The sequence below is a fragment of the Triturus cristatus genome, chromosome 6 (genome assembly GCF_964204655.1).
Source record: "Triturus cristatus chromosome 6, aTriCri1.1, whole genome shotgun sequence".
NCBI classification, from domain to species: Eukaryota; Metazoa; Chordata; class Amphibia; order Caudata; family Salamandridae; genus Triturus; species Triturus cristatus.
This window is the reverse complement of record NC_140589.1, coordinates 8,398,348-8,542,526: the sequence shown is the minus strand read 5'-3', so window position 1 is coordinate 8,542,526 and position 144,179 is coordinate 8,398,348. Positions and strand designations below refer to the sequence as shown.

The window sequence follows — 144,179 nt, the reverse complement described above, 5'->3', positions numbered from 1 at the left end:
AATTAATTAATAAGTTGTTAATTAATACTAATTTATTAATGTAAAATTAGTTATAAATTGTGTAATGATTTTTAGGTGTGGGTTGTGGTGTTTATTGGGGTAGAGGCGGGAAAGTAATTTATGCTTAGTTCATTATTAATTAGTTGATTGTTAATATTAATTCATCAACTGATAAATATTTATGGTAATTATTTATTTTTATTTTGTATGTGGGTTTTGGTTTTATATGGTTACGTTTGAGGAGTAAATGCATTTTTATCTGTTTTAATTTGTTTTTTAATTAATAATATTTCTTTAATTGATCATTATGTTAATTATGGAGGTACATTTACAAAAGAAAATAGATGTGTGTTGTGAATTCTGTGGTGTTATAGGGTAGGAAATAGAAAAGATTATATTTATGTAATAATTAATGTTTTTGTTTATAAATAACTTTTATTAACAAATAGGGTTTTTTGTAAATTATTATTTTAATAATCTTTTTAGGTATTTGTTAGGTCTTTTCAACATTATAATTTGTTTCTATCTTTTGTAATATTTAACATTTTTATATATGTTTTTTTTTTGTTTGTTTTTTATCTTTTGTGTTGTTGATATTTTGTTTGTTGTTAACCCCTTCGCTGCCAGGCCTTTTCCCCCCCTGTGCTAAGCCTTTTTTTGGCTATTTGGGGTAGTGCGCGCTTAGGCCCCTGTAACTTTTTGACCACATAAGGTATCCACGCCAAATTTGCGTCCTTTTCTTCCAACATCATGGGGATTCTAAAGGTACTCAGGGTTTGTGGATTCTCCTAGAGGGGTCACAGAAATGAGCCAAAATACAGCAAAATTTTGTTTTTATTCGGAAAAATGGGAAAAACGGGCTACAAATGAAAGCATCTGGGATTTTCCCTGTAAATGTTATCAACAAAGGGTTTGTGGGGTTGAAATCATCATTTTCCCAGCTTTTAGTGGATACCAGACTCTTGTCAGAAACCCAACATTTTTTACACAATATTGGCATTTTTCTGGGTCATAGCCGATTTTTGCTATTTTTTGTGCTTTTGACCTCCTTCCAGTTAATGGCAGAAATGGGTACAAAAGCAATAATAGATCCTGGAAAGCTATACATTTTCAAGAAGAAGACAAAATTCTGAATTCATGTAACGCCCTGAACGTCTCAGGATCGTTTAACAGACACGACAATGAGGACGCAGCCACTTGTGAAGGGTTAGTTCTTTTAATGAAGGCAAAAATAATACAAGGAATAAACAAAGGTTATAGTCACTGGAATCCTCCAGGCTAAGTACGTTACCAGCCCACAGCACGGATGGTCCTAACCGTCCTCTGCATATACGCCGATCCCGGCGTATGCCAACAGAGGGCAGAAATGAAATGGCCGACAATGCCAATCGGTAGGCTGTGAGGGGCACGAAGAGTGTTGGGGAAAATCGAGGAGTCAGGGAAACACCCAGCCGGGGTCTCTACCTGAAGGGAGCAGCCGCTCAACCTCTTCCTCAGACTGCACCGGGACGCGGAGTCACCTCCTGGTGATGCGTCACCGATACCCCAATCACAAGCAAGAAGACTGAACCGAGAGCAGCCGCTCGATCGATCCTGTGGACTTCCGAGTCTGTAACGCGGCAAACACCTCCTGGTGTGCGTTACAGCTGGCAGTCCCTGTGTCTCTGGTCGGGCTGGGAGTTACGACTCCAACCAGCAAAAGCGCCACTGCGCTTGGACTCAGCCGAGTCAAAAAGCGAAGCTCAATGGTTGACCGGTAGAGCTTCCGGGTCCTTCACAGGTGACGATGGGGCAAGACACGGCCCAGGGAGTAACGACTCGACCTACCTCCGTTCTTGCCTTACTGGAGCACCACTCCGGAACACTGCTCTTCACGAAGCAGGTACGTCGGTGTAAACACAATATCCGACCGCCTTGTACCTCCCGGTTCCTCCCTTTATAGGGCGTGTTTTCCTTGAGTTATGTAACAGCTCTCCTGTTTACATAAGGGCGTGTTTCCCTTGAGTTATGTAACAGCTCTCCTGTTTACATAAGGGCGTGTTTCCCTTGAGTTATGTAACAGCTCTCCTGTTTACATAAGGGCGTGTTTCCCTTGAGTTATGTAACAGCTCTCCTGTTTACATAAGGGCGTGTTTCCCTTGTATGACAGGAATTCTTGACAGTACATCCTCCCTCTCAGCGGCTCCCCACGGGTCCAGCGCTGGCAGGAAAACGCCGATGGAACAAGGAGACCAAGCGCGGAGCATGAACCCCTTCAGCCGGTTCCCATGAATGCTCCTCCGGGCCATAGCCTTTCCACGCAACCAGGTACCACAGCTTCCCCCTGCGCCATTTGGACGCCCGTATGCCCGACACTTCATACTCCACCTCCGACTCCACGCATACCGGCCTAGGTGTCCCAGACGGCTTGGAGGGTGCTGGTTTGAGCAATGATACATGAAAGACAGGGTGTATCCGCAATGACTGGGGCAAGCACACCTTCACGTTCACGGGACCCATACACTTGGTAATTCGATAGGGGCCCATGTACTTGGGATGGAACACACTGTTCTTTCGAAACCTCATGTTTCTTGTGGATATCCAGACGTAGTCTCCAGTGCGGTACAGTGGCCCGGGCCTTCTCTTCCTATCTGCCGCAGCCTTGTATCTTCTCTTGGCCTCTATTAGGACAGCCCTTGAGCGCATCAACGTGTCTTTTATGTGTGCCACCCTGTCCGCTGTGGCGGGAATCCTGTCCTCTCTGAACGGATGTAGAAATGGCAAGAACCTGGGATGTTGGCCATAGTTGCTATAGAACGGAGATGACTGTGTGGAGCTGTGAGTGGCGTTGTTATAGGCAATCTCTGCAACCCATAGCAAGTCGACCCATTCTTCCCTGCCCTGGTCCACAAAACATCGCAGATACTGTTTGAGCGTTTGGTTCAGGCGCTCGGTTTGGCCGTCCGTTTGAGGGTGGTAGCTGGTGGACAGGGCGGTCTTAACATGCAGCGCAGTGCACCAAGTCTTCCAGAATTGCGCAGTAAACTGCGACCCCCGGTCCGACACGATCACCCCAGGTAATCCATGCAGTCGTACCACATTCTTTAGGAGTAGTGACGCCAATTCCCCGGCCGTAGGGACTCTCTTGCAGGGGATGAAGTGCCCCATTTTCGTCAAGTAATCCACCACCACCAGTATTGCCGTCATCCCCTGGTCTACCGGTAGGCCCACCACGAAGTCCAGTGATATGCTATCCCATGGTCTATCCGGGGTCGGAAGTGGATGTAAGAGCCCTTGGGTTCGGCCATGGTCGGCCTTCATGGTAGCACACGTAGGACACTCCTGTCCCCACCTCCTGACATCCACTCTCATGGTTGGCCACCAGAAATGCCGTCCCATGCTAGCCACCGTTTTTTCAAAGCCCAAATGACCTGCGCATGGAGAGTCATGGCACCAGATGAATGCTTGTTTCCTTAGCCTAGGCGTGGGTATCAATAGGCACCTGCCCTTCAGGGGTATCCCGTCCTTCAGCTGCCATTCTCTGTGACTGAGGAGCCACCTCCGCCATGCGAATGACCTGATCCCTCTCTTTATTCCCCTCAGGAAAGTATCCGGTTGGATAACCCCCAATACCATCCTCGGGGAAATGATGGAACGCTCGGTTGCAGGCAATGGTTCCTTAACTGCAGATTGACGGGACAGGGCGTCCGCCTTCCGGTTTTCCGTCCCCGGCCGATATGTGATGCGGAAGTTGAACCCCGCAAAGAAGATCATCCACCGCAGCTGCCTGGGAGAAAGGTGTCTAGTGGCCGTCATGAACTGTAGGTTCCGATGGTCCGTGTACACCGATACCACATGTCTTGCCCCCATCAACCAATGCCTCCATTCGGTGAAGGCGTCCTTGATTGCGAGAAGCTCCTTCTCCGCAATATGGTAGTTGCGTTCGGCGTCGTTGAGTTTGCGGGACATGTACGCAACGGGATGAAGCACCCCTGTGTCGTGGTTGCGTTGGGACAAGATAGCCCCCAGCGCCACATCCGACGCGTCCGCTTCCACCACGTAGGGGAGATCCGGATCGGGGTGAGCCAACACCGGCGCCTTACCAAAGGCGCTTTTCAGGGCCTCAAAGGCTTTGTTCGCTTCAGGGGACCAGACAAACTCCTTGGACTTCCTCAGTAGCTGTGTGATTGGGGCCACCACTCCTGAAAATCCATCTATAAACCGCCTGTAAAAGTTGGCGAAGCCGATGAAACTTTGGACGTCCTTCACGCTTTGGGACACCGGCCATTCTTTCACCGCCTTGATCTTTCGTTCTGCCATCTCCTGTCCCTCTGGACTCAGCATCACTCCGAGGAATTCCACGGATGTGACGTGGAAGTCACACTTGCTGAGTTTACAAAACAGCATGTTTTCCCTCAGCTTTTGGAGCACAGCTTTGACGTGGTGTACGTGCTCCTCCACACTGGACGAATAGATGAGGATGTCGTCGATATATACGACCACGTAGATATCCAACTCCTCTCTGAATACCTCATTCAAAAAGTACTGAAAGGCTGCCGGGGCGTTGCACAGACCGAACGGCATGACGAGGTACTCAAAAAGGCCGAACCTGGTCTTAAAGGCGGTCTTCCACTCGTCTCCGTCCCTCATGCGCACCAGATGGTATGCCCCTTTCAAATCCAACTTGGTGTAGATACGAGCTTTCTTGACCTGTTCCAGAAGTACACTGATGAGAGGCAAGGGGTACCGATTTTTTATGGTTATCGCATTCAATGCCCTAAAGTCCACACAGGCTCTCAGCTCCCCATTAGCCTTCGGGATGAAGAAGAGTGGCGAGGCGGCCGGAGACTTGGACGGGCGGATGAATCCTAGCTTGAGGAGTTTATCCAGGTACCCCCGGAGATGCACGTTTTCAGGCTCCGTCAGGGCATACAGCCTGCCGCTGGGAACGCTGGCCCCTGGCACCAGGTCGATCTGGCAGTCAAACTGTCTATGTGGTGGTAGCACTTCCGCCTTCACCTCATCAAATACATCCTCAAAACTGTGATAAGCCTGGGGGAGAGCCACATCTTTTTCTGCCGCTGTAGCCACCGTCTGACTCCCGCTCTCATCTGCGTCAAGGGATTCCGTTCTTATTCCACAATGCAGGATGCAATACGGTGACGTCATTTCGATGCGATGTGTTGGCCAATCCACAAAGGGGTTGTGTTTCTGTAGCCACGGCAATCCCAATATGACGCCATATTGGGGCGCTCGGATGATGTTAAAATCGATTTGTTCCAAATGGTTCCTCCCATATCTCATCGGAAGGACCCCCGTGTGCTGTCCGATGGGCCCCGTCACCAATCGCCTTCCGTCTACCGCATAGACGTCTTCGGGTACTGCTTTGGGAAGAAGCACTAGCCCTAGCCTGCATGCCTCGTTGTGGTCCATAAACGTGCCAGTGGCCCCTGAATCCACCATGGCCACAACGGGTATCCACTGGTCATGCACTCCCACGTGCACCGTGATAAACAGGTGTCGTTGTCCCTTAGTGACCGAGTTGGAAAGTGAAGGGATGGATGAGTGACTCCGAGATGCCCCTTCTCTGGTCTTGGAGTCCTCTAGTTTTCCGCCGGTATGTCCACCACGGCTGTTACCGACCGGTTGGCCCGATAACGTGACGTCTTCGGTTTGGCAGGGCATTCACGTACGTAGTGGCCTTTTTTGCCACAATATAGGCACAATCCTTGTTTACGGCGTGACTCTTTCTCCGTGGCTGTGAGGCTCGCTCGTATTGCGCTGATGTCCATGGGTTCTCCCTTGGATGCGGTGGAAGTTTCAGGACTTCCCACCGTCACATAGGATGGAAGGGATTTTCCTTTTCTCCCATGATCCCCCTTTCTTTCACTTAGCCTATGTTCCAGCCGTAATACCAGGTTGATAAGGCCCTCACATGTCTTGGGTTGAGGGTCAATATGAGCCACGGCGTCCTTGAGCTCATCGCACAGCCCTTGATGGAAGAGCGCCGTCTGTTTAGCAACAGGCCACTTGGTTTCCGCAACCAGCCTTCGGAACGCGTTGAGATACTGCACCAGGTCGTTGGATCCCTGTCTCAACTCAAGCATTTCACGGTCCGCCGTGTACGAGTCAGCCCTTCTGTCGAATACCTTCAGGAATTCCTCGCGAAAAGCACCCCAATCACATAAGAGGGGGTCGTCCCTGCTCACCAGAGGTACGGCCCATTGTGCCGCGTTTCCAGCCAAATAGGATATAAGGAAAGCCACACGAGCCTGACTCGTGGGGAACGCCTTTGGTTTGCACGATAAATGTAGCGCCACTTGTGTGAGGAATACCTGCACTGTGTTAGGATCCCCACTGTACCTCTCTGGTGTTGCCAAGGGGATGGCTACCGGCATTTCCACTACTACCGCAGGGGTCTGGTTCGTGAGGGAGGTGCTGGGCGTGAGCGGGTCCAATTGGATAGCATCCAGTCTGGCTTTTACATCGGCTGTTTCTTGCCTAGAGGCAGCCACTTCAACTTGCATGGCCGCTAAAGCAGCCAGCACATCATCAAGTGTTGCCATGTCTGTTATCGACCGGGAGACAGTTAGTGTTATTAAGGTCGGATATTTTGTAACGCCCTGAACGTCTCAGGATCGTTTAACAGACACGACAATGAGGACGCAGCCACTTGTGAAGGGTTAGTTCTTTTAATGAAGGCAAATAAAATACAAAGAACAAACAAAAGTTATAGTCACTGGAATCCTCCAGGCTAAGTACGTTACCAGCCCACAGCACGGATGGTCCTAACCGTCCTCTGCATATACGCCGATCCCGGCGTATGCCAACAGAGGGCAGAAATGAAATGGCCGACAATGCCAATTGGTAGGCTGTGAGGGGCACGAAGAGTGTTGGGGAGAATCGAGGAGTCAGGGAAACACCCAGCCGGGGTCTCTACCTGAAGGGAGCAGCCGCTCAACCTCTTCCTCAGACTGCACCGGGACGCGGAGTCACCTCCTGGTGATGCGTCACCGATACCCCAATCACAAGCAAGAAGACTGAACCGAGAGCAGCCGCTCGATCGATCCTGTGGACTTCCGAGTCTGTAACGCGGCAAACACCTCCTGGTGTGCGTTACAGCTGGCAGTCCCTGTGTCTCTGGTCGGGCTGGGAGTTACGACTCCAACCAGCAAAAGCGCCACTGCGCTTGGACTCAGCCGAGTCAAAAAGCGAAGCTCAATGGTTGACCGGTAGAGCTTCCGGGTCCTTCACAGGTGACGATGGGGCAAGACACGGCCCAGGGAGTAACGACTCGACCTACCTCCGTTCTTGCCTTACTGGAGCACCACTCCGGAACACTGCTCTTCACGAAGCAGGTACGTCGGTGTAAACACAATATCCGACAGCCTTGTACCTCCCGGTTCCTCCCTTTATAGGGCGTGTTTTCCTTGAGTTATGTAACAGCTCTCCTGTTTACATAAGGGCGTGTTTCCCTTGAGTTATGTAACAGCTCTCCTGTTTACATAAGGGCGTGTTTCCCTTGAGTTATGTAACAGCTCTCCTGTTTACATAAGGGCGTGTTTCCCTTGAGTTATGTAACAGCTCTCCTGTTTACATAAGGGCGTGTTTCCCTTGTATGACAGGAATTCTTGACAATTCAGCAAGGGGTCATTTGTGTAGATACATCAAGGTTTCTTTATAGAAACTAACAGTTAAATATAGGATAAATTGAAAATTAGTTGAAAAAAACAGCCTTTTGTGTCAACGTTTTCACCTGTAACTTCTTCTAATTATGACAGGTCTTTGAAAGCAATATACCGTTGCATCCGCTGGACATTACTGGTTGTGGGGATATATAGGACTTGTAGGTTCACCAAGAACCCGACGAACCCAGAGCCAAAAACTGAGCAGCAACTTGCAATGGTTTTTTATTATGTACCGGGTATATAGAAATTATTCTGTAAAAATGTGTACATGGAAAAATCGGTATGAAAGACACCTATGTATTTCTGAAATGGGAACAAAATATAGAGTTAAGAAACAGTAGATATTTGCACATTTCTGAAATTGGGAATACTCATACTAGCATGAGAATTATCAGTCATTTTTTAGAATGACTTCTGTTTTACACAATATCTTTCATTTGGAAGGCACAAATGCATCGAAAGTCAATAGATAATAACAGTTACTTTACAAATCTGAATTACCCTAAGTCTCCTGATAAAAATGGTACCTCACTTGTGTGGGTAGGCATAGTGCCCACGACAGGAAACGGCGCAAAACGCAACGTGCTCACAACTCAATATCGCAGTGAAAATTTACCCTTTTTTTGCAAAGTGCCTAGCTGGAGTTTTTGAACCCTAGCTCAGCGGGCACCTTGGGAAACCTAGCAAACCTATACATTTTTGAAAACTAGACACCCAGGGCAGGATGGGGTGACTTGACTGCCTCCCACCAGGGTCTGTTACCCAGAATCCCTTGCAAACCTAAAAAATTGTCAAAAAAAACACATTTTCCCCACATTTCTGTCGTGGAAAGTTCCGGAATCTGCGTGGATCCACAAATTTACACCCACCCCGCATTCCCCAAAGTCTTACGAGAAAAACAGTACCTCACTTGTGTGGGTCGGCCTAGTGCCCACGACAGGAAACGGCGCAAAACGCAACGTGGTCACACCTCAATTTCGCAGTGAAAAATGACCCTTTTTTGGCAAAATGACTAGCTGTAGTTTTTGAACCCTAGCTCTGCGGGCACCTGGGAAACCTAGCAAACCTATACATTTTTGAAAACTAGACACCCAGGGGAATCCAAGATGGGGTGACTTGACTGCCTCCCACCAGGGTCTGTTACCCAGAATCCCTTGCAAACCTAAAAAATTGTCCAAAAAAACACATTTTCCCCACATTTCTGTTGTGGAAAGTTCCGGAATCTGCGTGGATCCACAAATTTCCACCCACCCCGCGTTCCCCAAAGTCTTACGAGAAAAACGGTACCTCACTAGTGTGGGTCGGCCTAGTGCCCGCGACAGGAAACGGCGCAAAACGCAACGTGGTCACATCTCAATTTCGCAGTGAAAACAACCCTTTTTTGGCAAAATGACTAGCTGTAGTTTTTGAACCCTAGCTCTGCGGGCACCTTGGGAAACCTAGCAAACCTATACATTTTTGAAAACTAGAGACCCAGGGGAATCCAGGATGGGGTGACTTGACTGCCTCCCACCAGGGTATGTTACCCAGAATCCCTTGCAAACTTAAAAATTTGTAAAATAAAACATATTTTCCCCACATTTCTGATGTGGAAAGTTCCGGAATCTGCGTGGATCCACAAATTTCCACCCACCCCGCGTTCCCCAAAGTCTTACGAGAAAAACGGTACCTCACTTGTGTGGGTCGGCCTAGTGCCTGCGACAGGAACCGGCGCACAACGCAACGTGGTCACACCTCAATTTCGCAGTGAAAACGACCCTTTTTTGGCAAAATGACTAGCTGTAGTTTTTGAACCCTAGCTCTGCGGGCACCTTGGGAAACCTAGCAAACCTATACATTTTTGAAAACTAGACACCCAGAGGAATCCAGGATGGGGTGACTTGACTGCCTCCTACCAGGGTCTGTTACCCAGAATCCCTTGCAAACTTAAAAATTTGTAAAATAAAACACATTTTCCCCACATTTCTGATGTGGAAAGTTCCGGAATCTGCGTGGATCCACAAATTTCCACCGACCCCGCGTTCCCCAAAGTCTTACGAGAAAAACGGTACCTCACTTGTGTGGGTCGGCCTAGTGCCCGCGACAGGAACCGGCGCAAAACGCAACGTGGTCACACCTCAATTTCGCAGTGAAAAATGACCCTTTTTTGGCAAAATGACTAGCTGTAGTTTTTGAACCCTAGCTCTGCGGGCACCTTGGGAAACCTAGCAAACCTATACATTTTTGAAAACTAGACACCCAGGGGAATCCAGGATGGGGTGACTTGACTGCCTCCCACCAGGGTCTGTTACCCAGAATCCCTTGCAAACCTAAAAAATTGTCAAAAAAACCACATTTTCCCCACATTTCTGTCGTGGAAAGTTCCGGAATCTGCGTGGATCCACACATTTCCACCCACCCCGCGTTTCCCAAAGTCTTACGAGAAAAACGGTACCTCACTTGTGTGGGTCGGCCTAGTGCCCGCAACAGGAAACGGCGCAAGACGCAACGTGGTCACACCTCAATTTCGCAGTGAAAAATGACCCTTTTTTGGCAAAATGACTAGCTGTAGTTTTTGAACCCTAGCTCTGCAGGCACCTTGGGAAACCTAGCAAACCTATACATTTTTGAAAACTAGACACCTAGGGGAATCCAGGATGGGGTGACTTGACTGCCTCCCACCAGGGTCTGTTACCCAGAATCCCTTGCAAACCCAAAAAATTGTCAAAAAAAACACATTTTCCCCACATTTCTGTCGTGGAAAGTTCCGGAATCTGCGTGGATCCACAAATTTCCACCCACCCCGCGTTCCCCAAAGTCTTACAAGAAAAACGGTACCTCACTTGTGTGGGTCGGCCTAGTGCCCACGACAGGTAACGGCGCAAAACGCAACGTGGTCACACCTCAATTTCGCAGTGAAAAATGACCCTTTTTTGGCAAAATGACTAGCTGTAGTTTTTGAACCCTAGCTCTGCGGGCACCTTGGGAAACCTAGCAAACCTATACATTTTTGAAATCTAGACACCCTGGGGAATCCAGGATGGGGTGTCTTGACTGCCTCCCACCAGGGTCTGTTACCCAGAATCCCTTGCAAACCTAAAAGATTGTCAAAAAAACCATATTTTCCCCACATTTCTGTCGTGGAAAGTTCCGGAATCTGCGTGGATCCACACATTTCCACCCACCCCGCGTTCCCCAAAGTCTTACGAGAAAAACGGTACCTCACCTGTGTGGGTCGGCCTAGTGCCCGCGGCAGGAAACGGCGCAAAACGCAACGTGGTCGCACCTCAATTTCGCAGTGAAAAATGACCCTTTTTTGGCAAAATGACTAGCTGTAGTTTTTGAACCCTAACTCTGCGGGCACTTTGGGAAACCTAGCAAACCTATACATTTTTAGGTCTCGACCTGAACTCTGGGTATCGTAGCGCTAGCTTCCTGATTGCACCCTTGGCATTTTTGCTCCGCATTTTGATTTACATTCTCTCATGCTCATTACCTTTGAAACTGCGCGATTTTGAAAGCTAATTGCATATTGCCTGCAGCGCTTGTGCCTATTGTTGTGTCAGCCCGCTTTCAAGTCTAACTGTGCCTCTGCCCACTTGCACGTTTCTTTTCCCTGGCTGCCGATCTTAAAATATTTGCTGTGATTTACTTCCGGCCATTTTGTTTGTTGTTCTGCCTGCCAGCCCGCCCCTCCACCACGATCACACCTCCCTGCAGCCCCTCCCTCGCTCCGCCCCCTCCTCTCTCCATTTATGTCTGATGTCCCCACGCGCAGCGTCCACGCGCTACGGCCACGCCGAAGGTGCGCCAAAGGTAAGCCCGTCTACGCCTGGACCGCGCCCAGCGCCAGACCCCCTGCCCCTCGCGCTGCTTTGCCCTCCCGCATCACCTACGATGCCGCCACCCTCCTAGCCCTTAACCCCGGTCGCGCCCCCAACTGCGTCCAAGCCGCTCCTGGACACACCCATGGACCTTTCTCTTGCTACTCCTGCAAATTTAGCGGCACCAACTGCATCTCCGCTACGACCACACCACAGATTCCCGACCCCACCCACCTACAATGCATCCTTCTCAACACCCGCTCGGTCCACAGACACGCCATTGACCTATGGAATCTACTAGACACCATCTCTCCAGACGTCGCCTTCCTAACGGAAACATGGATGAACGCTTCCTCCGCCCCAGACATCACCATTGCCATCCCTGAAGACTATAAGATCACCCGCAAGGACCGCATCGGCCACACAGGAGGAGGAATCGCTATCGTCCATAAGAAATCTATCCGCATCTCAACCAGCTCTGACGCCAACCTCGCCAACTCCGAACACCTTCACTTCCAAATACACATCGACCCCAAGACCACTCTCAGAGGCACCCTCCTCTACAGACCACCAGGACCCCGCGCAAAATTCAGTGAAGACATCACGGACTTCGTCACTCCACACGCGCTCCCCTCCAAAGACTACATCCTTCTGGGAGACCTCAACTTTCACCTTGAAAAGATCAACGACCGCAACACCACCACCCTCTTGGACAACCTCACCAACCTCGGACTTAAACAACTAGTCACTTCCCCCACCCACATCGCAGGTCACACACTCGACCCCATCTTCACCTCCAGCAATCACGTCTCCTTCAGCCACACTACGGATCTCCTCTGGACTGACCACAGTTGCGTTCACTTCACCTACAACAAGCCAAAACCCATCAACCACCCCCAACCAACTCTGCAAATTTATTTTTTTATTTATTTTATAACACTTGTAAGGCGCGCAGCTACCCACAAAGGGTTTCCCGGCGCCGGAACAGCGTAACGTACAAACATCCACTGGACAAGGAGCAAACTTGAAGCACATTATTTATCGAACAACCAGGTCTTTATGCTTTTTCTAAAGCTCATGAAATTTTCCTCCTTACGTATATGGATGGGTAAGGTGTTCCACAGAGTTGGGCCCAAATAGGAAAACGATCTTCCGCCTATTCTAGCCCTCTTGAACCTAGGTACCACAAAATTCGCAGCAGTGCCTGAACGGAGGCTGCGATTGGGAAGATAGAGTTTAGCAAGGTCCTGTAGATATTTAGGGGCGATACCAGCTTTGATTTTAAATAGGTGCAAAGAAACTGGAACAAAATCACCACCGACCAGATCTCTGCATCGCTCCTTCTAAACACCCCAGCCCACTCCTCCAACCCAAACCAAGCCGCCGCTAACCTCACCCTATGGTTATCCAACACCGCCGACACCTTAGCACCACTGAAAAAACGTCAAAGCAAACCTGGCAGCAAGAAGGCCTCATGGTTCAACGATGATCTTAAGAAGTCCAAGAAACTCTGCCGCTCCCTTGAAAAGGCCTGGAAAAAAGACCCAACCACTAGCACCAAGGACGCCTTCAAAAACGCCACCCGCACTCACCACCAACTAATCCGAAAGGCCAAGAAAACAGCATTCAAGGATCGACTCGACAACAACGCCCACAACAGCAAGGAACTTTTCAACATCGTCAAGGAATTCTCCAACCCCTCGGCCAACTCCAACGACATCACCCCCTCTCAAGCCCTCTGCGACTCCCTAGCCTCATTCTTCCACAACAAGATTGCAGACATCCACAACAGCTTCGACAACCAACCCAGAGACCAACCCACCCAACCATTTGCTGAACATTCTCCCCCCGTGAACACCCTTAACGACTGGAACCCAATCTCCACTGAGGACACAATCCGCCTGATGAACTCCATCCACTCAGGATCCCCCACAGACCCATGTCCTCATCACATCTTCAACAAAGCAGACTCCATCATAGCACCGCACCTCCGAGACGTCATCAACTGCTCCTTCAACTCCGCCACCTTCCCGGAAGACTGGAAACACGCTGAACTCACCGCCCTTCTGAAAAAACCCACAGCGGACCCCACCGAACTCAAAAATTACCGCCCCATTTCGCTCCTTCCATTCCCGGCCAAAGTCATCGAGAAAGCCGTCAACAACCCGCTCGCCGCTTTCCTCGAAGCCAACAAATCCCTCGACTCCTCACAATCTGGCTTCCGAGCAAAACACAGCACTGAGACCGCCCTCATCGCAGCAACAGACGACATTCGAACTCTACTGGACAATGGAGACACAGTCGCCCTCATCCTCCTCGACCTTTCTGCAGCCTTCGACACAGTCTGCCACAGCACCCTGTTACAACGCCTCAATAACATCGGAATACAAGGAAAAGCACTTGAATGGATCACCTCGTTCCTCACCGGAAGAACCCAGAGAGTCCGCCTCCCACCATTCAAGTCCGAGGCCACTGAAGTCATCTGTGGCGTACCACAAGGATCATCACTCAGCCCCACCCTCTTCAACGTATACATGAGCCCCCTCGCGGCCATCGCCCGCCAACACAACCTCAACATCATCTCTTACGCGGATGACACTCAACTAATCCTTTCTCTCACCAATGACCCCAGCACCGCCAAAACTAACCTACACGAAGGAATGAAAGAGGTTGCCGAATGGATGAAACAAAGCCGTCTGAAACTGAACTCAGACAAAACAGAAGTCCTCATCTTAGGCACATCCCCCTCTGCATGGGACGACTCTTGGTGGCCGGAAGCCCTTGGAAAAGCACCCATCCCGACAGACCACGCACGGAACCTAGGCGTGATCCTGGATTCTTCACTTTCAATGAACAGACAAGTCAGCGCCGTATCCTCATCCTGCTTCAACATTCTCCGCATGCTCAGGAAAACATTTCGCTGGATCTCCACCGAAACAAGGAAAACAGTCACCCATGCTCTAGTCACGAGCGGACTGGACTACGGAAACACCCTCTACGCAGGTACTACCGCTAAACTCCAGAAGAAACTCCAACGAATCCAAAACGCCTCAGCCAGGATCATATTAGACATCCCGCGCAACGAACACATCTCTGGTCACCTGAAAGACCTCCACTGGCTACCCGTCAATAAGAGAATCACTTTTCGACTACTAACCCACGCACACAAATCACTCTACGACATCGGACCAGAATGCCTCAACTCACGACTGTCCTTCTACACCCCCTCCCGCCAACTACGTTCTTCCAGCCAAGCCCTCGCCACTGTACCTCGCATCAACAAGACCACCATGGGCGGCAGATCCTTCTCATACCTGGCTGCTAAAACATGGAACTCACTCCCCGCTTACCTTCGCCTCACCCAGAACCACCTAGCATTCAGAAAGCAACTTAAAACGTGGATATTTGACAAGTAATTCTCCTCCCCTTTCTAAGCGCCTTGAGACCCTCTGGGTAGGTAGCGCGCTATATAAATTCTCTGACTTGACTTGACTGACTTGGTTTCACTCGGGGATAGAGAGGTGGTCCCCGTAGTGTCCCTGCCCCAAAACACTGCTAAGTATCAGCAGAGGGTGAGAATTAATGGGGAGGAGGTGGAAGCTCTGAGGAACACAGGTGCCAGCATGACCACTGTAGTGAGGCGGCTGGTGTCCCCAGACCAAGTAGTCCCCGAGGAGTTCCATCCGGCCGTGTTGGCTGACGGCAGTCTGAGTCACTATCCAGTGGCTCGTGTTCCATTCGAGTGGGGAGGAGTCAAAGGCCTACTAAGAGTTGCGGTGAGCCCTGCCTTGCCTGTAGGGTGCTTGCTAGGGAACGACCTGGAGCACACCAAGTGGAAAGACGTCGAGTTTCACGCTCACACAGAGATGCTGGGATTACCAGGGTGGACTTGCGTAGCCACGCGGTCCATGGCTGCCCAGCATGGAACTCACCCTGGGTTGGAGCCTGGAATCATGGCCCAACCCAAAGCCAAGCATGGAAAGAAGAAGGTGGTAGAGGACATGCCCTGTGAGATGGATGGGGAGGCCGCAGAGGTGCCCCCGGAGTCCGCGGAGGTAGATGTCGTTCCTGTGGAGGACTTGCCGACCCTTGCTGACTGGCATGTGGAAGGAGGACCTACCCGGGAGGAATTTTGTCAGGCACAAAGGGCGTGCCCCACGCTTGAAGGCATGCGGCGACAGGCCGAAGCCCAAGTGGCCAGTCAGGAGTTGGGAGGTTATCATGTGTATTGGGAGGATGGTCTCCTATACAGTGAGCCCAGGGTGCCGGTACATGGATCTTCGAGGGCCATAGTGGTCCCCCAATGTTACCGGGCCTTCCAGTTGGAGTTAGCGCACAAGATACCCTTAGCCGGACATCTGGGTCAGGACAAAACCTTTGCACGGTTGGTCCCCCATTTTTATTGGCCCAGGATGAGGATTGCCTCAGACACCTTTTGTAAGACCTGCAAGTCTTGTCAGGCCAGTGGCAAGACTGGGACTAAGTTGAAGGTCCCGTTGGAACCGCTCCCCGTGGTCGGGACCCCTTTTGAGAGGGTCGGTATCGATATTGTTGGGCCATTGGACCCTCCAACCGCAGCGGGACACCGGTTCATCTTGGTTTTGGTGGACCACGCCACAAGGTACCCAGAGGCTATTCCTCTGAGGACCATCACTGCACCGGTGGTGGCGCGGGCCCTGTTGGGAATTTTTACCCGTGTAGGATTCCCCAAGGTCGTGGTGTCGGACAGGGGCACAAATTTCATGTCGGCCTACATGCAGGCCATGTGGAAGGAGTGTGGGGTGACCTACCGGTTCTCCACTCCTTACCACCCCCAGACTAACGGACTTGTAGAGCGCATCAATAAGACATTGAAGGGGATGATCCGAAGCCTTCCAGAGGGCTTGAGGCGTAAATGGGACGTCCTCCTCCCCTGCTTGTTATTCTCCTACCGGGAGGTACCGCAGAAGGGAGTCGGGTTCAGCCCGTTTGAGTTGCTCTATGGCCATCCCGTAAGGGGTCCCCTCAGTTTAGTGAAAGAGGGGTGGGAGAAGACTTCACAGAAGCTTCCCCGTGACATTGTCAGCTACATGCTGGCGTTCCGCAGCCAGATGGCCAAGCTGTGGAAGGCAGCCACAGAGAACCTGGAGGCTAGCCAGACCGTGATGAAGGAGTGGTATGACCGCAACGCTCGGACGGTCGAGTTGGACGTTGGACAGAAGGTGTGGGTTATGGAACCTGGGGAGCTTTGTGCCCTCCAGGACCGGTGGACTGGCCCGTTCGACATTGTGGAGCGGCGAGGCCAGACCACGTACGTTGTGAATGTGAAAACCCCCCGTCAGCCCCTCAGGGTGCTCCACGTCAACCGCCTGAAGCCGCACCATGAGCGATCCGAGCTTGCTCTCCTTATGGTGACGGGTGGGAGTGAAGAGGAAGAGAGTGAAGCTCTTCCTGACCTTCTAGCGGTACAAGAGAAGGATGGTTCGGTGGAAGGTGTAGTCCTCTCCCCATCCTTGACCCCAGAGCAACAGAGGGACTGTCGCCATGTCCTGGGACAGTTCGCCTCGTTGTTCTCCCTCACGCCTAGAATCACTCATTTGTGTACCCATGATGTGGACACAGGGGACAGCCCCCCGGTGAAGAACAAGTCTTACCGGCTCTTGGACCGAGTGAAGGATAGCATCCAGCGTGAGGTGGTAAAGATGCTGGAGCTGGGGGTGATAGAACCTTCCAGCAGCCCGTGGGCTAGTCCCGTGGTGTTGGTGCCGAAAGCGGCCCCACCGGGTACGACACCAGAGCTTCGGTTCTGTGTGGACTACCGGGGGTTGAACTCTGTCACGAAGACAGATGCTCACCCCATCCCACATGCAGACGAGCTGGTGGACCGGCTGGGAGCAGCCCGGTACCTCAGCACCATTGACCTGACATCCGGATATTGGCAGATAGCCATGGCCGATGGAGCAAGGGAGAAGACAGCGTTCTCCACCCCCGAGGGCCACTACCAGTTCCGAGTGATGCCCTTTGGGCTCAAAAATGCTCCGGCCACATTCCAGCGGTTAGTGAATCAGGTACTATCTGGCCTGGAGTCCTTCTCAGCGGCCTACCTGGATGACATAGCTGTCTTCAGTAGCACCTGGGAGGACCATCTGCAACACCTCCAGGAGGTATTGCAGGCGCTGCAACGCGCTGGCTTAACCATTAAAGCCAGCAAGTGCCAGATTGGACAGGGATCTGTCGTGTACCTGGGACACCTGGTGGGCGGAGGTAAGGTGCAACCCCTCCAGGCCAAAATAGAAACCATCTTGGCTTGGGAGCCCCCCAAGACCCAAACAGAGGTCCGAGCTTTCCTCGGCCTCACTGGGTATTACCGCCGGTTCATCAAGGGATATGGTACCATCGTAACCCCCTTGACGGAATTGACCTCAAAGAAGCAACCTCGCACGGTCATATGGACAGCTGCATGCCAAGAAGCCTTTGACACGCTGAAACATGCGATGTGTACCGCTCCAGTACTAGCAACACCAGATTTCAGCAAGGAATTTATTGTGCAGACAGACGCCTCAGAGCACGGCATAGGTGCGGTGCTCTCGCAACTCAATACCGAGGGCCAAGATCAACCAGTGGCCTTCATATCCAGGAGACTCCTCCCTCAGAACGGCGATGGAGCACCATTGAGAGAGAAGCCTTCGCGGTGGTATGGGCTCTGAAGAAGTTGAGGCCATACCTCTTTGGCACTCACTTCCTTATCCAGACCGACCACCGCCCCCTTCGCTGGCTCATGCAGATGAGAGGCGAAAACCCCAAGTTGTTGAGGTGGTCCATTTCCCTACAGGGGATGGATTTTCGGGTGGAACATCGGCCCGGAGTTGACCACGCCAATGCTGACGGTCTCTCCAGGTTTTTCCGCCTTAGTGATGAGAACTCCCTAGAGGTTGGGTAGCTCTCCCCTCTTTCGGCTGGGGGGGACGCGTGTTGGACCTGTCAGCCCTAGGGTGGTCTCCCCTTCCATTTTTGATCGTGCCTCATTTTTTTTCCACCCTCATTTTTATGTTGGACTAGGTCTCCGGGCGCCTTTTCATTGCCAATGAGTGTTAAGGTGCAGGTGCTCCCTTCTCCCAAGATGGCTGCCACAGACCCCTGCTACTGCAGAGTGGTCTTTCATAGTAGCACCCTAGCTGCCAGGAGCTGGCTGGGACCCCACAACAATGTTGCGACACCAGCCCGCCTTTTTTGTCCCATAGGTAGAGTGGGGAAGCTCCTGGAATGTGCTGGAACCTTCTAGAAGGGAGGTGGGGTTTTACTTTTGCCACCTTGTCTAGAGGTCACCTGACCTAGGGCTACTTAAGTGAGGGAGGGAACTTTTTGTGGTGAGTTGGCCAGAGGGGTGAAGCAGAGCTGGAAGAATCCACCAGGAGTATAGGCGGTAGGGCCTAGCCAGGGACTTATGCCTCTGAGAGTGACAGGATTTAGGTGCTGCCTCTTAAGTGAGTGAGGGACCCTGTGAAACCCACTGATCTTGCCCAGCAGTAGGAGGACCCAGAGAACCTCTGCCCAGCCTGACTAGGAAGGACCTAGTCGCCTTCTCCATCCCTACCCCCCTGTAACAGAACCTCTGAAGGGCGCCAGATACATCTGCGCCAACAAGACTTCATCTCACATCTGAGAACAGAAGCTTATATGCCAAGCGCTGAGACTGCGTGTCCAGATTGAACTCTAAACCTATATGCCAAGCGCTGAGACTGCGTGTCCAGATTGAACTCTAAACCTATATGCCAAGCGCTGAGACTGCGTGTCCAGATTGAACTCTAAACCTATATGCCAAGCGCTGAGACTGCGTGTCCAGACTGACCCCTGAAGCCATATGTAAAGCAGATTGAAGAGCCACCAGGGATCGGCCAGGTATTAGCGCTGTGACCCCTGCGCTCCCTGATCTGGCCTGGGACCCCCGGCAGCGTGCTCCGCTGAGCGCGGAACTCCCATCCTTAACTTGAGCACCCCCCTGTGACGTGGAAGCCAGCGCGCTCACCGCCGCGGCCCGGAGGCCGGAAGAAGCGCCCTGCCGTGTCGCGAGGCCCGTGGAGAAGCCCGGGGCCCCGCCGCTGCCGTCGCAGCTGCGTGAGAAGGTGCGCGAGGCCGAGGTCCCCCCATCATCGCTGGAGCGGACGTCTTCCGACGTCGAGAACGAGATAAGCCCGGAGGCTGGGATTGTCCCTGGTGCGCCCCCTTCTGGTTGGGAGCCACACCGCACCCTCAGCCCGGGTCCCCTCTCCGTGGGAGTCCCCCTTGTCATCGCGACAGAGAGACCCCGCCGAGGGATCCCTTCCTGGTGCCCCCGTGACTGCACTGAAGCGCGGTGCCCTACGAACTGCACTGGAGCCCGAGAGACTCGCTCCGCAAGTCCCGTGCGCTCCCTGCGGACAGCCCCCGTGTGAAGCATTGACTGCCCCTGAGTACGAGTAGCTCTCTGATAGCCCTGTTCCGACCTGAAGTGCTAAATATCCGTACTCACGAATAGCGCTGAATGTCATTGCTTACGTGTAGCGCTATGTTACCTATGCTCCGTAGTGAAATGCTGAATGTCATTGCTTACGAGTAGCGCTCTGTTATTCACGGTCCCTATTGAAGTGCTACACGCTATGGATTACGAGTAGCGCTCTATTATTCCTGTTCCATGTTGAAAGTGCTACGTGCTATTGATTACGAGTAGCGCTCTGTTATTCATGTGCCATATTGAAGTGCTACGTGCTATTGATTACGAGTAGTGCTCTGTTATTCAGGTTCTATATTAAAGTGCTAAATGCCATCGATTACGAGTAGCTCTCTGTGCTAGATGCCCCGTTCTGAGGTCGTCACTAGTTAGCGCGCATAGCGCCATAATCACCCCCCTAAGGCGCTACAGGAAAGTGAAGCGCGCGTGTACCTCTATGTGAAGGGTAGTTGTACCTCAGGCAGTACTGATATGTCATGAATGTCATTTATGGTATGACCAGCATTTATAGATCCTGACTGACAGGTACATCGCTAGGAAGGGTATTATCAGCTTATGAAATGTACTGCTACCTCATGAACTGCATCTAACGTGATCTGCTTGGATAAACTTGAGTATTTACCTAATTCCAACAGTGTGGCGTCACTTATTGTGTGTGTTCCTCGTCCCATGTGAGGTGCGTGTTGTATGGTTGCTTTACACACAGACCTTCGGTGGCCCGACCGCTCGTGTCACGTTACCGCCCCATAGGGCCTGGAGACCCCAGGTCCTACAGAATGAATCACATAACATTTTCTCAATCTCTACACCTCTTATGGCAAACCAATAATGGGAACATAAAGGGAAGGACAGAGGAGAGATACAGGGTACGGAATTAAAGTTCTTATATTCTACAAATTAGTATCGCACATCCTATTCAACTGCTATTTCAAATACCGGTTTACAGATCGCCACTATAGAAGTTTCCATGGGAAGTACTCATCATGTGCCTTACTTTCCACACACCTATCAGTACTGTGTTCTTTGTGTTCCCTAATTCCCACACGTTTTGTAAAGGCCCCAAAAGTTCTTCGAGCGGCTACGTGGGGGAAGGAGCTCATTGTTTTTTTGTTTTTTTTTTTTGTTTTGAAGACTTTTATATAGCGCGAACTTGACCCGAATCCAATCAGGTATCAGAGCGCTTTACATAGCACCAGTTTCGTTACATTAGGACACACATTCATTCTTTATTAGGCACGGGTAGATTAAAGCGCACTGAGGCGGGGCAGTGGAGCTTGCCTCATTGCCGGGAGCTGGATTCACAAAAGCACACGGCATCGGAGGATGAGAGGACACATCGTGGGTGCTAGAATCAGGAAATCACAACATTCCTGCATTTTGGAGCAGCTGTCCCAGGGATCATCTTTTTAAGGTGGGCTTTAAACATTAACACGCACGGTGCTGCAAGGGGTGGCAAGAAGCACTGGGGCCGGCATACATCGCACAGGGAAGCGTGGCCCATTAAAACTGAAATACCCCCTCCCCGGCCCCGAAACTCACCTCTTTCTTCTCCGTGGCGCAGGAAGCAAATGGCTTCCTGCGCCACGGAGAACAAAGGGGAAACCTCTGTGACGTCAGCGCGGCTCGCGCGCTGACGTCATTGATGACGCGGGGGTGGGGGCCGGGGGGAGGCAGGGGAAGGTCTTCCCCTGCCATCCCAGTGGAAAAAAAAAGATCGACCACTCACGGGGGGAGCGCCAGCGCTTCCCCCGTGGGTGGGTGCCATGACGAGCTGGACTCGTCATGGGCACAGCGCGACTGTGCTCCATGACGAGTCCAGCTCGTCATGGGCACAAAAAGGGTTAATTTTGAACTGACTCCAGAGGAAATATAAATTTTACCCCTCTGCTATCCAACACTTTCGCTATTGTTGCACTAACTGGAGCGGGAATAGTAATTGTTACCACTCCGCTATCCAACACTTTCCCTATTGGTGCACTCACTGGAGTGAGAATAGTAATTTTTATCCCTCCGCTATCCAACATTTTCCCTACTGTTGCACTCACTGGGGTGGGAATATTACATTTTACCCCTCCACTATCCAACACTTTCCCTACTGTTGCACTCAATGGAGTGCAAAATTTAAGTTTAAAGACTATTAAATATTTTAATGTTTAATTTATAATATAATTTTTTTTTTAGATTTTATGTAATAAGTGTATGTAAATATTTATATATTCATTTGTAAATGTTTATATATTTATAAAATTAAAAAATAAAATTAAAATTAATAGTTTATTGTTTTAAAGTAAGTAGATATATATATTACATTTTATATACGTATTTTGAAATATTTTTTAATTTCATTTATTTCATATACTTGTTAAAATGTATATTAAATCTAAATATTTTTTTAAGTTACTTTTTCTATGTAATATATTTAACATACATTTTTATATAAATAAAAATATCGATATTTTGTACATCTATATTTTTTACATCAATATTTTTTTTCGATATTTTTATACTAACCATTATAAATATAGGATGTTGATATTTTTGACATCGATATTTATGACTCGATATTTGTGTATGGGGATATTTTGGGCGTCGATATTTTGTCAGTGAACCATCTTGTTGGTCACCCCCTATGGAAAACTCAACTCTGGTTTCCCATGCTGTTGGAGTTGGCGTGCGATTATCCTCACCTTCTTCCATTGTCTCCGACGATCCTCCAGGGCCCTCAGGGAGAGTTGCATTCTCCAGTACTAGCGAGGCAGCTGTACCTGATCGCCTGGAGGCTTTCAGGCAACAGTGGTCATGTTACAACCCCCACTCACCTGAATACCAGGCACTGCAGGAATGAAGAGGGCCACCCCTCTCACCTTTGGACCAATCCTCCACACTGATACCACAGTAGGGGCGATTGGTCCCAAGGGGAAAGGGACAAATTATTACACCACCCTTGGTGTGTTGGGAACTGAAGGGAAGATACGGAGTGTGTTGTTGAATTGTGGCTGGAGCAAGCTGAAGGGAGATACAGACAGCGTCTGTAAGGTAGCAATAGGATAGCCATAGAGAAGGTAGGAACAACCTAGATCTGTATGACAGAAGGGTAGAAGGACTTTACCAGTAGAAATGAACAAAGAGGGTTACATATAGTCTAGTCTACGTTGTTGTCCTGAAAGGTTATAGGAGACAAGGATAATACACTCACCATGGGGTCACAGTGTGGTAAGAAGTAGTACCATCCAGATATGTACAGCTGTGTTGGTCCAGAGGGCCTTATTGTTCTCCCTACTCTCTATTAGAAGGGATGATTGTGCAGAAGGGAAAGAGGAAGCACTCTGAACAAGGAAGTGCAATTGACTCTTGCACCGTGGTGTAAACGAGGATGAAGGGAAGTAGGCTGTTCACACCCTACACGGGAGGACCAGAGAAACGCTCCACCTCAGGGAACGGGTTATTGACAATGCTGAACCAAAATGTTGGCAACTCTTGTTGGCGCTTGTTCCAGAGTTCAAACAAGACACACAAATAAAAAAAACAGTAAACCAAAAATACCCTCACATTGGAGGCGGTGCTGCCGCTCCTGCCGTGCGCCTCTACAAAACAAACCAAAAGGATCACACAACCGCACTCGCAGTTGGTGTAGGGATAAGTACCAGCAGCTTCTGTTGCTTAACAAAAGATGCATTCAGGGCATCAGTAGGGTACGGAATGCTTTACGGCTACTGCCGCTTTTTTCCTTTGATTCGCGGCTTCTGCCGCGTTGCTGAAATATTTAGCGGCTCCTGCCACTCTAGAAATTCGGTTTGCAGCTTCTGCCGCGTTGATACAATGTTTGGCAGCTCCTGCCACTTGGAATTCTCTTTGCGGCTTCTGCTGCGTTGCTGCAATGTTTAGCGACTCCTGCCGCTTTGGGACTTCAGTTTGCGGCTTTTGCCGCGTTGATGAAATGTTTGGTGGCTCCTGCCGCTTGGAATCTGCTTCAATGATTCAATTTGCGGCTGCTTTGCTTTCTACACCAGGAAGGGTGGGAGGTAGGGAGTGAAAGGATTCAAGCTCCAGCGACCTCATGCGGGATGAGTCTGGGAGTCTGAATAATAGAGAGGCACGCTTCTGCGTCCTCTCGAAGCTGGAATCATTCAAACGCTTTTAAGCTAAGCACCTGTGTCAGGCATTGAAGGCTCTTATGTAGCCACCACCCCCTACCACCTGACTGGCTACTACCAATGACAGGGGACAGGGAAGAAAGATAGACAAAAAGGCAGAAAGTGGTTTTTAAAACAGGGTTAGAAAGGGGGAAGTGGTAACATTTCTTTGCCAGGAATTTTGCAGGCATCTTCAGATTTCATCCACCAGGCTTGGGTTCCTTCCACTAAAAAGCAGTACTCGTCGTCATGGCGAGGATGTTTGGGTTGGTGTCGACAGCGCAAAATCCCTTTGTAGGACAGTAGGATCTGCTTCACATGGGTACCCCCACTGTTTGCTAGTGTTTCACTGTTTTTCAACCTTAGTCTGACTGTGGCCCTGCTAATCAGGACCCCAGCCTAGCTGCTTCCTCTCTAAAATGGTACATTTCTAATTGGATTCTGGAGTGCCTTATAGCATACTATGTACCTAGGGCATAGGTACCTCAGAGGCCTACAAGGGGCTAAAGCATGTATTATGCCACCCCTGGGAAGCACTCCAAAATGACACCACAGGTCTGCTACTGCACCCTGGGTAAGGTGGTGCTTGCACCCCTTACTGTGGTATAGGCTACCTATATCACTACCATTGCACACACATATAAAACCTATAAGTCACTCCTATGGCAGACCTTAACAATCCTGAAGGCAGAGTGCTTGGTTTTTATGTAAGAGGGTGCTCCTCCTCTGATGCTGTTTGTGGTGCAGCCTGACCATATACTCTTAAGTGCATAATAACCTCATGGTAAATGCTAACTTTGGGATGGCTGCACGGAAACATGTCCCTTTGGAATACTACCCCCCCCCGCCAGTTCTGGCGGCGGAGGTAGCATACCACCCTTCGAGAGGGAGAGACATGTTCACACTGGTCTAACCCGGTAGGACTTTCTACAGCCCTGGCATCACAAAATGGATGCCTCTGCCACAGACGCGGGTCTGGCCTCCTGCTGTTGACCCAAACACCGGCAGAGGAGGTCTGGACAATAGGTTTCCGAGCCCAGGGAGGTGTAACCACCTCCCCAGACAGGCAAATGTGTATTGGGGCTGGGCGGGAGCTCTCTCTGGTGCTTTGAGGTCCTGCACTGGGGGAACACTTGGTGTCCCTGTGCATAGTCCAGTTCAAACCGGTTGCAGAGGCTACCTGCCCCTGCTCTGGCGCAAAACTTTACAAAGGAAATGGGTGTAACCACCCCTCTTTCCAAACCCTCCCACAGGTGGGTCCCTAGAGTATGTCCAACCCCCAAACTTTGTATATGTATGGGAACCCAGTCCTTGCGACTTTAGATTTCCCTGGACGAAACTCTGCAATATATATCCTGGACCTTCGATGTTCTACTTTGCTTAGAAGACTGAAGAAATCTCCCTTGGGGGTCAAGGAGTGACTCCCCTGCTTGGCAGGCACCAAAGAAACAACTGACCGGTCTGCATCGCTGAAGCTCCCGCCGGATGTCGAAGTCTTTGCATCACCAGAGGTGGATTTCCAGACTTCCCCGAGGCTACCCTGAGTCCACAGCAAAGCTGAAGCCCGTGGCTATCATGGGTGACGTGGAACCGTGACCCCTGGACACCGTGATCTTTTGCTGATCCATCATCTTCCAGGTCTTCCTTGAAGTTGTGCTTTGGACTTCGAGTAGCCCCAGCCATGAGCATCTCCTGCACTGAAGATTTCTGGCCTCCACTCCACGAGTGACCCGTGGGCCAGTTTCCAGTGAGACCTCTTGAGGCTCCTTCGCGATCGCTAGCCCGATGGCTAGGAGGTCCCCACAGAGGCAACTACTCTTCTGATTGGGCTTTTCTGGTTGCTCCAGACATGCCCTGACTTACCCTCACTGGGTGAGTCCCCCAGACCTTGCTGGTCTGCACTGCCATCCTTTCTCTGATTCCAAGTGACTTGCCGTTGCCAAGGCTTGCTGGGTCCAATCTGGTCGCCGACACAGCAGCACTCGACAGACTTTGTGGTACAGCTCGAATCCAGCTCCTGGTTATCATCGGCACCTCCTGGACCTCGTGTCTGAAGAGTCAAGACACCTGTCAACTCACCTGAAGAACCCAACATCTGTGAGCATTGGTCTATCGTGCCCTTGGTCACTGGTAAGTGACCCAGACTCTGTCCCCTCTGCTTTCAGGTTCCTTCCATCCTAGATCCAGGCTTGGATCACTTCGGACACTTCTCCTCTTCACGGCAGCAGCACTTCTTCGCCAGCTTCCACTGAAATCAACGACGCGACCCAACACCAAAAGACACCTATGCACCCGGCTTCCCTGGGTGAGGTAACTCAAGTACTCCGGTACTCTTGAGGGTGCTAGCACTAGAACTTCCTAAGTCCAAAAGGGTTTGGTCCTGACTCATTTCTAAGTGTCCCTAATCTTTAAATTTCCAACCGCGACATTGCCCATAGAAGCTAACGGGAACTCGCGGTTGTGTTTACACACTGCACACGGCCCCCGTGGGTCCCCAGTGTCACTGCCTTGGGTGGTTCCTTGGGGTCCCAGTGATTCTACAGGCTCTAGGCCTTGTGTCTAGTTCAGTCGTGGTTCTTATACCACTTTACTGGTATATGGTTTAGTACGCCCCTAGGGCCCAAACGTGTATTTGTGCTATTACTGTTGATTGCTAACTTGTAACTTAAGTACTTCGAACTCCAGTCTCATAAAGAGACTAGAGGGGTGTGTTTTATCTTAAATACATATATTTTAAATATATACCTGGTGTGGTTGTCCTTTCATTTAGTCATTCAAGAGATTATAGACTGGTAAAACAAGCTGCTTTACATTCCTTCAAGACTTAGCCTGAAGGCTGCTCTCCATAGCTACCAATAGGAAAGCTTTCAATAAAGGTTGTCTTTAACCTATCATCAATAAGGGGTTGTTTGGACTAATACAAGGTGCCCACTATAATTAGTGGACAGCATATATCCGGCCAACTTCTCACATTTAAAGTCCTAGATTTGTTTGAAAAATGGCTAGACAATTTACAATTATCTAGGAAACTGTTATCAGCCAAGCGAGCCATGCTTCTTTGTTTATATGCTTGTCGTTGCGTCTCTGACTTGAAAGTTCTGAACTTGGCAGGTATTTTCCCCGGGAGGAGCTTTTTTTTACCATTTCTGCTAGGACCAAAACGTTTTCACGATCTATTGATTATAATGCTTTTCCAGCTAATGATAAATTATGTGTGGTAAAATGTCTAAAGGCATATGAAGAGTGTTCCCATCCGATACGTCCAGAGGGTTGTACAAGAGTGTTAATTGCCTTACAAAAGCCTTTCAAAGCGGTTACATCTGCCACTATTGCTCGATGGCTGAAATGTGTTATGGCAGAAGCTGGTATTGACACACAGGTGTTTGGTGCTCATTCTGTGAGAGGCGCTACGGCGTCAAAGTCATTTATGTTAGGTTTAAATAATTCAAGTTATAATGAAATCAGCTGATTGGTCTTCTGATTCTACATTGAAACTGTGTTATTACAAACCTGTGGGCGACATTGTATCTGTTCTTTTTGAGAAGCGTTAAACTAGCATAACACGAAGCCTCCGGTCCTGTAATAGAATAAAAAAATTGCTAGCATTAGCACCAAGAATTTTCAATACTGTTAAGGACATGGAGGCAAGGATTATCACACCAAATATGTAATTATGATTACAGTTGTAATTTATTATCTGGCCTGATATATGGGCATTTTCTCAGTTATTACGGGTTGATTTTCTATTCCAGGTGCAGAACAAAAAGGAGAGTGATGCGGAGAGGTGTCAGTTGGTGCTTCGTATGGTGGTTCTTGGTTGAACTTCCGTTGAAGTCAGTTTGGTTCCCTGCAAGCTGTCGTAGTCGGATGTTAAGGACATTACTCGTTCGAGGCAAAGAAAGGGAATGTGGTCACGTGAGAGTCCTAGTTACAGGGTCAGAGACTCCGTGATTGGCGGATATACACAATGTCATTATGGGAAATATAGTTTTTTTTATATATATTCAACATTTTCACTGGCTTCTGAAATTTTACAGTAAAGAAAGAGAAAGCATAATCTTCGCCTCCATGTCGATCCTTAATAGAAAAATTCTTGGCGCAAATAATAGGACATTTTTATACCGCTTGTCTCTGAGAAAACGTATAAGCTGCAAACAGACAACCAGTGAGGTGAAGACAGCCTTTCCCGTCTCCCCCAGGTGAGTAATTGTAAAGGAGTTACTCACATTCTTTCATTATTATTCACGTCATGTTTATCGAAGTATTTCTCTTGTGTTTATTACTGTGACATGGTGTGTATTCCACGTTGTTGTAACGCTGCTGGAGAGTGTATCTTCAAACATGTTTATGTTTGAAGGTGCATCTCTGGTGCCGCATCTGCTCGGTAAAACATACTACAGTTTGGTTTTCATTCAGTGGTTGAACATTGTCGAGAGCAGCAGTACTCCCGTGTTTTGCTGGGAAACTAAATAAACTTCTACCTGGATTAAAGTCAACCTACCGTTTTTATTTCACCGGATATTTTGGATATTATTACCATCTTTACAGTAATCCATGAGTGGGCGGGACTTCCTGTCTCTTCCTATCACTGATAAGAGCAGCATAGAGAATGAGGGCAGGACTTCCGGTTTTCCATTAATCTGGCACACCGGCGTCATCAGTGAGGAGGGCGGGACTTCCTGCACGAGCAGAAGTTCACACAGAGGCCTTATTTTATTTATATTTAAAATATAAAATCGCAATAAATACATGAATCCTCGCGCGCGCGCGCACTAAGTAAAGACAATATCCTCCCAATACGCGTTTCAAAACTCCCACTATTTTAACGCAATTGATAAAAAATAAAAGGGCGCGGTGCACATTTGAAAGGCTTTATTTTCGTCCGAGCGGTTCCGCGGACGCCAGAGCTGTTTGTGTCAAATTAATGGGGCGGGTCTGTGCTGGTGGACGCGAAGGACCTGACTCGAGGCTACACTTGCGGGTCGGGCCGGCTACTTCCGGGTCACGGGAGGGCAAATGAGGCCAATCCGCTTCCTGGTTACGGGACGGGGCTACAAGAGTTCCAGGAGGGCCACTTCTGGGTCACAGAGGCAGCGGCAGCGGCAGCACAGGGCCCCGTCGCAGCCGCAGAGTCTGGAGAAAGGGATTGGCGACGCTGCCGCGGTTCCCCCCTTTACCCAGGCCCCCTGATAGTCCAGGCCCTTGATTGGCTTGTGCTCAGAGCCGGGAGCGGTGCCCATGCCCAGCCTCTGAGGGCCCACTCCCTACCCCTGCAACCTCGGCAGCAGACCCCCTCTCGCCCCCTGCCCTCCATGGACCTGCAGCAGAGGCCTCCCAGTCTCCTTCCAGACCCCGTGTGTGCCCAGCACGGCAGCTGACCCCTCCAACGGCAGCACCTGCAGTCAAGAGGCGGAGGAAGAGCCCCACACCCTCCAAGGTAAGCAGATGCATGGGGCCCGTGTCCGTCACTGACCGGGAGCTTGGCAGGGCGTGGGGCCTTGTTCCTGCAGTGGCTAAACCCACCTTCACTACTGATGACAGTAGAGTCGGGACACCCACTGATGACAGTAGAGTCGGGACACCCACTGATGACAGTAGAGTCGGGACACCCACTGATGACAGTAGAGTCGGGACACCCACTGATGACAGTAGAGCCGGGTCACCCACTGATGACAGTAGAGTCGGGACACCCACTGATGACAGTAGAGTCGGGACACCCACTGATGACAGTAGAGTCGGGACACCCACTGATGACAGTAGAGTCGGGACACCCACTGATGACAGTAGAGTCGGGTCACCCACTGATGACAGTAGAGTCGGGTCACCCACTGATGACAGTAGAGTCGGGTCACCCACTGATGACAGTAGAGTCGGGTCACCCACTGATGACAGTAGAGCCGGGTCACCCACTGATGACAGCAGAGCCGGGTCACCCACTGATGACAGCAGAGCCGGGTCACCCACTGATTAGAGCCGGGTCACCCACTGATGACAGCAGAGTCGGGACACCGGCTAACGCCAGCCGGCGCAGAGTCGGGACACCGGCTAACGCCAGCCGGCGCAGAGTCGGGACACCGGCTAACGCCAGCCGGCGCAGAGTCGGGACACCGGCTAACGCCAGCCGGCGCAGAGTCGGGACACCGGCTAACGCCAGCCGGCGCAGAGTCGGGACACCCACTAATGCTAATGCCAGCAGAGTCAGGACACCCACTAACGCCAGCAGAGCAGAGTCAGGACACCGACTAGCGCCAGCAGAGTCGGGACACCCACTAATGACTGCACTCAGAACACCCACTAATGGCTGTCAGTTTGTCTTTCACTCACTCACACGGATAGAGTGACAACACCTATATAAACAACCAACCAAATTAATTATTGTTTGATTAGAATTTTTTTCCTTGAAAAGTACGAGAAACCAGTCTTGCCCTGACAACCCCTTTGAACCTCGTCTATATATTAAGGGTTTCCCCCCTGTCAAGGGCAAGAATTACGACAAGATTCTTTGCTCAATAAACAGCCAGTAAGGGATCAGAACCTTTTTATCCCTTATCTCACAGAACAGGACACCCACTAATGCCAGCGCAGTCAGGACACCCTCTAACGCCAGCGCAGTCAGGACACCCACTAACGACTGCACTCAGGACACCCACTTATGACTGCACTCAAGACACCCTTAATGACTGCAGAGTCAGGACACCGCCCTTTGCAAGGAGTGCGCCTCCTTCAGTACTAATGCCAGCTGCGCAGTCAGGACACCCACTAATGCCAGCGCAGTCAGGACAGCACCCTGTGCTAGTAGTGCGCCCCCTTCACTACTAACGACCGCAGAGTCAGGACCCTGCATTCTGTGAGCAGTGTGCCACCTTTACTAATAACGACAGCAGAGTCAGGACATCGCCCTGTGAGAGCAGTGTGCCACCTTTACAGCCTTGTGCAAGCAGTGCACCCCCATCACTACTAACAGCAGAGTCAGGAAAACGCCCTGTGCGAGCAGTGTGCCACCTTCGCTACTAACGACAGCAGTCACACCCTATGCGAGCAGTGCGCCACCTTCGCTACTAATGACAGCAGAGTCACACCCTGTGCGGGCAGTGCGCCACCTTCACTACTAATGACAGCAGTGTCAGGACAATGCCCTGTGTGAGCAGTGTGCCACCATCACTACTAATGACAGCAGAGTGAGGGCTCCACCCTGTGCAAGCATTGTGCCTCCTTCACTACTAATGATAGCAGTCAGGAAAGCGCCCTGTGCGAGCAGTGCGCCCCCTTCACTACTAACGACAGCAGAGTCAGGACACCACCCTGTGCGAGCAGTGCGCCCCCTTCACTACTAATGACAGCAAAAGTTGGGCCCTGTACGAGCAGTGCGCCCCTTCACTATTAATGACAGCAGAGTCAGGCCCTGTGCGAGCAGTGCACCCCTCCACTATTAATGACAGCAGAGTCAGGCCCTGTGCGAGCAGTGCACCCCTCCACTATTAATGAAAGCAGAGTCAGGGCACCGCCCTGTGCGAGCCGTACGCCCCCTTCACTACTAACGACAGCAGAGTCAGGACACCGCCCAGTGCGAGCAGTGCACCCCCTTCACTACTAACAGCAGAGTCAGGACACCGCCCTGTACGAGCAGTGCGCCCCCTTCACTACTAACAACAGCAGAGTCAGGACAGCGCCCCTTGTGCCAGCAGTACGCCACCTTCACTACTAACGAGAGCGGAGTCAGGCCCTGTGCGAGCAGTGCGCCCACCTTCACTACTAACGGCAGCAGTGTCAGGACCACGCCCTCTGTGAGCAGTGTGCCACCATCACTACAGCAGAGTCAGGGCACCGCCCTGTGCGAGCATTGTGCCTCCTTCACTACTAATGATAGCAGTCAGGAAAGCGCCCTGTGCGACAGCAGAGTCGGGCCCTGTGCCAGCAGTACGCCCCTTCACTATTAACGACAGCGGAGTCAGGCCCTGTGCGAGCAGTGCGCCACCTTCACTACTAACAACAGCAGAGTCAGGAAACCACCCTTTGCGAGCAGTGTGCCACTTTCGCTACTAGCGACAGTAGAGTCGGGGCACTGCCCTGTGCGAGCAGTACGGCCCCTTCACTACTATGTGAACAGTGCCCCCCTTCACTATTAATGACAGTAGAGACACACCATGTGCGAGCAGTGCGCCTCCTTCACTACTAACAACAGCAGAGTCAGGAAACCACCCTTTGCGAGCAGTGTGCCACTTTCGCTACTAGCGACAGTAGAGTCGGGTTACTGCCCTGTGCGAGCAGTACGGCCCCTTCACTACTATGTGAACAGTGCCCCCCTTCACTATTAATGACAGTAGAGACACACCATGTGCGAGCAGTGCGCCTCCTTCACTACTAACGACAGCAGAGTCAGGACACTGCCCTGTATGAGCACTGCGCCCCCTTCACTTCTAACAACAGCAGAGTCCGGGCAGTGCCCTATGCTAGCAGTACGCCACCTTCACTACTAACGACAGCAGGGTCAGGCCCTGTGCGAGCAGTGCGCCCCCTTCACTACTGACAGCAGACTCGCGCCCTGTGCAAGCAGTGCGCACCCTTCACTACTAACAACAGCAGAGACAGGGCACCACTCTATGCGAGCAGTGCGGCCCCTTCACTACTAACGACAGCAGTCAGGACAGCGCCCTGTCCCAGCAGTGTGTCACCTTCACTACTAACGGTAGCAGAGTCAGTCCCTATGCGAACAGTGCGCCCCTTCACTACTAATGACAGCAGAGACCGGGCACCACTCTATGCGAGCAGTGCGGCCCCTTCACTACTAACGACAGCAGTCAGGACAGCGCCCTGTCCCAGCAGTGTGTCACCTTCACTACTAACGGTAGCAGAGTCAGTCCCTATGCGAACAGTGCGCCCCTTCACTACTAATGACAGCAGAGACACACCATGTGCGAGCAGTGCGCCCCCTTCGCTACTAACGTCAGCAGAGCCAGGACACTGCATTCTGCGAGCAGTGCGCCACCTTTACAGCCCTGTGCGAGCAGTGCACCCCCATCACTACTAACGACAGCAGAGTCCGGAAACCACCCTGTGCGAGCATTGTGCTACTAACGACAGCAGAGTCACACCCTGTGCCAGCAGTGTGCCACCTTCACTACTAATGACAGCAGTGTCAGGACAATGCCCTGTGTGAGCAGTGTGCCACCATCACTACTACCTACAGCAGAGTCAGGGTACCGCCCTGTGCGAGCATTGTGCCTCCTTCACTACTAATGATAGCAGTCAGGAAAGCGCCCTGTCCCAGCAGTATGCCCCCTTCACTAACGACTTGCGTAATAATGGGGTAACCCGGTGGGCCACTGGACCTGGGTAAAAAGTGGTACAAAAGATAATGTCACAGTGGAGAACATTCACAGTACGTAGAGAAAACAACAAATGGTCTGTTATAAAGAGAAAGTACGACTGCACCAATTGTCTCATTCCACCAATGGTTGTGATTTAATTGCATCACAAGAATTGAAATGAATCAAATTATAAGGTACAATGTATTTCACATTTAAGTATTTTTGAAAAGCAGGTGCACACGAGGTGAAGTGACAAGTGCATAGCTGGGATATGTGAAGGTGATGTGCTGAAGTAAGAGAGGATACGAAATTCTTCTTTTGAAGTATTTATTGTACAGGTCAATGACACCCACAGCCCGGCGCTCCCGCTGCGTACCAGGATCTCCAGCAACTGACTAACGTTGAAGGAATCCTAGCACGCATCGTTCGCAGCCAGACTGTAGAACCCTCAGTTAAATGAATACGAACCCTCGCGCACTAAGCACGAGAGCATGTACGCACATACCTCATACTACAACTTCTCTCCTTCTAACAAACAGAAGTGAATGGTTAACTATTAATACAGCAATGCTAATTGAAATTATTAAGACAAAACATAGTCATTAAATCTTGCAGGCAATCTTTGACGTGTATCCAAAACAGTAGGAGAAGACCATGCATGCCCAATACTCATGAGGAACCTTGTCAAATAATTGTCCTCCCACTGATTCACCAGCCTCCCCCCGATGTGAACCATCATGCAGCCAAATTGTCCAATCAGATTGATCAAACTGTTGCTTAGACAGTTTCAATAAGGATGAAACCTGTGAATCAGTTAGTCGGACAAGCGATCTCTTGTTCCACCATCCTTTATACCCAAGGAGTGCTGAACCTTTATGCACATCTGTAACCTGCGCTGGAGAAGAGAACTTAGACAAACCTTTTGCCACTTTCTTTGGGTTTTTGATAAGAACCCAATCATCAATTTTTAAATCGACATCATTAAAACTCTTCTTTTGATCATACACCTTTTTCATGTAGGATTGTTTTTCGAGAATCCGTGAAGCTAGATTAATATCTTGAGGTGTAGTCTCACTTTGTTTATCCTGCAGCCAACCAGGGCACAGGGTAGTGTGAACTTTCCTTCCTCTCAACAGAGAAAAAGGCGGAAGACCTGTTGTACAATGTGGTGAAATGTTGTATGACCATAATTTTTCCTCAACAAAATCCTGAACATTCTTTTTTGATGAAAGAGCTACCTGAATAGCATCTTTGACCACCCTGTTAGCCCTTTCAACTAACCCATTAGATGATGGTGAGTACAAAGCAACCTTGAAATGAGTGACATCCTTTTCCGCTAAAAATTCCTCAAATTTCTGTGAAACAAAGTGTGTACTATTGTCACTAACGATAATGGAGGGCGAACCTTCAATAGTAAACACTCTCTTCAAAAATCTAATGGCATTATTGGAACTAGGTGAATCACAAAACATATGATAAATCCATTTGGAATGATAGTCAATCAACAGAATAAAATATCTCAACTCGGGAGGTAAAAGATCATAAGGACCAGAGAAATCCACCGCAACCTTTTCCCAAGGTTTGTCTGGAAAAGGGACCGGATGTAAGGGTGTTTTCATGACCCTCCATTTTTTGTCTGACAAAAGGCACTCTGAGCATGAATCAATGTAAAACTTGACTTGTGATTCTAAAGATGGCCACCAATAATACAACTTAATAAGTTGAGAGGTTTTTGAAATCCCCAAATGACCCTGATGTGCACATTTAATAATATCTTCCCTCAAACTCACCGGGGGAACAAAGGATTCATGTCTCATAACCATCCCATTGACCAAGGAAAGTTCAGAAGCCACCATAGAAAAGGCTTTTAACTCATTTGACAGCTTTCTACTCTCTGGCCAACCCTTTACAATATATTGCATGACCAATTTGAGTGTAATATCCTTACTATAAGCTTCCAACCAAGTTTGTTCAGTAATGGTAGGACATTCTTTGATTGCGTCAAGTGCAGCAACAACACACTCTGTGTCCTCAACAACATCTAAATCAGGAGCATCATAAGATGCCATGCGTGACAGACAATCAGCCCTGAAATTTCCCCCACCAGAAATGTGTTTTATGGTAAAATGAAATTCTTGCAATTTTGACAAAAGCCGAATCAACCTGGCAGAGGTCCAACCAAACCCATCACCATCAAGTAAATGTGTAAGAGGTTTATGGTCGGTGAATATTTCAAATTCACGTCCCCAAATGTAGTTCCTGAACTTCTCTTTTGCCCAAACGCAAGCAAGTGCTTCGCGTTCAATTGTGCTATAATGGGTCTCTGCAGGTTTGAGCATTCTGGATGAAAAGGCTATAGTATGTTCCTTTCCTGCTACCCACTGACCAAGAACTGCCCCCAAACCTGTCAGACTGGCATCCACCATAATGAAACATTTAGCATCATCTTGAAAAGCATGAAGAGCAGGAGCTTCAACAATCATTTTTTTTGTTTGATCAAAAGAAAATGAGACTTCCTTGGACCAGAGAAACTTTGAACCTTTACGCAACAGGGCACGTAATGGCTCCACGGTCTGGGCATATCCTTTAACAAAACGGGCATAGTACTCTGCCAAACCTAAGAAAGAGCGAAGCGCATCTTTATCTTTGGGAGGAGTAGCCTGACTGATGGCCTCGACAAGCGAAAACTTAGGTTTTATCCCCTGACAAGACAACGTATGACCTAAGTAATCTAACTGTTGTTTCCCAAATTGACACTTGTCAGATCTGATAGTCATGCCCGCATCATTCAACTTGGATAGAACACAAGTAAGATTTTTCATATGTGTTTCCCAGTCATTTGCAAAAACCAGAATATCATCTTGATAGGCTTGGACACCTGGCAGATCTTGAAATAAACTATCCATAATTTTTTGAAAAACACTGGCTGCAGATGCCAGGCCAAAAGGAAGCCTAAGATATTTATAGACACCAAAGGGTGTGACAAAAGTGGTAAGCTCTTGTGAATCATCTGTTAAACAAATTTGGTGATAGGCGGAACGAAGATCGATTAATGAAAAATATTTTGCACCCCCTAAACTAGCAAGAAGATCATGAATCCTTGGGAGTGGGTGACAATCAACTATGTTTTTATTCAAAGTGCGCAAGTCCGCACATAGCCTCACCTCGCCTGATTTTTTGCGGACGATAACGATGGGAGAAACCCATTCTGAAGAGTTGCAAGGTGCAATGACCCCATCATCACACAATTTTTTAAGTGTAGACTTGAGTTCATCCCTAGCACTAAGTGGTAAAGTGCGAACCTTATGTACAAAGGGTTGAGCATTTGCTTTTAACTTAATCCGATGTTGGAAACCTTTGACAGTGCCAAGTTTATCGGAAAACAAGTTAGGAAAAAGATCTAGAATCTTTCTGAGATCATGTGATTTATCCGTGCCATCAACACAATCTACTGAGCTTAGTACATCTTCTGTCCATCCGGCTGGGGAATAACCTTGGGGTGGATCACCCCGCATAATGGGATTATCCCCCCCAGGGAGGAGGTACAGCCCCATTCTAGCAAGATCCTGCCAACCAACTATATTGTGTCCCCTAACTGCAACATAGACTTTAGTGTATATTGATCTTTCGAGACACTCCAACCTAGAAATGAAAAATCCCAACATCTCTATGTCAAATTCACCAAACGCTTTTGGGTTGATGTCTGTTTTGGTCAAGGTGATGGAATTCTTCCATTTCTCCAAAAACATTACATCAGATAAAATGGTTATAGGAGAACCTGAATCTGCCATGATAGGAATTTCAATTTTACCAAATAGTGCAACACCTATGGGGCCTTTGACATGATGTGAATTGAAAATTGAGTTACATTCAATCGAGACAATCATGTCATGAAATTGATTTGTACAATCCTCAAGGGATTCCACAACTTCAATGCTATTAACTCTAGTAGGTCTCTTGACAGATTTACAAACGCTTTGAAAGTGGCCAATTGTTTGGCATGAAACACATCTTTTCCCTGACGCAGGACACATGGGATGATTTCCAAGATGTGAACAAGAACCGCATCTGAAACATATTGTATTAACCTTTCTGAAAGGTTGCTTATAAATTTTGCGAACATTAACGGCATTGACAGAATTCGCAGGTTCGTTTGGAACCGAACTGAAGGAGTTAACAGACTGGTCTTGTTGAAGAACTTTTGATGTAACAATTGACCTTTCAATACTTTTGGCAATATCAACTGTATCTTGTAAGGATGGTTTTCTACAGCTTAGTAGGCGTTCCTGTATTTTTCTGGAAAAACAAGCAAAAACAAACTGGTCACGTATATAAATTTCTGGATCTGCTTCAAATTCGCAAGTGGAAGCAAGAACGCGTAATGCAGCAATGTATTCATCTACTGCTTCATCCTCACGCTGTTTCCTCTTGTGAAAATTATGTCTCTCAAGCATAATGTTTGGTTCTTGGTCATAATGTCTTGCCAAACGAGCTAACGCTTCTTTATAAGAATTCCAATGTTGCGCATCTCCAGCTTCCCCAGGTGGTGTTGGGAATTTTGGTAAATTCTCAAAAACATGTTGCGCTGCCAGACCCAAACAACCATACAGAATAGCAACTTTACGATCATGAGAAAATTTAACAGCATCTATAGCCACAATATGATTTTCAAAGGCTTTAACCCACTGACGCCATGGAATTTCAGGTTTGCCAGGTCGTTGTAGAAAAGGAGGAGGTTGAGCAAACTGCTGAGCAGAAGCCATGACCAAAATGGATTATTGATAAATTATAAATGAGACAAAATTTGAACAATAAATGAGTTACTATGCTGTTAAATAGAATAATTTCAAGTTTAAAATGAGCAAGTGACTATTATGCTGTTAAATCAAACAATTTTAAATCATTACTACATACACAACACAAAAAAAAAATGAAATGGTTCTTTAAAAAGTGACCAAAATATCCTTGAACTAAACTTGAGAGTACATATGAGAGGTGTGCCTGTCACCGTGAAAGGTGCAGGCTGAAATGTGCTTGAGACGAAAGTGTGCCTGTCACTGTGTTAAAAACGAAGGTTGGATCCTACCTGGGATCAGAAGAATAGTGTTAACAGCCAGGTAATGCCTCAGCGCGTGGCTGCCTTCGAGTATAAATAAATAAGCGTCGGTCTTCCTCACTCGAGCTTGTGGGCGTTGCTAGGAAACCTCTGCGTGTGATGTCAGCGAAGGAAGCCCTCCCTCGTTGCTAGGAGACAGCGCGTTGTAACCGCGATGTCTCCAATCACGAGAAAATGGCCCAGAATGCCTTCAGAATAACACCGGTATGCAGGAAGCAGTTTAAAATAAACGACCAATGAGGCTGGCAGCAGGAGCGTGAAAACGTAACAAGGCGGAGTCTCGTAGAAAACTGCTGCGCCCAAATCTTCGAAATGTGCTGGTGGGTGTCAGACGCGTCGGTCCGTTCTTCTTCCTTGTCGCCAAATGAAGTAAGAGAGGATACGAAATTCTTCTTTTGAAGTATTTATTGTACAGGTCAATGACACCCACAGCCCGGCGCTCCCGCTGCGTACCAGGATCTCCAGCAACTGACTAACGTTGAAGGAATCCTAGCACGCATCGTTCGCAGCCAGACTGTAGAACCTCAGTTAAATGAATACGAACCCTCGCGCACTAAGCACGAGAGCATGTACGCACATACCTCATACTACATGTGCAAAGGGCAGGTAGTGCGCATATATGCATCAACAATCAGTGATGACAACCTATCCTGACAGATATCTGACATATGCATAAATGACAAATCATAACATAATGAAATAGATGCAGATATACACTCTCTGTCATCTATGTTTGACAAACAAATAAAACACTGTTGACGTTTCGACCCCTATATAGAACAGCAAACTTCGCGCCTTGAGGGTGGGGTCTTCATCAGGACTGAGATAAGGGGAGATAGTGGGCACCTATGGATAATAGGATGGAGTTAATGAGGCGGTGTGTCAGTCGTGAGCGTATCTAACAGCAATACTATTTAGGGTAAATTACCAGTTACAGCGAAAGAACTTCAGGCTGATAATTGTTAGGTGGGCCTTGTAGGCTCCTGCGAGGGAAGAGAAAGAGGAGACATATTAGAAAGAACCACTAGGATCGGTACTTCAACTAGCGGATTTGAGGAGTATCAAAACAGAACAGAAATTCACAGAAACGTACTCCAAGTTAGCGCAGGTAATCGTGGTAAGCAGGCCAAGGTCGATCAGTAACCTATGGCTGAAGAGAAAGTATGTACCATGTCAGAATCAGTATGCCACCATTACTTCAGCTGGTAAGGCAAAGCGAGATTAAGGTAATGTCATAAAAAATTTAACTACACGTAACCAAACGTGGGATTCTTCCATTGCATAGCGTATATGGAAGGCATTATGTCAATCGCGCACATTTCACCTTACTAGTAAGGATGCTGAACGCGTGTTATTTAAAAAGGCATGACCGCGCGGTGATTGCGAAGCGGGAGATTTTGCCAAACACATTACAACGGACAAAGCGCTAATTGGGATAATTTACACCTACAGTCGTGGCCGTGAAATGAAACCGTTAAGCGTGAACTAGATTGCTACAATGTAGCCACCGCGAAAATCCATACGCGCGTCTTAGATAAAAAGACAGCGCATGTGGAATTGGGCTGCTTCCTGGCTTGGACAAAGTAAATCTAAAATCAGCCTGACTGGGCTGGGGGCCAGAACATACCTGTGGTTTGCTTGGAGGCATTCGTCCAACAGCTAACACCATGGCTGTTTCACGGGTGTAGCTTAAGTACCGGGAGTCAGCATGCACGCTGGGCACGTTCGGGAGAAAAGGTTTTATGACCTATTCATTACCGGCTGCTGACACGGTGAAGTAAAAAACGGCCCACTTTCTTGCCCACAACGTGCCAAGTCCTGTCTGCAGGTTGCAGTGCACAATTTAAAACCGAGCAGAGCAAGGAATGTAACAAATAAAATACACACACATTTCTAGTTATGGAAATATGTCGAAAAACGAATCATAATTACGCTAGTGTTGAGAGTATAAACATAACATTAAGACATAATGTAACATAACAATTTTAGATAATGACGGAAGGTTATTCAAGATTGTACAAACATTAATGCCGCCATATTATACTTTAACCAAGTTGGTATCTATGCTCAAATTGATGTCAGTATTAATCACCAACAAAATAAATAACACATAGGACCTTTTCTGAGGGTGTTATTAAGCTAAACATGTATTAGATGCTTGTTCCCCAGTCGGTCAAAGCCCCAAGACATTGGCACAAGTAAAGTATAGCATCATGCTGTCCAGTCCAAAACCTGGCGCACAATCTGGTATCGCATTCCTTTAGTTTAAGTATGATGCTAGATGGCAAAGGATGTATCCCCTAATTCCCATTCAGTATAGATAGTTGGGCATAAGTTGCATCCATTTCGTTAAGGCCATTATGTACAGAATTGTAACGGTCCATCCACTTGCATTCCCGGGTATTCAAAATGGAGCTCAAGTCACCACCCCTGATTCCTAATGTGATTTCTTCAATCACCAACCATTTAATGGATTCTGGGGGATGGTCGAAAGTTTGAAAGTGTTCGACTAGGGGAGCCCCTGTAGTTCCGCACCATATCCTGCTGCAGTGTTGCAGTATTCGGGCCTTGACCTTTTGGTTTGTTTGGCCTATATAGACTTTGTTGCAAGGGCAGAAAATTGTGTAGATTACATTAGATGTGTTGCAGTGGGTGTGGGTTTTAAGATCCGTTGTGCAATTGTTATGGTTGAACTGTTTTGTTTCAATTGTTAGACCTCAGGCTTTGCAGTGTCCCACTAATGCCAGAAGTTGCCACATCGATTGAATGGTTGATTGTGGCGGGGGCTCTAGGAATGATCTGACCACATGGTCTCGAACGTTTTTGCCTTTCTTAAATGAGTGCATGGGGGGGACAGGTAACTGCAAGTCGTTAGCCACAGTTGGCCAATGTTTGTTGAAAATTTGCCTGATTTCATTGCTCCTTGTGTTGAAAGTTGTTACACAGATCCGCCTGTCCATGTTCCCATTGGGTTGTTCTTTTGGTGTGAGTAGTGATTCCCTCGGGTTGTGCCAAGCTCTTTTCCTGGCCCGCTTTACCATCCGCTTGGGATTTCCTCGTTCTATCAATCTATTGATGAGGTCATCAGATTCAGTAAAGAAATCTTCTCCAAACCAACTTCCCAAAACCGCTAGCCTAAGCTGCCTCCAATACATAAATGAAAACACCCCAGCACACAAAATGTTGTCACAAAAATTATCTAAAAGTGCAGAACGTGAGCACAAATTTCAACACATTAAGTAAGTTTTTCTTTTTAATCCTAGAGTCTTCAAAACAGCCTTTCACAACAGCCGACACGTGTTTTGTCGCTCAACAAGGGAAATCGTCTTGCGACTTTATCAAGGCTATTATCCTTGCTTACGTTTTCTTTAAATTGTGGTGATGTTTCCAATCCACACGGGGTTCTGTTTCTTACGGCGTCCACACAAGTTGTGCGTCTATTCAAATGGCCCCGGTGTTTTGCACAATTTCTGAATCGTAACAGATGCTCACAGATCTACGGACGTCGCATGCAGTAGGAATCCGAGTACGGACCAACAGCTTACTTTATGTGTTGAAATTTGTGCTCCTGTTCTTCACTTTAAGATAATTTTTGTGACAACATTTTGTGTGCTGGGGTGTTTTCATCAACCCACAGGTATGTTCTGCCCCCAGCCCAGTCAGGCTGATTTTAGATTTATTTTGTCCAAGGCAGGAAGGGGCCCAATTCCACACGCGTGGTCTTTTCATCTCCGACACGCGTTTGGATTTTCGAGGTGGCTACATTGTAGCAATCTAGTTCACGCTTAACGGTTTCATTTCACGGCCACGACTGTAGGCGTAAATTATCCCAATTATCGCTTTGTCCGTTGTAATGTGTTTGGCATAATCTCCCGCTTCGCAATCACCGCGCTGTCATGCCTTTTTTAAATAACGCGCGTTCAGCATCCTTACTAGTAAGGTGAAATGTGCGCGATTGACAGAATGCCTTCCACATGCGCTATGCAATGAAAGAATCCCACGTTTGCTTACGTGTAGTTACATTTTTTATGACATTACCTTAATCTCGCTTTGCCTTAACCAGTTGAAGTAATGGTGGCATACTTATTCCGACATGGTACATACTTTCTCTTCAGCCATAGGTTACTGATCGACCCTGGCCTGCTTACCACGATTACCTGCGCTAACTTTGAGTACGTTTCTGTGAACTTCTGTTCTGTTTTGATACTCCTCAAATCCGCTAGTTGAAGTACCGATCCTAGTGGTTCTTTCTAATATGTCTCCTCTTTCTTTCCTCCCCCCCCCCTGCCCCCTCCCCCCCCCCCCCCCCCCCCTTGCAGGAGCCTACAAGGCCCACCTTACAATTATCAGCCAGAAGTTCTCTCGCTGTCACTGGTAATTTATCCTAAATAGTATTACTGTTAGATACGCTCACGACTGACACACCACCTCATTAACTCCATCCTATTATCCAAAGGTGCCCACTATCTCCCCTTACCTCGGTCCTGATGAAGACCCCACTCTCAAGGCGCGAAGTTTGCTGTTCTATGTAGGGGTCGAAACGTCAACAGTGTTTTATTTGTTTGTCAAACATAGATGACAGAGAGTGTATATCTGCATCTATTTCATTATGTTATGATTTGTCATTTATGCATATGTCAGATATCTGTCAGGATAGGTTGTCATCACTGATTGTTGATGCATATATGCGCACTACCTGCCCTTTGCACATCACCTTCACATATCCCCGCTATGCACTTGTCACTTCACCTTGTGTGCACCTGCTTTTCAAATATACTTAAATGTGAAATACATTGTACCTTATAATTTGATTCATTTCAATTCTTGTGATGCAATTAAATCACAAGCATTGGTGGAATGAGCTAATTGGTGCTGTCGTACTTTGTCTTTATAACATAGACCATTTGTTGTTTTCTCTATGCACTGTGAATGTTCTCCACTGTATAAGCAAGGAGGTAGATCCCTGGAAAACACACTCATACCATCTTATATCACTTTTCCACTTACTCAAGCAATCCTCTTTCAAGCCACAAGTTTACAATACAAATTGAAATGCAATGCATACACTTATTATCAATTAAAAATCAATTTTTACTATTCTTAATATTTCGAAAAAGTACATACTTTTTAATACATAATAACTTCCACATTTAATACATAGCAATGTCCTTAAATAAAATTCCTAAACAATCATAGATGCAAAACCTGTTGTGACCCTACTAACTACAGGCAGTCTATATATCCTGTTTAGAACTATGTTCGATCCCACAGCTAAATAAAATCTATCTGGCACTTTTTAGTGAGGAAACTTTTCCATGTCATCTAAAAGCCCTTTGCTGTTAGGGATTCAAGAAATGCAGGGGCGTCGACGCGTTTCGGTGGTCTATAAGCTAAAAGCTTCACCACCTTCCTCAGGACAAATTGCAATACCAGGTCACAAATCTTCTTATGGTACAGGTTGTATCGTGAATAACCTCCGTCATGTATCAGTTTTGGGGTTAAAATAGGTCTTATCCTGTATCTTCACACAGCTTTTGTTCCTGTTCTTAAAGAGTTTTCTTTGATTTATAAATCCAAGCTTATTCCTTTCTTCTTTATTGTGTGGCGTGTTGACTTTACACCCGTTCGTTAATCTAATCAGTGTCTTCGCTTCAACCGGATATTTCTATTGGTCATGTATATGAGAAAATGCTCAACACGATTTGTTTTCTTAAAATATAATGGCTGAGGATGATATAACCCGCATTGCTTTCCTTTCCTTCCTTTATCGAAAGTGGGGCGATGGAAAACTACACCGCTTAAACAAATAGATTGCTGAGCAAAACCCAGACAGACTCATCAAATATCTGCAAGGGAAGGAAAGCAATGCTGGTTATATCATCCTCGCCCATGATATTTTAAGAAAACAAATCGTGTTGAGCATTTTCTTATGTACATGACCAATAGAAATATCCGGTTGAAGCGAAGACACTGATTAGATTAACGAACGGGTGTAAAGTCAACACGCCACAAAATAAAGAAGAAAGGAATAAGCTTGGATTTATAAATCAAAGAAAACTCTTTAAGAACAGGAACAAAAGCTGTGTGAAGATACAGGATAAGACCTATTTTAACCCCAAAACTGATACATGACGGAGGTTATTCACGATACAACCTGTACCATAAGAAGATTTGTGACCTGGTATCGCAATTTGTCCTGAGGAAGGTGGTGAAGCTTTTAGCTTATAGACCACCGAAATGCGTCGACGCCCCTGTATTTCTTGAATCCCTAACAGCAAAGGACTTTTAGATGACATGGAAAAGTTTCCTCACTAAAAAGTGCCAGATAGATTTTATTTAGCTGTGGGATCAAACATAGTTCTAAACAGGATATATAGACTGCCTGTAGTTAGTAGGGTCACAACAGGTTTTGCATCTATGATTGTTTAGGAATTTTATTTAGGGACATTGCTATGTATTAAATGTGGAAGTTATTATGTATTAAAAAGTATTTACTTTTTCGAAATCTTTTCGAAATTTTAAGAATAGTAAAAATTGATTTTTAATTGATAAGCGTATGCATTGCATTTCAATTTGTATTGTAAACTTGTGGCTTGAAAGATGATTGCTTGAGTCAGTGGAAAAGTGATATAAGATGGTATGAGTGTTTTTTCCAGGGATCTACCTCCTTGCTTATTCGTTTTAAGAACCCGGTTCCATGGAACTAGTTTGGGTCATCTCTCTTTTTGTTAAACAATGTTCTCCACTGTGACATTATCTTTTGTACCCCCATTCACTAAGAACCGCAGAGTCACGCCCTATGCAAGCAGTCTACCACCTTCGCTACTAACCGCAGCAGAGTCAGGACACCGCCCTCTGTGAGCAGTGTGCCACCATCACTATTAACGACAGTAGAGCCAGGACACCGCCCTGTGCGAGCAGTGTGCCACCTTCCCTACCAACAGCAGCAGAGTCAGGACACCGCCCTGTGCGAGTAGCTCGCCCCCTTCACTACTAACGACAGCATAGTCCCTGTGCGAGCAGTGTGCCCCCGTCACTACTAACAACAGCAGTCATGCCCTGTGCGAGCAGTGTGCTCCCTTCACTACTAACGACAGCAGTGTCCGAACACTGCACTCTGCGAGCAGTGTGCCACCTTCACTACTTATGACAGCAGAGTCAGGACACCACCTTGTGCGATTAGTGCGCCACCTTTACCGCCCTGTGCGAGCAGTGTGCCCCCTTGTTGGACAGGCCACATGAAGGGCTTGCTCCCTCCCCGCATGACAAGGCCCGAGCCCCGGCCCTCCAGGTGTTACCCACAGAAGCAACCCGCACCCCGTCTCAAGACGGGACTCCTGCCCCCGGACATCTCTGTATCATGGGGCTGAACCACTACCGGCTCCCTCGCCCGGCCCGGCCGCCATCTTGGACACGGCACCACGAGGCCGCGTGGCCTCAGCTCGACCCTAACCCTGGGCATGGCCGAGCCCCGACATCCCGGCACCACCATCCACCCAGGCGGTGAACGGACCACTTGGCAGGTCAATGGGAGAGAGAGGTGTCGATGGCTCTCCCCCGCCAGGTGCCGATCGCCCCCCAGCTCCCCCGGGCGCTGGCTCCACCCCCCTGCTGGGTGTCTGGGCTCCCTCATCCCGGACCTCCCGACCTCCAAGTGCGAGGGTCCGGACATCAAAGGGCGCCAGACCTATAACTGGGGCAGCTCCAGAACAGGAAGTTAGTTGTATCCTGGAGTCGAGAGACACCGTGAAGAACTCATCCTTGATGGACTACCGGCGCTGCCGTACCCCTGCCTTGTGAACTATCATCCTGCCTGCTGGCGCTGCCGCGGCCTTCTGCATCATTCATCCTCGTCGGGACCTGCTGGCGCTGCCGCGGACCGTTGTAACTACCATCCTCATCGGGACCGGCTGGCGCTGCCGCGGACCGTTGTAACTACCATCCTCATCGGGACCTGCTGGCGCTGCCGCGGTCCATCCATCTAGAACGCCGAGCTCGAGGATTGTGAGCTATCCATCATATCGTCGCATCTACCAGATTGGTAACAAGACTGTCCCGCTACCCCCTTTTCCCAACCAAGAGACTAGAATCGAGGGGATCCCTGAGTCCTGACCTCCTTGTACCATTCTATCGTACCTAAAGATTGCTTATAAAGAACGTTGAACCTTATCATTGTGTGGTGTACGTCAGTGGGGGGGGGGGAAGTTATTCGTCTGTACGATCGCTGGAGACGGCTCTCCCCGGAGACCTCTCCCCTTGTCCTCGGCCGACCCTCCCGGTCCGTCTAACATTGGTGGCCAGCGGCGCGATCCGAATCAACGCGTAATCGTACAGAGAGTAGCTCACCCCATGACGAAACCACAATGACAACCAAAGAGAGCGGATCCACCGAGAAATTCCAGATGGAGAAATTGGAAGAGTACAGCCATCGTGAGCTGAAACAATTCTGCATTGAACTAGGCATTGCTACCACCGGTCTGAGTACTAAAGATGATTTTAAGCACGCCATTGAGTCGTGGGCAGAAACCGGGGCCGCCAGACCCCCGGACCAAAACATTGCAGCATCAGAGAGGAACACCACGGCTCACGAGGAGCGAAGAACGGGCCTCTCGCTGGAAGAGATCCAAGAGAGAGAAAAAAGCAGACTACATGAGTTAGAAATGGCACGGCTCAAAATGGACGGTGAACTAAAATTAGCCGAACAAAAACTGAACCTAGAACATCTTCGGCTCCGAGAAGAACGGGAAGAAAAACAGAGGCAGAGAGAGCTCTAAGAAAAGAGATTAGCGTACGAACACGAGCGCAAACTGGCAGAAATAGACCTACGGAAGCAGAACAAAGAACTGGAGGTGCCCGAGCAACCGCGCACCCCAGGAGCGACAGAAAAGAAAGTCCACATCCCCAAGGATGTCGTTCGAGAGTATTTCCGAGAGGACGACATACAACAGTGGTTCAAGGCCTATGAGATCGCCATGACCTCCCACCAGATCGATCGAAGTGACTGGGGAGCCGGTCTATGGGGGAGGTTCGTCAACGAAGGCCGCGATGCCCTGTTACAGCTCCCAGACCATCTGATGTCATCCTATGACCACATTAAGGCTGCCCTCCTCACCCGATATGGGCTCACACCCGAAATGTACCGCCAGAGGTTCCGAGACTGCACCCGGATCCCGGGTACAACTTGGGTGGAATACGTCAACTATTTCAGCCGAGCCTTCGAGGGTTGGATCAAGGGAAGCCACGTAACGACCTACGAGCAACTTTTTAATCTCGTGGTGTGGGAGCACCTCTCTAACAACTACTTCGTCGAGCTCAGGCAGCACCTCCTCGACAGTAAATTGACTGACCCCCGGCAACTCGCCGCCGAAGCTGACCTGTGGGAAAGCACCCTAGTAGGCCGGAGAGGGCCGCACGAACAAAACCGGAACAACCAAGGTCAGCACCGTCCCCGAGGAGGAGGAGGAGGCCAGGGACGAGGAAGAGACACCGTCCCGGCCGCCCCCGCTGCCAGCACCCCGCCCCCGGCCAGCCGGGGCAACCCCCCGATGCGCCCGGGGTTCCGAGCCAATGTCACGTGTCACCGATGCCAGCGAGTCGGCCACTACGCCAGCGACCCGAACTGTCCACAGAACCAAACTCCGAGACCCCGCCAGGTAGCTGCCGCCGCCCTGGGGGGAGAACAAATCTCCGAAGGACAGGAAGAATACGAACAGGAACAACAAGAGTGGGAACCGGCCGCCATGGTTCTAGCGTGCCTAGGGGGAAGAGACATGGTCCCGCGGGCTCCCCTACCCGCCAACACCAGAAAATATAGTCAGTGGGTGAACATTAATGGACTCCGGGCCGAAGCACTACGTGACACGGGGGCCAGTGTGACGGCCGTCCGCTGTCACCTGGTAAAACCAGAGCAGATCCTGCCGGACATTCTCTGCCCCGTCCGTTCAGCCGACAATTCGGAGAGTCTATGTCGGATGGCTTGCGTCCCCTTCGAATGGGGAGGAGTCTCCGGCATGTTGAAGGTGACGGTCCGAGATGATGCCCCCGTGGACTGTCTCCTGGGGAATGATCTCGAGAGTTCCCCGTGGGCCGCCGTAGAAAGGAGAGAGCACCTGGGGATGTTGGGCCTCCCGGACTGGGCGTGCATAACCACCCGGTCCATGGCCGCCCATGCCATCCCCCGACCAGAAGAACCAGAATGGCCAGCACCTCCTCCCCCGATCGCTCCAGTAGAGGACACCGACCATACCGACCCCCCCAGAGCAAACCCCCGAAGGGCTCGCTCAAACCCAGGACCTTCCCGACCTAGCTCAGTGGCGTCAAGAAGGTGGGCCCACCCAGGAACAGTTCCGTCAAGAACAGAAGACCTGTCCCTCCCTCGAGGGACTCCGCCAGCAAGCCCTCGCCCAGAGCGCAGGGGACACCACCGGAGCCCATTGGATCTATTGGGACAACGACCTATTGTACAGTGAACAGAGAATCGCGGAGTTAGGGGCCAGTCGAGTGCTGGTGGTGCCCCTCCGTTTTAGAGACTTCCTGTTAAATTTGGCCCACGATGTCCCTCTGGCTGGACACCTGGGCCAGGACAAAACCTACAGTCGCCTGGTGACACACTTTTTCTGGCCAAAGATGAGAAACGACGTCCTCAACCACTGCCGGTCCTGCCCCACGTGCCAGGCCAGCGGGAAGAGTCACCACCCCGTTCGAGAGGGTGGGAATAGACATTGTGGGGCACCCTGTGCGAGGGCCCCTCAGCCTAGTCAAAGAAGGTTGGGAGATGGCCCCCCTAAAGACCCCTCCAGACGTCTTCAAGTACCTCCTGACCCTACGCAATCAGACCAGGCGATTCAGGGAGATGGCGAAAGCGAACCTTGAGGCCAGTCAGGAGGACATGAAAAAATGGTACGATCAAAATGCCTCCTCCATCGAATTCGAACCTGGCCAGCAAGTGTGGGTGATGTCCCCCACCGAACCATGTGCCTTGCAGGACAAGTGGACGGGGCCCTTCAAAGTGGTCGAGCGCAAGAGCCCCGTCACCTATCTCATCGATATGGAATCCCCACGGAACCCCCTCCGGGTCCTCCACACCAACAGACTCAAACCCCACTTTGTGCGCTCGGAGCTCAGCCTCCTGATGGCCACAGACAGTGGAGCGGAAGAAGACTCCGAGCCTCTCCCTGATCTCCTAAAGACTCGCGAAACAGATGGTTCCGTGGACGGGGTCTGACTCTCAGATGCCCTCACCCCGGAACAGCGCCAAGGCTGCCGGGACCTCCTGCTGCAGTTTGCGACCCTGTTTTCCCTCACACCAGGGGTCACCCCCTGGTGCTTGCACGACGTGGACACTGGGGACAGTCCCCCTATCAGACACCGGGCGTACCGCGTACCAGATCGGGTACGGGCCTGCATCCAAGAGGAGGTATCAAAGATGCTCGGGGTCATCGAGCCCTCGGACAGCCCCTGGGCCAGCCCGGTCGTGCTGGTCCCCAAAGCTGCTGCCCCCGGCACCACTCCTGAGCTCCGATTCTGCGTCGACTATCGGGGCTTGAATGCTGTCACCAGAACCGACGCTCATCACATCCCCCGAGCGGATGAACTGATCGACCGCATGGGGGCGGCCCGCTACCTCAGCATCTTCGACCTGACAGCGGGCTACTGGCAGATCGGCCTCACACCCCGGGCCCAAGAACGTTCCGCCTTTTCTACCCCCGATGGCCACTACCACTTCAAAGTCATGCCATTCGGCATGAAGAATGCCCCAGCTACTTTTCAGCGACTGGTGAACCAGGTCTTGGCGGGACTAGAGGAGTTCAGCGCCGCCTACCTGGACGATATCGCTGTGTACAGCCGCCACTGGTCTGACCACCTCCACCACCTCCGAGGTCCTGCAGGCCCTCCAACGGGCCGGCCTCACAATCAAGGCCGGCAAGTGCCAAATTGGTCAAGGGTCCGTGACCTATCTCGGACACCAGGTGGGAAGCGGCCTGGTGGCCCCTCTCCAATTCAAGATCGCTGCCATCCAGTCCTGGCAGCCTCCAGTCACGCAGACCGAGGTCCGCGCCTTCTTGGGGCTCACCGGCTACTACCGGCGGTTCGTGAGGGACTATGGCAGCATGGTGGGGCCCCTCACGGGACTCACATCCAAAAACCACCCGAAGAAGGTCAACTGGACCCCAGACTGTCAAGCGGCCTTCGAGAAGCTGAAAGCCGCCATGTGCACTGCCCCTGTGCTCCAGGCCCCCGACTACAGTCGGGAATTCATCGTACAAACAGATGCCTCCGACCATGGCATCGGGGCGGTCCTCTCCCAGTTGAACTCCGAGGGACTTGACCAACCGGTGGCCTTCATCAGCAGACGCCTCCTGGCCCGAGAACGGCGCTGGAGCACTATCGAGAGGGAGGCCTTCGCAGTGGTGTGGGCCCTCAAAAAGCTCCGGCCCTATCTCTTCGGTACCCACTTCCGGGTGCAAACAGATCATCGGCCCCTGCAGTGGCTAATGCAGATGCGGGGGGAAAACCCCAAACTATTGCGTTGGTCCATCTCCCTGCAGGGGATGGACTTCACTGTGGAACATCGACCGGGCCAAGACCACGCCAACGCGGATGGCCTGTCACGCTTTTTCCGCCTCGACGAGGAGAGTCCCCAAGAGGATGGGTGACTCTCCCCGCCTTCAGCTGGGGGGGACGCATGTTGGACAGGCCACATGAAGGGCTTGCTCCCTCCCCGCATGACAAGGCCCGAGCCCCGGCCCACCAGGTGTTACCCACAGAAGCAACCCGCACCCCGTCTCAAGACGGGACTCCTGCCCCCGGACATCTCTGTATCATGGGGCCGAACCACTACCGGCTCCCTCGCCCGGCCCGGCCGCCATCTTGGACACTGCACCACGAGGCCGCGTGGCCTCAGCTCGACCCTAACCCTGGGCATGGCCGAGCCCCGACATCCCGGCACCACCATCCACCCAGGCGGTGAACGGACCACTTGGCAGGTCAATGGGAGAGAGAGGTGTCGATGGCTCTCCCCCGCTGTTAGAAATGGCGATTTCTGGTTGGCTAGGGCTCTGCTTCATCTCCAAGCTCAAATGGCTCAGACAATCCACACCCCAACAGGTGTTGGCGCAACCCCGGCACACAACAACTGAGCAGGTGTTCTTTGAGAACCAGATCACACAGTTTATCATAATCAGTTCCTGTGGGATCTCCTATCCACGCAAACAGTGCATTCTCACATCCATCCACAAACTCCTCCCAAGACTGGTGAGACAGTTTCCTACTGCCCCTGAATTTTAACCTGAACTCCTCCTCCTGGGGAACAGGTACCAGACTGGGGGAACTGGGACTGGGATTTCCTGCACTGGAATCTATATGGCTACTACAACTGGACTCAACCCTCCCTGGGGAGCCCAGAAAACTAAGACTGCGCGCAGGGGATAGTCTACCCCCCAGAGCTACTTTGCCTCTGGTGGAGGCCCTCTCAGCCTTCTCTATCCTCTCGTGCGCCAAGACCCTCTCAGTCTCTAGCTGTTGCTTCTTGACCTCCAGCTGCGCCATAGCCTGCGCATGCTCTAACCTGAGCTTTTCTAACGCCAGCTGGTGCTCCCTTTCTTTCCTCCTATCTTCCCACTCCTCTGGGGACAGGGAAAGGGATGAGGCGCTGCCTCCTACGCTGTACCCAGTAAGGGACGCCCTACCTATGGGGTCCTCACTCTCTACGGGCGTCCAGGTACTGTCATCTTCTTCCTCCTCTTCGGAATTTTCAGGGCTTCCCACAGACCCACCACCCTCCAGGTGTGAGGCCCGGGCCCTTTCTCTACTGCGCTCAAGATCCCTTTGCCTCTTAACCCACTGTATCATGTGGCTCCTAAGTTCGTACACAGTGTCTGACTCTCTCACCCCTATGTCTCTCTCTCTACAGAACATTTCCAACTCCTGCCTACTGTAATAAATTAGATCACTGAGATCAAAAGCAGGCTCCATTCTGGCGGACGTTCTGGTGAAAGATTACACAGGGAACCTAGGGTCTGAGTTTAACAGGAGCACACAATTCACAAAAAGATTCAGCAAGCTCTCTAACCCAGAGAACTCACACTCACTTGCCTAGTGCCACACACCATTCATCCACACACAACCCTCCCCTCGGACTGGTAAGGCAGTTTCTACCACCTCTGATTCCTCAACCTGACCACCACGTGACACAGGTACCAACTCTGGGCGCAGGGCGGGGGACAAATGTACAGGACACTATTACGCTGCCACCACTGGATCCCACCCTCTGGTGAATCCAGAAACACAATGCACTAAGGGGGATGATCTACCCTCCCGAGATAGGGACACCTAACTCACAGTGCACAAAACCACATTTCCAAAGAAATGACACTTAAAAACAAACTTAAAACAATAATCCCTATACCATGTGATTTATCTAAATGCAGAGTTTTGTGGTGCAGCCAGTTGCCGCTGCGGTACAGCGCAAACGCAAGTCCAAATCCCACCGCTGATCACCAATGTTAGAAATGGCGATTTCTGGTTGGCTAGGGCTTGCGCCAAAGTCAGGCAGAAACCACCACTCTAGTCAGGGCAAGGAAGTTACACGCCAAAGATAACCCCTGCTCACCCCCTTGGTAGCTTGGCACGAGCAGACAGGCTTATCCCTGAGGCGATGTGTAAAGCGTTTGCGCGCGCACCCAGCAACAACACCCAAAGCCCACCACAAAGGAAACTCCACACAAGGTATTCTATAAAAATAGCCTTTGTATTATACACAACACATTAGATAAAAACACACACTCTACAATGTGCCAACAGGCACGGGCAGAATTTACAAGGGATTATATATACAGGGGACAGGGCCACCTGGACCACTGTCAGGAATTTGCACTTTTTAGAACATAGGAATAATACTGTAGTACAAAATAACATATGTAGCACACAACCAGTAACTACTGGTATCAGGTAAGTACCACCTACGCAACCCTAACCACCTTAGGAAAATATTGCGCAGGGAATCAGGACCCCACTAGCACCACCTGTACTAGGGAGAAAACAACCACCTACGTATCACAATACCTGTAGGGGTCTAAGCACATAAACACATGATGCATAACATTCAGAGGTGTAAAGCAAAGCACATGACGCATAACCACATTCAGAGGTGCAGGAAAGGTACAATGGCGCAAAAACTCACATTAGCCACTATCTGTGGCAATCCCTGGGCCAACTGGCCTGGTCGGGGCTAGGACGCCCTATGTCCCAGCAAAGTCAGGGGCAAGACTGCGCAGGAGGCACAGTCCCAAACTCAGGGGGTCACAACCTAAACGTAGCAGTTGCCCACTAAGTGCTGGGCAACTGTGAACAGGGAGCGTGGGCACCACTGTCCCCCTTGAAGTCAATCTGCTGCCCTGGGAGCCTCTCTAGGCTCTAAACACATGCCCCCTAGAGCCTCGCGGGCTCTAAATAATAATGTGCCCCTTCGTTGGAGCCTTCACGGCTCTAGGACCCTGCGCCTCTTTGGAGCCTCGGGGGCTCTGGACCAACTGTGGGGCAACGTTGGAGCGGCCCGCTGCCTTCCGGGGCCGCTCTTTCCTGCCAAACTAATGCCCCCTTTTATGTTGGAGCGCACTCGCGCTCTGGGCCCATCAACACTGTCCCGTCGGAGCCTCACAGGCTCAAGCACCACTGCCCTCACTCACCGGGATCCTGGCGGAGGCGGCGCTAGCGTCTCTGAAGGCGGCGGGGCTCTCCTCTTCCTTCTGAGAGCCCCGCTCGGGCAGCCAGGACCTCAGGGACCCTTCGCTTCTCGGGCGAGGGCACCGGGCGCAGAGTCGGCTCCTGCCTGCTCCGGGGGCCAAACAAACTGTCGCGAGTCCACGAAGGGAGGCGGGGTAGGCTCCCGCCCTCCTACTTCCTGTTGTCCCGGAGTCCCGCCCCCGGCCTGCCTGACTTCCTTCGAGCCCGGCCGCGGCGGTGACTTCTCTCGGCAATAAGAGGGGTAGGCTCCCTCGTTACAGTGGATGTACGGCGGGGTGGGCACCCGCCGTAAAATAAACAAATAAGCGGGGTGGCCACCCGCCAACGAGCACGGCAAGGTCCCTGGCAGGGTGGGCACCTGCCAGGGGATTTCAGGATTGGCACCGCACAGGGGAAATGCCGGGTGGGCACCGGCTTGCAGCAATCAAGCGCTCCTGGCGCTAGGACAAATAAAAGCGCTTCCAAGCGCTAAAGGAGAATAAAAGCGCTTCCAAGCGCTTAGGCCTAACAAGCACCACAAAGTCCAGCAAAGTTCTTCCCTGCATGCAGCAGGGCAGGGGTGGGGGCAAGGCTGGACCCAGAGCCAGCTCACTGGGCCTCCAGGCAGGGAGGTAGTCCAGGTGGCGGTCCTCTGGTCCAGCAGCAGCAGCAGCAGCCCCCCTCAGGTAAGATCCTGGCAGAGAACCCTTTCTGTGGGGACACAGCCCCATTTTTATACAGTCAAACCCTTTGTTCAGGGTGAGGGGGAAAACCAGTCGCAGCTGGTTGGGGAGCACCCTTGATGTGCTCAGCCCCTCACTCTATTCATTGGAAGGGCTAGGGTCGTCAGTCGCACCACAGGGGGCGGGGCCAGCATTGTGTGTGGAAAACCCTGTCCTATTCAGGACCCAGGTGTACTCCTCCCACCCATCTAGCTGCTGATCTCCCCATTCACCACTGGGTGACTCATCCTGACTCTGGGGAATCCCTAGCCCGTCACATGACATGACCAACCAATCACGCGACACACACTGCACACAGAAGTGCCCACTTCTAGAAGTGGCACTTCCACACTAGGTACATGCACGCCGCACACATCATCGCGCAGCATTCACTCCCACGAGTCCGCACATACCAAACTCGGGCCTGCACACCCCACGCATCAGGAACTACTAGGGACACATACATTCCCCATGCATTCCTATGGGAGGGCAGGCCTATCTCACCACATGCACTCAGAGTGTGCACGCACTTTACCCTGGGACACAGGGAAAGTGCGCAGGAACCAAACAAATCACCACACCAAGTCACCAATAAAAAGCAAAAAGTCCAGGGGTGAACCTGCCAGAAGGGCCAAGTCCAACACAACCCCCTTCCAGCCAAAACGCAGGGCAGACCAATCACCACCGTGATGGACTTCCCTGCTTGGGGCGATAGAACACGGACGCGGGCCCGCAACTGCAGGGACACCCTCCGGTTCTACGCCACGGTGAACCCATGGAATTCTTTCTAACACCACTGTCCGGACCAACTGGGCTACCCCACTGGTACTCCCAAGCTGTCCACGGCCAAGATCAGGCCCTAGGCCACCCAGGTGCCACCGGTCTTTGCCTAATCACAGAGTGGGGGGTAGTAACCCCTGGCACATAGCGGCCATTCTCCACTCTTCCTCTCTGCAAGACAGAACTAGACTGCCACTGGTTCTCCAGCCTAGGGTCTACACCCTCAGGCGGACCAGGAGTCTTAGGGAAGGCTCTCCTCCCCCTACCTCTTCTCCTAGGGTTCCTCCTCCTCTGGTGAGGGGTACACCTAGAACGCCATTCCAACCCAGGGTTTAACCCCTTGGGTTGTACCGGGGGCAGAGGTGGGCTCTCCCACCCTCTGCACCCCCTTCCAGAGCCCTGCTCCCTACCAACTGAGGCGGTACCTCTGGAAGAAGAACTGGTCGGGACGCTGGTTACAGACGTCCCACCCTTCAGGTCAGGCTGATCCCGAACCTGGCCTTCCAACCTCCGGCCTAGAACCTTTGGTGGAATAATTGCCTGGCACTCCAGGACTTCTGGGGATTTCCACTCCATCCCCCTGAGGCTATCAAATGACACATATGTCGAGCGACTGTCTGTCTGGCGCTGATCTCCCGTCCCCTGTCCACCTGACAGTGCGCGGAGACCCCCCAGAACAGAAGTGGTGCCACCCTGGTCACTACACGGGATCCTAGCCCAACTGGGTAGTCCCTGACCCACAGGCTCTTCCACTGGGGAACTCATCCCCCAATCACTCCTCACGCTGGCCTCCTGTACCCTCCCTACCGGAGCGGTACTGCCAGACTCCAGAACCACAGGAGCCCTGTTTACAGGCGCTCCAGGTCCTCCACTCACTAAGAGATCTTCCTCAAGTGGACTAACAGGACAGCCTAGGTCCCCAACTTGGTGTTCCCTCATGAAACCATCCAAGTCCTGAGGCAGGGTTTCGGGCGTCTGGGGACCCTCGGTCAGCCCCTCACTCCTGCTCCACTGAGCCAGGCAGTGAGCCCCTACACCCTCCTCGCTATCCTGGGACCTAGCTGGGCTACACTGAGCCTCCTCCACCACGCTGGGCTGGAGGATCTCTGACCCACTATTGTTGGAATCACTCACTAATGGCACTAGAGGACCTCTAGCACTTTCCCAGCGCTCTGCTTCATCTCCAAGCTCAAATGGCTCAGACAATCCACACCCCAACAGGTGTTGGCGCAACCCCGGCACACAACAACTGAGCAGGTGTTCTTTGAGAACCAGATCACACAGTTTATCATAATCAGTTCCTGTGGTATCTCCTATCCACGCAAACAGTGCATTCTCACATCCATCCACAAACTCCTCCCAAGACTGGCGAGACAGTTTCCTACTGTCCCTGAATTTTAACCTTAACTCCTCCTCCTGGGGAACAGGTACCAGACTGGGGGAACTGGGACTGGGACTTCCTGCACTGGAATCTATATGGCTACTACAGCTGGACTCAACCCTCCCTGGGGAGCCCAGAAAACTAAGACTGCGCGCAGGGGATAGTCTACCCCCCAGAGCTACTTTGCCTCTGGTGGAGGCCCTCTCAGCCTTCTCTATCCTCTCGTGCGCCAAGACCCTCTCAGTCTCTAGCTGTTGCTTCTTGACCTCCATCTGCGCCATAGCCTGCGCATGCTCTAACCTGAGCTTTTCTAACGCCAGCTGGTGCTCCCTTTCTTTCCTCCTATCTTCCCACTCCTCTGGGGACAGGGAAAGGGATGAGGCGCTGCCTCCTACGCTGTACCCAGTAAGGGACGCCCTACCTATGGGGTCCTCCCTCTCTACGGGCGTCCAGGTACTGTCATCTTCTTCCTCCTCTTCGGAATTTTCAGGGCTTCCCACAGACCCACCACCCTCCAGGTGTGAGGCCCGGGCCCTTTCTCTACTGCGCTCAAGATCCCTTTGCCTCTTAACCCACTGTATCATGTGGCTCCTAAGTTCGTACACAGTGTCTGACTCTCTCACCCCTATGTCTCTCTCTCTACAGAACATTTCCAACTCCTGCCTACTGTAATAAATTAGATCACTGCGATCAAAAGCAGGCTCCATTCTGGCGGACGTTCTGGTGAAAGATTACACAGGGAACCTAGGGGTCTGAGTTTAACAGGAGCACACAATTCACAAAAAGATTCAGCAAGCTCTCTAACCCAGAGAACTCACATTCACTTGCCTAGTGCCACACACCATTCATCCACACACAACCCTCCCCTCGGACTGGTAAGGCAGTTTCTACCACCCCTGATTCCTCAACCTGACCACCACGTGACACAGGTACCAACTCTGGGCGCAGGGCGGGGGACAAATGTACAGGACACTATTATGCTGCCACCACTGGATCCCACCCTCTGGTGAATCCAGAAACACAATGCACTAAGGGGGATGATCTACCCTCCCGAGATAGGGACACCTAACTCACAGTGCACAAAACCACATTTCCAAAGAAATGACACTTAAAAACAAACTTAAAACAATAATCCCTATACCATGTGATTTATCTAAATGCAGAGTTTTGTGGTGCAGCCAGTTGCCGCTGCGGTACAGCGCAAACGCAAGTCCAAATCCCACCGCTGATCACCAATGTTAGAAATGGCGATTTCTGGTTGGCTAGGGCTTGCGCCAAAGTCAGGCAGAAACCACCACTCTTGTCAGGGCAAGGAAGTTACACGCCAAAGATAACCCCTGCTCACCCCCTTGGTAGCTTGGCACGAGCAGACAGGCTTATCCCTGAGGCGATGTGTAAAGCGTTTGCGCGCGCACCCAGCAACAACACCCAAAGCCCACCACAAAGGAAACTCCACACACGGTATTATATAAAAATAACCTTTGTATTATACCACAACACATTAGATAAAAACACACACTCTACAATGTGCCAACAGGCACGGGCAGAATTTACAAGGGATTATATATACAGGGGACAGGGCCACCTGGACCACTGTCAGGAATTTGCACTTTTTAGAACATAGGAATAATACTGTAGTACAAAATAACATATGTAGCACACAACCAGTAACTACTGGTATCAGGTAAGTACCACCTACGCAACCCTAACCACCTTAGGAAAATATTGCGCAGGGAATCAGGACCTCACTAGCACCACCTGTGCTAGGGAGAAAACAACCACCTAAGTATCACAATACCTGTAGGGGTAAACGCACATTACACATGATGCAACACATTCAGAGGTGTAAAGCAAAGCACATGACGCATAACCACATTCAGAGGTGCAGGAAAGGTACAATGGCGCAAAAACTCACATTAGCCACTATCTGTGGCAATCCCTGGGCCAACTGGCCGATGTCCCAGCAAAGTCAGGGGCAAGACTGCGCAGGAGGCACAGTCCCAAACTCAGGGGGTCACAACCTAAACGTAGCAGTTGCCCACTAAGTGCTGGGCAACTGTGAACAGGGAGCGTGGGCACCACTGTGCCCCTTGAAGTCAATCTGCTGCCCTGGGAGCCTCTCTAGGCTCTAAACACATGCCCCCTAGAGCCTCGCGGGCTCTAAATAATAATGTGCCCCTTCGTTGGAGCCTTCACGGCTCTAGGACCCTGCGCCTCTTTGGAGCCTCGGGGGCTCTGGACCAACTGTGGGGCAACGTTGGAGCGGCCCGCTGCCTTCCGGGGCCGCTCTTTCCTGCCAAACTAATGCCCCCTTTTATGTTGGAGCGCACTCGCGCTCTGGGCCCATCAACACTGTCCCGTCGGAGCCTCACAGGCTCAAGCACCACTGCCCTCACTCACCGGGATCCTGGCGGAGGCGGCGCTAGTGTCTCTGAAGGCGGCGGGGCTCTCCTCTTCCTCCTGAGAGCCCCGCTCGGGCAGCCAGGACCTCAGGGACCCTTCGCTTCTCGGGCGAGGGCACCGGGCGCAGAGTCGGCTCCTGCCTGCTCCGGGGGCCAAACAAACCGTCGCGAGTCCACGAAGGGAGGCGGGGTAGGCTCCCGCCCTCCTACTTCCTGTTGTCCCGGAGTCCCGCCCCCGGCCTGCCTGACTTCCTTCGAGCCCGGCCGCGGCGGTGACTTCTCTCGGCAATAAGAGGGGTAGGCTCCCTCGTTACAGTGGATGTACGGCGGGGTGGGCACCCGCCGTAAAATAAACAAATAAGCGGGGTGGGCACCCGCCAACGAGCACGGCAAGGTCCCTGGCAGGGTGGGCACCTGCCAGGGGATTTCAGGATTGGCACCGCACAGGGGAAATGCCGGGTGGGCACCGGCTTGCAGCAATAAAGCGCTCCTGGCGCTAGGACAAATAAAAGCGCTTCCAAGCGCTAAAGGAGAATAAAAGCGCTTCCAAGCGCTTAGGCCTAACAAGCACCACAAAGTCCAGCAAAGTTCTTCCCTGCATGCAGCAGGGCAGGGGTGGGGGCAAGGCTGGACCCAGAGCCAGCTCACTGGGCCTCCAGGCAGGGAGGTAGTCCAGGTGGCGGTCCTCTGGTCCAGCAGCAGCAGCCCCCCTCAGGTAAGATCCTGGCAGAGAACCCTTTCTGTGGGGACACAGCCCCATTTTTATACAGTCAAACCCTTTGTTCTGGGTTCAGGGTGAGGGAGAAAACCAGTCGCAGCTGGTTGGGGAGCACCCTTGATGTGCTCAGCCCCTCACTCTATTCATTGGCAGGGCTAGGGTCGTCAGTCGCACCGCAGGGGGCGGGGCCAGCATTGTGTGTGGGAAACCCTGTCCTATTCAGGACCCAGGTGTACTCCTCCCACCCATCTAGCTGCTGATCTCCCCATTCACCACTGGGTGACTCATCCTGACTCTGGGGAATCCCTAGCCCGTCACATGACATGACCAGCCAATCACGCGACAGACACACTGCACACAGAAGTGCCCACTTCTAGAAGTGGCACTTCCACACTAGGTACATGCACGCCGCACACATCATCGCGCAGCATTCACTCCCACGAGTCCGCACATACCAAACTCGGGCCTGCACACCCCACGCATCAGGAACTATTAGGGACACATACATTCCCCATGCATTCCTATGGGAGGGCAGGCCTATCTCACCACATGCACTCAGAGTGTGCACGCACTTTACCCTGGGACACAGGGAAAGTGCGCAGGAACCAAACAAATCGCCACACCAAGTCACCAATAAAAAGCAAAAAGTTCAGGGGTGAACCTGCCAGAAGGGCCAAGTCCAACACCCGCCAGGTGCCGATCGCCCCCCAGCTCCCCCGGGCGCTGGCTCCACCCCCCTGCTGGGTGTCTGGACTCCCTCATCCCGGACCTCCAAGTGCGAGGGTCCGGACATCAAAGGGCGCCAGACCTATAACTGGGGCAGCTCCAGAACAGGAAGTTAGTTGTATCCTGGAGTCGAGAGACACCGTGAAGAACTCATCCTTGACGGACTACCGGCGCTGCCGTAGCCCTGCCTTGTGAACTATCATCCTGCCTGCTGGCGCTGCCGCGGCCTTCTGCATCATTCATCCTCGTCGGGACCTGCTGGCGCTGCCGCGGACCGTTGTAACTACCCTCCTCGTCGGGACCTGCTGGCGCTGCCGCGGACCGTTGTAACTACCATCCTCATCGGGACCTGCTGGCGCTGCCGCGGACCGTTGTAACTACCATCCTCATCGGGACCTGCTGGCGCTGCCGCGGACCGTGTAACTACCACCTCCACCGGGACCTGCTGGCGCTGCCGCGGTCCGTCCATCTAGAACGCCGAGCTCGAGGATTGTGAGCTATCCATCATATCGTCGCATCTACCAGATTGGTAACAAGACTGTCCCGCTACCCCCTTTTCCCAACCAAGAGACTAGAATCGAGGGGACCCCTGAGTCCTGACCTCCTTGTACCATTCTATCGTACCTAAAGATTGCTTTCAAAGAACGTTGAACCTTATCATTGTGTGGTGTACGTCAGTGGGGGGGGGGGGGAAGTTATTCGTCTGTACGATCGCTGGAGACGGCTCTCCCCGGAGACCTCTCCCCTTGTCCTCGGCCGACCCTCCCGGTCCGTCTAACACCCCTTCACTACTAATGACAGCGGTGTCAGTACACCGCCCTGTGCGAGCAGTGTGTCACCTTCACTACTAATGATAGCAGTCAAGGAAGCGTCCTGTGCGACCAGTGTGCCTCCTTCACTAGTAATAACAGCAGTAAGGAAAGCGCCCTGTGCGAACAGTGTGCCCTGTTCACTACTAACGACAGCAGAGTCACACCCTGTGCGAGCTGTGTACCACCTTCACTGCTAATGGTAGCAGTCAGGAAAGCGCCTTGTGCGAGCAGTGTGCCCCCTTCACTACTAACGACAGCATAGTCCCTGTGCGAGCAGTGTGCCACCTTCACTACTAATGACAGTAGGGACGCCATTGCTTGCTTTGTATTGTGGCTCACCTGCCTGCCTTGGCAGACTTGTGTTTGGACTCAGTGTCCCAGTACATGCCAGCTTCACAGGAGGGGGAGGAGCCAGCTCTTAGCTGACCCACACCGTGCACCTTAAAGGTGCTGCACAGCTCCCGTGGCACGGGATGCCGTTGCTTCCTTTGCCTTGTTGCTCACCTGCCCACCTGCTCATTTGCCTGCCTTGACGGACTCCGGATCGGACTCAGTGTCCCAGTGTACACCAGCTTCACCGGAGGAAGAGGGGGAGGAGCCAGCCCCCAGTTGACCCAGCCGCGCCCGTCAAAGCCCGGAGGAGGCTGGGCTGGGCCCCCCTCTTGGTTTGCATGCTCTTTATATTTCCTCTCCGACCTGGACTGTGCCTCAGAGTCTGAATTTACTACCCCAGCACTCTAGAGCCTCTTGAAGCTTTCGGTTGGAACAGGACTTGCTTATTTTAGGTAAGAGTGATTTCACCTGCTCTCCCCATTCCTTCGTCCTGCAACTTGGGTTTTTTTTGTTTTATGTAGTTCCCATTGGACTTGTTGGACCGATCCCCTCATTTCCTCTACCCAGCCCAGAAGTTCGGCTTATCCCCGTGGGAATTGCGCAACCTCGCTGTCCTCATCAAGACACTTTGTCTGTCGAGGGCGACTGCTGGGCTGATTCTGTTAATTTTGTTCTTGAGTGACAAAGCATTTTACAGTGGTTAAACTTTAGGGGTGGCTGAATCTACGAGCAAAGAGCCCTTGAGCACGGTTAACACCATGGATGCTTTCTTGCAGCGTGCTTTTGGGGTCCTGGACAAAGAGATTGAATTGGCTGTCAGACGATTATCTCGCTCACCTTCCCACGCTCCCCTACTGGTTTCCTTTGCTGCCCCTCAAGCTCGCTCTCAAACTCCGCTACAGTCCCCTCAAGTAGGCTTGGCAGACATGTCTCAAGACCAGGCCAGTGGTATTGTTCCCCTCTCACCAGTTATTGCCATACGGGTCGGTGCCCAGTCGCCAGCTTTTAGGTCCGGTTTCGGTGCGATCCCTGGCAATGGGTTGGGCACAGGAGGCGCCAAGAGGAAGCACCCCTCGTTGGGGTGCCTTTGCAAATGTAGGAAGAATACTGGTCCACAGTCAACTTCAGCAGTACATCCAGTAGTGCCCTATCTGTATGCCATCTCGCAAGATACGCTCAAAGTAACCCTTTTGTCAGCACTTGATATCAAATTGGACCCCATCCTACTTCGACCAGTATCTCCAGTCTTAGTGGTAGTGTCATGGGGCTGTAGTGAGAGCAGTGTCTATCACACAGCAGTCTAGTCACGTGGTAGCAGACACAACGGCACCAATCATGAACAGGACTGACCCTCAGGATAGACCAGCCAATTGTAGGGTGGAGAGTACCCTGAACCCAGTCTCTTCTCAGGTTCGCCAACCTCAGGGATTTAAAGTGGGCAGATTGTACAGTTCTGATGATAGGTGGGAAGGGTGGGAAGCCACACCCTCTGGGGACATGAACAATTATTCCCCTGGTTTGGCCTCTTGTTTACGTCCCTCCCGAGTCCACTCTGCTTGTTGTGGTGTTAGCTAATATCCCGCACCTTGATCCCGGACCAAGGAAAACTTTTTCCAGCTGAAGAATAAGGTGGTGCACTGGCTTAATTCCAACATTGCCCCTGGGTCTAGGGCTGGAAAACCAAATCCTTGTGGTGTGCCCGACACAGTGGGTGGGTAGCTTCAAGAAATCCTGGTCAGGGGATTGCATTATTATTAACTTTAACAACTCTGTCATGGTAAATCACATTTTAAGAATGGTTGCTCAGTATAATTACAGGTGTTGGAATTCAGCAGTCTTGGCACTCCTGCTGGGATACTTTTATAAACCCAATCACTACCAAGTAGGGTCCCAGCGGGAGCGGCTTCAAGAGGCGGGCCATAGGGGCCGTACAGAGGGGATTAGAGGGGTAAGCACAGCAAATAGGTTCACTCTTCTGAGCTCTCTGGAAGATTGCGATTGACGATATGTAGGTGCCTCTGACTCTGCGGCACCTGCACCATAGGGAAATGTATTGCTCCCGGAGCAGGTAGCAAGGGTGAATGGAGGGTGCAAATTTCTCTCGTAGAACATCGCGAGGCTGGCGAGTAAGATCGAGAACCCCAGTGCGCCACCTTTACTGCCCTGTGCGAGCAGTGTGCCACCTACCCTACCAACAACAGCAGAGTCAGGACATCGCACTGTGCGAGCAGTGCGCCACCTTCACTACTAACTACAGCAGTCAGGACACTGCCTAGTGCGAGCAGCCAGAACGTGTAGTGTGTTTGGGGAACAACTTGCTCCCAAATATAGCAAGTTCACCCCAGTGCTCTTTACAGCACTTTAGCTATTCTTCAATAAGTTCAGTGGTAGTAACAACAGTTGTGCGGTGGCCTGATGTATGATGTCACTAGTTCTAGTGTACACCTTGTATCAGTCCAAACAACCCTTATGGTGATTGGTTGTAAAGTCAACCTTATAGACCAGCTATCCTAGTGGTAGCATGGACAAGAGCAGTCTTAGGCTAAACTCTGAATGGCATGTGAAGCCAGCTGTGATACCATATATAATCCCTTGAATATCAAATGAAAGGACACCACAACAGATATATATATAAAATAAAGTGTATTTATTCTAGTCAAACCCACAGCACTCTTTATGAGATTCGAGGTAAGTACAACACAGTCTTATTTAAGCATACATTAAGTCACACAGGTAAGTAATACAGTTAGGCCCTAGGGGCCACGCAAACCATATACTAAGTAAGTGGTATAAGAACCACTGTCACGGAATTGGGATAAGCCTAGGCCTAGGGAATCGCTGGAGCTACACTATACTACCAAAGGTTAGGAAGTGGGAGGCCCATGGGATTCAGGTGCAGAGTGGAAACACTCACGCGTAATGCGTATAATCGGTAGAAATAATACAGTTTAGAATAAGAGTTTAAGGACACTTCTGGTATAGCTAGGAGTACGAGACTTGAAACTTAGACACTAGGATAGCCACTACCCTTGTGAGCACCGGAGTACCCAAGTTACCTAGCCCACAGGCTGCGGGTGCATAGGGGTGAAGTTGCGTCGGGTTTCGTCGTTAACTCCTATGGATGCCTGAAGAAAGATGCTGACAGGCGGTCAGTGAAGAGTGTCCGGTGGATCCCAAGGCTGGGATCAAGAAGGAAGGATACCTGCAAGCAGAAGGGACAGAGTCTGGGTCACTAGCCAGTGACCACGTGGAACCAGGAAGGAACCAGGCGATGTCGGGAGATTGCAGGCGAAGAGGTGAAGCTTGTCGCAGCAGCCACGGGTACCAGGAGACGTCGAGGACGACCAGGACCAGGAGGCGAGCTGTCCCACGAAGGCTCTTGCTGTCGGCGGCGTCGAAGTCGAGTTAGGACTCACCAAGCCTTGGCAAGCGGAACCCACGCAGAATAGAGGACTTGCTTCTGGTGCAGACCAGGAAGGTCTGGGGTGCTTCTCTTTTGCAGAGGAGCGGGTGCCAGTCTGGAGGAGCCGGACCAGCAAGGTAGAAGTAAAGGATCGTCGTCACAAGGGTCACTAGCCAACGGGCCAGCAACCGGACAACACGTCGAGCAGCTCCGGTGCAGAAGGGCCCCACGCAGAACACGTGACGTGTGGGGAGCTGATCTTCTTTGCAGATGGTGCTCGGGATGGGGGCTTCTCAATTCCCCCAGCACAGCCTCGAGGAAGCCTCAGAAGTCGCGCTAGTCAGCTACTAGCCACTTTTCCCAAGTCGCCGGTCCCACGTCCCTCGTCGCCTCCATGGGTCGCAGCTTTGCTGTAGGTGTGGATCTGGTTCAGAGGTGTCTGGAAGTCTCGGCGCTGGTCAGTCTCTGCTGTCGTCCCTCGTAGGATCAGTCGCAAAGCAAGCAGCAGTCACTGGATGGTGCCTGGTTGCCCTGGGTGGTCACTCCTTGGCCACAAGGGAGATTCTTCAGTCTTCTTCCTGAGGTCGAATGTCGAAGGTCCAGAGTTTCTGTTCAAGTTGCAGGTTCAGGATAATCTAAAGTCCTGAAACCCCAGCTCCCACTCTTATACTAATCTGGGGGGCTGGGTTGCCTGCTAGGTCACGCCTTATGGGTGGGACCTGGGAGGGGGGTGGTTACACCCCCTTCCCTTTGTCCAGTTTCGCGCCAGAGCTGGGGCTGGAGTGCCCCAGCACCAGTTTGAACTGGACTATGCAAGGAACACCTTGTGTGCCCCAGGCATGTCTCATTCCTTCCAACCCTCCCTGCCCCAATATACTAAGGCCTGTCTGGGGTGGTGCTCGCACCTCCCAAGGCAGGAAACCTATTGTCCAAGCCTCCCTGGCCGGGATCACTCCCAGCAGCAGGAGGTCAGACTTGTGTCGCGGCAGCAGCATCCATTTTGTGATGCTGGGGCTCTAGTTAACTTTAGGTTTAAGATGTTTTTATTATTATTGCAATGCATAGAAACAGACAATACGACACATCGTGAGTATATGAGTACAGCGGCGAAGTCCAATGCCGGGCTGGAGGCCCTGTAGCGAACAGTCTAATAATACTGCAGTCCGCTGTGACCCTCGATGATGAACAGTGCCGTAACAATCAAAAACAATTCCCGCCCCCCCCCTCCCGAACCAACCTCCCCCACCCCCAAGTCCCATACCCCCACCCCAAACCCTGCCCTCCCCCCGTCCAGTGCGTAGGTCTGATCCACTCCGTCTCCCCCTCCCTGACTCTCCCAGAGGGACTCCACCCCATGACCAATTAAGAGGCAGATTCCTCCAGGGCCGTAAGCCGCAGGAGGCGAAGATATCTCGGGCAGGTCAGTTCCCTAAATTCAGTAACCAGCAGGGACTGAAACGGCTGTCAGAGATCATTGAACTGCTCTATATCCCCTGCCAGTGTAAGCGACAATTTCTCCATCCCCAACACATGCCATTATCTGTGAAGCCAGCCCGTGACAGTGGGGAGTGTCTGGGAGCGCCAGTGCGTGAGGATGTTCTGCATCGCCGATCCCAGTGCAATAGCTATCTGTCTACCCCTGCGGGATTTCAAGGGATACATCAACCCGTTCGGGAAGCCCAGTAATATGTATGCAGGGAAGCGCGGCAGCTCAGTGGCAAAATGGGAATCGATATCGTTTATCACCTCCTTCCAATAAGAGTCGAGGAGCGGACAGCCCCACAGGATGTGTAGCAGCGTGCCCACCTGCCCGCATCCCCTCCAGCAGTTAGCATCCTTGCTATGATCCATGTCGTGTATGCGCTCCGGGGTGTAGTACCAGTACGTCGAGACTTTGGTGAACGTGTCAGTGAGTCCCATATGGTACGCCGAGTGCCTGGCCCTATATGCCACCTGCTCCCATTCCCTATGGCTCAGTGACCTGCCCAGTTCCCTCTCCCAGCGCTCCCGTCCCGGATTATAGAAGTGGGAGGAGGGTGTTTGTAACAGCTTGTAGAGATCGGTGATCAGCTTCGCGTCGGACGTGCGAGTCAGAAGCCATCGCTCATACGGGAGAAGTCTCCTATCAGCCGTCTCTCGCACCTGTGGATGCAGCGCCCAGTGGCGAGCCTGTAGGTAGTGCAACCTCTCGGTCTCCGGGAGCGCATACTCCTGTCTGAAGCGCACGAAGGGGATGGCTCCTTCCGGGTCATACATATGACACAGGGCCCGACACCCCGCCTCCCGCCAGAGAGCGAAGGCCCCCTTCTCCAGTCCCGGGGTGAAGTCCGGATTATCCAGCAAGGGTGTGAGAGGTGAAGGGAAGGTTGTCAGGCCGTGCACAGCGTTGGTAGCATCCCAGGCCCGTAGGGGTACTCGCGTGACGAAGGAGGCATATAGATTCGCCGGGCGGTGAGCCCTTCGAAGGAACGGCACCTCTTGCAAGGGCCTGCCCGCCACCGCTTGATCCTGAAAAAGCCAGTGCTTGTCGGATTCCCACCTACTCCACTCCACCAAGTAACGTAACTGCACTGCCTGAAAGTACCTGCGGAGGTCCGGGATCCCCAGCCCCCCGGCCTCCGGCGCGAGCATAGAGAGCGCCCTTTTCATCCTAGGCTTCTTGCCCCGCCATATGAAACGCGCCAGGTCCGACTGCGTCTGCTGGATCCAGCCCGTAGGTGGCTGCAATGGTAACGCCCTAAACAAATACAAAATCTGGGGCAAAACAGTCATTTTGATGGCAGCTATTTGCCCAGCCATGACAAGGCGCTGCGATCCCACCGGCCTATCTCCTCTCGAATCTTCCTGCCCAAAGCGGCATAATTAGCCGCCACCATAGCCGGCAAGGTGGGAGCCAGCTGAATCCCGAGATAAGGCACCAACTCTTTCGACCAGAGCATCGGGAAGAGGTCCTGCAACGAAGTCCTAGTAGCTGGCTTGAGCGACACGTCCAACGCCACTGACTTCCCCACGTTCATTTTGAATCCCGAAACCGCGGCAAAGGAGTCCAACTCCTCGATACACGCCGGAAGGGCAGTGAGCGGATCATCCAGCGATAGTATGACGTCATCCGCGTACAGGCTAATGGCATGAGTGAAGCCTCCGAACCGCACCCCCCCTCACTGCTGGGTTATGACGCACCCGTTGGGCGAAAGGCTCCATGTACAGGGCGAAGAGCTCCATGTACAGGGCGAAGAGCAAGGGCGACAGCGGGCAACCCTGCCTCGTGCCCCTCTCAATGGCAAAACTTCTGGAGCTGTAGCCATTCACCCGTACCGCTGCCGTCGGAGATTTGTAGCAATTGAAAATCCATGATCGGAATCTGTCCCCTATCCCCACCCTCCGCAGGACCTGCTCCAAAAAAGGCCAGTGGACGCGGTCAAACGCCTTTTCCGCGTCCACCAAAAGCATCATTCTCTCCCCTGGGATCCGTGATGCTTTTTCTAAGAGGTGAACTATCCGCTTGGTGTTGTCTGCCGTCCCGGGACAAAGCCCGCCTGGTCTGGGTCTATAAGGCCCGGTAGGTGAGGAGCCAACCGGGCCGCTAGGATCCCAGTGTACAGCTTAAGATCCACGTTCAAAAGTGAGATCGGCCTGTAGGAACTACATTGCGTCCGGTCCTTCCCCGGTTTGGGGATGACCGTGATAGAGGCTTGCAGGAGGTCCGGTGGGATGGCCCCGGGAGCAGTGAAGGAGTTGAAGAGGCGCGTGAGAAGCGGGGCCAGCGTCGCACAGAACGTTTTGTAGAAAAGGGATGTGTAGCCATCCGGCCCCGGGGCCTTCCCGTGTTTAAGTCGGGCGATGGCGGAGATCACTTCCTCAACTCGTATATCCCTGTCCAGGTGCTCCGCCTGCAAAGGCGTCAAGGAGGGGAGGGCAATCGAGTCCAAATAGGCCGCCGTCGCCGATGCATCCGGGGGGTCCCCCGTATAGAGGTCCGCATAAAATCCCCGGAAAGCCTCAGCTATATGGGTGTCCTCCGTAACCTTCGACCCCGTGGAGTCGGAGACCTCCTTCACTACCTGTTGTTGTCGAGCCGCTCTGAGCCTGTTCGCCAGCAGCCGGCCACATCTATCCCCTCCCGTGTAGTAGGCATGGCGTAAGCGCAAAGCCGCGTACTCCGCGCGGTCCATGTCCAGGGCCGCCAAGAGCTTTCTGGCCTCCTTTAGCTGCCGCCATACCCGGGGAGCCCCAGTCCTGCGGTGCACCTGTTCCAGTTCGCGGACCCGCTGGGTGAGCTCCTCCCTCTTGTGCCGCCGCTCCTTGTTGTTGGCTGAGGAAAGAGCTATAAACTCCCCCCGTATCACCGCCTTCATGGCCGCCCACTGTGTCGCCTGTGAAGTGTTGGAATCCGCATTATGGGACAGGTAGTCCTGGATGGCATGCGTCACGTGCGTGACTACTGCCTTCCTATGCAGCAATGTGTCCCGCAGGCGCCAAACCCGCGGTGGACCCGAGATCGGCGGCAGTCGAAGCTCGACGGTGACCGGAGCGTGATCAGACAGGGAGACCACCCCCATCTCTGTCGCGGTAGCTATCGCACAAACCGGCGCGGTGACCAAAAAGTGATCCAGGCGCGCGTAGGTCTTATGTGCGTGGGAGTAGTATGAATAGTCTCTATCAGTAGGATGCATTCGGCGCCAGAGGTCGTGGAGGTCCAGCTCCGCCAGCTGTGTCTTACACCCGGCCGAGAATTCCCCTGCCTGCGGAGAGCGAAGCGCGGATCTGTCTAGGGCCGAGTCAAAGACCATATTGAGGTGACCCCCGAGGATAATGTGCCTGTCCTGTGAGGCAGTGACATCCTCCAAAGCTGCGCGTAAGAAGCGTTCTTGTTGTTCGTTTGGGCTATATACGGAGCCTACTGTGAAGTGGATACCCCCCCCACCCTGAACCTATAGGCTAACAGTCTCCCTTTCTGTTCGGATTGTTTGTGCAAGATCTCTCCCCTGAACTGCCTGGCCACCAAAATCGCCACCCCCGCCGTCTTCGCATTGCCAGAAGAGAAGAGTTGAGTCGGGAATTTGTGGGATCGGAGCCTGTGGCAGTCCCGAGGCAACAAGTGAGTCTCCTGGAGGAGGCAGATGTCTGCTCGGGTGCTTTCTAGTAGGGATAACACAGCGTGCCGCTTAACCGGGTTGTTGAGGCCCCGAACATTAAGTGTCACGAGCTTAAGAGTGGTAGGCGGCATAGGGAAGGATAGGGGAAGTAGCGCAAAGCCTCCGCAGGCGCGGAGTCCGTCTCAAGAGCGCCGCCCAGGCAGCCGTAATCCCTGTGGTGCACTGGACGTTCCCCCCCCCCCCTCCCCTCCCGAGCCCCCCCCACACTCCCACTCAACCCCCCAACCACTCCCTTCCCCTCCCTCAACCCCACAACCTAAACGAACCCCCCCCGAACCCCAACAAGCAACCCCTTGGACAACAGTCGAACAACCCCAAACCCCACCCCACCCTGCCCTCCCTCCCTCCCCCGCCCTCCAACCCCAATGAACCATAGTCCCAGCCGAGTCCCACGAGGGACTAGTCTGTGGTGAGTAACTTAAGTGGACGTCCAGCCACCGTCTCCTCCCCGCTACCCCCTCCCCCCCCAGAGCCCCCAAACCTGCAAAGTGAAGTAAGCTGGGATGATCTCCCCCCGGAGTGTTCTTACGCCGTCAATGCGACGTCACCAGCGGCGGTGTCTCTGGCCACCTCGAGCACCGCGCCGGCCATGCCTGCCCTGATGGTGGGTGAGTCCGGCCTCACGGCGCGGCCAGAAGAGTTCCGCCCCGTCACCCGCTGCCAGCCGTCTCTGGTAACGCGCCTCCGGCGCGGCGTAGCCGTATCCTCCTCCGTCTCAGGAATGCCCAATACCCCGCAGGTCTCCCGCAGAGAGCGTAGTTGGTGCAGAGTGCCATTCCACCGAAAGATGAGTCGGAAGGGGTGCCCCCAGGCGTAGGGCGTGCTGTGCTCCCTCAGAGTCTGTGGCAATCCTGAAAGCTTTGCGTTTCTGAAGCGTTATGGCAGATAAGTCCTGATACAAAGCCACTGGGTGTCCTCGAAAGGTCAGGGACGACTTCTTCCGTGCCTCAGCCAAGATTCGCTCCTTGAGTGGAAAGTCCGGTAGAAAGGCCAGAATATCCGGCGGTGGTGCCGACGCGCGTCTCGGCGGGCCCACCCTATGTGCTCTGTCAATCCGGATGGGGAAGTCCGTCGCCTCTCCCAAGATCTCCCTGAACAGGTTCTGTAGGTAGCTGGTCACATCAGACCCCTCGTCCGCGCTCGGAACTCCCCGGACCCGAATGTTGTTCCGCCGGGATCTGTTTTCAAGATCTTCATTATGGGCTTGCAGGTCGAGCTGCTGGTCTCGGAGGCGCAGCACCTCCTGCTGCAACTGCTCAATGTCCTCGTCCCTACTCTGACCAGCACCCTCCACGGAAGCCACCTGCTCTCCCAGGCCGTCTACCTCTCTGCGCACCTCTCGCATCTCCCCAGCGACCTCCTGTTTCAGCGTTTGAAAGTCATCCCTATGGGAGCTGAAGAGTGACTCCATGAAGGCTCTAGTCACCGGCGGCTCTCTCTCGTCCGTCTCCTGCGCACCCCCGGAGGAGCCCGGCGACGGTTGCCCCTTATCCACCCTCTGGTGGTTCCTGCTGAGCATCTCCGGGAGAGTGCGGTCCCCCTTCTTGCTGCTTCTGTTGCCCGCCATTGGTAGGGGGCGGCCGGCTTCTCCCTTATCTCGGGTGCTCCACCCGCCCGCCGGCGTCGCTAGGCCACGGGGCTCGCTCCACGCTTCTTTGGTCTCCCGCCCTCCTGCTGCGTCGGTTGATCGGGCGGCACCAGCCCACCACCGCCAGGGCCCCGCCGAGCCCACACCTCACCTCTCGGACGCGCGCGGGCGGCGCCGGGCTGAGCCCGGGCAGAGGGCGGGCCGTCTGTGGCCGTCAGAGGCCAAAGGAGGCCGGGCCGGGCCACACCTCTGACTTGTGAGCTGGCACACCAAGGTACTGTATTGTCGAGTCTCTCCCATCCCCAGAACTAATCTGGGCTCATAATATATTATACAGCACTGCCATCTGTGAGAACTTGAACTAAATACTGACGTTGTATACTGCTTCTCGATCATACACTGTTCCCAGGTCTGTGGCATTGCTGTTATCACCCATTTCCCTTGTGTCTTTACCATGGCCAAAAGGAAATCAATGGAAGGAGGTGGGGGTAATGCTTCCAAAAAGGGGAAGAAAGCAAAAAAAGCCAACCATGCTGCTGGCAACTGCATACTAGATAGGCTTGAAGCTATTGTGGACGATTGTCAAGTCATACTAGAGGATTCTAGCTCTGCTCCCCTTAGCATTGGGGACTCGACCAATGATTTACCATCTAGTCTTTCCATTCGCAAGATCCCTAGCATGTTTACTAAAGCTAGGGAAGCTCCTTCCAGCGCATCAGCTTCCCGTACATTTATAGTCCATAACCATGAGTCCTATCAGGAAGACAAACAGGCTACACAAGGTCTTACACCAGATACCGAATCTCTCTCTTCCGCTACTCAGCTTGACCTCACTTGCACTAATAGGTTCGCCATCCTGGAAGATTTAGAGGAGGACACAGCTGCTTGCCAAGCGGCTGGTCCCTCGCCCCCTAATGAAGCTCAGACCTTTGTTTTGCATGGGGCTTCGATGGAACAAAAAATCGACCAGTTATTGTCAGAGATAGCATCCCTGAAGAAGATAGTCAGGGAATTGAGCAAAAGGGTCTTATTAACTCCTATGCAGCCTGCAACGTCTAGTAGTCCTGCGGAGCCAACATCACTTGCACCTCAAACCACCGTCCAAACAGGTCCTTTGTCAGTCATTCGCAAGGCTAAAGATCAATCCCACGTTACAACTAAATCCAATAGCCAGATTACCATGCCCCTTCCTAGCCGGAGTATACCATCAAATAGGGATGCTGTAAATAATCTGAGATCTGACAAAGCTACCACTCTTACTCCACCTTTAGCTGTAGGAACTGGACAAGGGAGGCCCAGTAGCCAGAGGTCTGTCCCATGCCTGGGAGACGATATTGCACCCAATATTACTCTTGCTAGTCCACTGTCCAACCCAACTGTAGTATACATGACTGGGGTACCAAGACTCACCAACAATCAATCTCACGAGAATGTGGACTCCCTTACAAATAAAGCTATACACTGGGTTAGGCATGTTAGGGGCTGTAGGTCTATCATTCGAGAAGACATCACCAAGGCCAAGAGACTGTCCCATCATACTAGCCACCTTGATTGCATCGAGCTTACTCTTTCTAACAGTACCCTGGCCGAGAATTTGGTACTCCTCGAGTATCGCACCTCGGCCCCGGACCACTCTAGCATCCAGATAAGGCGCATTCCGCCTTGGATCCCAAGCAATGCTTTCCCAGCTGGTAGACAGAGGATTTTCAGTAACGATTCCAACCTGAATAGGGTTGATTGACTGGCCCAAAATCGTAATGACACCATCGCAGCCCCTGAAAGTTTGTCCCCCTCTTCCCTGCCCTCCCCGTCTTGTGAGATGCCTCCGGTTACACAGTCTATTATTCCACCTGCAAAGCCTATGCCCCTTTTTAATCTTGTGTCATGGAATGTTGCGGGGCTCATCAAAAAGCTTTTGATCCCGGAATGGCACGATTTTATTGGCACATTCGACATATGTGCGTTCCAAGAGACATGGAGTACAACCCCGCTATATAAATCAGGGTATTCCACACATTTCCTACCGGCCATAAGCTCAGGGAAAGGTCGCCCTTCCGGGGGTCTCCTTGTGTGGATAAATATTAAGCACAATTGGCAGGTTCAGTGCCATAACAACGTTTCTCCGGATTTGCAACATCTGACAATAAAAGGCATGCACGGTGGCCCCACCCTAGATCTCTTCAACATCTATGCTAGAGGTTCTTTGGGTGGACAGATCTCCCAGACAGTGGTTGCTCTGGAACATGAACTTACACATATCGACCGGAACTCCACTACTATTATCTGTGGAGATTTTAACTGTACTTTTGAGCCCCTAGCCTCAGAAGATCTACTCGGGCTTAGCAACTCAGATCTTACTTGGGGAATCCCGCCTTTGGAACTTGCACCGATTAAGAAATGGTCACAAAGGGCCATTCAATTGAATGCACTCACTCAAGAATTTAATCTACGTGCGGTGAATGGCAGATCTATATCTGACAAGGGTGGCGCCTTTACTTTCAACAGACTATCCTCGCCATCACGCATCGATTACATTCTTGTTGATATCCACTCATGGGGGCTCATCATAGACATGGTCGTCAAAAATACAATAGATAGCGACCACAATCCACTATGTCTACAAGCTAAAGACCCTTGGATGATAACACCCAATGTGGCCAACGAATCTCCACTAATGGCAACCAAGGAGGTGTCACTGGCAGGGTGCTGTCGACGTCTTAAATGGCATGGGATCTCCCAACATGAGGAGAAGCTTGCTTTGATCAAGGAGCTCCTAGCCAGGAAACTCACTGAACTCCATGAAGCTAGCACTAAAATGGATGATCCCCACCTAATAGCCTCTCTCTATTATGACACCATTAGTAAAATAGGGGACTTCTTTATTGTGGGGGAGAAAGCCCGCCCCAAGGAGGACTCCTCAAGGAGCGGGAACCCTTGGTACTCCAAAGGTTGCAGAAGGGCCCGATTTACTCTGTCCCATGCCTTAAGGAAACAGGACAGAAACCTAATCAGTAAGGCAAGACAAGACTATGCAAGAACACTGAAAGATGCCAAACGGGATTGGGAAGAGAGTCACTGGCAGGAACTCAAGGAGGCAGCTTTAAACCGGAATTCTACAACCTTCTGGGATATTTTGAATAGAGCCAAAAGGGCCAAATCAACAAGTATCCCCAATCACATAGCGGAGCTGCAATGGTTCGACCATTTCTCTGCTATATATGAGGGGGTGACTGCCTCTGACACGCCGGTGGCGGAGGATTCGCCAATCAATGTTGAGTTCCCAGCGGAGACTAACTTTGGGATTCACGAAACCATCTTGGCCATTAAAAGTATTGCCCCAGGTAAGGCGGCCGGGCCTGATGGCATACCAGGTGACCTCCTCCTACATGACCCAATCCCCTGGGCCTCATTCATTGTTGTCGTCATGAATGCCATAGCCAAGGGCTGCATAGTACCCGCGTCCTGGAAAGCTGCGGTGGTTGTCTTAAAAAGGGTAATAAGGAGGACCCTGCCAACTATAGACCTATCAGTCTAATTGATGTAATACAGAAGGTAGTTGGCAGGGTTCTCCTAATGAGACTGAGATGCTGGATTGAGAATGGGGATGTTTTATCACACTTTCAAGCAGGTTTTAGACAAAAGGTAGGCACCATGGATCAAGTTTTTAGATTTTTTATGATTTATTGGAAAACGGTAGTCCTAGGCAAGGGTACCCTATATTTAGCTTTTATTGATTTAAAGTCGGCATTCGACCTAATTCCCCGCCAACGTCTTTGGCAGGTCCTATTTCAACTAGGTGTTCCCCATGAGATTCTTGCCTTTTTAAAGCTTTTACATGAAAATAACCATGCCAATATTAGATGGGGGGCCCAAGGCCAGCTTACAGGGAGTGTCGCGGTGAACAGGGGGGTACGCCAGGGCTGTGTGCTGGCTCCCACTCTGTTTTCTCTATACATCAATGGGGTGGTGGACTTCCTCAGAGAGGTCCCTGCCGATGCGCCAGCCCTGGCTGGTGAAAAGATCCCCACCCTCCTGTTCGCCGACGACACTCTCCTGATTTCAAAAACCCCGGCTGGCCTACAAAGAAACCTAGATAGATTTGCTCTCTTTTGCAAATCCTATGGGCTCATTATCAATACTGAAAAAACTAAATTAATGGTTATAAACTCTCCGAGACGTTTTAGTTACACTTTTACCCTCGATGGCACTCCCCTAGACATAGTAGACTCCTTTGATTATCTAGGGATACGCATTGCAAAAGGAATGAAGTGGAGTGCTCACTTGACTAAGATGCTTCTGTGCCACAAGAGGGTTTCCGGTGCCATTATAAGAGAACAACACCTCTCCACCAGTCGACCTGTGGCACCGGCTCTTGTGGTATATGAGGCCCAGGCATTGTCTAGCTCCATGTATGGGGCCGAAATCTGGGGTTACGAAAACATTCACGATTTGGTAGTCTCTGAGAACAAATTTATGAGGAACCTTATCTCCGTCCCAGTATCATCCCCGTTAAAACCATTGTTGCATGACCTGGGGAGACACTCCATCCAGGACATTACACGCCTACGCCCTTTACTATTCTGGGCCAGATTGCAGAGGACCCCTGAACTCGCTAAATATGCGGCAGGCTTAGATGATCTCCTATCAGCAGACACTGGGCGGAGGCTAAAATGGCTCAACCACATAAAGCAAACACTGAAATCCATTGGCTACGAAGATTCCTGGGTATCTCAGGTACCCCCACAGAAACAGGATCTTAAGGAAGCTTATTGGAGTTGGGTAAATACAAGAGAACTGAACAATCCCAAACTGGGGAAGTTGAGTATGGTTTTTTTAGAACATAAGCCCGCTTGTAAACTTGAGCCATATCTCGACTTCATTCAGTCTCCTCTGGACAGATCCCTGTATATACGATTCAGATTAGGGTCCCTCCCCCTTAATTGTGTGACTGCTGGTTGGAAAGGATCCTCACTCCCATCTGCTGGTTGTCCGAGCTGCACAGCACCTAGTGAGTCTATCCCTCATTTCCTATTTGCCTGCCATCATTATCGAAGGCCAAGAGCTAAATGGCTCCGTCCGATCTGCAGAATGATGGGATGTCGTGACTACTGTACTGCGCTACGCATTTTGCAGACGGATACTTCGTCCCTTACCATTGTCTGCGGCATTGCCAAGTATTTGGGCTGTGCTTGGCTACTGCGCAAGAAAAACATTCCATCCTAACTGCACTGACCCATCTATGAGATCGACGGCTGCCATGTATCCTAACGAACTTTAAATAACCAAGCACTTTACTCTCTGCTTTTATATGTTGTTTTTAACTGTTTTTATAACTTTTAAGATGTTTGCGACTACTGATGTTTTATGTACACTTGATCCTCTTTTTTTAATCATTGTATGTTGTGCTTTTATGATATTTATATCGAATAAAGCTTTACCTACCTACCACCTCTCGGGCCCGTTGACGTGACACATCGCGGGAGGGCCTCCTCAGCCCGCTCCTCTCTCGGGCCTTCAGTCCCGGTGCTGCTGCCTCTCACCCCTGGGTGGCAGCGCGAGTCCGTGGGGCCTACTTGCTCTCTCTGCAGCCCTTCCCAGGGAACAGCGCCGGCCAGGGGGGGGGGGGAACCGTCCACTCCGAGTCTCGCCGGATACACTAGTGTCCTCCACCCGGCCCCCGGCCACGCAGGTGGCGCCCTCCGCAGGCCCCTGGCCGTTCCTCGCAAGATGCTACGTGTCCTCCCAGGGGCCTAGATCGCCCGATCCGGGCCCGGTTCCGCTGTTGCAGTCCTCCGGGGCTCACCGGCTGCTCCGGCAGGCGAATTGTCTGCCCCTAAGCAATACAGGGGCGACTCCCCCAGGCAGATGCGTGCTGGGCCCTTGGCCAGGCCGCCGGGTGCACCTCGACCTCTTCTCCTGCCGCGCTCGCCCCGACGCTCCTCCGCACTCCTCACTGGGCCCTGTACCGCTCTGCCGCCCTTCCTCTGCTATCTCGCCAGAGTACCTCCTCACCAGGGCCTCCGATGCGGGGCTCCGCTGTCGCTCACCACCTCGTTGTCCGCCTGTAGGCCGCGCCCCCGGCTCCGCGCCGTGTAGTGGCTCCGGGCCCCGGCCTCGGCGCCGCCTCCCGTCGTCTTCAGTCGACCTCTCCCCGTGAGGGTCCTCTGGCAGTCCCGTTCCCGGTTTCTCCGTCAATCGGGGTAGGTTCTCGCCGGCCCAGTCTCGGGGGTGCTTCGGCTCCGCACCGTGGTCCGCGTCGGCAGGCTCCGGCTCTCGGCCCCTCCCTGCTGCTCCGTCCCGCGCTTGCCTTCCGCGGCCTCCTGCGATATCGTTCGGGGTCTCACTGAGTCCCACCGCTGGGTCGGCGGTAGTCCCCTTCTTTCCCCACGATCTCCCAGCAGATATGGGGGAGATACTGCTAAAATTCTCGGTCCAGGGGCCTGGGGATTCAGGAGCTCACGGAGAGTGCGACCGCTCACTCCGCCATCTTGGCCACGCCCCCTCTAGTTAACTTTAACCGGGTAAGTAGGTATGCACATGTCTTCTCCCTCTAGAAGGGAGGAATAATATCCTCATGGCCAGAAATGGTATGGGGGTATTATTCCACAGTGTTAGACACCTTACACAACATGTTTTGATAAAGCCAAACCATAGTTACCATAACCGTTTAAGATTATAAGGCACTTTAAGAGTATATGGTAGGCTATATCATAGAACAGCTATAAGGACCTGGTTTCGAAAGCTGCAGACAGGCTCAGCTCATGCTAGAGCACCATCTCGCATGTTACCAAGCACTCTGCCTCCAGGATTGTTAAGGCCTGCCATAGGAGTGACTGATAGGTACACATGTGTCTATATATAAGGTAGGTATAGGGATACTATACCTAAGCAAGGAGTGATTACACGACCTTGCCCCAGCTGAGTGATCAGCCAGTTGAGTCATAATGGAAGGCCAGCCAGGGGTGGCATAATACATGCTGCAGCCCCTGGTAGGCCTAGGGTACACCTATGCCCTGGGTACCTAGGGTACACTGTACAGGGGCCAATAAGGTGATCCTATCCAAATGGGTTATGCACCTAAAGTACATAGTAGTAATTTAGAGAGAGAACAGCAGGGCTGTGGGTCTGATTAGCAGGCCCACAGCCACATCTAAGTCGGAAACCAGTAAAGCAAAAGCAAAAAGTGGGGGTGAACATAGAAAGCAGACCCTACTCTCCTACATAAGTAAAGGCCATGGAGTCGCACACTCACTCCGTGGCCTGAGGCCCTGGCGGTCCCTGCCTGGACCACAAGAAAACTGGTCTTAGCCAGTAACTCATCCCACAAAGACCAATGTCCCTTTCTCCGGGAGGATAACAATGCCATCAGAGTTATTGTAGAAGTGAATCTCTGTGACTTGACGCAATCAGCCAATTTATTAGCACAAATATTAAAATGGATCGGCAACAGTGATCTCCGGGAAATTCCTTACCTAGAAATGTGGGTGGCAGAGGCAAAAGGATGAAGTCGTCCATTGGAAGTCTCCCACTAAGTAGGGTTTCATCCGGATGAGGGGAGCGCCTGGGATCTGTGGCCTTTCCAGGATGGCATGGTCCATAGAATCACATGCAGCTCACTGTCTAATAGGATCACTGCAGAGATGCCACCTGCCGCCATTCGAAAAGTCCCCATGAGCAGTCTGCCTGGGTTTTCAAGAACAGTCTTATACAAACTAGTCTAGACCCTCACAAGACTCTATAAAGTTTTGTTTAATTTGGTAACTCCTAAACATCTGCAAGGGTTTAGAAGTAGCTGCCAGAAGAGAGACAAGATCATTTACTTTTTTTACAGTGGGAAAGTATTGATGATTTAACAGACAGTTCATCTTGTTAGATACTTATTCAGCTAGACCCGTCTGATTTTAAGGTGACCGCTAGTCAAGCGTCTTTCAGCGAAATTTAATTAACTGAATATTTAGGGTGGGTGGGGAGCTGCACCACACAGGTTTGTAAGGGAAATAACTTTTTGGCAATTGATGAGCAGTGGTCTTGCTGTATAGATTCTTCCTGGATTTTTCCAGTATCTAAGTGAAAACAATTAGAGATGACATCACACAGAAACTAACAGAGTGATAGTTATCACTGTATCTGAAGGTATCCAATCACTTTCCACAGAATTATTTTGTTTACAGGTATTCATATCAGTCAATTGGGGCTTATTTTTGTTTTCTAAGAGTGAACTCTTTCGTTAACTTTGCTAGTTTTGCACATTTTTCTGATTGGAAGCAGGTTTCTAGCTACAGTATTAACTTGGCTTAGTAGCAAGGGCTGTTATGTTAATCTTTATTTGTATAGCGCACGTACACCAGGTTGGTTTCTTGGCACTGCTCTGAAGGTGTTAGACTAAGGTGTTACTGGTATTCCTGTTTAAATAGCCAAGTTTCTAGCAGTTTGCGGAAGCTCATGAGGTTTGTGCAGGATCTGATCTCAAGTGGCAGAGAGTTGCAGAGTTTGGGGCCTAGCGTGGCAAACCTTGTCCCCCCCCCCCCCCCCCAGCGCGTTTTAGCCTGAAAGATCGAGTGCTCAGGAGGTGCATGTGGGCAGATCGTAGGTTGCGGGTAGGAGTATATCTGTTGATCAAACTGTTGATGAATTTGGGGCTTTTACTATTCAGGGATTTGAAGATGATGCATCCTACCTTAAAGGCGCATCTCTGGGGTATTGGAAGCCAATGTAGTCTTTTAAGAAGAGGAGTGATATGTTGATGCCTGTTTGCTTGAAAGATCAGTCTGGCCGCCTGGTTTTGAACCATTTGAAGGTGGTGGGTGAGGTAGGCCGGGATGCCAAGGTAAAGAGAGTTGACCTAATCAATGTGGGATATCACCATAGCGAGAACTGCCTGTGTTTTTGCTTCCTGAGTGAGGAACCTACTGATTTTTCTTATTTTCCTTAGTTGGAAGCAACATGTTAAGATCACGGACCCAATTTGGTTTTTCATGGTGAGGTCTTTATTGATTATGACACCCAAGGTTTTTGCAGATGTAGAGGGGACGAGGGCTGTCCCAGTTCTTTAGGCCAGAAGTGGGAGCTCCAGGGGTTCAATGAGCCTCCTGCGAGAATCACTTCTGTTTTGTCTGGATTTAACTTGAGGTGGTTGCTGTTTATCCAGTTGCGGATGAACAGCAACGTTCTCTGGAATTCGAGAACGGTGGTTGGAGAGTCATTGATCGGCAGTATCAGTTGAAAATCATCTGCATAATTGAAGGTCTGGACTTTCCTTTCTTTTAGTGCGTGGGTCAGGGGGAGGAGGTATAAATTAAATAAATGCGGGGAGAGGGAGGAGCCCTGGGGAACACCACAAGTGTTCTTAATCTTGGGGGTTGTGAAGTTTCCCAGGCGGACCGCTTGATAACGGTTTGTAAGAAAGGAGTTTATCCATTCAAGGGCCGATCCTTGGATTCCTGCATCCCTGACACGGTCGACCAGGATGTTTTGGTCGACGGTGTCAAAGGCGGCAGAAAGATCCAGCAGCACCAGGGCTTGGGAGGAGCCTCCGTCCGCTTTCTCTCACAGAGTCCAGGCCTGACAATACCACTAATTCTGTGGAGTGAGCTGGCCGGAACCCTGCTTGATGAGGGTCCAGGTAGTCTGACTGCTCTAGAAAGGTGGATAGGCTTTTGGCTACGTGGGCTTCAAGTAGTTTGGCCGTGTAGGGAAGCAGTGAAATAGGTCGGTAGTTGGTGAGAGTTCCGGGATCTGCTCCTGGCTTCTTCAGGAGGGGGATGACAAACTCCTCTTTGAAGGCATCAGGTACGTGTCCCTGGGATAGCGATTTGTTTAAGAGGACCATGGCTGGCTCTGGGCAGGCCGTAAAGGCTTCTTTCAAGATCCAAGGGGGACAACAGTCCAGAGGAGAGCCAGATTTAACTTTGGTCAGTAGATCTGAAAAAACTTCTTGGCTTATCATAGGGATTTGTTCTAGCCTTTGTATGTTTTTTGGTTTGTTTTGACAAGTGGCCTTTGTGCAAGTGGGGACGCTTGCTTTAATAATCTTGATTTTGTAAATGAAGAAGTTATTCAGGGAGTCGCATAAGGATTGCGAAGGTGTGGTTTTTTTAAGGTCACTCGGTCAGGGTCTGATAGGTTGTTAATTATTGAGAAAATGTCCTTTGATTGATTTTTGGAGGTGAAGATTTTGAGTGAGAAGTATTCTGCCTTTGTGGTCAGAATCATTTTTTTATAAGTTTTTAGGGCTATTAGAAAAACGCTTTTATCGTCAGGTGAGTATTTGCTTCTCCATTTCCTTTCTGCTTGGCGCAGAGCAAGTTTTAACTTTTTTAGATCGTCGGAAAACCATTTCTGGGCTTCGTGACGACGTGCTCGCTGTTGCTTCCTAAGTGAGGCATGTTTATTGCTGGCTGTCAAGAGCCATTCCGACAGGTTTTCCTAACTCTTATCTATAGAGGAGTGGCTAATGGGAATTGTATTGGCCAGGGTTTCGAGGAATTGGGCTTTGTCGATGGTGTTCCAGCTCCTAAAGTATCCAGGTTCAGGTAGAGGTATTTTAGGTTTAGTAAGGCTGTTTATAGAAAATCTTATGAGGTAGTGATCTGACCAAATACAAGGGGTGACATCTGGGTTTGTTATGGTCAGGTTTGTGGACCATAACTGGTCTAATGTATGTCCTTTAATGTGAGTGGCGGAAGTGATATGCTAACGGAGGTTTAGTCCTGTAAGTAGATCAGTTAGTTCCGCTGAGTGAGGTCCACCTGCTGGGTCGTTAGCCCAGTAGTTAAGATCACCAATCATTAGTATTTTCGTGTGGTTTGTTGTGATATGTGTCATCTGGTCACTGAAAAGCTGCGGGAACTGTGGCATGCTCTGGGGTGGTCTGTAGAGTATGACACAGACTAGCGGGGCGGAATCGGACTCTAGTTTAATCACTAGATTGTCTACTTGTGGTAGGTCGAGGGGAGTAAGTGCTGAGAATTGTAAATCTTGATGTATTATAGCTGGCACTCCCCCTCCTGTTTTTCCCTGATGGTGGTTAGCTTGCAGGATGTAGTAGTCGACGGGTAGAGCTGCTAGGATATCAGGGGAGGAGTCCTGTGTTAAACAGGTTTCTGTTAACAGTAGGATATCTGGTTTTTCGGTCGCCAGTAGATTATGTATTTCTAGTTGGTGTTTGACCATGGAGCGGGTATTTAGATAAATAACTATTAGGGGTGTTCCCTGTTTGTGGCCTTGATGTTCGGTCTCTTACTCTGGTGTGTGGGATCACGGAGTTTGGGAAATGAGGATCTTTTTGCCATTATCCCGTTCGTGGCAATGTTAGCCAGACAGCACTCGTCGATTGCTAGTTCGTTGGAGTGGAGTGATTTTAGTTTGGCCGTGGAGTAGATAGTGTTTTGAGCATATTGGCTTGCCCCTTGCCCTGGTCGGCCGCAGATGGGCTTGCCTTTGGTGCGCCGCTGGCGCGCCCGCTGCGCACATCCGCTGCGCTCCCGCGCAGCTGTTGGCATTTGTATCCCTAGTCAGCCTTAGCCCCTCTCCTCTTCGCTGATTGGCGCTCGTTGCGTTTCCACCAGGAAGCGAGTGAGCCGGTGTGACAGCGGGTATCGGCGCGGTGAGTGCGATTCAATTTTAAAAAGATCTAAGTGCATCAAAGTAGTTAGTGACTGTCAGATTCAAATAGCAACCCAGTTTTTAAAAAGAACAGGGCGGTAGTAGCGCTCGCGCTTGAAGCAGGCAGTGGCACCTTCAAAGTCTTTTGAAGGTGCCACTGAAGGGTGTATACGTTTCAGTAGTACACAACTTCCAGAGAGCTTTTGCTGTCTTGCATAGCATTATTGGTTATTTTGTAGTTCTGTCAGATTGTTGTTGTTTGCCCTTATCACAGCCAGAATTAATGATACCTAAAAGATTTTTTTTTACTATAGTGCTTAAGATGGGGTGTCAAGGGATATAAATTCAACATGCAACCCACTTTTATGTTACCTATGACATTTAATAAATATTAGCTATCAGATTTTGAAGATTTTACCCCGGGGAACATGTCTTTAAGGAAGAACTACTGTACTCCGGAAAAAACATCTGGATGTACTGTTTAAAATCACTGCGTCTAGATGGACTAAATATCATTGAAAATATCACCTGATTATAGCATTTTACAAAATATATCTGAACTTCATTTATTCCACATTCCAAATGGAATACTCACTTGTGATGCTGTCTGAAAAAATCTTGTACTACATGAGAAAGGGGGAACGCTGTAGTAAAAATATACTTTTGTTCTTCGGTGAATATATATATCCTACTAGCAGTGCCCAGTAGGTAATTAAAGTTGGGACCTAGTTTCCATAGGAAACCTGCTCTCGCTTCAACAAAGCAAAGCAAGGTTGCTTTTGAGCAAGGGAGCTGCATGTCAGCAGCTCCCCTTGCTCAAAAGCAATGCCTACTCCCGCTGGAGGCGGGGAGCCGGCAGAGACCGTGGGGGCATTGGGACTCTCCCCACGGTCTCCAACGCAATGGGCCGGTCCTGAGGGATGGGGTCCCTGGGGCCAGGAGTAGCCTGCGAGGGGGCCACGCAGCCCCCATACCGTCAGTTAAAAAAAATAAATAGCCGGGACCTGGGGGATGGGGTCCCCGGGGACGAAATCGGCCTAGGGAGGGGGGGCCGCGCAGCCCCCTTCCCGTTTTTTTTCCCATTTTCTTTTTAAAAAGGGGTCCCCAGGATACAAGTGGACTTTATCCCCTGAGCAGCAGTGCCCCAGGAGGCATGTTTGTAGAGTAGTGTGAAAGGGGGGCGTGGCCTCGGACCACCTCTCTGCAATCCAGCAGTGTGGCGCTTATTGGAGGTACCTGGTGGGCTAGTTGACCCCCAGGGACCCTCAGGAGGCAAGGGGACTTCATACCCCAACCAAGAGCATGCCAGGAGGTGCATTTGCTGAGTGGTGGAGAAAGGGGGCGTGGCCTGTGTCCACTCTCAGCAATCCCACTATCTGGGGCTTACTGGAGTTGTCAGGTAGGCTAGTCAGCCCCTAACAACCCCCAGCAGCAAAGGGGACTTCAATCCCCATCTAAGAGCGCACCTGGGAGCGCATTTGCAGACTGGTGGGCTAAGGGGGCGTGGCATGCTTTGAGAACTTAGCATTGCTGCTGTATGGGAGTTACTGGAGGTAATAGGAGGGTAGTTGGCCCCTAAGGTTGTACTGGGGGCCAACTACCCCTCCTATTACCTCCAGTAAGTCCCACAGTGGTATTGCTAGGAAGTCTTCGGAGGCCTCGCCCCCTTTCTCCAGCACTCTGCAAATGTGCCTCCTGGCACAATATGGGTTGGGGTATGAAGTTCACTTTACTCCTGAGGGACTTTAGGGGCCAAGAAGCCGTCCTGGTCCTTCCTGTAAGTCTTTTGCAGTGGAATTCCTGAGCGCTGGTCAGAGGCCCAGCCCCCTTTCTCTACCACTCTGCAAACGCGACTAGTAGTTAAAGAAGCATTTGCAATGTAATAGGTGTCGCATTTGCGAGAGTTAGAGCTATTGGTGTTTGTAAATGTAAAAGATTTTTACTAATATTTTTTGGAGTGGAGTGAATGTTTGTTGTGTGTAGTGGAATTATGTGGATAGAAAGTATGAGGTACTTAGTGTATAGGAATTATGTAGAGTGGGATTATGTGTGTGTAAGTATGTGGTATGGTAGTCTGTGTTGTGGAGTTGTAACCTCAGGTATTGTCTTCCTCATCTATACAGAAGTTAAACTATAAACTCCATGAGACAAAAAAAGAAGGAACCACTGAGGAGCACTTCCAGACCTAGTCAAGAGGTATGAGCAAGGCCACTGGAATTATGTGACTGTTTGGTTCACTGATTTTCGCATAATTATCCATTTGCCGCATAATCTATCATCTGCTGTATAATCTGCAGACTTGAACAAAAAAATCTTGTTTCTAGCTGAAAGAGCTCAAACGTTACCAAAAATGCAGCAACAAATGTTAGAGTGAGGGAAGGTCCTTTACAAAGCTGAAATGGTCAACTGTTGCTTATTGCTAAATGTGGGATTAAATTGGTACTAATGGTGCGCAAATCACTCTTGCTTCTTTCTGCGCTTCTCTTGCCTCTTTCTGCGCTTCTTTTGCATCTGTCTGTACCCCACTTACCCTATCTGTACCTCTCATGCCTCTTTCTGCACCTCACATGCCTTTTTCTGCACCTCTCTTGCCTCTTTGTGCACCTCCCTTGCCTCTTTTTGCATCTCACTTGCCTCTTTTTGCATCTTACTTGCCTCTTTTGTACCTCTTGCCTCTTTCTGTACCTCTTACCGCACCTCACTTGCCTCTTTCTGCGCTTCTCTTGTTTTTCTGTTTCTCTTGCCTCTTTCTGCACTTCTCTTGCCTCTTTCTGCACTTCTCTTGCCTCTTTCTGCACTTCTCTTGCCTCTTTCTGCACTTCTCCTGCCTCTTTCTGCACTTCTCTTGGCTTCTTTCTGCGCTTCTATTTCCTCTTTCTGCACTTCTGTTCCTTCTTTCGGTGCTTCTCTTGGCTCTTTATCCACTTCTCTTGCGTCTTTCTGCGCTTCTTCTGGCTTTTTCTGCGCTTCTGTTCCTTCTTTCGGTGCTTCTCTTGCCTTTTTGTGCACATATCTTGCCTGTTTCTGCACTTCTCTTGCCTCTGTGTGCACCTCTCTTGCCTCTGTGTGCACCTCTCTTGCCTCTGTGTGCACCTCTCTTGCCTCTGTGTGCACCTCTCTTGCCTCTGTGTGCACCTCTCTTGCCTCTGTCTGCACCTCACTTGCCTCTGTCTGCACCTCACTTGCCTCTGTCTGCACCTCACTTGCCTCTGTCTGCACCTCACTTGCCTCTGTCTGCACCTCACTTGCCTCTGTCTGCACCTCACTTGCCTCTGTCTGCACCTCACTTGCCTCTGTCTGCACCTCACTTGCCTCTGTCTGCACCTCACTTGCCTCTGTCTGCACCTCACTTGCCTCTGTCTGCACCTCACTTGCCTCTGTCTGCACCTCACTTGCCTCTGCACCTCACTTGCCTCTTTCTGCACTTCTCTTGCCTCTTTCTGCACTTCTCTTGCCTCTTTCTGCACCTTTAATAATAAAGTAGAAACTTTATTGCATGATTTGTTAAAACCTTTGCAAACAACAGCAAATAAAAATGTTACAGTATTTAAATTTGATTTTTTTAAACCTGGTTCCTGTAGATAAAAGCACCTAACATCCCAACTTATAAAACTCTCTTGTAAGTGCTCTGTCCATAAATCCTATAATGGTGTTCCCTTAAAGAAAAACTGTAGTCCTAGTTTAAGTAGCGCTTGAGACCCGGATTTAGCTAACCTATGAGCTGCTCCCCTAACGATGGCCATTTTGTTTTGTTTTTTCGACAAACTGTTCATGTGCCTGACTGCTCCGCAAGAGGAGGTTGTCCAACAGCTATTGCGATGAACAAGGGGTCTGAGTCTCAGGCCGAGGAAGCGTTGAGCAGATCCCATCCACTAGTTTTTTTGCAGCGCGGTCCATGAACCTAACCAGTGCACAATTTAGGATGGTGTTCCGGGGATCAAAGCAGGCCAACACTGCGCCTCTAAACGATCTGACCTCCTTGTCGAGCCAGCCCCTGCGTAGAAGAGCCCTTCTTTCCTTCAAGAGGTTAGGACATAAACACAGTACATGCAGTAGGTCTTCCCTATATTGGCTGCAAAGCCGGCATGTTTCCAGGGCACAGTCTCTTTTCCAGTTGGGAAGATGGCAAGTCAATGGGATCACCCCCATTCTCAATTTTAAAAAGCAGAGCTTGGTGCGTGCACTGAAGGTGAGAGTTGAGTAACTCTGAGGTTTCAGCTGTTAATATGTCTTGAGAGTCATCCAACCGTGACTGCGAGGTTAGCCCTGTCTTCTGCTGAGGAAAGCCTTTTCGCACTGATTTTTGCTAGCTTCTTGAATTAATTTTGGCTTATATGTAAGTCCCAAAGCTCGCTCAGGCCGAGGGTGCTGAGCCCGCAGGACAAATAGCGGTACACCGCTAGCCATCGTCTTGTGTTCAGCTGGGCCCATAAGTGGTGCACTAGGTTGCCCTCCTTTGACGACCTCCGCTTATGACAGCTCATTAAAAAACTCATCATTCTGCCCATTGATTGTTTGCAGATGCCGATTTCCAGCCTAATTTGTGCCGGCGAAGTGTGGGACGGTAGCTGGAAGGTCGTTCTAATAATTTTTGCAACTATTTTATCTAGTTGGCCACAGTCTAGTCCTTTTAGCACCTCACTTCCATACGTTAGAGTTGGAATGACTTTTACCTGGGCCGCTTGAAGTGTTGGAGCAAAGGTTGGGCCAAATAATTTCTTGTGAATGGAACGGAGTGCAAATGCTAACACTGTTCCTTTCTTTTTTTTGTTCACCCAGTTGACTCTTGTATCTTCCGTTATTATTGAAGAAGACTCCTAAGTATTTGTGGCAGTTGGTTTCTTCAATTCTTTCCGAGTTTAAGACCCATACCAGCTTCTTGGGCCTTCTTGAGCGAACCGCCAGGATTTTGGTTTTCTTATTATTGATCTGAAGCCCATTGCTATTTGCATCCAGGAGCCGTTGTAGACCGATCTTTGTGTGGCTTAAAAGAACCACGTCATCGGCATACAATAACTTTGACAGGTGGAGACTACCTAGGTTGGGTGAGTGCGAGTTAGTTAGATTCAGGGCTTCCGGGAGAGCAGATTAAAAATAAGTAAAAAAAAATGTTGGGGCCAAAATGCACCCTTCCTTAAGGCCTTGCGTTGTCGAAATTGGTCGTGACAGTCTGGAGTCGTCTCCAATCTTGATCCTGACCCATGTGTCCTGATGCAAAAGCTGCACAGCTCTCAGTAAGCTGTTTGGAATGTTCAGTGAGAAAAGCTTCTGCCACAGCTTTGACCTGTTGACCTTGTCAAACGCCGATTTGTTATCAATAAACCCCATATAAATCGGGCTGGTACTGATCTATGCTTGGTCAATTAAACAGGAAAGTGCCATAAGATTGACCGTAGTGCCAGTATTGGTTGTAAATCCGGTTTGGTTTGGTGGAATTATTCAGCATGCCTCGGCCCATACCCGAAGTGAGTTTAGCAGTATCCCTGCAAAATACTTTGCTTCGTTGTTGATTAAGGCAACCAACCGATAGTTGCCTGGGGATTTTTTGTCTCCTCCTTCAAAAATTGGGACGTGGATTGATCCTTGCCATGAGGGCGGAATGATGTTCATTTCTAGGATGGTAGAATAGAGTGGAGCTAGCTGATAAGCCCAGAAAGCAGGATCCTCCTTAAACAGGGCTGGAGGGATGCCTCCTAGTCCTGGGGCCCCATTTTTCCGTCCCTTTTGAATCTGCTTTTGGATTTGGACCTCCGGGCCTTTGGTGCACTCTACGCCAGTACCCTGATTGTAACTATCAATTTGCTTTTCGATTATTGGCGCTTTGTAGAAATGCTCTAGAGGTGGATTGCCCTCCATCCAAGGTTGAGCTTCCGGAGCATTGCTGCCCTCTGTACCAGTAACCTGATTATGGATGTAGTCTTGTGGGTCATTAAAATGACTGTACAGGAAAAGGTACCACTCAGATTCCAGTATATTAGACGAGGCAACTTTGGGGACTCTGCCCCTGAACTGTTTATAGTGTGCCAAAACCTCGCAGAGTTGTTTGACCTTATGTCATGGTATAGTCTGGCCCAGAAGGAATTCCAATAAGCCCTTCGTTGTTCCCGTTTAGCGGCCTTCAAGTAGTTTCAGGTATCTCTTAATTTGGTTATTATCAGTGGGTCTATTGGCTTCCTTATAAGTTTCCGCCATAGCCGGTTCATGCTGCGTTTTGCCGATCGTATCACATGGTCCCAGGGGTCTGCTGTTGGGACCCGGTCACTTTTGTGTGCTGTGTCGGTTTTGCGTGCCTGGCTATCACATTCCTTGAGAAACGTTTCCAGTTTGCGATTGGGGGCCGCATTTTCTACACACCAGCATCGGAGGCAACATCCTACCTGATTTTTCTGCATTTGGGGCCAGGGCAGTGAAACTTCGACGGGCTGCCTACACTGTGCGTCTCCCCCGCTGCCATACTTCACCTTTGGCCACCGTTGGGGGAGACTACAGCTCCCGTGATCCTTTGGGGGCTGACACCTTCCGCTTTCCAGCGCGCCCGGAGGCGCTTTAAAAGAGTGCTTCCTTGGCAGAGCGGGGGCCGCATTTTCTACACACCAGCATCGGAGGCAACTACCTACCTGATTTTTCTGCATTTGGGGCCAGGGCAGTGAAACTTCGACGGGCTGCCTACGCTGTGCGTCTCCCCCGCTGCCATACTTCACCTTTGGCCGCCGTTGGGGGAGACTACAGCTCCCGTGATCCTTTGGGGGCTGACACCTTCCGCTTTCCAGCGCGCCCGGAGGCGCTTTAAAAGAGTGCTTCCTTGGCAGAGCGGGGGCCGCATTTTCTACACACCAGCATCGGAGGCAACATCCTACCTGATTTTTCTGCATTTGGGGCCAGGGCAGTGAAACTTCGACGGGCTGCCTACGCTGTGCGTCTCCCCCGCTGCCATACTTCACCTTTGGCCGCCGTTGGGGGAGACTACAGCTCCCGTGATCCTTTGGGGGCTGACACCTTCCGCTTTCCAGCGCGCCCGGAGGCGCTTTAAAAGAGTGCTTCCTTCGCGTCGCGGGACGCGCGCGGGCGGCGCCGGGCTGAGCCCGGGCAGAGGGCGGGCCGTCTGTGGCCATCCGGGGCCGACGGAGGCCGGGCTGGGCCACGTCCCATACACCTTGAAGCGAGCACCAGGGGCTGAGCCTGTAACAGAGGTATTTTGCGTCGCCTGTGTATTGTGACATTTGTAGTTTGCAATCTGACTGTGGACACAGGCACTGGGGAGAAATTTTGGCGCGTATTGATTTTGTGGCCTGTTGGTCATTGAACATTGAACACCCGGCCGGACTACACGTTGACACCAATATAGAAGGCTGCGGTGCGTAACAGCCAGAATATTTGCCTGATTTATAGTTTAACCCTATAAACAGAGGGACTGAAGAATACATATAAGATCGGGTTACCATGGTTAAAAACAAGATTGCTAAAACGAGGGCAGGGGGAGGAGTGAAAGGGACATTGGATGCCTTTATTACTAGAGCCGAATCAGTATTAATACATAAGATCCAATTGGCTGAGCGCAGATTGTCCCTGGACCCCCAATTAGCAACAAAAAGATCCTCGTTGGGCAATATAGCAGCTTGCGTAACGCCTGGTGCTCCGGCAGATTCAAATAAGTCTATTTCGGAGCAGTATACCCAAGCTGATATTATTAATTTATCATTAACTACAGCCCATAACTTACAGGGCGACATAACAAGTCCAGATAGGATAGGGTCAATAAATGACAACCAAGGTGCCGCATCCAGCCCACAGGATAGAGAAAGTTTACAGTCAATAATATCACAGGGAGCGAGGAAGGGGGGAGCCATAAGGGAGGAGCCCACCATTCACCAAGTAGAAGTTGAGACTGACCTGGAACAGGGCTTGGGGGAAGATGTAACCACACGCACAAAGACCCAAAAAATAGGAACGGGGTCCTCAGCGGGGGGTGGCTCAAAATGTTGCACGCGCTCTAACACAGCTAGGCAGAAGGGAGTTGCCAAACCACTTAAAGGCAGTATTAAAAATTTGGAGAAAGCAGGGTGCTTTAGATGTGGCCTTGAAAACGGACCATGTGGGACCCAACAAATTATAATAGAGCTAGAAAATAAAATGGAACTGCTTATACAGCGTTTGCTAGAGCCAGTAATGGCGAAAATAACAAATATGGAAGGGACTATAAACAAACTTGCGTCCCGAACCCAGCCACAACAGGTTAGAGACCCCGGGCAGGAGAGGGAGGAGGGTAGTACAGCGTTGAATTGTAAAAACAAGGAGCCAGCTAAAAGGGGAGGCGAACAAGTAGGGCGTAGTAAAGTAGCACAGGGAGCTAATACTGGCAATAGGGGGAATAAGAACTGGAATGGGGAAACCCGGGATGATTCTGACACCCAACCTGAGACTAGAGTTGGCGGCCCGAAACATAGGGAACATACTAAGCATAGCGGGATAGACCGCGTAGATTGCATGCAGGCCACCCCAGGGCTTCCTATATTAGATCTACCCCCAGCCTCCAGCCCATACGCAGTGGTACTAGTAGGAGTCCCGGGACTGAGTAAGGGAGTAGAGGAATCGACTAGCACCTTGATAAATAAAGCAGCACACTGGATTAAAAATAACATACCAGTTATTCGTTTCCAACATGACCACATCCTCATGGCCAGGAGGATAGCCTGGATTGGCCGAGGAGAGAAAAAGTTCCCCGGTGACTGTATAATTGTAAACTTAAGATCACAGGGATTAGTAAGAGAACTCCTAGATAATCGGCACGGGGAAAGTGAGAGAGGGTCGTGTGTAAGGATGCTCCCTTTGCATTACTTCTACAGGGATAGTGCCCGTGATCCTGGCAAGATCCGGCAAGGGTCAAGAACACCCATGAAAAATAGATGGGACAATATATACTTAGCCCCAAATAGATTTGCCGCCCTCACTGACTATTCCGCCCTGGATGAACAGGACTGACTGGGGAGTGTTGGAAATCAAGTGAGGGAGAGAGTATATGAAGTGGTAAGAAATGAAGGGAAAATAAAAAGTAAAATAGGACCTAATAGTCAGGATGCCAACATTGATATCCCTTCCAGGCAGGCTAGGGTGGTGGGAGATATAGACCCGCAAGAAATAAGCCTGGAGATGAATATAACACAAGGGATGACCAGAGACGACACAGATGGTAGGGCACGCATAATCTCTGAGTTAAGGTTGCTGTCCTGGAACACCGCGGGGCTTGCATCCAAAGTGGCAAACCAGGAATGGCAAAGTTTTTTATTAAGGGATATGATATTATTTTCCTACAGGAAACTTGGGAAACGGATTGCAGTGGCCTGTTCTTGGAGGGCTATAAGTTGTTTCATACCCCGGCACGCAAATCACCCATGGGACGAGCCAAGGGAGGACTAATTCTGTATGCGGCATTATCACTGCAAGGGAGTTGGCAAGACCTAGGATGGGATTCTGAATGCCTCCAGGGCTTAAGATACATTGCAAAGGGCCTTAAGGTTATTTTTATAAATTTTTATAATGCAGGACAATCAATGTCCAACTTGACGGAACTAGAGCAGAGAATCTCTGGACTGAATGAGGTGGGAGATCCCAGCGTCAGGATAATTTTAGTGGGGGATTTTAATACTCACCCATGCCCACATTTGAAATGGGAAGGAGGCTCATGGGACGCCTGTCCTTCTACAAAAGGCTGGCATGTTGAGCACTCTAGAGAAGGCACGGCACTAAGCATGATTTTAGGTAAATTTGCACTAACACATACAATGGACTTAGTCAGGAATGGTGCATTAGTCTCAATGACGCCATCATTTAAGGGGCGGGGTTGCGATTCCATCATTGACTATATCTTTGTTTCCCATGCTCTAGCTGGCAGAGTCAGTCACTTTGAGATAGTCCCTAGCATCTTTAGCGACCATAATCCCCTTGAATTAACAATAAAGACCCTAGATCAGTGTGCCAAAATAGATAAAAGACTTCAGTGGGGACAATATAAGGCAATGGACCAGGGCAGGAGGATTAAATGGTGCAAGATTGATGGACTGGCATTACATAGAGCGCTCCTGGCAGAGAAGGACAGTAATATGTGGAAATGCCTAGATAGTAACATTGAGGGGAGCGATCTGATTACACCATTTGAGGGCACTGCCCAACAGATTGATAGCCTCTTAAGGCGTAAGATGAATAAGCAGACAGACCCTGGCCCAAGATGGTTCGATAAAGAATGCTCGAAGGCACATAGGAATCTGAAGCAGGTACTCAAGATAGCCCCAAGGGATAGAGGTGCAATCATGGAATGCAGGAACCAATATAAAAAAGCAATTAGTAGAAGGAAGTATTGCCTTCAATCTCAAGCTTGGGAGTCACTAAAAGAAGCAGCCGAGCATCGTGACATGACAAGCTTTTGGAAAACAATAAATGATCCTTGCTTCCAAGATTCAAACAAGCCCCAGGTAGTATCCCATATCCTACCGGAAGAATGGGTAGCACACTTCTCCAAACTATACAACCGGGGCAATCCAGAGACGTTGCAATCTCAAACTCTGGAATTAACCGAGGGCGAGTGTACACCATTCACGGTGGGAGAAGTGAAACTTGGTATAGAAGGCCTGACGTTAAGAAAAGCGCCTGGACCTGATGGGATACCACCAGACCTGTTCAAAAGCCAGGTGGAATTGTGGGCACCAATACTGGCTAGGGTACTAAATGCTGCCTGTCGGGAGGGCATGCCGAGATCATGGTCCACGGCAGTCATTGTTCCAATTTTCAAAAAGGGGAATAGAAATGACCCCCAATGTTATCGCCCAATATCCCTTATAGATGTCACGGCGAAAATTATGGGGAGAGTCATTCTTAATCGTCTTTTGGATTGGGCTAAAGAATATAACATCATTACAGATCTCCAGTATGGGTTTAGGAGTGGGCGTTCAACATCAGACCAGTGCCTTAACCTCTACCATCTAGTGGCCAAATACACTCTGGCCAGGGAAGGCACTGTGTACTTAGCGTTTATGGACCTCTCAGCAGCCTTTGACTGCGTAAGCAGAAGGAAGCTGTGGGAGATGCTGGCTGAGATGGGCATAGACCAGGGACTGTTACGAATACTCCAATCACTCCATTTTGAAACTACGGCACGGGTGAGATTTACAGATGAGGGCGACCTGACGGAGGAGTTTCACTGTCGGGGAGGGGTGCGGCAAGGCTGTATCCTGGCCCCTTTTTTATTCACATTATATGTAAATGGGCTAGACAAAGCACGGGGGGGCTGGACGCAGACTGCCCTTGTATAGGTAGGAGAAGCATACCAGTCCTCCTTTACGCAGATGATGCGGTACTTCTGGCCCGCACAGGAAGGAGCCTGCAGTTGCTTATAAATGGATTTGTCAGGTTTATGGCGGACCTAGATTTAGTGCCCAATTTATCCAAGTCGTATGTCATGGAAGTAGGCAAAAAACCGGTTAAGAACTATAGCTTCTCAATAGACACCCATACATTGGAAAAAGTAAAAACTTTTAATTACTTAGGGATTGTCTTTGACCAAGAACTTAGCTTCAAACCCCTGGTAAGCCTGAAATGTAGTCAGTTCCCGAGTGCTGTGGGATCCATTATGAATTTCGCAACAAGACTTGGTCGCTGGTCCCCGCACGAAATCACCCAGTTATATAGCTCTGTTTGCTGCTCAAAGATCCTCTATGGGAGCGAGGTTTGGGGCTTTCGTGATATGGGGAATATTCAAAAAGAAGAAGATAAATTCCTAAAAAGGCTTCTGCAAGTCCCCATAAGCGTCTCCTTGTATGTTGCCCACGAGGAGCTGGGTATGGATCACCTTACGGATCACGTTGCAGCTAACCCTATTTCCTGTTGGGTAAAAATATGGACTAACCCAGAGGCCACCCTGAGTAGATCAATTATACAGGATTGTATGAAAGGGGATAAGTGGATTAAAATACCATGGCTAAGATACGTAAGGGATGTTCTGACCAGGCTGGGTTATGAAAAGTTCTTTAACGAGCCAAGCACATTGGCCAAAAATGATAAGGGCAGCATAAAGAAAGCCTGCAGGCAGTACTTGGCTAGGACTAGAGACATAAAAGAGGGGTCTAAAAGTACAGTAAGATCACACCAGCTCATCAAAACTCAGCCGGGCATGGAATTTTATTTAGCAAAAATGTACAATAGACACGATAGATACTTAATGTCTAGATTTAGATTAGACTTGCTACACCATATTTTGGCTGTCCCGGCAGGTTATGTACATGACATAAGCACAAAAGGGTGTTGCGGCTGCGATCTTAGATCTCCGCAAGACACCCTGCACTTTGTTTTATTGTGCCCCTACTATTCTTACCCACGCTCATTGTTTTTAAAAACATTACTTAAACGTGCAAATTTTGAACAGGCCAAAGTGGCCCTCCTGTTTCTGAAGCTCGCTGCTGAGCCTTTTACATTGTTCAGCATGGTACATTTTTTGCGCCTGGCAGTCAAGCTGAGGAAAACTAGGGGAGAGGAGTAATTGGGGTCGATGGCACTATAAATGAGCAGTAATAAAGGAATGAAAATTAAGAAAGGAGTAGAGATTAAGTGTATAGCTCTGCAGCTTAAGGAAGACAGGGAATGCCTGCTTTTTAAATTGTTTGTTTTAACATGAATTATTTATTAATGTATGGAATATTGTGTTTTATAAGGCCCGATTGTATAATATGTATCTTTTATGGCTATTTTTAATAACCGAATAAAGATTATTTGAAATTGAAATTGGGTCCTTCGTTGTCCAGCTGGTATTTCCGATCAAGTGCTTTGCTTCCGTCGCTAGGAGCTGGGGATCATTAATCGAACACTTAATGCGTTTTAAGTTAATAGTGGAACTTTCAAAGGCTTGTGCCACTGCCTGATCATGTTGCATCAGCCTAATGCTGAGGAATATTTCTTGAGCTGTGATCGCTTTCTAATCTATTGCCAAAGACATGATTCAAGAGGGAAAGGCTGACATAAGAGTAGTCGATCAGAGATGCGCCAATTTTTGTTAGGAATGAGTGACCATGCGGCTTATTGGGAAGAAAATGCCAGTTGAGGGCTCTAAGGCCAAGATGTTCCAAATTGCATTGGGTCCTCCTTGCACCATCCAGGACGATCCTCCGGTGGTAGGGCCCAGTCACTTTCCTGCAACTTAATTACCTTGTTCTTTTGTAGGTCAGACATCAGCCACATGTTGAAATCTCCACATAATATGATGTTTGCATTCGGGAACCCAGATCTCATATTTAATACTGTCGCTTTCACCTCATCAGATAGGGATAGCCTAGATGCTGAGTTAGGACGAATATACACGTTCAATAGAATTACGGTCCTAGACTGACCGTTGTAAGTTCTGAGTGAGATACCCACTATCTGAAGAACCTGGGAGCAACATACTAGATCCCATGAAGTAATTGCGCTGTTAGCCGATATATAGATGGCTAGCCTGCCGCTGCATCGTCAGGGCTATTTCGTTTTAATTGCTGGAAAGTGATGAATTTTAAACCCTTCAAGGTGCTGCGGCTCCACAAGCCATTTCTCTTGTAATAGAATAATCTTGAAGGATCGTAAGTAGGAGACCGTGGCCTCATCCCCAGTTTGTTTGCTAGCCCGTTTATGTTCCAAGAACATAACTTTAGTGGGCTGCCTTCTTGAGCCTTTTGGCCGTTATTTTGTCAACGTAACAGTCTAGTTGAATTTAGTGACCCCGCCAACCATGACCAAGTGCAGTCCTGTTCCGGTCCTGTATTTTGGATGTGATGACCGTCGCTTACTTTTTTTGAGCTGGAGGTGGGGGTCTTGCCCAGGGCACTTCTCAGGACCGAGTAGACAGTTTTTGGTCCTGCGCATGGGCGCTCCGCGGCCCGGATGTTATGAAGAACGTGTGGGTAGCCTGGTTCCTTACCAGGGGTCATGGAAATGCCCCACTGTTTAAAGGTTTCCATGTGCCTCAAGATTTTGTTTGATACCTCTGCAGAGCGCCAGGTGACCTTGGTAAATTCTTGTGATGTAACTTAGTTTGACAGGCCTATGGCTTCTATCAGTTTCATAATATTCCCACGATTTAGTATGTCACAGCTGCCTTTGGACTTGTACTCTGGATAAAACAGAGTGAAAGTTGTAGTTGCTTGAGATGACCTAGTGGTCTGAAGGCCTTCATATTTGATTGCAGAGTGGATGTTCTCTGGATCGCCGTTAGTAAGGTTTCTTTGGCTCAGTTCCCTGTAGAGAGATCCCTGTCCAGAGGGTACCTCTGGAAGCCCAGCCAGAGTCTCTGTCCCCAGCAAGCAGTGCATAGAGAGGTTTCCTGCGGGGGTTCCGGGGGCTGCATCCTTAGTTGCTTTTTGAACTGATGGAGGAGCAAACCTGTTTGGTACTCTAGGGCTCTTTTGGACTGCACCACGGCCGTTTTGCGCCTCGCTATCTTGAATCTGATTGGGTGAAATGATGCTACCCAAGTGTTCTGTTTGCCGGCTGCTGGCTTGAGCCTGATTAGGTGATTTGGTGCTGCCTAAATAATCTGTATTCCAGGTGCGCTTTGGGCCCTCTACCCAAGGCAAAGATGTAGGGTCCGAGAGTTGCAGTTGGTTGTTGACAGATGGCCCTGGTTTTCCTCTTTTTCCCGTGGGCTCAGTGTTTTCCCCGGCGACAGCCTTCTCCTCTTTAAGGGGTAGAGAACCAGTCTGTTGCTTTTTGACATTGCCAGATGAGATCGTTGGGTTCTCCGGTTCCTTAGCTACCTTGTCTGTTCTGTTTGAATCCTTATGTCCAGTCGAGGCTGCTCGTGTGTGAGTGTTGAAGAGTGGGTCAAGGCTCGAGTAATGCGTAATACGGCGGATCTTGTTACGTCCCTTTCGCTTTCTTTGCCTTTTTCCCTTACAGTTGAAATCCTCCGTTTCCTGGTCTAATGGAGGTGGTGAAGTGGACTCTACTTTTCCAGCAACTGGGGACTTTTGTTGGTTGATCCTTTCGCTGCTTGTGGCCGGTGTTTCCGGGGGCAATGGCATAGCCCTTGCCTCGACCCCTCCAGCCTCTGGGTTTATCACCTCCTTGACGTTGTTGGCGGGGATTGTAGCACCAACTCCTTTGCTTGAAGGGAAAGGCTTTGGATTGGTGATTTCTTTTAAGTCCACCACCAGCTTTGCCATCATCTCCAGGAGCGTACTTTGTTTGCCTATTATTGGTGAGCAGTCGCAGCCTTGTAGCGGAGGGTCAGCATCTGCTTTAGCCCATCTAATCAGATTGTTTAGATTTGTAATTTTATCATCTGTTAGCGACGTACACCGCCAGTGCATTTTGTAGGCTGATTTGTATGTCCATTTTATTAGCTTGGTATGTCATGACATCGGCTGACCTTTGTAGAATGTCCAGAGCTGTGGCCCATACCGATCCTTGTTTAAATTCCTCCTCCTTCCCCCCCGCCTTTTGGGACCGGTGAAGGCGTGGGGTGGTTAGGTGCGTCTTCCCCATATGATGAAAGCATGTTTTCCTGTTCTTTTGATTGAATAAAGGAGAGATTTCTCTCCGGGATGCAAACATCCTCAGCGTATGGCGTAGGCATGAGCCGACCCTGCCCCTGAGGTGAGCACTGAGCGAGCTCACTTCCACCGTCCCCGCATTGTGATGGATACGCTTGCGGTATATACGGTATGTTGGCGGAAATTTCGACGCTTCCTTCTGTTTTAGCGCTAAAACGGCCTTGTATGCCGAGCGTTGTTGGTGAATTAATAAGCTCAGACATGAGGCCTGAGCTGGCAGGGTGAATGACTGCAAGAGTGGCTAAAAGGTTGTTCATTGTCTCTGGGGGAATTGATGTGTTCTTGGTTTTGATTCGCCATTCTTTAGCCGGGGCGACTGGTAGGACCCCAAGATTGCCCAACGTGGTAGTATTAGGATCTTCCCTTCCCCCCCCGTGGGGCATATCTGGCTCCTCGAAATTACTGGTATCTATGGGTGTGTAATTTGCCAAATTACCAAGCTTGATGTTAGCGTCAGGGCTACCCTTGCAGATGGTCACGATGGGGCTCAAAGGAACAGATAAGCCCTTGATTCTCATATTACTAGAGAAGACGGCTGACCCTGCGTCTTTCAGAAAGGTAAATTTGGAGGTTATTTTTGGTTGCATGCCAAATGACTTGTAGCCAGCCGGTCCAGCTTCCAGTTTGAGCGGATGGAGGGTGTTGACTGTAGTGCTTTCTGGTAAGTTTTGCGGCAGGTCAAGTATCTGATCTGTGTCTACAGTCAGTGTCCCGTGCACTGCTCTCTGCTTCTTTTCCCTTAGTGGGGCCGTGCCCCTCTGCTCCCCTGATTGCATGCTTCGCTGTGTCCAGGTGACCATGTAAGTTACAGAAAGCCAAAAGCTCCGGCTTTGGCCTTCGAACTTGTCTGCGTAGGCAGCGTAGGTGGCACGAGCGGCACAAGCAGGCTGGGAGGCAGGAGGCAGGAGGAAGAGAGCAGGGCTCGCTGCTGAGCTGCAAGCCGCACCCAGCCTAGCTGGCCCGCTCCACAGAATCACTGGGCACACACTTCGCAGTCACCCCTAACGGTGACCACGCTCTCTTTCCTTGTCCCTACTCCTGTGTCTGCTGACTGCTCCCTGTTAGCTGCCTGCTCACTGTTGGTTGATGCTGCTGGTTACTGCTGTCAGATCGTTTTCACACCTCTCACCACTCCCCACTGCTGCTTCCTCTCTGGTCACGGGAGCCGCAGGTCCTCACTCCGTGTTTCTGTGTCTACTGCCCCACTTGTGCTCGTCACTCCGCTCAAGCTACAAACCACCGTGGCCACCGTGTCTCGTGTCCCGTGTCCCAGTGCGGGGCGAGGCACGGGGTTAGGCAGCAAGGCAGAGTCGTGGGGCACAGAGGAAGGCACCAACACTCTTTGCGGCTTCGGCAGCTTTAGCCTCTGGCCCGGCCCGCGCTGCTCCGCTCACACCGCTCGCTCCTCCACTCTGCACTTGCCTCTTTCTGCACTTGCCTCTTTCTGCACTTGCCTCTTTCTGCACTTGCCTCTTTCTGCACTTGCCTCTTTCTGCACTTGCCTCTTTCTGCACTTGCCTCTTTCTGCACTTGCCTCTTTCTGCACTTGCCTCTTTCTGCACTTGCCTCTTTCTGCACCTCACTTGCCTCTTTCTGCACCTCACTTGCCTCTTTCTGCACCTCACTTGCCTCTTTCTGCACCTCACTTGCCTCTTTCTGCACCTCACTTGCCTCTTTCTGCACCTCACTTGCCTCTTTCTGCACCTCACTTGCCTCTTTCTGCACCTCACTTGCCTCTTTCTGCACCTCACTTGCCTCTTTCTGCACCTCACTTGCCTCTTTCTGCTTTTCTCTTTCCTCTTTCTGCACTTCTTTCTCTTTTCTGCACCTCACTTGCCTCTTTCTGCTTTTCTCTTTCCTCTTTCTGCACTTCTTTCTCTTTTCTGCACTTCTTTCTCTTTTCTGCACCTCACTTGCCTCTTTCTGCATTTCTCTTGCCTCTTTCTGCACTTCTCTTGACTCTTTCTGCACCCTTCGCGCCTCTTTCAGCACCTCAGTTGCTTCTTTCTGCACCTCTCCTACCTATTTCTACACCCGTTTTGCCTCTTTTTGCATCTCTCTTGGTTCTTTCTGCACTTCTCCTGCTTCTTTCTGCACCGCTTTTGCAAATTTCTGCATCCCTCATGCCTCTTTCTGCACCCCTCTTCCCTATTTCTCCACCTCTCTTCCTTCTTTCTGCCCTGCTCTTGCTTCTTTCTGCACCTCTTGTGTATATTTCTGTATCCCTCTTACCTCTGTCTGCATCCCTGTTCCCCCGATCTGTACCTTTCTTGCCTGTTTGTGGACCTCTCTTGCTTCTTTAAGCAACTCTGTTGCTTCTTTCTGCACTTCTCTTGCTTCTTTCTACACCCCTCTTGCCTCTTTTTGTACCCCTTTTTCCTCTTTGTGCACCTCTCCACTCTTTGTGCACCTCTCTTGCTGTTTTCTGCACCTCTGTTCCCTCTTTCTGCACCTCTCTTCCCTCACCTCTCTTCCCTCTTTCTGCACCTCTCTTCCCTCTTTCTGCACCTCTCTTACCTCTTTCTGCACCTCACTTGCTTCTTTCTGCACCCTTCCTTTTTCTGCACATCTCTTGCCTCTTTCTGCCCTGCTCTTGCCTCTTTCTGCCCTGCTCTTGCCTCTTTCTGCCCTGCTCTTGCCTCTTTCTGCCCTGCTCTTGCCTCTTTCTGCCCTGCTCTTGCCTCTTTCTGCCCTGCTCTTGTCTCTTTCTGCCCTGCTCTTGTCTCTTTCTGCCCTGCTCTTGCCTCTTTCTGTACCCCTCTTGCCTCTTTCTGTACCCCTCTTGCCTCTTTGGGCACCTCTTTGCTTCTTTATGCACTTCTCTCTCCTCTTTCTGTACACCTCTTGTTTAAAGCACTGAATTGCCTCATTTTGGCAAATTTCCATAGGGGATGCTGCGGATCAAGTGTTTGGGGTGTGAGCTCCTAGAATGTAGAGTGGAGTTCCCCGCCGTACTCTTTCTATGCAGTTTAGTGTGAACTTGCCTTCCTTCAATATAGAATTCTACATCTAAGAACTCCACATTGCAGGGATGTGGAATTCCTATAGCCCGACGCCCAGGACATATTGTTTGGGGTCAAGGGCAACAAGTTTCCATGTGTATTTTGTCCTTGGGACAAGTAGGCCCAAACCCCTACAGCACAAACCCTTTGGCTGCCAGTTGACAAAGCCATGTTATGGATCGGGGAAAGGCTTTGCCTGCAGTTAAGGTAATATTTGTGTCCATGTGTTAATGCTGTTCACACTTGTATTTATGGTTCATTAATGCAAAACCTTTATTATTATGGTGAGTAATCGAGGTACATATTGTAAGTTCAGACTGTACTACTGACAGTGGGTCCAGTATAAAAATGTGTACACACGTTTTCAATATTTAGCAATATGAGGCTATGCATACTGCTCCCAGAATGCTCTCTGATTAGATGCAAATATATGCAGGAGCTTGAAAGCAAGATTGATTATTCTTTGCTTTCAAAATAAAACGTTCACAAAAAAAACGCAAGAACCATTTTGCTATACTGTAACATTTTAGGTACCATTTTCCTGCAGCATCATTTAGTCAAATGTGTTGCTGTATGCTAGTGTTTCCCAAAAATATTCATAATGGAAAATCAGTGTAAACCAGTTTTAATAAGATTATGGGAAACAAAAATAAACAAGCATTTGGTAAAGCCAATAGGTCTGAAATTGTTGGTCAGCCTTTTGGTTTTGTCAATGTGTGACTTGTTTTGGCATGTTTTTTGTAAAACCTTATTGGTGTGGGAGCTACCGGGCCCTCATTATAACAACCATTGGCAAAAGCAAAAATTGTTTTGATCTCAAAATGCACACATTGCAACAGTAGTTCCTGGCACTGAACAAAATGACTATGGGTCGATTATGCTCCTTGTGAAAGAACAGAATGCTGTCACTCACAGTGAAGCTGGCCGACAGAGAGAGAGACAGAATTTTAATATACACAAAATGTCGTGGTTAACGCCAGACCTAATCAGGGGCCCAATTATTAAATAAAGTCTCAAAAGTGCACTCATGTCCTTGCATGAAGTGCAGATATATGACTTTCATGAATTCACAAGACTTTACAGAAGTAGGCCAAGAAATGGTACTCCTAGAAAATATTTGTGAACTCTATTTTAGCATGAGCTAATATGCAGGTGTAGATGTGCTCATGCGAAAATCTGAGTGTTTGCAAGTTCACTTTCCCTCCAACCATTTTCTCCCCAACCCTGAAAGAAGTTTTACGTCTGCCATTGTCAGGAGTAAATTTCCAACCTTTCTCAGTATGGGAAAAGATTAGAGAATAGTTGGTAAAAACCCTTAAAATATGCAAATTAGTATGTTTGCACAGACTCAAAAGGGCATTCCAACCCTGGAACTGATGCTTACCTTCAGCGCTAGTATGTAGATCTGCTGAAACGTGGCAACATAAGGGAATTGCTAGTATTCAAACCCTACTATGGAAGGAGCCCTGGCATAATCAGAGAGGCTATCCCGGAGCTCTTCTATAATGAGATTGCTGCCATAATTTGTCACCACATTGCATGGCACTAAAGGGACAAGTGGATTTTGTTACAGGACAAGTAGATTTATGAAGCAAACTGCCCCATGGACAAGTAGATATTTTATAAAAATTCCACACCCCTGACATTGGTATTATTTGTATTGGCAGTAAACTCTAAATTGTGTGTGTTCGTATTGATTATGTTTATAAATTCCATAGCAGATGTTTTGGAACCTTTCCATAATACTCAGACATAGTCTATAATCCTCCACCAATGTTGGCTATGTGTCTCATACAAATGCTTGTGTTGCGCTCTGAGGACATGCTCCTCCCACCAGCCTACATGTAAACATGCATAGCTGCGAGAGAAGCATGCCCCCATCGCAACTCCTCGTAGTAGTTGGTAGGCTTGTTTGTTAAAGAGAGAGAAGTTATTTTTAAGCATATATCAAACATGGCGATTATTTTGTTATGCTCATAAAAATTGATATCACGTTGTCCCAAAAAGTAATGTACTGCCTTGATATCCTCACTGTGATGGATACTTGTATATAAGGAAGTTATTTCCATAACTATCAAGTAGCAGTCCGTTTCCCAGTTAACATTTTTTTATTTACTGAGAAAGTCGCCAGTGTCCTCAATAAAGGATGGTAGACCTACAACAAACTCCTGCAGAAAAAATATATATATATATTCCTCCAACACTCTCCGAACCTTCACACCGGTCCAGGCCCTTGCAAATGAAAGGAGGGGACAGCGCAGCCCCCATTCTGGAGCCATTAATGGTCCTGTGGACTGCCGCTCCCCAGAGCCGGCTCACTATGTCCCGGGGTGCCCACCATTGGGACTTAGCTGTTTGCTAGTGCTTGGTGGGAGCTTCGACAACCCCCACCAAGCAGAAGCAAACAGTAAGTCTACTCCCAGTGAGTGGGAGCAGGAAAACTTCTCCTGCTCGCTGGGAGTGGAGTTTTCATCTATTTTCCTATCCACTGTCAAACTGTCAGGAAATCAGATGAAAACATTTCTCTAACGTGCAGGGAGCAGCAGTGCTGCTCCCTATGTGTGGGAGCAATGCTCTGTAGTGACTGATGAGTGGGTTCTTTCTTGGCTTTTCCTGGTGCGAGCAGAGTCCATGTTTCTCCATTTAATTTACTGCGAGTATGCAAAATCACCTGGAAGTCTCACCCATTTTGCCCCACCCCGTCCACCGTGTAGTATGCAAAGCTTTTCCTGTCTTTTGCCAGTATGATGGGCAGCAAACCAAAAGGTTCCTTAGTGCATTTCCCACCAATTTTGGTGATCACTTCTTGATTCCGAAGAATGAGGACATCTCCACCAAACAAAGAAGCGCTTACTTATAGTTCAGAGGAAGTACCTCTGTTTGATGAAGATTCTCCTGTTTGTAGTTTGTTGTGTTAACATGAATCGTCGTCAAGAGATCACAAAAATTAAACCTTTATGGGAAGCACTTACAAATCTAAACATAGCAGGTGCCCCAGTTGAAGCTCCACTTCTGTAAAGCACAAATGATCCTAACTTCTTGAGCTTCGCGAATGCAAAGCAGTTCTGCTTCCTCTCGTATTCCATGTTGAAAAACAATATGAAATCCTTAATGGAGGTGAATTGATCATTGATCTATTGGAGCACAATCTGGTGGGTAGCAACTGTGATGAGTTGTTTCTATCTTGTCTCCTGATGAGGGCAGAGTCCGTGGGTCTCCCTTTTAAAAAAACAAAAGTATGCAATTACCCAAAATCCATAGCATCACTCACACACCCAATCACAGACCTACACTGGGACTCACACCCGCTCACAGACCCTCTCAGACCCACACAGGCTCTTGCACACCCACTTAGACACCCACCCACAAAGACACCCACTCACAGATCCATACAGCCACTCACACACAGCCACCAACCCATACAGCTCCTCCCACACCCACTCACAGACCCATACAGACACTCACAGCCACATACTCGCGCACCCACCAAAACACTCATACACTCATTCACAGACCCATACAGCAATTTACACCCCCACTCTCGCAGGTGACTGGTTGCTGTTAGGATTTTATTTAAACGTAGAAATTCACTGAAAAAAACAAATGTTACAGGGACGTTCTAGTTAGGCTCCAATTTCACTTGTACAAAACCAGTGAAAATCATCAGTTAAAGTTACCCGAGCTAACTTTAACTTACACCGCCACAATGCACTGCTTATGACTCGCATATTACATCACTCATGACATGGTCAGTGACATCACTCATTACATCTCAAATGACATCACTGATGACACCAGCCACAGAACTACTCACATACCCACTCACACCACCATACAGCCTCCCATACAACCACTCACACACCAACACAACCACTCACATATCCATTCCCACTCCCATACAACTACACTCTCACACACTCACTCATCCATAGAGCTACTCAAACACCTACTCATACAGCCACACAGCTACTCACACAAGAACTCACTCACACAGCCACACACTCACCCATATAACCTTGCACCACAGCCATTCACTCACCCACCCATACAACCACTCACCCACCCACAGAACCACTTGCATACCCATTCACACATCCATACAACCACTCACACACCCATACAGCCAATCACACAAACACTCACTCTCCAATACAGCCACTCACACACCAACTCCACCAAACACCAACTCAAACAGCTACTCACTCACCCAAACAGCTACTTACACATCAAACCTCTCACTCATACAGCCATTCAGACACCCACTCTTTCATAGTCACTAAACACTCACTCACACACCCATGCAACCATTCACACACCCAGCTATAGACTCATAGAACCACAGACCCCCACTCACACACCCACACTATCAGTCCTACTCTCACAGCCACTCACACACCCATACAGCCACTCGCATACGAATACACAGTCACACAGCCCCATGTATCATATGTTAGAAGTAATATCACTCAGTAGTAGTTTACAAAGTATAGTAATTTAACTTTGTAGTACCTTAGTATGTCACTTTAAGTTTGAGAAACTTTACAAAGCACTAACTCTCACTGGATGATGTCATCAGTGATGTAATTTGAGAAGTCATCAGTGATGTCACTGACCATGTCATGGGTGATGTAATATGTGAGGTCATAACCTGTAACCTTTGTTTTTAGGTCTCGGTTGGCGAAAGCAGTGCATGAGCTGCTCTTGTTATTCGAGTGCTTCTTGGAATCAATATAGATTCCGAAGCTCTCGGAGGCGGAGTTGAAGCCCCGCCCCCAGCTATCTAATTCGCTGGCGTCCTCTTGCATGCAAAACGCTGGCTTCTGATTGTAAAGTAGGCTTCTTAGTCCCTCCTTGTTGCCGCCTTGTCTCCTTTTGGCCCCGCCCACCGGGATTTGATCTTTTACCAGCGGCATTATACAGAATGCTTTAATTAGTGTGTGAACTATAGAAATAGAGCAGCTAGGTATGCACTCGTTTAAACAGTTTAATCAATTTTAAAATTTTCTCACAATATTAAACTAACAATAATCAATGATGTGTGCACCAGGTTAAGTGGCACTGCCAGCCACCTGACTTAAACAAAAAAATTAGAAATTCTAGACTGATGTCTAGAAATACCGAGTGCACTGCGTAATGCCCCAAAGGGGCGTACTCTCATATTTTTAATTACCAACAACAAGTTTTCAAAACATTTGTGAACAAAATATTATCAAATTCAAACACAGTCCTTTGTACAGTGTATCAAAATTCAATGAAAACACTAATCGAAATAAACTTCAAGTGGATGAATGAAGTCTTCTGCCTTTATTCTTTGATGAATGCAGATAGCTCCTCGTTTAAAATCAACAGAACGTTGCTTGTAGTCAGCAATATTACATTCTTTAAACTCCACAAATCAACAAAAAATCCCAATGCATTTTGGGCTGTAGAATGAGCCCTTTATCAGGGGAATCTACAAGTATAAACAATCATGTATGATTTACACATATAGAAAATAACTACAATGAAATGCTTTACAAGTTGTGGACACAAAAGAAGTCAGGGGTTTACGAATTATGATATTTAGTTAGCAGACAAAGAAAGAATCCACCGTGAAAAGCTACAGGTTAAGGCCCACCACCAAAAGAAAACTGAAGATTCATAGAAATCAACACCCGTGTATATTTAACAAATAAGTTCTTATACTAATCTCCAGTGACTCAGAAGCGTACCTTTTAGATTACTGAAGTAGGTGGATTCAAATACAAATGCGTTGAATCAATCTGTACACAATTTATGTGGTTGTAACAAGACTGTCCTCGTCTTTAATTGTCTGTAATCCGAAAAGCACTATGTCAATAAAAGGTGCCGCTGACCAAAACTATACATATCAATGAGCAACAAGATCCTCTTACCAACAAGCAGCCTATCGTAGCGTTAAGAATGAATTCCCAACACCTGTCGTAAGCGTCAAACGAATTCCCAACCAAAATATCTGTAGCAAAAAAAAAAAAGTAAAATTAAATTGCTTGCCTCAAAGCCAAGGTTTCAAAGGGATATCAATCCTCGAACTAACTTCGGATAACGTTAACAAAATCACGCTTACCAGCAAGATCTGAGTACAGAGTCGACTCCGCGAACAAACACGCCGGGTTTCTGGCTTGAGAACCACTGAGTGATTACGTGTTTTAAAGCCGTGCAGCGAAACAAACATAAAAACAGGACTACGTGGATAATCCAATTTACAGGCCACCAGTCCATACCAAAAGTCATGCAACACTCAACCTCAGGAGCAAGCTGTAAAACAGCCGCCATATTGGAACAGGAAAACCACCACCACGAGAAAATAAAAATCGAAGAGTGTCAAGAGACGACCTTAAGCAAAAACAATAAAGTTTGAGATGAAAAGAAATAAGAGACCTAAAAGAAAATGCCTGATAAAAAAACTCTAAATAAAAAGTCAAATATCACAATGTCAACTTTGTTACAAAGTGCATCTTCATCACAGTATCAGCTTTGTTACAGAATACATGAACAACACAATATCAACTTGAAGTGAGCTATTAACAACTCCTCACTAAGTGATGTGAATAATGCGCAGTAAGAAAAAACCATGAAAAAGTTTTTAAAGAAAGCATGCCAATTCAAATGTGTCATTTAACCCCTTTGGAAGTAAGGTTTGCAAAAACCAAATCCAATAGGATTCGCGTTGTAACAAGAGTTTCGTCATATCCTTGTCTGGACATGGTACAACTTTTTCCAAAACACAGAATCTCAATTGAGCAATAGAGTGCTTCTTCTCTGACCAGTGCAATGCTAAAGGTGAGCTTGTAGTTTTAGTACGTATTCTACTCTTATGTTCGGTGATACGAATACGTAGAGCCCTCTCCGTTTTGCCCACATAATACAAATCACAAGGACATTTGATCAAGTAAATCACATGGGGACTGTTACAATTCGCATCAAAATTCAGCTTAATCTTTTTCCCAGTCCAAGGGTGTGTAACATACCTGCCAATAATGGCATTGTTGCAGTGAGAGCAATTCATGCATTTCGTCATGCCTCTATAAGCAATGTCAGAACTGAATGTGGTGCGACTCAAAATTTCCTTAAGATTACTAGATCTTTTATATGCAAACAGAGGTGGCTCAGAAAAGATTCCTTTGAAGTCAGATTCTGTTTGCAGCACATCCCATCTTAATAGAATACTTTTTTTTTAACAGAATCAGAGTTAGTGGAAAAAGTAGATACATATACTTCACGATTAGGTCCTGGTGGCTTGTCTTGCTTTTGTAATAAAGCATCACGACTTTTCATCAATGCTCTTGTTTCGGCTTCATTAATTACTTTCAAAGGATAACCCCTTGCTAAAAACTTGTTTTTGGAATCTTGAATGGTCTGCACGCATGACTCCTGATTAGAAGAGATACGTCTGATTCTTAAAAATTGAGAAAATGGTAGGTGTCTTTTCAATGACCATGGGTGAAAACTTTGATATTGCAAGGCGTTATTGCGATCAGTCGGTTTTTTAAATACGGATGTTTCAATGATATCTCCCAATCTATTTAATACAACATCAAGATAAGCAATGCTATGAGACTCAATGAGATAAGTAAATTGAATTCTCCGGTTAATCTCATTAACTTTATGAATTTGCAATTCAATTTCATGTCTTGATCCATGCCATATAATCAAAATATCGTCAATGAAACGACGATATAAAATGAGCCTAGACGACCAGAGTGGATCAGAAAGAATGTTTTCAGATTCGAATTTGAGCATAAAGATGTTGGCATAGCTGGGCGCCCCAGAAAAGCCCATGGACGTACCATTAGCTTGAAGATAAAATTGACCCTTCCATTGGAAATAGCTATGGTACAAGCAAAAATGCAGAAGTTCAACTAAAAACACTTTGTGAGCCCTTATGGGGTCATGCCTCAGTAAGGCCCATTCAGTTGCATCAATGCCCTCATTGTGAGGAATAAAAGTGTACAATGACACAACGTCAATTGTACACAACAGAATCTCTGATGATTTAGGTATCTTAATGTCATCAAGAATGTTAAGTAAATGAGTGGTGTCTTGAAGATACGGTGGACTTGACTGCACTATAGGCTGAAAAAATGTATCTAAATAGCGTCCCAATGGATCATGTAGTGACCCACACCCGGAGACAATTGGTCTCAACGGGGGATCTACAACATTTTTATGAATTTTAGGTAGCATGTAAAGAGAAGGTCTACGTGGAAATCGTGTAAACAAAAACTCCCTAGTTTTATTACTAATCCATAGCATATCAACAGCATGCTGTAGAATAGAATCAAGTAAGGAAGCAAAAGAAACCGTAGGATCTTCAGTCAATTGAATGTAAGTGGTGGAATCTTGTAACATCAACAGAATTTTTCGTTCGTAATGATTAAGATCCATAACAACTAACGCCCCACCTTTGTCTGCCTTAGTGAAGTGTAAAGTGGTGTTGCGTTTCAAAGAATTCAATGCCATTTTTTCACCTTTAGATAGATTAAGTGATATGGGCTTAGAAAATGAAATTTTAGCAAGATCTTGTTTTACCAAGTTTTCAAACAAATCAATAGTTTTGTGTGAAAAAGGTGGAACGAAAGAGCTCTTTGGTTTGAATTCAAGGTAACCGTCCTCTTGAACTGAATCTGAAGTGGTCTCAATAGTTGAAAAAAAATATCGAAGCCGAAGCTTTCTGATGAATTTATAGAAGTCTACTTGAGACTCTAAACTCTTCCCAAGGTACGTAGGAACGAAAGAGCAACCTTTATTCAAAACTGAAATTTGTTTTGGAGTTAAAACTTTAGAGGAAATGTTCACCACTAGTGTCTCCTCCCTCGTCTCGTGGACCCTGTTTTTGCCGAATCTATGACCTCGACGGGTTTGTCTAGTGAAGTTGGTGTTGGTGTAGGCGGTTGATTTGATGCTGGACCTGTCTCTAAAAAAGAAACTTTAGAAATGCTTGGGCCAGCGATTGCTGGTTCACTCACTAGAGACTGAGAAGTTGTGGGAGCAGGTTGCTCATTGATATGTATAGTTTTGGTCAGCGGCACCTTTTATTGACATAGTGCTTTTCGGATTACAGACAATTAAAGACGAGGACAGTCTTGTTACAACCATATAAATTGTGTACAGATTGATTCAACGCATTTGTATTTGAATCCACGTACTTCAGTAATCTAAAAGTACGCTTCTGAGTCACTGGAGATTAGAATTAGAACGTATTTGTTAAATATACACGGGTGTTGATTTCTATGAATCTTCAGTTTTCTTTTGGTGGTGGGCCTTAACCTGTAGCTTTTCACGTGGATTCTTTCTTTGTCTGCTAACTAAATATCAAAATTCGTAAACCCCTGACTTCTTTTGTGTCCACAACTTGTAAAGCATTTCATTGTAGTTATTTTCTATATGTGTAAATCATACATGATTATTGTTTATACTTGTAGATTCCCCTGATGAAGGGCTCATTCTACAGCCCAAAATGCATTGGGATTTTTTGTTGATTTGTGGAGTTTAAAGAATGTAATATTGCTGACTACAACCAACGTTCTGTTGATTTTAAACGAGGAGCTATCTGCATTCATCAAAGAATAAAGGCAGAAGACTTCATTCATCCACTTGAAGTTTATATCTATTAGTGTTTTTCATTGAATTTTGATACACTGTACAAAGGACTGTGTTTGAATTTGATAATATTTTGTTCACAAATGTTTTGAAAACTTGTTGTTGGTAATTAAAAATATGAGAGTACGCCCCTTTGGGGCATTACGTAGTGCACTCGGTATTTCTAGAAATCAGTCTAGAATTTCTAATTCTTTTAATTAGTGTGTGAGCACTATTTTCTTTACTGGGAGAATGGCTGTGCTTGTTCTCTTCAAGGGGTAATTTTGCTTTCCTGCACAGTGATGTGATGGGTGGGGAGGAGGAGAGTGTCTAGGATCACGGTTGTCGCTGGGATGCTTGACAGATTTAGACTGATCCTGCCCCAACCCTGCTAGCCTCTCATGTCAGCTGTGAAATCCCTATAGCCCAGACTGCCAGTGCGCGCGCCCCTTTCATGCTCCAGATTGTCCGGGGCCTCGTATGGTGAGATGAACTCAAGCGCTAGGCTTCGGGGACAGATGTAGCGACAGAAGTCTCATTAAATGCATCGTATGCTTGGAAATGGAGAGGGCTTCATCCCACAGATGATGTGGAGGAGGGGGAGTAATTGCTTTCTACTGTCGGGTTGTCTGCTGGTAATTTGCTGGACAGTGGTGAGTGGGGGTCTCACTGCTGTCTCTGGCGCAGGGGCACCGCCCCTCCCCCTGCCCAGTGCAGGGATGGCTGCTCGTGAGGAAGGGCTGCTCAAGAATCTTCGCCGGCAGCCTGTCCTGTAATCGCTGTAAATGTACATCTCGTACCCCCCGCATAGCTAGGCCTATTGTTACGCCACTGGTACATATATAACAAGCATTGAAAATGCAATAGGTCTCACCCTTGTTTAAGTTAAAGCAATTCTGTTTGTAATTCGGCGGCTTTTTAGCTTCGCCTTTATTTGTGTTTTTCAAACTTTTATTTACATTAAATGCATATGTATGCATATATGTATGCATGCATATGCTTGTATTTATGAGAGGTAGAGAGTGAGTGGTAGAGTGAGTAGTGTGGAGAGTAGAGTGAGTAATGAGTAGTAGGGTGTAGTAGAGAGGTAGTAGAGAGTGAGCAGTAGAGAGTAGTAGAGTGAGTAGTAGAGCGAGAGTAGAGTAGTTGAGAGAGTGTGTAGTTGAGTGTGTAGGAGTGAGTAGTAGAGAGTGAACTTGCCCCCTGAACTGCGCCCCAGGAACAGTGGGCGCTACCCCTCCCTGGAAGAAAGGAAGCTGCTGCTGGTGACTTGCGAACGCTGACTCCAGAGAACCTGTGTGCCCCCATCTCGCCGAGCAACGTGACCTCTGCCCGACTGTGCTGCTGTGAGCACCGCGACGGTCTGCCCCGCCTGGCCTGAATAAAGTAAACTGCTGCCCCCTCGAGCCACAGCTCGCACCGTAAGGAAGGACTGTCTGATTCCAAGCCCCGAGCCTCTGTGGCCCCCGAGCCGTAGAGTCCACTGCGAGGATCGACGACACCCAAGTTCGCCGCTTCTGGACGATGCCGACAGCGCTGCGCCGCTAAAATCACCCCCGAGCCGCCCCTCCTTCCATCCACATCGAGGTGAGCCGTGAAGTCTCGAGGCGCCCCACCAAGCACTGTTGTCCTCTGCCAAGCGGGACTGCAACGCGACGCGGGACGCCCCTCCTGCGACTGCCGAGGCCGCCCCGAACTCCCCATCAAGATCCAAGGTACTGTGCGCCCCGAACACCCCGGTACGACGCGTACCTGCCACGGCACGGCCTGTACTGACCCGTACGCTCGCGTCCCCGTACGCTGACATACGCGGGAAGCGTGAGTCTTCGAAGGGAGCGTCCTGAAGAGCGTACACCCCGGTACGACGCGTACCTTCACCCGTACGGACCGTACTGCCTTGTACGCCATCGTCCCCGTACGCCTGCTCACGCGGGAAGCGTTAGACGTAGGGGGGAAGCGTCCCGAAGAGTGTACGGCCCGTACTAAGAGCGGTACGACGCGTACCAACACCCGTACGGACGGAGCTTCGACGCGCACGGACCCCCAAAAGGTGCAGATTGCACCCAAATTGTGCATTTTAAAGAACTGTGGCACCCCCAAGACATTGCAACCAAGTAACTGGAGTCCTATTTAAAAGTAAAGACTGTAACTAAAGCCTGCTTGCAAAAACCTATATAAAGAAGCTTTATTGTTATAAATTCTGTCTGGTGTCTCTGTGTGGTGGGTTGGTGATTGTTGTGGGACATCATAAATGCTTAAGCTTATGTACTCTAGAGTTTAGCCTGACTGCTCGCGCCACACTACCTAGAGGGTGAGCAGGGGTTATTCGCTGAGGGTAATCCTTTGCCCTGACTTAGAGGAGAGGGTCCCTGCTTGTCGCAAGTGCATACCTGCGCCAACCAGAGACCCCCGATTCTAACAGATAGTAGTAGAGTGAGTAGTAGTAGAGAGTGAGCAGTAGAGAGTGAGCAGTAGAGAGTGAGCAGTAGAGAGTGAGTAGAGAGTAGTAGAGTGAGTAGTAGAGCGTGAGTAGAGAGTAGAGTAGTTGAGAGAGTGTATAGTTGAGTGTGTAGGAGTGAGTGAGTAGTAGAGAGTGAATAGTAGAGAGTGAGTAGTAGAGAGTAGAGACTGAGTAGTAGAGAGTAGTAGAGAGTGAGTAGTAGAGAGTAGTTGAGAGTGAATAATAGATTGTAGTAGAGATAATAGTAGTAGAGTGAGTAGTAGAGTGAGTAGTAGAGACTAGTGAGTAGTAGACAGTGAGTAGTAGACAGTGAGTAGTAGAGTGAGTAGCTGAGAGCAGTCTCTGCTGCACTCCTGAGCCCGGGCACCACGGGGCTTCTGAGCCCAGGCTCCAGGAGGCCTCTCAGCCGAGAGCAGTCTCTGCTGCACTCCCGAGCCCAGGCTCCAGGAGGCCTCTCAGCTGAGAGCAGTCTCGGCTGCACTCCCGAGCCCAGGCTCCAGGGGCCTCTCAGCCGAGAGCAGTCTCGGCGGCATTCCTGGGCCTGGCTATCTGTTCGGTCTCAATACCATGAGACCTCTCAGCTGAGTGCAGTCTCTGCTGCACTCCTGAGCCCAGGGGCCTCTCAGCCGAGAGCAGTTTCTGCTGTACTCCTGGTCTGTACACCAGGGGGCCTCTCAGCCGAGAGCAGTCTCTGCTGCACTCCCGAGCCCAGGCTCCAGGAGGCCTCTCAGCTGAGAGCAGTCTCTGCTGCACTCCCGAGCCCAGGCACCATGGGGCCTCTCAGCTGAGAGCAGTCTCTGCTGCACTCCATGTATGTATACCAGGGGGCTCTCAGCCGTGAGCAGTCTTTGCTGCACCCCGAGCCCAGGCTCCAGGAGGCCTCTCAGCTGATAGCTGTCTCAGCTGCACCCCCGAACCCCGGCTCGGCCCTGTCAGCTCACATCACACACGGGGGCAGCTGCGCTGCTCGGATTTCAGGCCTTTGGTCACGTTTACATTTTTTCTGATTTTGCAACTTGGCGCTGTGTATAGCGCTAGTGCAGGCGACGCGGACTTCAGGCAGGTGTATTATTTCTGAAGGCCACGCCCTAGGACCCCGGTGCATGTAGCACGGGTCCTGAGCACCGCTACAGGAAAGTGGGGAGCATTGCGTTAGAGGCATTAAAAATCAATACACACTGAAAGAACGCGTCCATTGAATACATATTTCTATTTTAAAGGAAAAGAGTAAAAATTTAAATTAACCCCAAACAAGCTTTCACAAGCACTTTAAGAATGCAAAACTCTAATGACTGCACCACAGCCTTATTAAAGCTATTTTTTGTACCCTTCAATCATTATTCTAAAATCTTTGTGTGCCAATTTCTTTAAAAACATTATATAGTTTATAGAAAATGCTTTAATAAAATACAATTTTGATTTCTGAACATAGCCAAATACAAGACTGTGAAACATGAAACAAGCATTGGCATAGCCAATAGGTCTCGCCTTTGGGACCTTATATTTACATTTTTATACTTTATTAGCCCTGAGGAAGTCACAGGATCTCTTCCTGTTAGCTGATGAAACATGTGTTACACCAGTAAAGACTGGATGTGCCGGATCGGGCATGAGGTTAAGTTGTCTCCATATTTGGGGCTTTGTATTGAGGCGAAAACTTGGAATCACATTGCATCACTTTTGAATTTGGGAGAAACCCATACAAATGAATTTTGGGTCTGAATTGTAACTGGATTTAAGGACTCTTGAAGGAGCCATATTAGCCCTGAGGAAGTCGTGGGATCTCTTCCCATTAGGCGACGAAACAGGTGTTGGCTAAAAAAGACTCACCTGGCTAGGAAGTGATTCAACCTGCTCAAGAATGAATTATTAAAGAACAGAAAGCAAGAAGACAACTGCTTAGTTTTATTCTTGTCATTTGACTTTACACTTTGAGCGTGTGCAGGGGATCTTCTGCAGACTACAGGCTTGTCTACCTCTGTCCACAGATTTCTTGATTAATAGGCATCCGTTTCACTGTCCTTGAATCTTCATATTGCGACTTAGGCTCCAGCAGATGGAGCCAGTTTGTGTATTTAAGTTCTGTCTGTTCCTGCTTTACCCTTTGCTATGACCGGCGACAGAAGTTTGACTCGCACTGACCCTAATAATTTTCCCTTGGTGGCATAACTCCTCCTGCTGCTGCAGAGACCTACTGTCTCTCTAGCATGCCCTTACCTGTAATGCGGAGTTACACTCCTGTCACCTGAAGTGCAACATTTTTCTTTTTACACAAATCATGACCAACATGAAGTCCACTGACATGTCTTTCTATGGGGTAAGGGTCCAAATAACTGAGTTCACAATTAAGTACAATGTAATTGTTTTTTGATGATCTGCAAAGTCTTACAATTGTGTGTTTGTTTCAGGTGTGTCCTACATCCTCCTCATTTGAGGTGCTTCTCGGAAAGTTTGGTGCCAGGAGAAAATGCAACTCATCTAAATTCCAAAATGAGCATCTATTGATTTGGAGCAGTACTCTTCTCTTTTCAACCCTTCTGGCTATCCGTAGGGTCAACCGTGTCAAACACCCCAAACATTTGGATTGCAACACCTCCCAGAGTAAAGTGAAACTGAACTGCGGCAACATGGAGCCAGAAACCAGTGTTAAAAGTACACAGACCAAGGTGGAATCACTGGTGCAAGTTATTCAGGAGGTACCAGTCACTGAGCAGAAATTCCAAGGGGAGCTCCTAAAGGCATCAGAATCGTTGGCCAAAGATATCAAGTGTGTGAAGATAGAGCCTGAGGATGACCCCGAAGAGTTCCTGCTGGCGTACGGATGTTCAGCTGAAGGATCCTTGTGGATAAAGGATTCCTGTGAAGCTTCGTCTTCCAGGTCTGAAAGAGATGCTCATGTGTCCTACCAGGGTTTGCCACATCGTACTGCTGAAGATTATGATAGACAGAAAGGTAATCTCCTGGATGAAACAGAAATGAGTGAGGAAAGCTTCCGTAAAAAGTTCCGTAATCTTGCATTCACCCCGGAGGTCAGACCGCGAACTATGGCTAATCAGCTGGAGGAGTGGTGCCGGAATTGGTTAAAACCAGAGATCCGAAGCCCAACAGAAATAGTGGACCTCATCATACTGGAACAATTTGTCCAGATCCTACCACAAGGTGCTCAGGATTGGTTGAGTCATCTCCAGGTGCAGTCCGTTAACAGTGCCGTCTTGTTGATTGAAGGTTACTTGGCGGGTGAAACTTCCAAAGGTTGCAGCTCTGACGCTTTGACACTCATCTGTAAAGAAGAGGACACCAGTGAAGGTACGAACGTAGCTGCGGGTCAATGATGGTGGAGCAGGGGTGGGTCATGGCAGTACCAGGGATCAGAGAAGAGAGTTGAGGGCTAATGACCTACTCGAAGACCAATCAACAGAGGAGGAAATTGAGTCTAATCGGGGGAACGATGTGTGTGTGTATAAAGGTAGTTGTAGCTAAGTGATGGGCGTGTGGATGGGGGCAAGAGCAGCACTTTGTAGGGAGCAGGAATTTAATGAAAGCGACTTCAGGTTTATGAAGGACGTTGAGGCCGAAGGAGTGAGAAGCGAGCAGGGGCCACTGAAGGAGCTCGGGAATAAAGGCGAATAAACGAATAAAGCAGTGGCATATTGAAGGGCTCTTAGAATTATTGAATGGAACGCCCGAAGCTCGGGCTAATGATGCACTCGTTCTAGTCCGTATGGAAGAGGAAGCAGAGGGGTCTGTGGTTAAATAACAAGCGGGTGGATCACGCTAAGGCTGGGGAAGAAGATGACTGAAGAGAGCGTGAGATTAAGGAGACGAAAATATAATAAATAATTGGGTGGTCATTGAGGTGAAGTGTTGGTCTGTGAAGGGAGCAGTGGCATAATAGAGGGAGCCGGAGTTTGGGGGAGGGGGCCTCACTGGAATGTGCTGGGTGGCAATGGAGGGGGCTGGGGGCAATGGAGGGGGCTGGGGCAATGGAGTGGGTTAATGGGCATTGAAAGGGGCCGGGGGTCAGTGGAGGGTGCCCAGGAGAAGGGAAGGGATCAGGGGGGCAATGGGGGATGCTGTGGGGCTCGTGGAGACTGCTGGGGCCTGTGGAGGATGCCGGGAGCACTGGGAGGATGCCGGTGGGCAGTGGCATGGTCTGGGGGACAATGAAAGGGTCCAAGGGGCTATGGAGGAAGCAGAGGGATAATGAAGGGAACTGGGGACTAATGATGGCCAGTGAAGGGGGTGGGAGAATATTGAGGGGAGCTGGGGTATGTTAGAGGGAGATGTGGGACGTTGGTGGAAGATGAGGGCATTGGAGGGACAGTGGATGAGCCAGCGGTAACAATGGAGGCAGCATGGGGACGATGGAGGTTAGCTGGAAGTCAATGGATGGAGCTGGGGCGACAGTTAAGGTTAGTCAGTCAATTGAGGTAGCCGGGGTACAATGGAAGTAGCCAGGTACAGTGGAGGTAGCCGTGGGAGAATAGAGGTAGACGGACTACAGTGGAGGTAGATGGTAAACAATGGAGGCAGATGGAGGACGATGGAGGATAGCTGGAAGTCAATGGATGGAGGTGGTGCAGCAGTGCAGGTTAGCCAGAGACAATGGAAGGGGCCGGGGAGCAATGGAGCTGAGGAACAGTGGGAAGAGCAGAGGGATAATGAAGGGAGCTGGGGAATAATGATCACCACTGAAGGAAGAGGGAGCTGGGGCACGCTGGCGGGAGCTGGGGCACGCTGGCGGGAGCTGGGGCACGCTGGCGGGAGCTGGGGCACGCTGGCGGGAGCTGGGGGGCGCTGGCGGGAGCTGGGGGGCGCTGGCGGGAGCTGGGGGGCGCTGGCGGGAGCTGGGGGGCGCTGGCGGGAGCTGGGGGGCGCTGGCGGGAGCTGGGGGACGCTGGCAGGAGCTGGGGGACGCTGGCAGGAGCTGGGGGTGATGGACGTAGCTGGTGAATGAAGGAGCTGGCGGGCAGTGTGTGTACTCCGTGATCGCTGACCAATGCGGAGTTGCCCTGTAACTGGAGCATGATCCAAGACAGATATTGGCCCAATATCCGCCTCGTCTGTCAATCCTACCAAGGCATTGCTTAACAGTACATAATCATTGGTGAATGTGTACGGTGAACATACAAGAAGAAAGTGAAGGCCTTCTAGGCAGGGTGTAGCTCCCGCCAGATGTCTTGCAGTACATTTTTCACAGTAGCCCTTTGAGACGCTTAGAGAAAGCGCCTGAGTGGGCAGCCTGGCTGCCGTCCCTGTCGTGGCGAGGATCACACACTGCATTAAAGTTGCCTGTGAGTATAAATTCTCCCTGGGCTACCCCTGCGTACGTTTCCAAGAAAATTACGAGGTTCAAATCTTGGGCAGAATTAGGGCCATAGACTGTGGCAACCGTAAAGAGTTGAACCCCTCTCGCGCCCACCAGGATGAGAGATCTCCCATCTCTATCTGCTCAAACATCTTGCACTGTCATGGAGAGGTTGTGCCTTAGTTATATTGCCGCCCACCCCCCCTTTCTTTGGTGGCGGTTGAGGAGTGATAGCTTGTAGGTTACGACCTGTGTTCAGCTGACCCTGGTCTGCACATATTTGGTGGGTTTCCTATAGACAAATTATATCTGGCTTGTGGCTTCCCATTCCATGCCAAATAGCCCCCCATTTATTCGATAGTTCAAAAACCACGCATTAAGTGAGACAATCTGCAGCATTACACTGTGCGAGTGGTGTGCGCATTGATGTAAAGCGGTAGTGGTCGATGAAAGGATGTCAGTATCGCGGACCCGGTAGAGACCCCTCACTTCCACCCCCCCAAAAATTTCCCCAACATGGAAAAAGTAGAAAAAAGAAAAACCGAATCTAGTCGAAGCACAGCATTTTGCTACCACAGGGTGCAACAACCGGGGAGCACTGCACCCCAAAGATCAGAGGATAGAGGGCGGTGGCCTCCCATGTACACCCTGTGGAGGGGCAGGAAGCCCGTCTCCGTGGCCAGGTATGGGCATCGTATCTAGGGGTTCTGCCTTCTCTGATCCAGACTGGTGCACAAAGTTTGTGGCTGTCCCTTCCTCCTCTGTCGGCTACAGCCTAAGAACCAGTATGTGTCCCAGATGACGAAAAAGAGCTCACAAGGGCTCACTGCGGGCAAAGACACTTCTCCTTCCAGAAATGTCCCTCCAGCTTGGGGTTGGCTGGGTGCCCCTCAGCAGTGGGGCGTAGAACAGTCTGAGACCTGTGCATACCCATCCCACAGGCAGGCGAGGCTGCTGCTGTCCAAAGTGCTCTGCAGCATTCGGGTCCAAGCATAACAACAAGTTCACTTAAGCTCCTTCCCACCTGTCAGCGGCTGAGGGGACCAGAGCGGATCTTGGTCTTTTGGGGGACGGAGGTGGGAGATGGAGGTGGGCCACTCCATGTGTCCAGTACATTGACCCCCTTGAGTTGCTACAGGCCCGGGTTATCTAATGAAGTCTGAAAAAGAGATGAGGCACGTTTCGAAGGACCTGCCCAGGCTGCAAGCGACACCCAAGTCAGAGGCGTCATAGCGTTCACCTGTTTCTGCTGCCTCTCCGAAATTGTCCATTGCCACTGCCAGAGGTGGAAGGGCCGCGCAGCGGTGCACCACTGGTAATACCCAATAGCTCGACAGCTCGTTCCACCTCTGTAATCGCTCCTGCGTCACTGACCAGAAGGTTGCTCAATGTTTCAGTGTGGATGGGGAGACATCCAGGTAGACCGTGCAAGAGTAACTTTGAAATTTCACTACGCCAACCTTCCTGGCCTCCTGAAGAACCCTCTCCTTTTCCCAAAAGTGATTACATTTTATCAGGACGTCTCAGGGCGCGGATGTTGCCTTAAGGGGCCAGCACAGCGAATCCAGTCGATCGATCGTGATCTCAGGGTGGCTATCTCCCAATAGCGAGGAGAGCATCACTGTGACAAAAGCTTCCAAGTCTACATCTGCAATCTCCTCATTGAGGCCCCGAAAGCAGAGGTTCTGTCTTTGCGAGTGGTTTTCCGAGTCCCTACGTTTTTTCATGGTGGCCTTCAGCTGAGTTTCCCTAATTGCGCAGGTCTCCGCCAAGCCGGCACGGGCAGTCGCCGCCAAATCCAATCACCTCTCTAGTCCAATACTCACTGCCACACTGTGTCGATGTCGAAGTGTCTCACCGCTCTGCCATCTTAGCCGTGCCCCCCCAGTTTAACTTTCTTTAAGAGATACCAAAGAACCTTTGGTGATTTCTTCTGTGCTCCAATTAGCCGCACACACAGATGTGTAGCATGTTCTTAGTTTGGCTCCCCTGGCTGGTCTGCATCGTGAAAGTGGAATGATTGTGTGAGGACAGCATGCTTATTCATTGTGTACTTTTCTTTCCCAACAACATGCGCCTGTGAGTTAAATTACAGTGAGCTGATCTCGCTCTTGCCTTCCAAGGAAAAGTAAAGCTCCACACCTACTTCTAATCCCTGCTAACGCACAAGGAATGTCAGAAGGACACATTCCTTTCTATCTTAAGTTCAGGAATTCGAGCCAAAATAAATAGTTTAAGCTTTTTCGCAAATGGATGCAGTGTGACACGTGTGATAGAGTTTGTTGCATGTAATGCTGTTGATACACGTGCTCTGCACATTCCTACCGTCTAGTGTTGGGTTCAGGCGTTTGCAAGTTGTTTTTTTTCTTCCAAATAAGTCTTTTGAGTCACAAGATTTAGCAACTCCTACCTTGTTTGGCAATGCGTATGAGCATTGACTCCATGTTAGGTTATTTCCTGCCATTGGGTTCGGACGTGTAGTGATGGGGCTCTATGTTCGGGCCGGCCTTGTAGCACTCTCCTTCTGGCCCTTTCAGTTGCTTTGACTGGTAGTACTGGAAGAAACTCCACTTGGTGAGCCCTTTCATCCGATGAGCGACGTGCAGTGGACACCAGCCTTCTTCGATATCTCACAGTCAGGGCCTCGGGCCCTCTTGTGGCCCTTGCCTTGAGGACTTAGTCACCAAGAATGTGTGAACACAGATTGATGGGACATCCTTCCAGCACTGCCCCCAGTGCCACTCCAAATTTCCATGGACCGACCACCTCCAGGTCTGCAATCTTTGCTTCGCTGGTGACTACGATGACACCATATGCAAGGCTTGCCCCCACTTCCAGACCAAGAAGACCCTTCGATATCAATGTGAGCGGAGTTGGTCCCATCAGAGAAATCAGGGGCAGAAATCAGACTACACTCCCTACAACGTTGGGCAACAAAGGCAGAAGAAGCCAGCCTAGCGGGGGCTCAGCTCATTCATTTGTCTTCTAGCCTCTAAGCCTGACTAGGAAGAAGAGCAAGATACACACGTAAGGTGGGGGGATGGGGGTGTACACGTTTTCCCCTATCTTGACAATTGGCCCATCAAGAGCGCAAGCAGCTAGCACTGCCTACAGCTCACACCAAGGACTATCTCGCTTCATCAGTCTTGGGTTTACCATAAACCCTACCAAATTCCACCTCCAGTCCCTCCAGGAGTGGCGCTATATTCAGTCGACAAGCTAAGCCTACCCATGCCCTCAAATGGTTGCAGCCCTCGACGCGCTTGTACCTCTTTTTCAGCCAGAACGCCCCCTTACTGTAAGAACTGTAATGCACCTGTCCTGCATCTCTATCATAACCCAAACCTGCTACATATACGTCCATTGCAGCAGTGCTTGTCAGCACAATGGCCACAAGTAGAAGGTCAGGTAGCAGATCTGGTGTTGGTAACTGCCGGTGTCCAATTCTGTCTGCAGTGGTGGAGCAGCAACAACTTGCGGGGCAGGCCTTTCTGTTCCCACGGACCCCTCTCAAGTTGGGCAGGAAGCTCACCTCTACCACAAGTTGCGATACCTTCTATCGCATTAGTGAGCTGCAAGCCCTCACACTGCAAGAACCCTTCATGCAAGTTCACGAAGATGCGGTGGTGCTCAGGACAAACCCCAAGTTCCTTCCTAAGATGGTTTTTCATTTCCATCTTACCCAGACATTAGAGCTCCCAGTCTTCTTCTCCCAACTAGACCGGGTAGCAGGGAAAGTGCTCAGTACCCGAGACTAACAGCGCACCGTCATGTACTATATAGATGGCATTAAACTTTTAAAAAAAGAAGACCAAATGTTTGTGGCCTTTGCAAAGCCTCAGGGGGCCGCCTATCTCCAAAGCAGGGCTTCTAGAAGGATAGTTGGGTGTATCCAGGCATGCTATCAAAAAGCCAGGAGGCCCTCCCTGTTACCCCCGGGGCCTGCTCTTCCCACAAGAAGGCTTCAACCATGGCTTTTTTTTAGGAAGCATTCGCCTTGCTAATACATGCATGGCAGCTACATTGTTAACACCACACGTCTACAGTGCTATTGGGTGGAGGTTCTAGTCAGACAATGGCTTGCCAGACATCTTCATCCACACGCTAGCCACTACTTGCAGGAGGGTACTGCTGTACAGTCTATGCAGAGCATGTATCTCTCTAGCAACACACGCTACGATCGGAAAATGTTACTTACCCTGTAAGAATCTGTTTGTAGCATGTAGTGCCATACACTCACATGCACTCTCCCTCCTTCCAGGAAGTGTGTGGCTCTGATGACAAATGTTTTCTCTTTTCAATTAACATATTTTTTGTGAAATACACACGTGCATCCTACAGCGTTGACTAACTACTCAATGCTCCTCTCACATGCTGTGCAGAAAATAATCTAACGCAGAGTCTGTGCCCGTGCGCGTTGCCAAGTGAGGAGAGAGTCACTGGATCTCGCGACTTGAAAGACTTCTTCGAAGTAAAACAACTTGCAAACTCCGAACCCAAAACAAGATGGCACGAGTATGCAGAGCATGGGAATCTACAGCAATGTACGCTACAAACAGACACTTGCCGGGTTAGTAACTGTTTCCTTCACTCATAGGTGGGGTCCAGAATATTTTTATTTACCTTGCAGGTCAGGCAGCCAGGATTGAAGCAGGCCCTGTATTGGTAGTTTAATGGAGCGATCCCAATTATAGGAAATAAAACTTTAATGACTAAACATGCAGAAAACTTGGAGAAGGCTTCAATTGTTGGAGGGAATTTCCATCCCGAAGGTTGTATTTAAGCAGTTGAAGGAAGTGAACACCAAATTTTCCAGAATGGAGGATTGAGACACATAATTAATTTGCAGCTACCCCATTTCCCTCAACCCCTCTACCCCTAATATTAGCTGGAGAGTAAAACATACTTTTTAAAAGCTAAGACAATATCTTGCAGGATTCTGCTAAACTCTTGCTTACAATTAGAACAAGTAAATGGAACACACAGTTTAATCGGATACTCCAAGTAGTGGTAAAGTGGGTGACGTGAATTCAGTGTACTCTTTTGCAACACTGCAAAGCCTTTTGCTAAAAATGTCAAAACCTAAACATGGTAATTACAGCTCATGCTCTGGGGCACACTCACGCCCTTGCACTAAACGGCACTCCAGGTGCCACCCAACTCAAAGCCCCTCCTGCATAACCAGAATGAGGTCCCACACACCTGTCCTCTACACCTTCTCCTCAGATATCCAACGCTATCTCCCTACACAAGCGTTTACTGCAGAACCGCTCTGGAGAGTCCGTAGCGCCTGAGCTAGGAGTGTATTCTGTGGCGAGGAGTCAACTGTCCTAGGCCCCGTACATCCCACAGTAGGAAGTTCCATTGAAAATTCACCAGACTATCCCCCCCCCCCCTCACCCCGTCATCCCCTGTTGTCCATCCATCCCGTCAGGCTGCCATATATTGCCTTTGATTTGATAAGCTTTATTTCGACAATTTGTGCCATAAAAGCAGTTATAAATACAATTTATGTTAAAAATGGCATTTGAATTGATAAATACAAATTCATTCTAGTGCGAGAACCATAGCATCGCGGCTACAGAAGTAACAGTTGGCGCACTTGTGTGAATAACATCATCACTTCCCCACAAATACATTTTCTTACGTATAAATACAAAATAAAACACCAAGAAGACAATAACTTGCAATAAAGTGATAAATGAAAAGAAATGTATTTAAAAGAAGCTGATCTAGCTAAGATACTCATAGATACAGACATAGGATACCGGACCGTCACTACATGCATAAGAGCTCATTGTTGGACTAATAACGAATGAAAAATAGTTGTCCCGTCAGGCAGATCATAATTGGTGTTCTCGTATGGTTTTAGAAAACCAGTCTAATGAATAACAATTGTATTCAAGTGAAAGTCCAATGTGACAGTGCTTGTGAACGATCACGTTTAGAATTGATCCTAGCCAATCAATGCTACCTGTGTACTGGGACGCTTTAGCCAATATTGCACTGATATGGGGGTTAGGAAATAGCCGCGACTCATGGGCACTCCAGCTCCCCATGGAGCTCTCAGATATGCATTCTTCAAGTCCCACTCCAGTAGTATTAGCAGAGATATCCCTGGTTACACTCCTATGACAAGGAAGGAAGGCTTGGAAAACCCACACCCACCCCAGAAACGTGGCGACAGCTCATGCATAAAATGGTCTCGAGTCTGATCGAAGGATACTAAGAGGGGTACAACTGCTCCGAGTCCCCATTTGCCTACAGAGCAATTTAATCCTTTTCTGGCAGGGGCCAAGATATCCCGGTCAGGCAAACTGTGCTTCTCCAATAGATTCTGCAAAAATATTGCAGGTCGGCCACAAGACTTCTTCATTGAAGCTCATTTGCTGGCAAGTGTTTCCACAGACTATGTGCCAAACCTGAATTGGAAATAAAGTTTCCTGTCCAGTGGCACAGTAACAATAGAAAGCGACCACACTTGAAATCCAAGAACCTCCCCGTCAACGAGGAGCGAACAGCCAGTCCAGCCTCGCTTTGTATGACCCACGGCCAATAATGTTTTTCAGCGATGTGGCTGTCAGAATGAGTTTGGAAGATGGATTTTCCCAGAGTATTCTCAGGCCTGAGGCTGTTAGCTGCTCTTTAATTAGCTGAAGCCAAACAATGTTGTTAACCTATTGGCCTCCATCGCATCACTAAGGGCCATGGCGTACTAAACTAATCATGGTTGGGACCACAACCTTCTCTAAAATAGCAATGGCCTGTGTCACGCTTCATCGGCTAATGTTTTCCAACCCATGATATCAAAAAGAACCAATGGTGATGGACTTAAATAGTAGCACCTCACTTTTAATAATGCTGCTGCCTTATCTGACTGTTAGTGCACAATGACTCCAGCACCATTCACCTAGTGGTGCCTCAGAAGAGAATCTCTGACAATTTATTCAAAACAAATGGAGGTGCACTGAACATAAAATAGAGAGTCCAAAGTGTTTTTCTGTTTCTTTGTTTGACTTTTATTTCATAGCTGATAAAAACACAACAACAGCCAACGTGTTTCGTTCCTTTAAAGACAAATTTTAACGGAACTTCTTCAGGGCTGTAACAGAATAGAAAATACATTTTTATAACACTCATTAAAACTGATGGACGTACACATATTTACAAACGTTAAAGTTTTTTATTTTAGATTATACAATTATATAAAGATACAAAAATTGAGTCATTATGTACATAAGATGCCCTAAAAACAAATTTATTTGTTGGCGTTCTTTTACATATTTTATAGTACCCTATTTATATATGTTTCTTTCAATAGACAAATTAATCACTGTACTATGTTCAAAGATCATATTGATAAATTCTCTAAAAATTCAAGAGTATTTCATTTCTAAATTTATATATTCCAAAACTAAGACTCGAAAGGTAAAAACTATTATCTCACCTCAAAATGACAGCAAGTCAAGTATAGGCTTTTTATTTGATAATTGGTAAATAAGAAATAGACAGCAAATCCCACATCAGGACATCCAAAATATCAGAATTAATCTAAGAAATTAAGACAAAGGAAACCAAATTAGAACAACCTGAACTTAATAACGAGAGATTTCAAAGAAAGGGGGTTGAATAGCACCATTTATCTCACCTTCGTCGGTTGCAGAAGGTATAAATGTGTCTAGAGAACCAGTGATTCAATATTAAAGATGAGGAGGTCCAATATAATGATGACTATCAGATTTCTTAATAAAAATCTAAAGCAAAAACAAAAACCAGTATTGAATCAAATATAGTGGAAAGACAAAATAGAAAGTCATTGCTTCATGAAATAGGAATCTGTCATTTATAAAAGTCACAAGACTCCACAGTGTTCACCATCACCATCACTAAAGTCGGTGAATTAAGACTTTCCGCCTTACACAACCATTTGAAGCTATCGTACAGGTGAGAACCTAGTCATTACTAGTAAGAAGTTCGATCTATCAACTACTAAATTGTTTATGGTTACGGTTTGTCTTCGGTTCTGATTTTCAAAATCGAAATCTCTGGTCTTGGTCTATTCCTCTTCCAATAACGGTGAACATTGTGGAGTCTCGTGACTTTTATAAACGCCAGATTTTTATGTCCTTAAGTAATGATTCTCACAACCTTTTGAAGTTATTGTACTGGCGAGAACATAGCCATTACTAGAAAGAGGTTCGCTCTACAAACTACTAAATTGTTTATGGCCACGGTTTTGTCTTCTGTTCTGATTTTTTTTTTAAATCGAAATCTCTGGTCTTGGTCTACTCTTCTAGTGATGGTTAACACTGTGGAGTCTCGTGACTTTTATAAATGACAGATTCCTATTTCATGAAGCAATGACTTTCTATTTTGTCTTTCCACTATATTTGATTCAATACTGGTTTTTGTTTTTGCTTTAGATTTTTATTAAGAAATCTGATAGTCATCATTATATTGGACCTCCTCATTTTTAATATTGAATCACTGGTTCTCTAGACACATTTATACCTTCTGCGACCAACGAAGGTGAGATAAATGGTGCTATTCAACCCCCTTTCTTTGAAATCTCTCGTTATTAAGTCCAGGTTGTTCTAATTTGGTTTCCTTTGTCTTCATTTCTTAGATTAATTCTGATATTTTGGATGTCCTGATGTGGGATTTTCTGTCTATTTCTTATTTACCAATCATCAAATAAAAAGCCTATACTTGACTTGCTGTCATTTTGAGGTGAGATAATAGTTTTTACCTTTCGAGTCTTAGTTTTGGAATATATAAATTTAGAAATGAAATACTCTTTTGAATTTTTAGAGAATTTGTCAATATGATCTTTTAACATAGTACAATGATTAATTTGTCTATTGAAAGAAACATATATAAATAGGGTACTATAAAATATGTAAAAGAACGCCAACAAATACATTTGTTTTTAGGGCATCTTATGTACATAATGACTCCATTTTTGTATCTTTATATAATTGTATAATCTAAAACAAAAAACTTTTTTAACGTTTGTAAATATGTGTACGTCCGTCAGTTTTAATGAGTGTTATAAAAATGTATTTTCTATTCTGTTACAGCCCTGAAGAAGTTCCGTTAAAATTTGTCTTTAAAGGAACGAAACGCGTTGGCTGTTGTTGTGTTTTTATCAGCTATGAAATAAAAGTCAAACAGAAAAACACTTTGGACTCTCTATTTTATGTTTTTCCACCCATGTCGAGCGTTGAAGGTTTCAGTGGAGGTCTAGGTGGGAGACGAGTTAAACTTCTCAGAACCTTATTCTCAGATCTCGTTAGAGAAGATGTGTTGAAATACCCATAATTCTGATCCATCTAGGACTGAGCCCACTGCTTTGGCATCATAAGTCTGCGGCGCTGGTGTGATGGGTTTACTAAAGGAGCTACTATGGTCTTTTAATACAACACCCGTGATCAACCTGTGTTTGAGACATTACGTCCCTGTGAGGTTTCCATGAAAGGGTTGAAGACAAAGTGACCCTCAAGTAATTAAAGACATCTACCCTCTTGAGTGGCAAGCCCCCCCCCCCAACTCTATCTGCCCTTAAACGATCTGTGTTTCTTAAATGACATGAACTTTGTCTTGGCTGAATTAATCTTCAATTCCTGTTCTCCACAAAACTCCTCAAAACGGAGTTGCACATGCTGCAGCCCGCTAGGTGCTTCGGAGATCAGTGGGGTGTGGTCTACGAACAGTATTGGTGTTTTTATGCCTCAGTAGGGAAACGAGAAAGAAAATGAGCAATATTTTTAAGAAATATAGAAAACTGGGTAGGAGCCAAGACGCCACCTTGGCGAACACCCTCATTGATGGGAAGCCGGTCCAATAGTTCCCCCCCCCGGCTGCTTCATAGAACCTGCGCATAATTGCCCTCATGTATATGGATTAATCTGAAAGAAACACGTTAGTTAGATTCCTCACCTTAGAATATCCCCAGGCGTCAGACTGGATCCGGAAGATTTTTCGTCAGCAATACCCCTTGCGCGTCGCTAGGCGTCGTCTGCGGCTCCGCGTCCGTCGTCGGCGTCGTGCGCCGGGATGACGTCGTCGGGGTACTTAGACGCCGCCCTCGCGTGCTGACGTCAGTTCTTCTTTTTTCCGCGCCAGTAAGCGCAGATCCGGGAGAGCTACCCCTTTTAGTCTTTTTTGACGAAATCTTTTTGATCATTTTTGATCCCTGTCTGTCGACATCTGGTGCCGGTAGGATGCCTGGGTTCAAGGCTTGCGAGGATTGCCATCGACTGATGTCGGTGACCGATCACCACCGCCGGTGCCTCTACTGTTTAGGCCCCGACCACGACGCGGAGTCGTGCTCCGATTGCCAGGCCCTGACTTCGAAGGCTAGGCGGGAGCGGTCCCGCAAGCTTCTCGAGCTTCGCCACTCGGCTCCGCGTCGTGCGCGATCCCGGTCCAGGAGGAGGTCCAAGGATCGCTCGCGGAGCCCTAGCCGACGCCACCATCGATCGTCCGCCTCCAAGTCGTCGGGTAAGTCCAAACGCTCTAAGAAGTCCAAGAGGCGACATCGCTCTTCGGACTCCCCTCGCCGGTCGCGCGACTCGGCCGAGGGTCAGGGTGGTTCCACCCCCGCGGCTCCGGCGGAGCCGCAGGCGCCGCGTCCGTCCCCATACCCTCCGGTCCCTGGGACTAACGCGACGCCGGCGGAGGTCAGTGCCTTCCTCTCGGCCATGAGGAGCCTGGCCCCGCCGTCGACGCCCGCTGGCGCGCCTTCGGGCCCCGCGGACTCGACTGGGCGACCTTGCCTGCCGGCGGCTCCGGCCCCGGCGCCGTCGACGACTCCGGTCTCGACGCCGCAGGTCCCCGCGGGGCCCATGCCTGGGCCCCCGTCGACGCCGGTTGACCTGATCACTCCTCCACCGGCGCCGGCGAATGAACCACCACCGGCGCCGCCGGCGCAGACGCCTACACCTCCGGCGCCACCGACGCCGACTCCGGACGGCGTCCCACCCCAGTTTAGCCCTATTCCGGACCCGGCGCCGCAACGGCGTCGACCGACGCCGCGCCCGGCGCCGCTTGAGACCTATCATCTCTACAGTCCGGTTCCGATCGTTTCTCCTGTTTATCAGGAATCGGAAGACGGGGGCGACTGGGAGGGGTTCGAGGACCCTATGGCTGTTCAGTCACAGCTTTCACAGGACTGGGCAGATGAACTGGGGGAGGCCAGTGGGCTGGACACCTCGCCGGACACTGGATTCACTTCTCCTCCGACTGTGGCTTCGGAGGAGGGTGCAGCATTTTCTGTGGTGCTGCGCAAGGCGGCCGCAGCCCTTGGGCTCGAGCTGCCTGCCGTGGCTGTGAGGACTAACATCCTCACTGAGGTGCTTCAAACCGCAGCAAGCTCCACTGAGCCTCTGCTGCCGTTCAATGAGGCCCTCACTGACGTTCTGCAGGGCACCTGGTCCAAGCCCTCCACAGTTCCTCCTGTGGATAGGAACGTCGCCAGGCGCCACCGCCCTGCTCCGGGCGACCCCAGTTTACTGTCTCAACATCCCACCCCGAGAGTCTGGTTATCCAGGCCTCTACCTCCCAATCCTCCTTCCCGACCGCTCCGCCGGACCGGGATTCCAAGAGACTCGAGCAGTTTGGCAAGAAACTGTTCTCGTCCCTTAGTTTGGGCCTGCGGTCTTTGAACACCGCCTGTCTCTTGGACCGTTATTCCCATTCTCTGTGGGATACGGTGGAGGACGTGCTGCCCCTGTGTCCGGAGACGTCTTACCCAGGCTTTGGCCGATGGGAGGGATGCGGCACGGCACGCCATACGATGTGGGCTTGACACCACGGACTCGCTGGGTCTGGCGATTTCCACCACGGTGGCGCTCCGCCGCCACGCCTGGATGCGGTCCACGTCATTTTCCGGGGATGTCCAGACCACCCTCATGGACATGCCCTTTGATGGCACTCGCCTGTTTGGTGAGAAGGCGGACAGTGCGCTGAACCGCTTTAAGGACTCCCGGGCTACGGCCAAGTCCTTGGGCCTCTCGGCTCCGCGGGCGCACACCTCCGCTTTTCGCCCCTTTCGTGGCCAAGGAAGGGGCGCCTCCTCACGTACGCAAAGCCACCAGCCGCAGAACCAACCTGCACACGGTCGCGGACGTGGTTTCCGCCGTGGCGGAAATGGAGGACGACGTGGTCAGCCCACCTCCACCCCGGCAGCATCCGCCTCAAAGCCCTCCTAGTCCGAGCTTTCAGGCCCATACCACGCCAGTGGGCGGCAGAGTTAGCCATCACCTGCTCCACTGGCGGTCCATTACATCGGACAGGTGGGTGCTGCAAATCGTCCGCAGGGGCTACTCCCTCCCCTTCGAGACGACCCCTCCAGCCATGCCACCGCAGCACCACCGTATCTCGGGGGATCATTTGAATCTTCTCCGCGAGGAAGTTTCGGCCCTCTTGGCCAAGGGGGCCGTCGAGCGCGTTCCGAGTCCAGAAGTAGGTCGTGGTTGTTATTCCCACTACTTTCTGGTTCCCAAGAAGAGCAAAGGGGGCCTACGCCCTATCTTGGACCTCCGGAACGTCAATGCCTTCCTCCGAAAGGAAAGGTTCAAGATGCTAACGTTGGCTCAGGTTCTAGCTGCCCTAGACCCCGGAGACTGGATGGTAGCGTTGGACTTGCAGGACGCATATTTCCATATCCCCGTCCTGCCGGCCCACCGGCGTTACCTGCGGTTCACGGTGGGCCCCGAGCACTTTCAGTTTACCGTGCTCCCCTTCGGCCTCACCAGTGCCCCTCGGGTGTTCACGAAAGTGATGGCGGTGGTCGCAGCTCATCTGCGCAGATCAGGGGTTCCAGTCTTCCCCTATCTCGACGACTGGTTGTTGAAGGCGGGCTCGCCCCAGGCTGTCGTCTCCCACCTCCAGACTACGGCGGATCTCCTGCATTTGCTGGGGTTTTCCATCAACGTGCCGAAGTCACACCTGAGTCCCTCTCAGAAGCTCCTCTTCATCGGAGCGGTTCTTGATTCGGCGCAGTTCCGGGTCCATCCACCGGAACAGCGGGTCCGGGATATACAGGCCCCGATTCCCATCTTTCGGCCTCTATCCCGGGTTTCGGTCAGGCTAGTGTTGCGGCTTCTGGGGCTGATGGCCTCCTGCATCCTACTAGTGCATCACGCCAGGCGGCGCATGCGGGCTCTGCAGTGGGACCTGAAGTTTCAGTGGGCCCAGCATCACGGCAACCTGTCCGACCATGTCTTGATCTCGGAGGGCACTGCACACCAGTTGCAGTGGTGGCTCACGGACCGCGAGTGGGTCAAGGGCAAGAGCCTCTCCCTTCCCCAACCGGAGCATGTCGTAGTGACGGATGCGTCCCTCCTGGGATGGGGTGGCCATATGGGAGAGGCGGAGATCAGAGGCCTCTGGTCTCCGGCGGAGTCTCGTCTCCACATCAACCTGTTGGAGTTGAGAGCGATCCGACTTGCACTGAAAGCCTTCCTTCCCTCTGTCAGGGGAAGTGTCGTGCAGGTGTTCACGGACAACACCACCGCCATGTGGTATTGCAACAAACAGGGCGGGGTGGGGTCGTGGACCCTTTGTCAGGAGGCTCTGCGCCTCTGGACATGGCTGGAACACCAGGGCGTCACCCTAGTGGTTCAACATCTGGCGGGCTCTCTGAACGCCAGAGCAGACGAACTCAGCCGCCGGTGCATGATGGATCACGAATGGCGTCTGAACTCCGAAGTGGCGCAAGGTCTCTTTCAGCAGTGGGGAGAGCCTTGGTTAGATCTATTCGCCACCGAAGAGAACGCGCAATGTCAGCAGTTCTGCGCGTTGGAATTTCCAAGGCGGCACTCGCTCGGCGACGCTTTTCGTCACGAGTGGAGTTGCGGTCTGTTGTACGCCTTTCCGCCTATACCACTTCTGCCCAGAGTGCTGAAGAAGATCAGGCGCGACCGGGCCCAAGTCATCTTGGTGGCTCCGGATTGGGCACGAAGATACTGGTATCCCGAGCTACTCAGTATGTTGACCGATCCCCCGATTCGTCTGCCCCTTCGGGAGGATCTTCTGTCGCAGCAGCAGGGGACGGTCCTCCAGCCTCCACCTCCATGCGTGGAGATTGAGCGGCGGCAGTTGATGCCATTTGACTTGCCTCCTGAAGTCTGTGATATCATTCTGGCAGCCAGGCGTCCCTCCACAAAGTCGGTATACGCCTGCCGGTGGAACAAATTTGTGGCATGGTGCACAGCAAAGGCTGTGGATCCCCTTTCCGCCCCTCTTTCTGAGGTTCTCCTCTTTCTTCTTTCTCTGGCCCGGCAGGGCTCTGCCCTGGGCACCCTGAAAGGTTATCTTGCTGCCATCTCCGCCTTCTTGCGGCTTCCTGATCAGCCTTCTCTTTTCAAGTCCCCTGTGGTTACACGCTTTCTCAAAGGCATTACACACACGTTCCCTCCTGTCCCTTTTGTAATGCCTCAGTGGGACTTGAATCTGGTCTTGACATTCTTGATGTGCGCTCCCTTCGAGCCTCTTCACAATTGTCCTCTTCGTCTTCTGACTCTTAAGACTGCTTTTCTGGTAGCCATCACCTCGGCTAGACGGGTGAGTGAGCTCCAGGCTTTATCTTCAAAGCCTCCCTTTCTGTCTGTTCATCCGGACAAGGTTGTCCTTCGGCCTCGTCCCTCCTTTCTTCCGAAAGTGGTGACTCCATTTCATCTTGGGCAGTCTTGTCACCTTGCCCACCTTCTTTCCGCCTTCGCATCCTTCCAAAGAGGAAGAGAGGCTCCACCGTCTGGACCCAAAACGTGCGCTCTCCTTTTATCTGGACCGCACAAAACAGTTCCGGGTGGACGACCAGCGTTTTTGTTGGGTACGTGGGCGCTAAGAAGGGGAAAGCTGTGCACAAACGGACCATCTCTCGGTGGGTCGTTTTGTGTATCAAAATTTGCTATTTCTTGGCTAAAAAGGACCCTCCTGTTGGGCTGCGCGCCCATTCTACTCGGGCCACGGCGGCTACTACTGCCTTGGGACGGGGAGTCCCTTTGCAGGACATCTGTCAGGCGGCGACGTGGGCTTCGCTACACACGTTTGCCAGGCATTATTGCCTTGACAGCCAAGTCCGGAGGGATGGCTTCTTTGGCCGTTCTGTCCTCCAGGACTTTCTGGTGTGATCTTGGTTCGCAGACCCACCACCGGGGATGGTATTGCTTGGGTATCTATTCTAAGGTGAGGAATCTAACTAACGTGTTTCTTTCAGATGAACAAGTTACTTACCTTCGGTAACGATGTATCTGTAAGAAACATTAGTTAGTTAGATTCCTCACCGACCCACCCATCCTCCCCGTTCTGCGAACTGACATCTAGGGTTAAGGTTGTCCTTTCAGGCCCCTAGATTTTATTTTTGGCACCAGTGTCGGTCTTTGCATGGCTCTGCGTTCCTGGCGCGGAAGGCTATGTACAAGAACTGACGTCAGCGCGCGAGGGCGGCGTCTAAGTACTTCGACGTCATCCCGGCGCACGACGCCGACGACGGACGCGGAGCCGCAGAGGACGCCTAGCGACGCGCAAGGGGTATTGCTGACGAAAAATCTTCCGGATCCAGTCTGACGCCTGGGGATATTCTAAGGTGAGGAATCTAACTAACTAATGTTTCTTACAGATACATCGTTACCGAAGGTAAGCAACTTGTTCATATGGTAAAACAGTCGAAAGGCATGCCCGTGTTGCCAAGCACCTGCCATAGCTTCTTGCGAGCGACTAAGTCAAAAGGCGATGTGAGATGGACTAAGACGGCGTACACGCTGCCCCCCGTCTCTACAGCCCTCTTGTATTGATGCAAGAAGCACACAAACCTGGTCCATTGTATATATTGCCACCATCAAGGCGCCTCCGCTTCAACACAGGAGAGCAGTCCCGTTCCCCACAACTGAATCCAAAACCACAACAGCGCCCACCTCCCCAGGCAATGACCCCCCAACAACTGTGCTCTCCAACCAGCAGGCCTGTAATCCGCCTTCACTGCCCCATCCCCCCAAGAGCGTCCGAAACGTCAGCCTCTCCAATTACCTTCACTGGAGTCTCTTGAGCTTCCGGTCGCTGCTTCACTTTGTGGGCAGGCGGGAAACCCTGCCAAGCCTCAAACAGCAGAACAGATATTGGTGTTTTTAAGGATTCCCGGACCATTCGGAGGTGTTCATATCAGAAGTAAAAACTCTTCAAGCAAGGGGATTCATTTGTTTAGGAGCTAATAGGAGTGATTTAAAAACAATTCAATCGGGTAGTGCTCTACAGAATTATAAGTCGCTTTCATCAAGGAAAACGTAGACCATGTTATTTTGTGTGACCATTCTAGATAGGTGACCGCTTTATTGGTATGACTTGGTCCACTGTTACTGGTTACCTGAGATCCCCATTAGTGAGAGAATTGTATCTGCTTGACATCTGACTACTTACTTTCAGAGACTTGGGTTGTGTTCATTAATTAAAATCTCCTTCTATTTTAATCCAACAGAGTGTGACCTCGGAGTCGAGCAGAAATGCGTGGCCAGTAATTTCGAAGCACCGGAGCCAAAAGAGACCCTGTTCTGGAAAGCACAGGAGACAGTTCTTGTTCAGAACTCTGAAGAAAGGTGTACGAGAAAAGGTCGGCCCCGAAAAGAGCGGACACCGCGAGCACCAGACGTGGATCTTACATGTACTGTGTGTCAAAGAAGTTTCAAGAAAAAAGGAAACCTTACGAACCATCAGAAAGTTCACAGCAGACAGAGTGTGTACATATGCAGTACATGTGGCAAGAGTTTTGGGCGGTTAACAGAATGGAGGAATCACCAGATAATTCATGCTCGAGATAAACCCTTTAAATGTAATGAGTGTGGGAAGATGTTCCGCAAGGCCTCCGGACTCAACAAGCATCGGCAAATCCACAAAGCGGACAAACCCTTTCCGTGCACCGTGTGCGAGAAGAGTTTCCTTCGCTCCGCACATTTACTCTCACATATGAAGGTGCACACTGAAGAGAAACCCTTCCAATGTTCAGAGTGTTGCAGAAGTTTCCGATGGTCCTCAGATCTGACCAGGCATCAGAGGATTCACACGGGAGAGAAGCCCTTTGCGTGTGATGAATGTGGGAAGAGTTTCAGCGAGTCCTCAAACCTGATCAGACACAAACAAATCCACATAGCTTCCTACAGTGCGGAGGAGTTCCTTCAAGACATTTCTCTGTTTGAGGCAGAGTCACGTGTCTCAAAAACTTGACTTCACTTATTATTTGTGCAAGCGGGAACCCAATTCAAGCCTATTTTTCCACTAATGAGAAGTTGTGAAACTGAAGTGGGGTCTGTGCTGATGCTAAAGGCCGTGTCTTCAGCAGCAGCACTCGGTGGCCACTCCTAGCATGGAGCAATCCATTCAGCAGTCCTTGCAACCATGACTGATTGTACCACTAGTTCTTTGGAAACGTGTGTGTGGCTCAACTCTCAAATAGTTCGAGGAAGCTCGTCATACTAACGCATTCACATGGCTCTGCAGTTTGCGCCCTTTGCGAGTGACAAAGCTACGTTCCCCCACACCAGATACCCCAGACTGTCTGTGAAGGGACCCAGTGTATGGCGTTCATGCCCTCTTGAACCTGCACTTAAGATGGAAGACTGGTCAGACTGTTGCCTGTAGCAACAGGTCAGTCCCCCCCCCCCCCCCCCCCCCCCCCCCCCCCCCCCCCCCAATCATGGTTCACATGGTGTTTGGCTTTGTCTCTCTGCTATACCCGTGTTATTCAAATCCAACCACGGTCGTGCATTGGGCAGACACCTCTACACAGTGAAAATGAGAAACAAAATGAAATGGATAACCACTGGTTATTGATAACCACTGGTTATTGATATAGGGGCGGCCACTGGATTTAGGCAGAAGTTGAGGCCCAAAGTATGAGACTGGGTTGACTAAATTATACGGCACAAAAAGGCACATTAAGGGTCATATTATATTATCAAAGGGAATTTAGGTGGAAAATTATTTAGCGTTCTCTCACAATTTTAACATACTGACATAACAGGTCAGATTTTTTTTTTAAAACTGCTTTTTAAGAAAGAAAATTATACGCATTCAGCAAGTACTTTTCAAATTAATATGTGCAAATAATTGAATGCGTTTGTTTTTGCATGTTCGCTCTGAAGCACTAATGTTCGTAGCATTTGTGGCTGTAGATACACGTGCTCTACATACTCCTGCCTTCAAGAGATGCCCCCAGAGTCACTCTAAATACCCAGGGCTGATCTTCACGCCAAATGTAGTCTTTGCTTCTCGACAGAGCATGACGAGAGCCGCTCAACTGTTGTTTGTTGTCCCTGTGGTCTGGAATTTCAAAGTTGTTCTCACCAGACCTGTGGGGCCTCCCTTTGAGCCTCTGCATTTATCACTGTGCAGTTTCTTTCCTGGAAGGTTGCCTTTCTAGTAGACATACCTTCTCTCAGACATATTCGTGAACTGCAGGCCCTCGCGTTGCAGCAACCCTTCTCCCAGGCACATCTGGCCAGAGCGGTTCTTAGAAATAATCCGAGATTCTTATCCTAGGTGGTCTCCTAATTTCGCCTTGAGCAGACCATCAAGCTCCCAGTCTTCTTTCCATGTCCAGACTCTGTAGCTGAAAGGGCACTTTAGAAAGACTTCTTCAGAGATAAACAAGTTGCAATCGCCCAAGCCCCCCACTAGATAGCAGGAGTACGCAAATCATGTGAATCTTTAGCTCTACATGCAATGAACAGATGCTTACAGGATGAGTAACATAGTCCTGTTCAGCAATGTTTATTCCTAGACCCAGAATAAAATGTTTTCTTGCGAATAAATATAGTGCTGCACTCAGCAGACCGCAAGCTTTTATATGCGCAGAGCTTGCTAGAACATAACTGTTTCTCATTCTAGGCATCCAACTTATGTTTTAAAAGTTCAAGGTTTACACTGTTCACCATAAAGTTTGTGTAGAAGCACATTTTTTCATTATAAAACAGTCCTGTGTCGTATTTGTTTGTGTCTCTTTAAGAATCCCTTTGGAAATACATGGCATTGACCATAAAAAACATGTTTTGATTTAATTTGAAAAGTTTTATATAGCGCGAACATGACCCTTGGATTCTTCTAAATTGTGTCCGCTATCGCTTAACAGCCGCCTTGAGAACACTGTGTGAGATGTAGTTGTGACTCCGCTTGAAAAGACGGACATTTTCATGACAAATAAGTAACGGTTCTTTATATCCTGATCAAATTATGTATAAGTATTTAAGTTTTCCTCCAGACAAACAACCTTTCTAGAGTTGATCAACATGTTTAGAATAACTGGGTAAAATTGTCACCTCTTCAAAAATTCAGTAGTCCACTGGTTCTTAAACTTTTGACTTCTGTCGATCAATCCCCCTGATCATTACCGGAACCCATGGACCCCACTTAATACTGGATTCTGGGGACGCCAGTGACACATTATTGGAATTCAGGAACCCCCATTGAATCATTACTGGAAGTCGGGGCCAGCCTAAGCGTTTTCGATTATTTGAACCGCAAAACAACAAACATAAAACACAGAAACAAGCGTTCTTCATACACAAATGATGAAATATTTTATTTAATTCACAAACAAAAAAATGAATAAAAATTTTAATAGGAAGGGTGGAGCTTTTCAAAATTCAATGGAGGCCACTCATTGTCCATACTATATTCTGTCAGTTGCACTTTCATAGCTCCCACAAGTTTATCTGAGGATACTAACTTAATGTTTAGCCTCCAATGTATTAATCTGTTAATATTTAAAATTCTAAGCCTTTGTGCCGTTTGCCCTGATTTCTTAGGTGGCCTGGGTGAAACATTGATTAGCCAGCACCCAGGAACCAACCTATGTTAACAAAGGAAACTTTAACATCACTTTGAAATACTTCAAAACTGTTCCAACATTCATTTTGGAAGAAACGCAAAATGATTGAATCCCAGAGCAAATTAATTAATTTCCTAAAGTAGATTTAGATTTAATGTAATGTTTAGTTAGTTAAAACCTTAACAAAAAGCTTCACAATTCATGCTATATGTCCATAACGGACCTGGATTTTTTTTATTTATTTATAGACCAGCATTGTAAAATACAATTCATTAAGTAATCATAGGTAGAAGCAAATACAGTATCAGCGCCAAAGTGTAATTCTGTTTTAAAATCATAACCTGTATAAATGCGAACATGCAGCGGAGAGCAATCCTAGAAGAACCGCGTCTCGCGTAGATCGAGAATCATGGCTACGGTGCAGTAATCGTGTCTAAAATCAAGTCTCGTATACATATTCAGGAACGGCATAGTGAAAACGTAGCGGCATATCCTAGACCATTCGGCTTGACCACAGTCAATGCAAATCCTGTTGGAAGACTACACAGTGGTAGAGAAGTGCTATGCTGGGAGTCCTTCATGCAATAATCATGACGCACAGCCACCCAGAATCAGAGGTAATGTGTCGTACTCATGTCACACTGAAGTGCAGAAGCAGGAATCCTACAATAACCGTCTGCAGAAATCGACTCACTATCCTTGCTAAAGTGGATTCACCCTAACTAAAGTCATATCCCGTATACATATGGAGGTACAACGTGGGGAACAGTAATGACATTTTGGGAATCTATTGGGCCTAGGTATAACTGGAGGAAATCCTATTTAGGGACAACACCCCGGTAGAAGCATGATCAGTTTAACGTTGCCATTTTGCAGTCAGCAAGGGAGTTTGGCTGTCGTGATGGACTGTCCCCTGAACTTCCCAGGCTTTGAGACCTATCTCAGCAACTCCTGAAAACTTCGCAAGCCTGCTGCTGAGAATAGTACCCTCTGATGTGAATCGGGCAATTGCAGGTGGTGCTCTCAAAAGGGAATTCTCAGCAGCCTTCGCCTTTCCTTGGTGTTGTTCGTTGGTGTGGGTCAAATGCAGATAAAGTGCACAGTATCGTCTTTTCCAGCCCCGCATGGCCTGCACTCATCAGGCCACCCCGTCTTCTTCCATGGCGGCAAATTAGATCTTAGTGATGTAATACCAAATCTGTATGCATCTGCATCTAAAATTACTTATAAACAGGAAATTAAAGAATACCACTCTCTTTGTAATACCGCTCAGGTAGAATATGTCAGTTCCACAATTTCTCATGCCAAAAACTGTCCTAAGGTGCTTTTTAAATGGGTTAAGGAACCTTCTGGTGCGGCCACCCAAGCTCCGCCTCCGATGCTTTTGGAATCACAATAAAAGCGCTGGCTATGATTTTCCTTAATAAAGTGGTGCAAATTCATTTAACACCTCCAAGATCATTACTTCACAGCTAACTACATCCGCACCTTCTTTACCTCACTCTGGATTTCAGTCGGGGGTACAGGGGGAGGTTTGCCTTAGTAAACTTGATCATCGGATCCCGTTAGATATCATCTCCTTCAGTCAGATCTTAAAAAGTCTCAAATCGGGCTCCCCTCGGGACCCGCTCCCAGTTACCACACGGCAAACACTTGAGACACCTGCTCTACAGCTGATTATGGAGCTACTTAATACATCCATAAGGGAAGCCTTGGTTCCGTCGGAGTGGAAACATGCTATGATTTATCCACTCCTGAAGAAGGCTAATGCTGACCCGGCTCAGATGTCCAATTTCCGCCCCATTTCTCTGCTCCCAGTTTTTTCCCAAATTTTGGAGAAACACGTGAATTTGCAATTATCCTGATATGTCGAGACCTATAAATTTTTGCATCCCTCTCAATCAGGCTTTAGAGAAAGCTACTCTACAGAAACTACACTTCTGGGAGTCACTGAAATGATGCGGAGCCGCTTGTACGCCAGTGACACTGTGGCGCTCATATTATTAGATTTGTGTGCCGCTTTTGACACGGTATCTCACACCGTGCTTCTGCAAGCCTTACAATCTATTGGCGTAACCGGACTCGCTCTGAAATGGCTGGCTAACTTCTTAATGGACCGTACGTTTCAGGTCTTTTCCCCAGCTGCAGTATCCAAAATTCATGCCTCTCCCCATGGGGTACCACAGGGCTCTCTACTCAGCCTTTTGCTATTTAATATTTACGTTAAGCCTCTGGCTGATATCGCCGAGGAGGTGGGACTGTCAATTTTTTTGTATGCTGACGACACCCAAATAATCTTCTCCCTGTCTGCAAAAGAAGCTGCGCAATCTTCTTCTTTCTAAACAGGGCTTTGTGAAATCGCGCAGTGGATGCAGGCTAATTCACTGGGTTTTATCATCGATGATCAACTCTCGATGAAACATCATGCCGTAAAGGTGGCGGCGACCTGTTTTGGCATCCTTAAGTGGCTAAGAAAGATCTTGTGGATGTTGCTAGATTCTACAAAAAGAACCGTAGTCCAGGCCTTGATTACCTCTCGCCTGGACTATAGCAACAGCCTCTTTTTGGGATCCAACAAGGATGTTATATGCAAGTTACTGGTAGTACAGAACGCTGCTGCTCACCTTCTATGCCGTATCCCTAGAACTACGTCTGCCTCTGGTTCTTTGCGTACACTCCACTGGCTTAAAGTGTAAAACCACATCAAATTTAAAACTCTAACTATCATGTTTAAGATCAAAACTGGCAATGCCCCGCAATACATGAGCACCTTTGCATAACCATATGTTCCTTTCCACCCCCCTTTGCTCAGTTAATCAAGCTAATTTTATGGTCCCTAGGCACAGATTGTCCCGGATGGGTGGTTGCTCTTTTTCCTGCCTGGGACCCACTCTGTGGAATTCCCTTCCTCTTGCACTTAGGACCGAGACCTCCTATACTCATTTCCGTAGATCTCTGAAAACCTGGTTTTTTGATCAATGGGCTTCCCCTTCCTCTTTTTGGCAAACTGCAAGGCGGCACCGGGAAACCTTTGGATAGCTGTGCGCCTTATAAAACCTAAAAAAAAGATATATATTTCATGTATCGTGACTGGGTACTGTGAGTCGGTTGCACCAAAATAGTTGCGCTTTCAGTATAGTGTGACTTCCAGCAGTCATCCTCGAATGCTACCTCTTTGAACACGTAGCTTTATATCGAGCAGTTATAACTTGTGTGACTTCCAGCAGTAATCCAGGCATGCCAGCATAGTGAACACGTAGTTTTATATCGAGCAGTGATAACTTGTGACTTCCAGCAGTCATCCACGCATGCCAGCTCTTTGAACACGTGGCTTTATATCAAGCAGTGATAACTTGTGTGACTTCCAGCAGTCATAATGCATGCCAGCTCTTGCTTTATATCAAGCAGTGATAACTTGTGTGACTTCCAGCAGTCATCCATGCATGCCAGCTCTTTGAACACGCAGCTTTATATTAAGCAGTGATAACTTGTGTGACTTCCAGCAGTCATCCTCGCATGCCACCTCTTTGAACTTGCGGCTTTATATCAAGCAGTGATAGCTTGTGTGACGTCCAGCAGTCATCCATGCATGCCAGCTCTTTGAACACGCAGGTTTATATCGAGCAGTGATAGCTTGTGTGACGTCCAGCAGTCATCCGTGCATGCCAGCTCTTTGAACACGTAGCTTTATATCGAGCAGTGATAGCTTGTGTGACGTCCAGCAGTCATCCATGCATGCCACCTCTCTGAACACGCAGGTTTATATCAAGCAGTGATAGCTTGTGTGACTTCCAGCAGTCATCAATGCATGCCAACTCACTGAACACGCAGGTTTATATCAAGCAGGAATAGCTTCTGTGACTTCCAGCAGTCATCCATGCATGCCACCTCTCTGAACACGCAGGTTTATATCAAGCAGTGATAACTTGTGTGACTTCCAGCAGTCATCCATGCATGCCAACTCACTGAACACGCAGGTTTATATCGAGCAGTGATAACTTGTGTGACTTCCAGCAGTCATCCATGCATGCCAACTCACTGAACACGCAGCTTTATATCAAGCAGTGATAGCTTGTGTGACTTCCAGCAGTCATCCATGCATGCCAACTCACTGAACACGCAGGTTTATATCGAGCAGTGATAACTTGTGTGACTTCCAGCAGTCATCCATGCATGCCAACTCACTGAACACGCAGGTTTATATCCAGCAGTGATAACTTGTGTGACTTCCAGCAGTCATCCATGCATGCCTGCTCTTGCTCTATATCGAGCAGTGATAGCTTGTGTGACTTCCAGCAGTCATCCATGCATGCCAGCTCTTTGAACACGCGGCTTTATATCAAGCAGTGATAACTTGTGTGACTTCCAGCAGTCATCCATGCATGCCACCTCTTTGAACACGCAGCTTTATATCAAGCAATGATATATTTTCAACCAGTGAGTTGATGATTGTCTTGAAGGTCTCGTGCGAGAGGGAGCCGTCCCAAATTGAATGTAGCTGAAGCCCACTTTGTGCTTCCTCCTGATCTGCCTTTGCCAAGCTCAAAGGATTCTTCAATATGGTCAACCATAACATTT

The 144,179-nt window shown here is 49.4% G+C and overlaps 1 protein-coding gene across 2 annotated transcripts; it reads left to right on the top strand.

Moving 5' to 3' along the window:
* Positions 1–29,051: 29,051 nt before the first annotated feature.
* On the top strand, positions 29,052–138,744 carry LOC146813628 (uncharacterized). Of its 2 annotated transcripts, XM_085610101.1 has the most exons (4): positions 29,052–29,507; positions 85,966–86,038; positions 116,880–117,777; positions 136,257–138,744. In XM_085610101.1, the coding sequence occupies exons 2-4, from the start codon at positions 85,985–85,987 to the stop codon at positions 136,997–136,999; spliced, it is 1,695 nt and encodes a 564-aa protein (XP_085466227.1). In that variant the 5' UTR covers positions 29,052–29,507; positions 85,966–85,984; the 3' UTR covers positions 137,000–138,744. The 2 variants fall into 2 exon arrangements, with proteins under 2 accessions (XP_085466227.1, XP_085466228.1); XM_085610102.1 differs by lacking the exon at positions 85,966–86,038 and having other exon boundaries at positions 29,057–29,507.
* The last annotated feature ends 5,435 nt before the right edge of the window (positions 138,745–144,179 follow it).

Excerpts from the sequence above, each read along its gene's own strand:
- LOC146813628 (XM_085610101.1), top strand. The coding sequence starts at position 85,985 with ATGAGACAAAAAAAGAAGGAACCACTGAGGAGCACTTCCAGACCTAGT. Across the intron at positions 86,039-116,879 it reads CTTCCAGACCTAGTCAAGAG|GTGTGTCCTACATCCTCCTC; the intron begins GTATGAGCAAGG and ends TGTTTGTTTCAG. Across the intron at positions 117,778-136,256 it reads AGAAGAGGACACCAGTGAAG|AGTGTGACCTCGGAGTCGAG; the intron begins GTACGAACGTAG and ends TTAATCCAACAG.